At 39.0% G+C, this 144,179-nt stretch overlaps 1 protein-coding gene and 1 non-coding gene across 10 annotated transcripts; both read right to left on the reverse strand.

Moving 5' to 3' along the window:
* Positions 1–15,233: 15,233 nt before the first annotated feature.
* LOC120364372 (U4 spliceosomal RNA) lies at positions 15,234–15,378 on the reverse strand. Its single transcript, XR_012517926.1, has one exon. It is a non-coding gene; the product is annotated as a U4 spliceosomal RNA (small nuclear RNA).
* A 290-nt stretch (positions 15,379–15,668) lies between these two features.
* On the reverse strand, positions 15,669–88,004 carry AGFG1 (ArfGAP with FG repeats 1). 9 transcript variants are annotated; one of them, XM_039469853.2, is made up of 15 exons: positions 87,557–88,004; positions 72,727–72,820; positions 48,550–48,665; positions 44,697–44,859; positions 43,715–43,868; positions 38,463–38,582; positions 37,471–37,542; positions 35,945–36,154; positions 34,421–34,601; positions 32,744–32,823; positions 32,452–32,544; positions 26,466–26,513; positions 24,385–24,543; positions 23,038–23,123; positions 15,669–22,436 (listed from the first exon to the last, which is right to left on the reverse strand). In XM_039469853.2, the coding sequence occupies exons 1-15, from the start codon at positions 87,721–87,723 to the stop codon at positions 22,377–22,379; spliced, it is 1,803 nt and encodes a 600-aa protein (XP_039325787.2). In that variant the 5' UTR covers positions 87,724–88,004; the 3' UTR covers positions 15,669–22,376. The 9 variants fall into 9 exon arrangements, with proteins under 9 accessions (XP_039325787.2, XP_039325786.2, XP_039325790.1 ...); XM_039469852.2 differs by having other exon boundaries at positions 23,038–23,129; XM_039469856.2 differs by lacking the exon at positions 37,471–37,542 and having other exon boundaries at positions 23,038–23,129.
* Between the last annotated feature and the right edge of the window lie 56,175 nt (positions 88,005–144,179).

Here is a 144,179-nt window from a genome sequence, read left to right on the forward strand (position 1 = left end):
ATTCCAAACAGCTCCCGCTAGGCTCCACCTCCAACATTGGAGGTCACACTTCAACATGAGACCAAAACCACATCAATCTGACAACCCAAATCTTTTTAGCTTTCAGTGGAGTTAGGAAAGGACTATAGGCTCATATCTGAACATGTAACATTTGTGCAATTTTACTATGAACAAATGACTCAGATCTCATTTTCTCAACTATCATGTCCAATTTGGGGTTTGGAAGTATGATCACTCTAACAATGCCAAGCATTGAACACTCTTCTAATGATGTCAGTCAATTATACAATAAGAAATGCAAGAACAATTTTTGGCTTCACAGCTGCTGGTGAATTGTGCACTGGCCCTATCCTCAATGAACAGTGTTGCTAACCCCAAAATTACTTACCTTGTCATCGGTTCTTAAATTAGTAAGTGAAGGAAATAAAGCATGTTCTTACAGTAAGTACATTCAGTACTTTTTTTTATAGAGAAAATTAAAAAGCTTAGAAAGATACCTAGCTTGCATGAAAGACTTTTAGCCCAGCTGTCTCATTCTAGACACATTAGAAAAGAGCCACCTAACTCAGAGAGTAGTGTGGCTGCATGAATAATAACAAAATCTCTTTCTCTAGAAACCATGGTCCCTCTTCCCCAACACACACCAACTCACAATGAACCACAACCAAATATCATGGGGTCCCATGGATGCATAGGCATTCTAATCCTTACCCAGATGAAGATTCCAGAAATCATGTTTGAATAATCAGTTTTGGGACTAGCAATTCTCTTAGTGTTTTACATTCATAAAAATGGTACAATCTTCTACCTAACGAAAAGTTGAAAAAAAAAAAAAAGGAGAACTAAAAACGAACTGCATGCTAACAGCAAACACACAGAAACAAATTTAAACCAATACCATTTACAATTGCTCCAAAAAGATTAAATACTTAGTGTAAATCTGACAAAATGTGAACATAATCTGTACCCCAAAAATCACAAAGCACAGATGAAAAAAGTCAAAGAAGAACTCAATAAATGCAGAGCTGTATCACATTCATGGGTTGGAGAAGACTCAACATAGTAAATATGTCACTCGTTCCCAGATTGATCTACAGGTTTAATGCAACTCCCAATTTCCAGCAAGAGTTTTTGTAGACATAGACAAGTTTATTCTAAAACTTGCATGGGAAAGCACAGGACCTATAATAGCTAAAACTATTTTTTTTAAAAAAATAATAAAGTGAGAAGAATCACTCTACCTTATTCCAGGATTATTATTCACATACAGTGATCAAGACGGTATAAATAAAAAGAGGGACAGACACAGAGATCAATGGAACAGAATAAAGCCTCTAGAACCAGACCAACACAAATGTGCCCAGATGATTTTTTTCTCTTTTTCTTTTTTTTTTTCCCCCAAAGGAACAGAAACAATTCAATGGAGGAAGAATTGTCTTTTCAACAGACAATGTTGGAGCAATTGGACATCCATAGGCATTAAAAAAAAAAAAAAAAATAAAAAAAATAAAAAAAATAAAAAAAAATCTCAACCTAAACCTCACACTTAGACAAAAATTAACTCAAAATTGAGACTTAACACCAAAAGCAAAAACCGTAACAGAAAAAACTGATAGAATGGATCTCACCAAAATTAAAAATGCTTCTTTTGTGAAAGACTCTGTTGAGAGGAGAAGACAAACTACACACTGTGAGAAAACGTTTACAAAGAGGACATACGGCTGGCAAATAAGCACATGAAAAGTTGTTCAACATCATTAGATGTTAGGGAAATGCAAATTAAGAGCCCAATGAGATGCCACCACACACCTATCAGAAAGGCTAAAATTTAAAAAAATAGTGACAACACCAAATTCTGAGGAGGATGCAGACAAACTGGGTCGCTCATTCATCCTTTGTTAGTAGGGATGTAAAATGGTGTCCTAATCTTCCTGCTGCATTGACACTGTAACACGTGTCAATTTACAAAACTTTGAAGTTCTTGAGAACAGAAACCACATGTTTTTCTGGTTTTGAATTCCCAAGTCCTTTCACAGTATATGGCATCAATAAATATTTGATGAGCGAATGACTTCACCCTTTTTCCAGAGGATGACACCAGGTGGTCACATCACCAAGAATCCATTGAAACCCATTTGCAAGGCCAGCGATGACGAGTACCGAACAGTGTCTTATGTAAGGTATATGGGCCAGACACAGAAGACCTAACACTTCCCTTCTCATTAAAGCACAAAATTCATCTGTGTCACTAAGTTTATGGCCTAAGAAATTCTACACAGAAAACTCACAAAACAGAGCAGCAAAGCTGCAAAGCTATAAACCAAAATCACAATTGTATCTTACAGGAATATTCTGAATTAAAACTTTTTTTTAAAGGCACAATGTCTAAAGCATCAGAGAAAAGCAGGCCCCATAATAACAATACAATGAATTTCATTCAAAATGAAATACATGGTTTTCAAAAAGGATGTCCAAGTGACCTCTGGGAGTTTACCAAGTTTCCAGTAGTCAATAGAACAGATGATGGAAACTCAAATGATAAAGTCATCTTGAAAGCAGGTATTTCTTTTTCATTGCAACCTCCACGTGGATTCAAGTGATACTCCTGCCTCAGCCTCCTGAGTAACTGGGATTACAGGCATGCACCACCACGCCTGGCTAATTTTGTATTTTTAGTAGAGCTGGGGTTTCTCCATCTTGGTCAGGCTGCTCTCAAACTCCCAACCTCAGGTGATCTGCACATCTCGGTCTCCCAAAGTGCTGTGATTACAGGTGTGAGCCACCATGCCTGGCCCCACGCTGATGCTTTATAAAAAAAAAACAAAACAAAAAAAAAAACCATTACGGTGATCCCCCAATTCATTTAGAGTATTTGTTGTTACTGTAATTTTTATCACGTTACCCAAAAAAACTATAATTAGATACAAGCAAAACTGAGTTACAAAACCAAACAAAAACCAGGCCAAATACATGGGCAATGAAAAGAAAACCTTTGCAATGAAGTGCGTAAAATATCTAATCAACATGACACTTCATAATACCCTTCATTTAACTGCCTCAACAGGTTTTCAATAGTCTGGAAACAGCCTCCAGAAAGAAGACTTGCACACCAGTTGCCTCCCACCAAGCCAGCATCGGCAAATGATGCCCATCCTGTGACCAGCCTGAAGATCCTTTGTTCAGTTCAACCTCCAGCCTCTTGATCCTGGGGTAAAATGTTTTGCCAGCAAGACCAAAGCAAGAACAAAGAGACACAGCTCTTTCCTGGGACCTAAGGTCTTCAAAACAGCTTTTGGCTATTTTTCAAGGAGGACTTAATGGATATTCTTTTCTCTTTCAGCTATTCTGACACAAGGTGGAATAAAGATGAGAAACTAACAGCCATTTAAGGAAACATAAAAAACAGGTGTCTGGGCAACACTGCCAACCCACTAGGAGCCAGCAGGTAGGACCAAAATCTTCATCAAAGACTTCTCGATGAGAGCAATAGGGTAGGAAGCTGAGCACTTCTGCCCAGAAATAACCAGCTCTGTAATTGTTCATAAGACTGTGTGAACATGGTGTGGGAGGCTATAATTACCATTGGCAGCTCTAAGAAGCCTTTTGAACTTGAGGTCAGAAAAGAGCCTGGGTGTTGTAAGGCCAATGAACCAGGATGGATCCGAAAGACATGGGCTAGATGATATGCAGTGGAGTGTGCAGGCAGGGCATTGAAAGGTCACATAACATAGAGCCTTAAGGGCAAGTGACTTTTCTCACTATTTGTCTTTTTCTTAATACAGGAGTTGGTGCCTTGGAATGAACATGGATGGGAGTGGGAAGCAGCATCCTCTGGTTTTTTCCTTGTCACTGTGCAGATATCTTCTTGTCAATAAGTCTAAGCCTCCATTTCTTCCCTTGTAAACACTGGAGGTCAGGCTCTCCCAAGGGTCCTTTTTAGCTCTTAAATTCTTAAGTGAGTTCAATAAAAATACAGAATGATCCATTTTAACTAAAATGCATTCCCTGGATATATGCTTATTAAGGAGCTTTGTCTAAAGAGGGTAGAAGGGGTTATTTTTATTTGATCTGGATTGAAATTTTCACTTTTATGCCCTTGATACAATATAATGTACAAAGTGATTATAGTCAAACTTCTTTTCATGGCGAGAGGTTAAGCAGATAATGCTACAATTAAAATGTAAATTAATATAAGCATATAGGCCCTAATCGTACTCTTAATAATCTAGACCTAAAAGAAATTTAGACTCTGAACTTGAAAATAAAGCCTATGTTGACAGGTAGGAAAAGTTAAATAGTTAATAACTGAATAATAGTTAATATTTATTGAGGGCATACGTATATACATCAATCTCATTTAACTCTGATGACAACCATGAAAAATCATTATCATGACTCAAATTTTACAAAAAGAAGAACTGAAATTCAGGGAAACCAAATAAGCTGCCAAAATTGCAAGTCTTCAGAGGTATGGAGGTGGAATTTGAATAAACATCTGAAAGATTGTACAGCTCACACTTTGTTCCTGTACTGTAAATACCAGCAGTCACACAGAAACAGTGTTCCTGGATAAACATGGGCAAATGACAGGGTGGGGACAACTAGGTACCTGTGTATATTTTAGCAGTAACTACTAGCATTGTTCGTTCTTTTTGGATAAGGAAAATCAACTTGTCAGGGAACACTTGAAGGACAACTAAACTCTTGATTTGAGCTGTGTCAGCTATTACACAAAAAGTAGCAGAGAAACAGACACCAAGTTCTAAACTAGGGCAGAATGCCTTTCCATTTGTACCTTGGCTAGTCCTCACCCCTTCTTTTCTCACTACCATTTGTATCTTCTCTTCCCTCCCCCCCTCAACCTGTGATGTAAGAAGTTGGATTCTTTCATGACAAAAATATTCCATCTGGCTTCTTCCATGTTATCCCAGTGTTCTATACAAAATTCTAGAATCATCATCAACAAAGTGCTGGACCATTAACCATGATGATGAGGTTGCTCACGTCACTTGAAAAAGTGGATCATATTGGGTAAGTGGCCGATGGTAAAAGCCATTTCAGGAAGGAAAGCAATGGAACCACCAGCAGGGAAGGCAGACATCAGCACTGGGAAATGAGTCATAGGGACCCAATTTTATCATCCCTTGGAAGAGACTCAAGGAAATTTTATTTAGAATATCTGCATCTAGTTCACTTAATCATTCCCTTGTTAAATTGCTAAAAATAAATAAATAAAAGGAAAAAAAAAAAAAAAAGAGAGTGCCTACCACCTGCTGGCTTTGTGCCAGAAGTTTAGATAAGTCCCCATCATTCAGTAAGAGAGTATTTGAATGTTTTTACCCACACATACAGTTCTTTAGTGTACAACAGTTTTTTAAATAAATTTGCTAAGTTCACTATTTAATTTATATATATATATATATGTTTTTATATGGAGTCTTGCACTGTCACCCAGGCTAGATAGAGTGCAGTGGCACGATCTCAGTTCACTGCAACCCCCACCTTCCAGGTTCAAGCAATTCTCCTGCCTCAGCCTCCTGAGTAGCTGGGATTACAGGCGTGCATCACCACATCTGGCTAATTTTTTGTGTTTTTAGTAGAGATGGGATTTCACTATGTTGGCTTGGCTGGTCTTGAACACCTAACCTCGTGATCCACCTGCCTCGGCCTCCCAAAGTTCTGGGATTACAGGCATAATTACAGGCCCAGAATATTTTTATCATCCCATAAAGAAATCTTGCACCCATTAGTAGTCATCTCCTATTCCTCCCTCCTCACAGGCTCTGGAAACCACTCCCCTGTATTTTGTCTCTTTGGATTTGCCTATTCTGAACACTTCATAGAAATGGAAACATAAATACGTGGCCATTTGTATTTGGCTTCATTCACTTAACAGAATGGTTTCAAGGTTCATCCATGATGCAGTATCGATCAGTACATCATTGCTTTATAGGCTGAATGATATTCCATTGTATGGCTACACCATTTATCAGTGGATGGACATTTGGATTGTTCCCACTTTTTGGCTCCTGTAAATAATGCGGCTATGAACACTTGTACATACAAGTTTCTGTGTCAACATGTTTTTATTCCTCTTGGGTACATACCTAGCAGTGGAATTGCCGGGTCATACAGCAACTCTGTATTTAACTTTTGCAGGAGCTGCCAGGCTGTTCTCTAAAGCGGCTGCATCATTTTGCATCCCCATCAGCAATGTGTGAGGACTCCAATTTCTCCACATTCTTGCTAACACTTGCTATCGTCCATCTTTTTTATGATAGCCATCCCAGTTGGTGCAAAGTGTATCTCGTTTTTGATTTGTACTTCTCTAATGACTAATGATGTTGAACATTTTATCATGGGCTTATTGGCCATTCGTATTATCTTTTTCAGGGAAATGCCTATTCATATTCTTTGCTTTTTTTTTTTTTTTTTAGTTTGGCTGTCTTTTTATCATGAAGTGGTGGAAGTTGCTTCATACAAAGGTATAAAAAGGAATATATTACACATTATATTAACCCAAGTTTGAAATACATGCTTAAAATTTAGGTGTAACATCCTTGTCTTACAATTTGGATAATTTATAAATTGGTATTTAGGAAGCTGGGCTCCATTCACAGTTATTATTTTTAAAAAAGACACATAAGAAGTGCTTAAGCCTCAGGCTAGGCATGATGGCTCATGCCCAACATTTTGGGAGGCTGAGGCAGGCAGATAACTTGAGGTCAGGAGTTCGAGACCAGTCTGGCCAATACGGTGAAGCCCTGTCTCTACTAAAAATACAAAAATTAGCCAGGCGTAGTGGCATGCACCTATAATCCTAGCTACTCAGGAGGCTGAGGCAGGAGAATCGCTTGAACCCGGGAGGCAGAGGTTGCAGTGAGCTGAGATTGTGCCACTGAACTCCAGCCTGGGTGACAGAGCAAGACTCAGTCTCAAAAAAAAAAAAAAAAAAAAAAGAAAGAAAGAAAAAAAAAAGAAGTGCTAAAATCTCTACAAACAAAAAATGAGATAGTTTTTTTAAAAAAAGTGACAAATAAATTTAGATTTCAATACAGGAGATAAGCAATCTCTCAACAGCCATGATATTCAGTTATCTATTAAACTCTTTGTAGACTGGCCACATAACTTTTTCCAGTGATAAGCAATTAGACGTTTAGTAGCCATCAATACTTGATTAAAGAATTTTCATATAATTTGATCACAAATCTTTGTCTATAGTCAATTTTAATATAACCTTCTATTCTCAAGATGTCAAGACAAATGTGTACTTATTTTTAATACCACTGAAATAGCTCAGCTGGAGTGTAAACAATTTCATTTTTAAGACAGAATATCTTCTTCCAATATAGTTTTTAATGTTTGAGATACTGAGCTATCTTGGAGTCTCAGCAGAAATGATTTCAAAGTTTTAAAGTGGTATTTTTTTTCTCAATCATCTCAACTGGATTTTTATATTTAACTCCATGGATAATTCTTAACTACTCCAAATGGCTGGGTGTTTCTGCATCACAAACTCTCTCCAGGTCCTGGCTCCCAAGTGAGGCCAGACCAGGTAAGAGTGGCTGCTCACTAGGATGAACAAGGACATTCATTTCTGGGCCTTGTCAGAGTGAGATGAGAGTCACCCTACGAGTTCTTGAGAATGCACTAAACCTAGGACAACATGGCTAGATGGAGGCCAAAATCAACGCCAAGAGAAACTAATACATGTGCTAAACTAAAGGGCACGGTGAAGATACCAGTGGATGGAAAACCCCTCCCTTACTAGGACTAAGTTCCATAAAGGTAGGAGTCTTGCTTTTTGTCTTTACTGTTGTTTATCCTAGCATGTGACAGAATATGGGTACATGGTATATTTTAGCAAATATTTGTTGAGTGAGTGAGTGAATGAATGAATGAATGAATGTAAAGTTGGAAGCCTGAAAGGGTGTGGGGGACAAGCTGAAAGAACAGGGCATTTTTTTTTCTTCCTGCTTTCAGAACAGATTCTACTACTGTCAAATGATCCCCATGCTTCCTCAAAGGCTGTGGTTAAGTTTTGCACAGGTGAAGGCAGCAGAAAGGGGACAGTTGCTGATGGGCACCATTTTCTCTGTATACTCCACACTGACCTTGCCATGGATCACTGCTGGGCACCAGCTCACGCATTATCACTGATAACCAGGATGGAAAAAGAAGTGCCAACTTTCATACATCCAACTGGACAGTGATCTGATACTGCAAACTTAATTACATTCAAGAGCTTCTGGGGGCCATCGGCTGCTTGAACACTGAGCTTGTGTAAAAGGTGAAACTTGAGGCCACAAAAGCAGTCAAAGCTTCTGGGAATTCGGGTCTGGGGGTTCACTTCAATCAGAACATTCTTCTGTATGTGGATATAAACCTCTAGCAAGCTAACTCGGCGCAGGGGACTATCCAACAGCATCAGCAAACTCTGGTGGGAGTAAATGATTACTTTCTGAAGAACCCAGGCTCAAACCCTTGTAGTTAAGACACAATGCCACATATGGGATCACAATACATTTTCTTGGGGATTTTCTAAGGGAATCAAATGAGCAACTCTTTCTGGCTCTTCCTTATTAAAACTTTCCACTAAATCATCATGCTCATCCAGTGAATTACCACTTTAATCCCTGCAGTTACCTCACATAAATGACTAAACTTCAGATCAGCACTAACAGCCAAAGTGCTTTTCCAAGAGAGGCTGCCTGGACAGTGTTAAGTGTTCCAGAATACTGGCACTTTTGGTGTCTTGTCTGCATAGTGAGCTACTGCCTAGAAATACACTACTCTTGGCCTATTCCTTCCCCCCCCCAACACTCAGTCTCCTATCTTCCACCCATTCGACGACCTCTTATCACCACCTCTTCACTGTAAGAGCTCCCCTGTCCCTTTTAAAAATATATATATCCATCTAACTTCTAGTGGTCCTTTATATCTTTTGTGAATTTTGGAAACTCTGAAGCTGAAATCATTCTATGCTGCAAGAGATCATTCCACTCTTGTTTAGCATCCCCTACCTCCTTTTTTGGAGACAGGGTCTCACTCTGTCACCCAGGCTGGAGTACAGTGATGTAATCCTGGCTCACCGCAACCTCAGCCTCCTGGGTTCAAGTGACTCTCCCACCTCAGCCTCCCAAGTAGCTGAGACTACTATAGCGGTGTGTGCCACTATGCCCAGCCTGTTTGGGCTTTTGATATAAGCTTCATATCCTTGACTTCTACATTTCTGTAAGAAATGTATATTATACAATAAACAACTGGACTTTCTCTCTAGTACTACTCCCAAAAACTTCGCCCTGAAGTTTAAGAATTTTATCAACATCCAATATTTATACAAAAACTAAATCAGAGAAATACTATGAAAGCACACAGGTTTATATTTTCATAACACTGGTTTAGTTAAAGCATTTCTTAAGCATGAATTCAAAGTTAGAAATTACAGAAAAGATTGCCTTTGGTACCAAATAAACAACAAAAAAGTTATAGAAAAGATGGACAGATTTAACTTTACGCAAATATAAAACTTCATATATAAAAATCAAAACAAAAAAATTCAAACATGCAAAATATGTAACAGTGGTACAAGAAGGTCTAAAAACAATTTTTAAAACATGAGTATACTAGGGAAGAGAAGTAAATTCCATGAAAAGATAATTCACAAGCATGAAAAGATGACCAACATCACTAGTAAGGCAAGAAACATGAAATACTCGATCCCATCTTCCACCTATCAAACTGACAATTAAAAATAACCAATGTTATCGATATTCCAGAAGAGTAAACATTTTCAAAAACGTGTAGGAACCCAAAGCTGGAAAAACTTTCTGGAGGCCTATATGAATTAAAAGAAACATTGACTGTAGGGATTGATTTATGTGGAAACTGGTGTTGGACAAAGATGCTAAAAGAATGGCTCTTGACCAGAAACAATGTCAACAATCTGAAGGTTCTGTTAGACAGAGGGAGGCAAACTGACCTGCATGCCTGGTTTTGTATGAAAAGTTTTACTGGGACAAAGCTGAGCTCACATTTTGCTTACGACTGCAGCTGTTTTTGTTCTACAAAAACAGAGACCAGTAGTTGGGACAGAGAACACATCACCTGTGAAGTTTAAAAATATATACTAGCTAGCCATTTAAAAGTTTGCAAACCCTTCATCCACAGGACTAGGGAAGAAATGTATGCTCTGACCAGAGAGCCATATAGTGCAGTCACTACACATGCCTTTGTACACTATTTATGATAGAAAAAAGTAATCATTATTAAACCTTAAAAGCAAATAAGCTACACAAATTGTACACAAGAAAGCAATTATACAGAATGTATATACACACACAAAATAGCTAAGAAAAAAATATACACCAAGTATTTTGAAACCAGTGATCTCAGGGTAATGAAGTCAAGCATACTTGGGTGGCAGAGGGCTCTCTTAAAAAAAAAAAAAAGTTTTGTAAAAATGCAAAACAGATGTGCAAAGTGAAAGCTTTCAAAATTTCAAAGGTAAACAGGGCATAAGAAAAACAGCTTTAAACATTGTTTCTTTAGTATCAGGAACCATTGCCCCGTTTCAGCCAGTTTCCAGCATCTGTGCCATACCTTGACCAGCAGGGTGCACAAAATTAACGTATCCTCTTCCTCCTCAATGCTGCCACTCCTCTGAGCCAACTGCTCAAATGTGGACCAGCATCAAGGAATACTTCAGGTGTTCTCAGGTGCTTTTCTCATCTGCAGAGCCTCCTTTCCTCTTCCAGTGACTTCATGATGACAGTGAAACGTGTACTCTTACAATTTTCCTCTTCCACAGTATCTTCCAGAGGAAAGTCTACTGCCTTTGCATTTATCTTCATTGCATGGCATCACCTAATGACTTTATGTGTGTGAAGCTGAGACCGGCATACTTCTCTACTACTTTATGCACAAACTCCTGACTCCTAGCAATACACGTATAAAACTGAACACACATAAAAAGGAACTTAATTTAAATATACTTTCACAGAATTTATTTTTTCCAATCTCCGTAAGATGCTCTAGTGATTTTAGTATGACCAATAAAAAGCTATATACAAAAAATGAAATACCTAACATAGAAACTAAATTAGTGCTTTCTATTCTTGAATTTCCATACAAATCACCTGAGGATTTTGTTAAAATACAAATTCTAATTTACTACCCTGGGATGGGGCCTGAGATTCTGTACGATTAACAAGCTTCCAGGTGACTACGTCCAGGCTGTAGGTCCTCAGACCACATTTTGAGTCGCAAATGACTGTAATCATCTTTAACGCCTCAGGTGCTGCACAGAATTCCAATGTGATACTACTTCACACTAATTTTAAACATAACTATTATACCCATTCCATGTTCTTCATGCCAAAGGGATCTGGAAAGGAAGTATTTTACAGTAAGTACTCTTACACCCACACACACACACACACACACACCCCATCCTTTAGTCAATGCCCTGAGGAGACAATCTGTCCAATATATTTTCAGATAACTGCTTGTCCACCAATACAGCATAACCCCAATATACGAACTTATTTTCTTCCTGCTTCCTTCTCATTCTTCTCCCTTAGTCTTACATTGTACTGCTCCTTCATAAATCTAGATTAGGTCAGACTGAGATGTCTTGTACTCTCCCACAGCCCCACTTTCCAGCCCTTGGTGTGGACTTACATATACATCATATTCCCTTACTAGAAGACCAGCTCCTTCAAGGCACTGTGGTGGAATGGTTCTGAGCACCTACTCTCGAGCTGAATTCAAAGCTCAGTTCTGCCACTTACGTTACTTGAGCAAGTAAACCATCATTTCTAAGCTGGTTTTGTCTGGTAAAATAGAAATCACACCTACATACAAGCTTGTGAAAATTATAGGAAATACTATTTAGAAATCACTTAGCAAAGTGGCACCAAATTAACACCTACTAAATGGAAGGTACTAGGACAATGACATACAGCATTTAGTGTGATTTCTTTTACATGAGCAGCTCTCAAACATCACCAAATAAGCCAAAATTGTTCTGCATTTTAAAGTATTATTTCTTAATAAGAAAAAACAAATGTCTCTGGCCTGCTAAAATTTACAAGTTTCTCTAAAGTTTCCATAGTTGAGAAAACTGGAAACCTTATCTGGAAGGCCTGGTAGTTGCTCTTCACTCTATTTGGGAGACCTACGCAAACACAGACAGCAACTAAAACAGAAAAGCTGAAAGAACCTGTACTGTTCTAAAATCATATTATGATTTATGTATTCTAAATTTATTATATTCTTCTGTGATAACTTCATGGAAATTTAGTCTGAATTGATACTGACAACCATAAACATTTTAAATGTTTAAAATCCTTCAAGGATTCTAAAGAATTTTACTCAATTCCTTCTCTAAAACCTTTATAAAGCTTAACAATTAATGCAGAAAATAAGGCAATTAATACTTGAATACAGAATGGTTAAGAAACTTGAGGAGCTGGTAGCCACACACACACACACTCACACTCACACACAGCAATACAGATTCAAGAAGCATATCAAATCCCCTGCAAAACACAAAAATAAAACACCCACATTCAGACACAACACAGTGAAACTAACATACCAAAAACAAACAAAAATTTAAAAAAATATAACAGCCATTATTGTGTGTTCTAGATACAGGGTAGAGTGAAGAAATAAGCTTTTAAGTCTGAATAACAAACAGTTCAACTAGAGTATCAGAGTAAGTTATCCTTCTCTGATTTTTAAAAAATGATGAAACTAGAAGAAAGTTTAACAGTTATCTAGATTTTTCAGTGTTTCGATTAGATTAGGTTGTTCAGCCTAAAAGTTAAATGGCATCATTAGCAATAGAAAAGTCCCAGTTTGTGCCATCGTTATCCCAAAACAATGAGATATAATGAATAAAAATGTAAATTTAGTTAATCCGATTAATGCCTTAAACTTTTTTTTTTTTTTTTTTTTTTTGGAGACAGAGTCTCGCTCTGTCACCCAGGCTGTTAAAATAAACTTCTAAGACAATTCATAAATGAGAAAATGCAAGTAGAAAATCATGAAAAAAAAATCAAACTCACCAATAATCAAAACAAGAAAAAAATAAATCTTCTGAAATTAGCGATCATTAAAAAGAACTGGAGTAAAAATGGCTCATGTGACTTTTTTGGCATTATATAAATTAAAACAATCTCTTTAAACAGTAATTGAGAGAATGTTAATCCTTATAAGCTAATAGTATAATTTACAAGTATTTATTTCAAAACATAATCCAAATGAAAAGTTATAGTGAGGTACTCAATTAACATTATGAAAAATGACAAATGACCACAAAAACTACACTGCAGTAGAGAAAAGCAGATGCACCAATATTCTTAAGATGTACATTGTTCACTTTGCAATTCCATTTCTAAGAACACATGATTCCAAGTCATGTGTACAACACAGGAAAAATTCCTCATGTTGAAAATTGGAAATAATATCAATATTTGTCATAGAGATTATGTGAACTCCATATAATGAAACTTCATTGGAAGAGAATCTGGGTCTATACTGACACTGAAAGAAAACCATGATATACTGAGGAAACGATTACAAGATACTAAGTGTAATATGCCATTCTGTAAGAGGTCTTCATATTTACCCATAAAACAAAATCCAGATATACTTATGATATACCTGCACAGGATTACAGTTACAACTTTCATTTTCAAATTCTCTGAAGTATATATTTTCACCATCAGAAAAAATAATACATGTATTTTGTTTGGAATAAAACTGGTATGTAGGAAAAGTTCATTATTAACCCATCCATGCCAGAAGCTGCAAATATTTGTGAGTGAAAAATCAGACTTTGGCAATAATCTTGAGCAGTAGGATATAAATAACTCCCACAAGCTTAGTGTTCCAATAATGGGACACTAGGCATAAATGGGTTAAAAAATTAACTGGCTGTGGTCACAACAAAATTATTTCACATGGGCAAGAAGGAAATACGGAAGGGAAAAAACCCAAAGTTGAGTCATTGGGGGCAGGAAGGCTGTGAGTAGTCCTTACAGTTTCCAATAGTGCTTGTGAAACAGGTTGTTTTTGTTTTTTTTTTAATATCCATACTCTTATTAAAATTGCTAGACTGAGGAGCTTCAAAGTAGGAATACAATATTGATGGGAAGATGAATTTTAAAATCACACAGAATTCTACTCCTGCCACTTACTAATTAGCTGTGCAACCTGGCCAAGGGAACACTTGTGTTTTCTTCTGACCAATACTACCTTAAAGGGTTGGTTTTTGTGTCCATTAAATGGGATCAATTACATGAGGTAAATGGCACAAGTTGATTAAAAAATTAGGTCAAAGTTGCTGACACCTGGCAATTTTTATCTACAAAAACGTGTTTTATATGTTCAATCTAACAGCTTTTTAAAAATTAATTATTTTTTTTCTTTTTGAGATGGAATCTCCCTCCCTCGTCATCCAGGCTGGAGTGCAGTAGTGCAATCTCAGCTCACTGTAACCTCCGCCTCCCTGGTTTAAGCGATTCGCTTGCCTCAGCCTCCCAAGTAGCTGGGACAACAGGCACCTGCCACCACCCATGGCTAATTTTTGTATTTTTAGTAGAGATGGGGTTTTACCATGTTGGTCAGGCTGGTCTCGAACCCCTGACCTCAGGTGATCCACCCATCTCAGCCTCCCAAAGTGCTGCAATTACAGGTGTGGGCCACTGAACCCAGCCTAACAGCTATTTATTCTGAAATGTTAATTCCAATTCCTAAAACATTACTGTGTAATTTAAACACACACATCAAATGGCTGTGGAGAATCTTATTTTGGAGGAGATCTCATTTTAAAGTTGGAAAAGTGGAATTATCTGAATTTCTCACCCCAAAACCAGTTAACGGCATAAAAGAACACAGGCAATTTGACTCTGGCATAGTACTTTTCAGAGACCCAAATCTTGAGGTCAGCAAAAATCACTAGCATACCACTTAAGAAAAAAATATGAAGAAAAATAAATTGAATAGTTTCTCATTCAAGAGGCTAAAACAAACATTAGTTCTTTCCTTCTTTTCCCCACCCCCGGGGTGGTGGAAATACTTGTTGATTCTAAGGAAACAAAATTTTCTTTGGTGTTCTGGTGAAGATTAGTGAAAATAATTTAAACAACCAGATGTACAGAATAATCAAGATGGACCCATAACAAATAATAGTGAGTGACCACTACAGGGTAATAAGATTAGTGGTGTGAAAAACGCAGTTCAGTATTTACCTTCTAAATTTCAACAGTAGTAAGATAAATAAAATCCCATTAAAATGCTTTCTTCAATTAGCCATAATTGCGTCTCGGATAAACCTCATTGGCTATGATACTGCCACTGCGCAAAGCTACAATGCTTTCTTAAAACCAACATACATCAAGGTATGTGCAAGAAAAAATCAGTCTTTGAAGGAAAAAAATATATTGCAAATTAAGTAAGATCCTGTTTTTTAAAATAAGACTTTTTAATTTAAAAAATGGCAAAAGTTTAATTAATGGAATAAAACAGGTTAAGCTGGAAGTAAATACATGGGCTGTTTTACAGGAATGCATAATGTGAGTGACGAAAGAAACAAATATTCTTCCAATTTTCCATATTATTTGACACCCATTTAAATGAAAGAGGCTATTCCCAAATGGTACACAAATTCATAAGTTTTTATTTTGAAAAAAATTCTTCCAACAGTATTTCACAATGAACAAGAACTTAACCAAATTTATCTATCATACTAAAGCATTTCAGAAATGAATATTGAAATCAGCCTGTAAGTTTTCATCCAGTATTTAAAACCACCTCCTGAACTAAAATTGGTCTTCAAAAATCATGGTGTATTAACATTTTTCAAACATGCCCTGCTGACTAGAAGGTCCTGTTATTCTTTCTTTTGAAATTCTCAATAAGTTTCCTTGTTCCCTATTTCTAGGATTTAAAGTGCAAAAGTACTTTCTATCAGCTATTAGGACAAGTATTCCTTAAGGAAAATAAACTTTTGCAGGAAACAAATCCTGTGCTTGACTAACAGCAAATACAAGTTAAGAAATTTCTGAGCTCTAAACCATAAGGAATCAGAAACAGAACATTCGGAGTAATAACTCACATTTTTTTTTTCTAAAGCATAGGAAGCTAATTTTGAAGAAATAATGAACAAACATGTGGTTGTGCCAAAATAGAGTTTGCCATAGTTAATTGCTATTTTCTCTTCTTAAAAATAAGGTATAGTCTAAGCTGATGTAAATAAGAAAAGGCACGATACCAACAAATTGTAAAACAAAATATAGCCCCAAGCCATGCACTTTCAGAGTCATGAGTAGGGACAATGAAAAAATTAAGGTGCAAAATAGATGTGAGCTTGCACAATCTTTCAATTAACTGACTGCCTTAATAGTTTTAATTTTAAAAGCATAGGATTTTTCATGTATCTTCAGTCAATTAGAGAGATTTTTTTTTCCTTCTTTAAATTGAAGAATTTCTTAAATAGGGAAGCACAAGATCATACCTACACATCTGGTGAGTCTCAAAATAGAATGATGTCTATTTTATTAAAAGTTTCCAGTCAGGCAGAATCAAGAGTAATCTTCATATATGCATAAGGATATTATCATTGTAACAATATTTTTAGTAGAAAAGTCTATAAACAACTGTTCTCCCAAAGGGACATCCATATAATGGAATCCTGGAGACATTAAAATAATGGGTTAGAGCTGGATGTGGTAATATGGAAAGACAATCAAGTTAAACAAGAACAAAGTCACAAAACTGAACATTTAAAATAAGGAAGAACAGGAAGAGGCATATATAGAGAGGCATACATAAAATAAATGATAACATTTCTGAAAGACTATACAAGAATACAAGAAATTATATACCTCTTGGATGTGAGAATAAAGTCACAGAGGGAGACATACTTTTTGACTTTATGCCCTTTGTGCATATGGCATAATTTTTAGAAAACATAAGCATATATTATAACATACAAAAAAACCTTTAAAGTCTTTAAAAAACCTGATTGCAACCAAAGCATTCTATGAAACATTGACTATATAAGATTAGTTTATAACCCCTTGCTGCCTTTAGTTAATGATCATATAGTCAAAATTAGAAGGCTCCTTGGCATTTGCTTCCTCTGTCTCTCCACTCAAGATTGAGGGAAGATGCTGAGAATTTAGACTTCAAATTTCACTCTCATTGCTTAAATTGTAACATGCATAACATATCAAGATTTCAGAGGACCGATTTAAAAAATTAAACTATGGGCATTTTAATAACCATTTAAAATATTTTATCCAGCATCACTGTATCTTTTTTATAAAAGCTCAAATCACAACATTTTCATTTTATCAGCCCCTACAGCCCTATGTTGGACAAGCACAGATTTCAAAAATACACTGAAATATATGTTGAATTTTTATCCACTAGAATAAAATAACCAGAGTGGTATGAATTCTTGGCAACAGTCTTCACTGGGAAATACCATTGTCAGTCCAAACTTACACAACTGACTTCAAAATCAGACTAAGATGTGGCAAAAGAAGAACCATTCCCTACCTTCACTATCTATTCAGGATTTGCCAACTCAAAGGCCTTGAAAAGCATGTGAATGTTTGAGACTAAGGAAAACTGAGAGTGGTAGGCTAGCGGCCACCTTAAGAGTACATGCCCCATTTTAAAAAGTTGAAATCAGAATGCAACATTTTAAAACACTGTGCTGGTCAAACAAAACATAACTGTACAGAGAATTCAGAGTGTAAGCCTTGAATGTACAATCCCTGTAAAAGCACAACAATTGGACTTTTTAAAACCATGGTTCACAACACTTGGCTCTTTGCAGATTAAATACCTCAGTGCCCACCAAGTATATCTCTAAAAATGAACAAGTGTCCAAATACTTGCTGAATGAATTAACAACATAAAAGCTCTTCAAATACTGGATATAATCATCAAATGAACAATAAATGTAACTAATGAGTTGTGGAATTATATGTCCTTACTGTGCTGGAGCTGGTTTGTAAAGGCTTGGGAGAGCCACTGGTCTGCTATCTCTTTAAACCGCATTTAACAACATCAGATTGGCAGGTAAAATCACCATGGAGATAATATTTATACCACAAATATTAGTAAACACTACAAAACAGGGCCTTTTTTCTTTCGTGAAAGAGTTGTTAAACATTCAGCAGCACACTAGATGACATTGTGGTGATATATTTGTTCACAAATAACCACATGAAAAGTTTAATGTCACTAAATTTTAAAATATAAAAAGAAAATTTTAACTAATGAGGATGATTCAATACAATAGGTTAATTTAATAAAAATTTTAATTATACTACCATTTAAAAAGTAAATTTTAAAACTATATAGGGCACAAACTGTAACAATAAAGGTGGAACGCTTTACAAAACAGGAGTCTATGATACTTCAGATGAGTCTTCAATTTAAAACAGGCTCCACTAGTTACCATATTACTTCTAAAGTTAAAAAAAAAAAAAAAAAAAAAAAAAAAAAACAAGAATAAACTGTACTGACTGCATTAAATTATGAAAAGAATTCAAGTGATTAAAGTTTTTTTTGGGTATACAAGATATAGAATGTAACTTGTTCAGAATTTCAAAATATTAAGAAGGTATGTACTCGTAAAGAAATGTGATAGCATTTTAATCCAAATCTGTTCCCCAGAGCAAAAGCTACCACTAGCTTCACCTCTCTATGCTTTGCTTCTTTCATCCTAAAAGTATGGGTCCACTGCAGGGACTGTAAGAGACGAAATATGAAAATCATTTGGCAAGTGACTGTCTGATATACACCCCATACGTAATACCACTGCTATTATTACCTTGAAGTAGTTAGTGTTAAAACATCTGCAATTTCAGTTTTTCTCACTAGCAAACACAAAAAAACCTCAGGGCGTAGTATGTTAGAACAAGTGAATACTGTTCTAACAAATTTAAAGTATAGTGGTTCTCAAAGGGTCTGGAGACCCTTAAGGTCCACAACCCTTTCTTTGAAGGGCTGTGAAAAGTCAAACTATTTTCATTGTCTTACTAAGACATTATATATCTTTTTCATTCTCATGATTTCACAAGGGCATAGTGGAGTTTTCCAGTGTGTATGCTATGTAATTTTTTTTTAAATTGGAATGCTCTCACTGCTTTTATTAAGCCATTTTTTTTTTAATGCATAAAATGTAAAACATGTTCCTGTTCTCATTAGTTTTTGCTTTGGAAAAGTTATTTTTATCAAAAATGTTATTTATGCCAGCAAGTAGTTTATTATTGTTATATTTAAATAAACATGTTTTTAAAAATCTCAGTATTAATTTCAATACAGTAAATTCTGAGAGATATAACTACATCAACAAAAGCTCTTTGGGGATCTTCAGTAAGAGTTACGGTCCTGAGACTAAAATGCTCCAGAGATGTTTGTACAGTGGTAAAGCAGCAGCCAGGTCACCCTCTCCATGTTGCCAATTGGTGGGAACTGTACTAAAGAGTGACAGTGAGTGAGTGAGTGAGTGAGAGAGAGAGAGAAAGTAAGTGTGTGTGTGTATGTGTGTGTGTGTGTGTGTGTGCAAGGGGCACGGAATCTCACAGGTAAAGAAATGATGTGCTTTTACAAATTAATAGAAGGAATTATTTTTTCACAAAAATAATAAAATATTCTCTATTTCAAAAAATGAGGAAAAAATGTGTTTAAACTATGTCAGAAGTTTGCCATCCCAAAAAAAGATCTTCCTTCCTGAGCAGGGATACCTGCAGATAGATACCTGAACAGGAAAAACAATCTGACTAAACCAGTAAGCCAGGAAATTTGGAGGTTTTTCAGCCTTGTTACCCTTCCAGGATTTTTTTCTCCTTTTTAGTACTCAACATAATTTTGATGGTCCATATAAAACTAGAACAAATCTAAATATAAAAGTCTAACAAAAGCTAATTTTCTTTAATAATAAACAGTGAATATCATAAGAAAAACTACCTTAATACTTTTAATACTTTAAAGCTACCTCTCTCTCTTTTTTTTTTTTTTCTTTTTAATTCTTTTGAGATAGGATCTCACTTGATCACCCAGGCTAGTGTGCAGTGGAGTGGGCTCAAGTGATATTCCCACCTCACCTCCAGGGTAGCTAGGACTACAGGCTCTGCACCACCATACCCAGGTTGGGTCTCTTCTTAAACTAAACATTTCTATTTTATAAGCACTAATTTAAAGTGAGTAGGAGCTCCCATTTAATTACAAACTTCAATAGTTACCCAGAAAAAGAAATAGTCTTTAAAATTATGTTGATAACAACTGTTTAATTTACTACTCAGAAGGAAAGCCTGGTAGGTTATTTGGGTAATGGCCTATAATTAGGTAGTATAACTTCGTACACATGAATCAACTGGGACCCGATACAATCTAAAACAGAAATTCAAATATTGTTTCCCTCAATGAAAAGGGCTGAGGAAGTCCCCCAAAATGTAGAAACATTTCAAGTCTACATCAACACACACCTGGACCTGTGAAGCATTCATTTAATTCTAAAAGAAGAGGCATACTGCTCAGAAAAGAGGCAGAGATTTCCCAGACATCTTGCTTATTAAAATGGTTCAGACAAACCACACTTTCAGCTAGATGTACACTGGACAGCAATGTTTTAACAAGTCTAAAACACCATACAGATTTTAAAATACTATGATAACAACTCAGTCATCATTGCAAAAGGCATTCAACATGAATAAAATGTTTGAGGAAATTGACGTTTACCTCTTTGAATACCAAAGCTTTTAAAAAAGTTTTAATCAATTCAAGATAAAACTTTTAAAACATGTACTACATATCTGTGTATGCAATTTCACCTTCATTACCTTGATTACCTAGAGGCACAGTAAAGACCGATCATCAGATGATGTAGTATAGTGATGTCCTCTAGGCTGGCTAGTGGCCCTTACACTAATGGTCTTGGACAGTGTATGCTCCTCAGAGTTTTTTTTTCCCAGTTGCCTTCCTTGCAAGCCATCCCTTCTAAACTGCTAATATGCTATAGTCTGGACAAGCAAATAATCAAATTTATTAAAATCTCTCATAAAAACAAATGCATAAGCTCTAACACACAGACTTTGTGATTTATATGGGTTGCTCAGAGGCATTTTTTGAAAAGCTATTCCAAGTTTCTGAGTTGCATACTAAACTTAGTATCTTTGCCTTTTTAAACAAAGTATCCCATAACTTCAAGGTAACACTGAGTTCCAGTTTCTTTCCCCTAAAAAACAAACATAAACAAATATCCTAGATATAATATCATTTGCCCAAAAAAAGAAGAGAACTGAGGTGCAGTAATGTCACAGTTAATGCATGTCTACTTCCAATACATTCAAAGACAATATTGTTTTTTAAAAAATCAATAGTTAAAATAGGCCTTTTGCAGTCTGAGAATTCAAGATACTTAGAAAAATTTGTAAATACACATACATGCAAATTCTTCATATATACAAATTTCACAAAATTAATAAGCTGCAAAGAAATTAGAAGGATTATGGAAAATCTGACAAGCTACATTTAAATGCTTTACCACTGACATGTTCCTGAATGTAGCAGTCATAGTAGTTTTAATAAATTTTCTACATGGCCTTTTTATAAAAAGTCACTAAGAAGTCTTTTAAGAATTCAAGATGTTCTCAATTCACTACTCTTACTTAAGGCCACTTTGGTAAAGGCATTGCAGCAAGAACACAAAAACAATAGCATATTTTATAATATTTATTTTTTTCACCTGCAAACTGTAGCAAAACATGATCAGCTTTATTATGCAGACAGGTATCCCTCTACATTTTAAAAGAATTTAGGCATGTATAAATAGAAGAGCTCTTTAGAAAGGAAAAATTCAAGAATGAATAAAACCTTCCAATTTTGACTCTGTAACTTTCCAGTAGCAATGGTTAAAATGATTTTAGGTCATTCATTCCAAGATATATGACAGCACCTTAAAAAGTGGCTGATCTATTTCCCCAGTAACATTTCTCACATAACAATGTGTTAAAGTTACAAATACTGATATGCACAAATAGCTAATTTCTAAGAAAAATATGTACAGTACTGCAGCATAATGAATGTGGTATCTGCAATAACTTAATATTAGCCAATTTTAATATACATGATACCGCTACCCTTTTCTGCCAATTCACAGGTTAAAAGGTGTTACTGGAGCCCTCGGTTTTGCACATATCACCTGGTGTTTAATACACAATGCAGGCTTTTTAAAGACTTCTCTTGTGTTTAAAGCTAAGATCAGTGAAACAAGACAACAGTGCAAGAGGTGGAGAGATGTAATGTAACCACATAAAAGTTCGTTCCAGTAAATTGTCTATATAAGGCTATAAGAAAGGATTGGTTGATGAGCTTCCTGTTGGAAATTGTCCTGTTGGTGCACCAGTCTAAAGGAAAACATAAGACAAATAAAAAGATAAAAGTGGTACATGTACAGAATATAAAAACATTACACTGAATTTAATTTTATTTAATTAGACATTTTGGTTAAGAATTTTTTTAAATTATTGGCAATAACATTTATTTGTTATTGGCAATATGCTATACAAAACTATTAAGTGTCAGGAACTGTACTATGTCTTTCATAACCATTATTTCATAGCGTTCTTGTAACAGATTCTAGGAAGAATATTAGAATGGTCTTAAAAAGCACTTAGAAAAGATTCAAATGAAACTTCTGGCTCTTAAGACCTCTTTTTTATGTTCATCAATTCTTAGGGCCTCTGATAAAGTGTTATTTTGACAAGAAAGCAAATAAGTATCATATTATAAAACAGCTGAACTACTGCAATGCTTTAATTTCCAACTAGTCTTTTGAAAAGGTCAGAAAGGGATCACACATAATGGCTCCAAGTCAATTTGTACAATTTTACCATGTCACATCAAAAGGATACCAAATACCATCTAGGAATATTAACATGCTGCTATTCCTAATTTAAAAATAAGATTTAACAACTTATAAAGTACTTAATTTTAAATTTTGCTTACCATAAAAGGATTACTAGATACTCCAGCAGCTGCAACTTGACCAAAAGGGGTTACCACTGGCTTTGTTTGTCCAAATGCTGCAAAACCTGCACCTTGTTAAAACAGAACCACCAATTATAACCTCTATCTTTAAGAGACAATCTCATGCTTATAAAGCCTCATAATAACTTTCAGAGAAATTCCTATCAGAGCAATAAAAATAAAGTATCAAAGTTAAGTTGTTAGTCCTCAAGCTCTTTCAGATACCAAAGAAAAACTGACAGTAGCATGTCTTAAAATAACTCTTTTTTTGGAGGCAGGATCTCACTCTATTGCCCAGACCGGAGTCCAGAGGCATAATCATGGCTCACTGCAGCCTCAACCTTCAGGGCTCAGGTGATCCTTCCACCTCAGTCTCCCAAGTAGCTGGAACTACAGCCACATGCCACCATACCCAGCTAATTTTTATACTTTTTGTAGAGATAGGATTTCATTATGTTGCCCAGGCTGGTCTCAATCTCTTGGGTTCAAGTGATCCACTTGCCTTGGCCTCCCAAAGTGCTGGGATTTCAGGCATGAGTTACCACACCTGGCCAAGAGAACTTTCATTCAGCTCTTTCATGCCAACTTGTCTCAATAACTAAAATTCATAGGACTTCATTACTAGATGAGTTTGTGACTATTTGGGACAGGCCATGCAGACAACGCAATGATTTCTATGTAAACATCACAATATTTTGTAGAAAATACTTTTATTACTTATGGCTCTTCCATGGTCCATATTTCAGACTTTTAAATAACCATTTACTTTAAAAAAAAAAAATGTAGTTGTGATTCAAGAATCTTCAAATCTATACACTTAAAACTTGAGCAAATGACAGAAATAGGTAAAAATGGTCAAGTCAATCTTCCCATCTCTTCCTAAAATCAAATAACAAACTCTAACTACAGTAGTTATCAAATTAGAAAAGTAGTCTCTTTCACACACACAAAGGTACATATTTCTGTGATGAAAGGAAAAAAAAAAACCAACATTTTAGGTCTATGAAGTCTCCTTTAAAAATCAAGAGGCATATTAGAACATGTAAGACAAATTAATCAGAAAAAGGCTCTAGAAACTCTGAGAATGAAGAAATACTCTACATAGTCACTGATTTCCCATAAATTGTAACCTGCTCACAAAAGCTTACAAAATCACTTAGCTTTCTGAGGTCCAAATCACCAAAAGCTTTTATTTTTGTGTAGTAAATACTCAGTAGATAATACTATAGCATTCATTAGAAAAGTCTTTCTGCCCAAGCACACAACATTATGATATGAAAAGAATATATAAAATGAACTTACAGCTTGCCAAATGTTAGATCTTACCATTGGGCTGTTGAGAAAAAGCTGTCTGTTGAGGGAAAGCTGCTTGGGCTGGGAAGGCAGGCTGCTGGAAGCTGCCACTAAAGCTGGTAGGAAGACTGTAGGGAGCAGGAGTGCCAAATCCCGTGGGCATGCTCATGGATGCAGTGCCAAAGGTTGCCGCTAACAGGAGAAGAGAAGGGCTGATCAGTTACATACAAGAAGACATGTTTAGTTTCTCACAACATTGTAAAAAAGACATCATTTACCTTGAAAAATACTAGGATGTACATTAAAGGCAGTGTTAATTCCAAAATTCCAACAAAGTTACCAATGAGTTTTAGTGCTACACTGTTTTAACATCACCTGTAGAAATTTTGTTCTCCTAAAACCCAATAACCAGAATGAAACTACTAAAGCTGATATTTGAAATCCCAAGAAAATTTCTCAAATTACAAATTCAAGTCTAAACAGTAGTCTTTTTAAAGGCTCATCATCATGCAATTCACACAATTCACATGTATACTAGTGAATGTATACTAGTATACATTTTTGTTTTTAGTTTTGTTTTGCTACATGTAGTAAAATAACAACCAAAATTTAATCTACTGAAGTATCTGCTATAACATAATACGTGTTCCTGGAAAAAAATTTAAAAACCACTGAAAAATAGTTTGTTAAAAAGAATAGGACTTATAGGAAAAACAGGTTTAGTTAGAGGCAGACCACTCAGAACCTATGCAGCTTTGTAACTAAAGCCAGAGAGAAACAGAGAGAAATTCAAAATTCTATTAACAACCATAACACAATTAAAGGACAAGTTCCTATTAAATCAATTATATGGATATATATACACATATGGACTCCCACCCTCTTCTGGAAGGTAAATAAAGACAGCTTTGGAAGACTGAAGGAAGGTTAGGGCAGCTGAGCTATCAAAATTAGTGGGAAATCCACAAAGACTGCATTCTTAGAAAGAATACAGAATAAATGGCCATAGTACTCAATGCTACTGTACTCTTCCTTGCCTTGCCATGTCTAGCTGGTTACTACTTCATGGACAAGGTATTATTATCACATTGGGGGAAATGTGTGTTATCAACTGCTACATATGTGGAATGCTGCCGTAATTTCCCTATTTACTAATCACTTAGGAACTAAAGTACATTATAGAAACACATGCAATAACAGAGCAGTATGTTATTTATTACTAGTGAATATTAAAAACAGAACTGCCAACTATATGTTCTAGGAAGGGTCTCAGTAAAATAAGAGCCAATAATGTTGCTTAAATATAGACTACTAGTAATTACATAATGAAATATTCTTAGCATGATGCAATCAAAATAACATGCTAATTCACTAAATTTACTGATTTTAACAAATTCACCAATTAGATCACTGATTTAATGCACAGAAATTAAACACTAAAAATGTTACACAGAATGTATTTTATTTTTAAAAAGCTGAAAAACAAGTTATAGATGTTGTCCAACATAATCCCTGTAGTCGTAATGTTTACAACAATGCAATTTTGCTCAGTGAACCTAATTAGAATATCAAGAAAATTACTTTTATATTATTGATGAGAAAAAAAAGGAAAAACAGGCCACTGGGAAGCAAGTGAATTAAAGAACAATAAGCACACTGCAAGGGTAATGGGAGGGCTTCATAACAGACAACAATGCATTGACATAACTTTGACAAATCACTTTAAGAGAGCACTAAAAAGCAAAACTTGGATACAGTTAAGCAAAACCAAACTCCATGGAATAATGCAGTAAAATGATTTGCTATATCAAAAAGGCGACAAAGTATCATGAATTCAAACTCAAGAAAAAGAATCATAATAGCTATTAACATTCTAATGTGACCATGTAGGTAAGCAGTAATGCTTTTCAGCATTTATACATAAATCACTACAAAATATTTTCATGGAATTTTAAATACAATGTAATCGGAAAGCCACACATCCATGCCCACTCCATTTTAAAACACGGAAAAAACTTAATTCCGCATGCAGGGATCCAGAACACTAGCAGAAGCTTCCACAAGCAGGTAGACAAATTGCCACACAAATCTAGATATTAATTGTGGCCACCTACCAAAATGAGCGTGAGGAAACACTTGAGAATGCATTGCTCCAGAAAGGCCTTATGGAAAGCCATAAAGAGACCAATGTCAATTAACTTGTGGATAACTATTGTTAAAATAAAAATAAATTTGTTTCATTAAAAGTTATAAAATCAGAGCACACTGTTGCTAAGGGGGTAGCATAATACATAACAAAAGCACATTTACAAAATAAGCCTTTTACTTCACAACACTGTAATATTTATACTGTTTGAAATAAAGTGGAGATTAGAGTAATACATAACAAATTAAGAAACAGTGATGAAATCAATTTTTTAAACAAATAAGCATCAACTTTTCAATAGTCATTAAAAAACGCTTTGTAGGCATCATAAGCTACATCTAAATATGCTATTCATAGAATCATCTGAAATTATCCAGTATCTACATTTGGGATCGAAACCAAGTCTTGGGAGACAGCGTGAACAATGCTAGATTGTTCTATTTACAACTCAGCACATTAACTAGAAATACACAAATAACTCAAATGAACTAATTAAGTATTACAAGGGAAAAACTATTAAATATACTAGTTCATAAGAAAGGTAAACAGTATTTTCAGGTTAAAATATAAAGGCTGAAAAGGAGAGAAAAAAAGCAAAACAGATCTTCTGTAGATCTTACTCACCTGGCATGTTTAAAGATAGACAGGTTACATATAAATTAATAAAAAGTTAACCTAGATTGTTAAATACTAGAACCTTTTTTTGTTTGTTTTAGTAATCTGAAGTAAGACTGTCTCTAAAATATATTTCCATGCATTTAAAATTGGAATACTTTTAAAACTGGCATAAGAATGATTAAGAAATTGAATGGTTCTGAGTTGTGGTTCTGTCATTTACTAGCTGCATAATGTTACTTTATGTTATAAGCTTCTGTTTCCTCATTTGCAAATGGGTTAGAGGGACAGAGAAAATAGTATCTACACTTCAAGCTGTTGTGAAGAGCAAATGCAACAAAAAATCAAAGTGTTGGGCAGTAAATATTGAATGAATGTAACTTTCTTGCCAACTTAAAAAAGTATCACTATGTTCCAAATAGAAAAAAAGATTAATTGAGGGAGATGTGCCTGTGAAAAATAAATGTGACCCTTATACTTATCTCCTTTCTTAAAGCACTTTACAGGTTTGGAGCAGTCCTGCACTAATGACATTGGTTCAACTGTGTTTATTCCAGCATTTCCCACATGCATTTAGACACAGAATTCTTTCCATAGAATTTTGCTAACAACATTACAGGAGACATGTTTCACAAAATACACTGGCAAACACTGACTTTTAGACAACAGTGACTGTTAGCCAATATTAATCAATGTACCTCAGTCTGTAACAAGATGCCCCCCCAAGCTCTGGTCCTGAACTGCTAAAAATTTTTTTTAGACTTTATACAACTTTTGGAAATATAATTCACATACGACACACAATTCATTCATTTAAAGAGTTCAATTTTTAAAACTATATTCTCAGGGTTGTACAACTATCAACACAATCTAATTTTAGAATTACTTTCATCCCCCCTCAAAATAAATATCATACCTATCAGCTGTCACTTCCCATGCTGCCCACCACTACTAAAATCCCAGCCCCTGGCAATCATTCATCTACTTTATCTTTCCATTTCCGGACATTTCATACAAATGGCACCACAAATGTGCGGCCTTTTGTGACTAGTTTCTTTCGCTCAGCAGAATGTTTTCAAGGTTCATCATGTTGTAGCATGTATCAATGCTTCATCACTTTTTATTATCAAATAATTTGTCACTGTATAACTATTCAACATTTGGTTTCATCAGTTGATGGACATTTGGGTTGTTTGTACCGTTTAGCAATGATTAAAATTGATGCTATGAACATCTGTGTACAAATTTTTGTGCAGATGTATGTTTTCATTCCTCTTTGGTATACTCCTAATAGTGGCACTGCTAAGTTACATGCTAACTCTACGACGACCATTTGAGGAACTGCCAGAATGTTTTCCAAGGGGTTGTACCATTTTATATTCCCACAAGCAATATATGAGGTTTCTAATTTCTCTGCCTCCTCACATTGTTCATCATTGTCTTTTCTTTTACTGACCATCTCTATCCCTTCTTGGAGAAATGTCTATTCAAATATTTTGTTCACTTTTTAATTGGGTTGTCTTTTTATTTAGTTGTAAGAGTTCTTTATATATTCTGAATACAAGTCCCTTATCAGATGTATGATTAGTAAATATTTTCTCCATTATCAAGTTTTCTGATGGGTAAATTTTTACAACTTTCCTGTCTTTCTTTTTTTAATTACCAAATTGGTAATTTTCACTTCTGGCTCCTTTTTAAAATACCAACTGTAGAGTATCAAATATTAGAGATGTCCAACTATTAAGAGTAAACTGAGGGCCGGGTGCGGTGGCTCAAGCCTGTAATCCCAGCACTTTGGGAGGCCGAGGCGGGTGGATCACGAGGTCAAGAGATCGAGACCATCCTGGTCAACATGGTGAAACCCCATCTCTACTAAAAATACAAAAAATTAGCTGGGCATGGTGGCTCGTGCCTGTAATCCCAGCTACTCAGGAGGCTGAGGCAAGAGAATTGCTTGAACTCAGGAGGCGGAGGTTGCAGTGAGCCGAGATCGCGCCATTGCACTCCAGCCTGGGTAACAAAAGCGTAACTCCGTCTCAAAAAAAAAAAAAAATAGCTCTAGGGGAGAAAAAAAAATCCTAAATATCACAGAATCCTAAAATCAGGCCATAATAGGTAACCTCCTAATGAGAGTTCCTATGTAACATTACGGTTTTTAAAAAAGCTAAAGCCTCAAAGTTTCATAAATCTGGAAAAAATGATTATTCAAATGTTATTTTAAGAACGACCACGGTGCAGTGGCTCATACCTGTAATCCCAGCACTGTGCAGGGGCTGAGGCAGGCAGATCACTTAAGGCCAGGAGTTCAAGACCAGTCTAGCAAACATGGCAAACCCCACCTCTACTAAAAATATAAAAATCAGCTGGGTGTGGTGGCACACATCTGTAATCCCAGCTACTCAGGAGGCAGAGGCATGAGAATTGCTCAAACCCGTGAGGTAGAGGTTGCTGTGAGCTAAGATTGCACCACTGCACTCCAGTCTGGGTGACAGAGTGATAATCTGTTAAAAAATATATATATATAGATAAAACTTTTCAAATTTCACATAAAACTATTATGTAATACCCCCTCCTCAATTTTTTTTTTTTGAAACAGAGTCTCACTCTGTCACCCAGGCTGGCATGTGGTGGTGCAATTACATCTCACTGCAGCTTTAACCTCCTAGGCTCAGGTAATCCTCCCACCTCAGCCTCCTGAGTAGCTAGGACTACAGGTGCCTGCCACCATGTATTTTTTTTACAAACAGGGTTTTGCCATGTTGCCCAGGTTGGTCTTCAACTTCTGGACTTCAAGCAACCCACCTGTCTTGGCTTCCCAAAGTGCTAGGACCAAAGGGTGCCTCAAAATGTAATTTCATAGTGTTAATATATTAGTTTGTCTGTTTTTGAGACAGTCTCATTCTGTCTCCCAGGCTGGAGTGCAGTGGCATAATCTTAGCTCATTGCAACCTTTGCCTCCTTGGTTCAAGCGATTCTCCTGCCTCAGTCTCCTGAGTAGCTGGGACTAGAGGCGCATGCCACCGCAGCTGGCAAATTTTTGCATTTTTAGTAGAGACAGGGTCTCATCAGGTTGGCCAGGCTGTTCTCAAACTCCGGGCCTCAGATGATCCACCTGCCTAAGCCTCCCAGAATGCTGGATTACAGGCATGAGGCACTGAGCTTGGCTAGTGTTAATATATTTAAAGGCAACCAAAAATTCTTAAATAATATTAATTTTGATGATATAAAACACTAGAAATTCTTAAGCGTAGTGCAATTGTCAAAGTATTGTTTGTATTTCAGCTTCAACAGAAACCTATGCAGTTAATGTTTAAGTGATTTGGTCAATTCAATAATAATCTAATAAAGGTGATGATCAATGTGATAAATTCAAAATGACTTATAATGAAAAAAATGTATTACCTTGAAATAAACATTTGCAGACACAGTAGTTTTACCTTTCTAATAAGTTTTTGTTACTTAGTACTAAAATTATCTTATATCATCTGAACATGTTATTTTATATCCTATGTAGAACTGCAACTTTTATAAAACTTTCATACTCTAAGTAAAATAAGCAAAAAAAAAAAAAGTGCTTAACTCTAATGATAGAACCAACTCAGAGATATAGTCATGAAAGAAAAATAATAGGTCTGATTTACTGAGGAAATGCTGTAATGCAAAGACCACACAGGATAAATTTGCATCATCTAATTTCACAAAAAACCTGCCAGCAAGAGAGTATTATTCACATCCTACAGAGAAGTACAAGAGGAAGGCTCAGAAACGTTAGGTCAACATGATTAGGCTCAGTCAAGGCATAATTTGAGCTTCCATTCATCGGTTCTTAAATGAGGTTATAGTATCTATAAATAATAGCATCTTGTGAATAGATGTATCATAATAAATGTTTGAACCTCTTCCTATCATTCTTACCCCATTCATTAAAAGAACAAAGTTCAAAAGGCTTTCTTATGGTCAACCAGCAAGTAACTATAAATCAGAACTCAAAAACAAGTTTGGCTGGCTGTTCTCAAAACACGTCCAATTAACTTTTCTGGGCCTGTTCCCTCAGCTGTCACACAATTAAAATATTTGTTCGATGAGAGCTGAGTGGATTAAATGAGGCAATACACAAAAATCCATTGTATCACAAGACATTTTACAAACTCAGTCCACTAAATCAAAACAGTATACTAAGAAACAGAAACACTGAACATCTCATGCACCTGATGAAGAAATTCTATGAACAAAAATTAAAAACAATCATTCATCAGGTACACTTGAATTAAAACAAACCATTTTTAAAAAGATAAATTTTGTGTGAAATTCAAATATTTACCAAACATCTATTATGCTAGTTGCCAACAAAGTATAAGTGAAGACATTTATGTGAAAAGAAAATAGTTACAGTTCAAACTCCTAATGTTGCGATTCTCAAGCTTGTTAATGACAAAGAGATTTACTAAAAATTAGTAATTCTTAATGGTTTAATTTGATAACAATGTTATAAGTACCTAATCTCTCAAGATTTAATATCAACAGTTGTCATAACTGGAGTTTAGGCTTTAGTTCTAAATTATTGTGGCAAATACACAAAAACAAAGCATACAAACTCTACATGGATACCCAGCCATACCACATGCACCTGCTGACATTCCAAGATGATGGCAAGTATCTCTGGTGTTCAAGGTAATACGACAAAAATCAGAGGTATAACATGAGAAAGATGTGATTGGCTTGCAGTATGAATCAAAAAGAAAAATGGGAGAAAATAAAGAGAAATTAAGGGAAAAAATTATCAGGAGAAAAATATTCAGTATTATACCCACAACTAAATCAAGTTCCCACAACTTAAAAAATGTTAACACATGAAAGAGAAATTCACTAGAAAAAGACCTAATTATTAAGAATTCATGAAATAAAGTAATTTGATGCAATCTCATAGGGAAAATAAACACTTCTCATAAGATGTTTCCATTAAGACTGCATGAGTTAAAAACAGTAATTCTGAAACCAGATAACTAAATACGTCTAAATTGCTCCGTTCAAGTCCCATCTCTGTCATAAATTCTCTGTGGAGTCTCATCTCCATATCTGGCATTCCCTACCTGAAAAACGAAAGCTTTAACTGGAAAGGGTAGACATTACATAATTTCTAAGGTCCCTCTCAATTGTTAAATTCCAGGATTTTATAAACTTTCAGCTAGAATTTGTCTTTATGGAGAAATTCTTCTATCCATATGCTATTCACTTCACTAAGAAAGAGGCCCCATCTTCTGGCTTTCTTCACATGATGTCTTTGTTGATAAATACCTTCCCCAAAGCTTACTGTTCCACTGACTGTCTCTTTTTCTTACCTGTTGCTCCTCTGGCATTGGTCTGAAATGGATTTGTAGAAGATGCCACAGAAGGACCAGCAGCAGCAACAAATGGATTTGTGGAAGGCGTAGCTTTAAAAAATTATAAAATACACTATAAAATCCTAATACATTTTGTACTTAAGATTTAAATTATTTGTTCATTATATTTATCAAGATAGAAAACTCAAGGATTCTGATAACAAATCATTGCTTTGATTCCTAAGAAAATGCTACACAATATATAGTTGGGTTCTTTATAAAAACCAGTGTATATACCAAAAGCACATACCTCCAAATGGAGCAGGCACACTTGATGAAGCAGGCTGTGTCTGTGCAGAAGCACCCACTGGTACTGTTCCAAAAACATTGCTGAGAACAAATATTCAAAGAGTTCATTTTTGTTTGTTTGTTTTAAAAGAAAACAAAAGAGAGAAAGTAAGGATAATCAGTCTACAGGGTAGCCACAAAATAATGAACATATCACGTATCACAGCATCAATATCAACACAAAGAAAATTAAGACGTATTTAAGTGTAAAGATATAATAAAATAAACAACTGCTACTGCTTCATTAAGAATAGTCATTTAAAAAATCAAAAATACAAGTAAAACTGTATGTGTAGTGGGGAGCAACAGGACTATTAGAATAACTAGTACAGTTTGGTGCCACTATCTTAATTAATATTCATGTTAAGACTCCAGCAAGTTTTACTTGCCATTGTTTTTGTACCATCAATACAAATGTCAATTACTAAAAAGGTAAACAATCTCTCAGAATTATTATTAAGAAAGTTTTAACCTCATAGACCCCATGAAAGGGTCTCAGGTACCTAAAACATTCTATAGACCACACTTTGTGAGCCCCTAATGTACTGTAATGCAGCATCAATAAATCATGTATTATATATAAAACATATGTTTCCAGACTTTATGTTTCCAGAAGTGTTATAATCCTAACATTTTTCTCTAGAAAAGATATTAAAGGAAAATAAGCTACTAGAATAACAAAAGAAAGCAGTAAATACAATCCACAGGAATGGAAAACAGAGATGAGTAAAACATTGTAATAGGTAAATCTCTTGTATTTCTGAGACTATTTCCACAACTCCTAAATAAAGGTAAGACTAGAAGAGTTTTTTAAAAGTGTCATGTCCTTAAAATGTGTTAGACTTCCTACTGCCAAGAATTCTAACAGATATATTTGAACAGAATAGCAGATGTGCTTACTTATAAATACGAGGATGACACTGAAGAGATACAGAACTGATTTTGGGCTTTGGTGCAAACACTTCTAAAAATCTGTATTTACTGTAATACAGTACTTTCACTGTTTAATTTTTTTTTTTTTTTTTTTTTTTTGAGACGGAGTTTCACTCTTGTTACCCAGGCTGGAGTGCAATGGTGCGATCTCGGCTCACCGCAACCTCCGCCTCCTGGGTTCAGGCAATTCTCCTGCCTCAGCCTCCTGAGTAGCTGGGATTACAGGCACACGCCACCATGCCCAGCTAATTTTTTGTCTTTTTAGTAGAGGCGGGGTTTCACCATGTTGACCAGGATGGTCTCGATCTCTTGACCTTGTGATCCACCCGCCTCGGCCTCCCAAAGTGCTGGGATTACAGGCTTGAGCCACCGCGCCCGGCCTAAATTTTTTTAAAGTATTTTTTTGACTACTAAATGGATTCTCTGAGTACAATCTCCAAATAACTGTCCATTTTGAGATGTGTACATGCTGTCAAATATGTTTTAGTGTTCAAGGACGAAACATAACAAAAATGTCTGATTCAATGAAAAGAAAAAAATTATCGCAATTATTCAAGAATTATATTTTAATTGGCTAATTCAATTCAAATTTACAAATATATTCAAGAATTTTTAAATTATACCTTGAAACAGTCATTTTTTAAAATTGATTATTCAAAGCTGGAAAAAAATACACAAAGCAGGAGGGCTAGCTAAGACAAGGTACCTGCTAGCATTACTTGTGGAAGTATACGCATTACTGGAGGTGGCTGCAGAACTGAAAACGCTGTCTAGTTCTGCCAGAGCTGCATACTTGTCTGAAGATGCACTTGACTGACTGGGAACTGAAACCACAGAACCAACAGGAGCTTTACCTGTGGTCCCAAAGCCACTTCCCTGATCACCACCTGGGAATGAACAAAATCAAGTTACACCAAAACTTTAAAGTAATGCTTTCAACTTATCAACCACATTTGCCATGAAACATGTGTAAACTTAAAATGGAATCAGAGCTAAGCAGGACTCCAAAGCCTTAATCTAATAAATAACCTGACCATACTGGACAGGATTAGTTGTTATACATAACACTGTGGTAAAGACAGAATATGTTTCTTAACAAAAATTAAGACTCTGTACCCCAAAAAAAAAAGTCTAGATTATACCTAAGAAAGAACTCAAATGCTACTATGTTAACTTCTCCAAGATGGGTAGATCTTGTTCAAGTGAAGACGCTAGACCTAATGTAAACAACCTATCAATAACATCATTTCCCCAGCATTCTCCATGAAAAAAATTAAGTCAGTAATAATGGGAAACACTTTCTGAGCACTTACTATGTGGGCACTGTTCTAAATGACTTACATGCAGTAATTATAGAACACAACTCCATGAGTTCAATGCTTATAATTATCCTCATTTTGGAGAGGAGACAAACAGGCCCAGATATCAGAATGGAGAATTCCATTTAGCAACACACTGCTGCTATTCACCACTGCCATATGCATTTTTAGAGACTATTAGCCATAAGATAAAACTGGATATAAGAATATACTATAAAATTCATCATTTTTTTTTAAAAAGAAAAAATCCAAGATGTTAACAGTAAATCGTTCAAAGTAAATACATTATAGAAACAACAAAATAACCACCCATTCAGCTCAGCCAATGGAGTTTCTTGGCTCTTTATAGCCAAAGAAAAGTGAAGCATGCCTTCTACGACAAAATAAAATTTTTCTCAACTCTTAAGACTGAAAGTTTCCAAATCAGCTTCTATGTCTTCAGTTTTATGGTTGATCTTTCAGGTCCAAAATGTGTCAAGTGAAGTTTTTTTTTTGAGACGGACTCTCACCTTGTCACCCAGGCTGGAATGCAGTGGTGTGATCTCGGCTCACTGCGACCTCTCTCTCCTGGGTTCAAACGATTCTCCTGCCTCAGCCTCCTGAGTAGTTGGGATTATAGGCGCCTGCCACCATGCCCAGCTAATTTTTTTATTTTTAGTAGAGATGAGGATTTCACCATGTTGGGCAGGTTGGCCAGGTGCAGAGGTTCACACCTCTAATCCCAGCACTTTGGGAGGCTGAAGTGGATGGATCAAGAGGCTAAGCGAACATTTTACTCAAAATGACAGTGTAGCCAAGACTTCTATACAACAATTGAGAAAAGTATAACATGTCCAGATTTTAATAAATACAACCAAATTAAGAGCACTGTTTAACACAAATTTGTATTTGTTTTGTTTAAAGCTCGATACCTTGCCCGGCACTGAAGATATTGTCTAAATTAGCAAGTGCTGCATATTTGTCTGCTGTCTGTAAACCAGCTTTGTTTGTAGAAACTTTACTAACAGCTGATGCTGTTTGATGACTCTGGGAAGTATTGAAGGTTCCAAAATCAGCACTGGAGGATTTGGGGAAGTTATCAAAATGAGCAAAATTAGCATTTACTGATGCAGCACTTCCACCTGTAACAGAATAAACAGAGCACTTGAAATTTCTAAGCTTTTCCTAATACCCTCTCGTAGACTGTATGATCATTTCTTCCTAAATTAAATGTCCTATAAGCAATCCCACAACCTTAAAATCAATGACTGGCAAAGGCTTTTGACTACAAGTGACATTTTATAATTTGTAAAAGTAGATTTCTCAAAGGCCTTGGCAACATGTAAAATAACATGTTTCTGTTTATTACCTACCATGCAATGAAAAATGTAATTCATGGGGAGGTAACTCCATGCTACCTGGTTTGAGATTCAGTTACTTTCTAGTCCAAATATGCTATGTAGCCTTTTACTAGCTCTCCCTAAACAGACTGCAAACAAGATGCAAAGTATCTTACTTGACGAATTTCAAACTTTTGTGACTCCATGGTAACACAATTTAAAAAAATACCAGGGATAGCAATTAACGACATGTAAAATGTGTTACAGTGATCCAGAATTTTTAAAAAGATGGTCATTGACATTTACTCTTTCAAGAGTTACATTTAATTCGACATAATAATTTAATGTGTATACAATATCATGATGTTCATTGTAAAATCATGCCCTACCATATAGGTCAAGGCATTAAAATTATAGTACATAATACATTATAGAAACTTTTGACTTTATAAACCACAGTTCATCTAATGGCCACTATTGTGTATATCCTGTTAAATCTTTAAAGTCTGTTCTCTATTATAGAGACCTCCTTAAAAGACTATCAAAAGACTAAAACCAGTATATTTCATTCTATGCTTTTGATCCTACACCTTTGGGATATTAGTTCTTTATTTCTAAACTTTGGTTTCAGCAATCAAAATAGTACATATGCACGATTATACATTAAAGTAATAGAAAAGACAACTACAGATAATTTTAAAACAGAATGCATGAACCTCTATTAAAAAATATGAACACTTTCTATCAAACAGGTTTTTATACATTCTAAAACAAATACATAATGATAAAATTTCTTTCAGGAGTTAAGTTTCAATTAAAGCTAAGTAATACATGTTGGTATGTAAAAGACTGTGACCTGTTACAAGGATCTGGCACCCAAAGTACATACTAAACTTTCAAAATTCATATAAAGAATATTATTTCAAATTATTAATGATTAAACCAAGCAACTCTGTCTACTACTGTGTTCTCTAACTATGAGTTTAATAAATAAAGTTGGAAGAGATCTTTACGAAGGATTATTACTAAGGATTAACTATCTACAACTGGAAAAACTCTTGTAGTATAGCAAAAATATACAAATTAGTATAAGATGCCTACTTGACAAGAGAACTTACTGTGGGTAGCCTGAAGAGGAAAAGCTGAAGTAAATTCACCAAAACTGCAGCTAGATGAAACCATTCTAAATGCTGGACAGCCAGAAATTATGTAAATGATGAAAGTTAAAGAAAAAAAAAAGAAAATTGAAAGAAAAGGCTTTAAGACAATACACAGAGTTAAAAGTTGAAAGAAAAGTAATCAGCCAAAGATCTAAATAAGGGTTCAATGAATTTCCAAAAACAGCACAATTTATAGAAAGAGTATTCAATGTTTAAAGACCAATTCCTGCACAGAAAACTACTTCCAAGTTTGACTTAAGTGATCATTAATCTACTCTTGTCGAATAAACATTTAAAAATTTTTCTCAAGCTTGTTGCCCTGAAAATTACTTACATTTTTTACTCTATGGAAGCAATTAGCTTCCTTTATTCAGAGGTATAACGTCAGCCTAAATCAATGGATTCTATGAACTTTAAAAAACTTACAGCATTGGCTGAGCACAGTGGCTCACACCTGTAATCCCAGCATTCTGAGAGGCCAAGGCAGGAGGACAGCTTGATGCCAGAAGTTCAAGACCAGCTTGAGCAACATAGTGAGACCCAGTCACTACCAAAAAAAAAAAAATTATCTGGGAGTGGTGGCATGTGCCTGTATTCCATGCTAAGGCAGGAAGACCACCAAAAAAAAAAAAAAGAAAGACAGAGAAATACTTATAGTAGTGTCATGCCTCTGTCCTCTGTACATGGTAGGTATAAGGAAGATTCATGTGCAGGAAAAGGAGGAGAATGGATGTTGTCAAATAGACAATGATAATACACCAATTAATGCAGAAAAACAAATCAACATAGAAAAAAATAAAGAGTTCAGGTTTCCCCAGAGCTTTTTAAGATAGAACCATTTTAAAGTCATAACTACAGATATTTAAGTTTAGACTAATTTTTCAAAACCACACTTAGAGAGTTTTGTTTTGTATAGCAAACATTTAAGCACAATGCTGGAGAAGCTCTACCTGTAGTTTGGGGCTGAAAAGGAGAGTGACTTGCTGTGGGGAAACCTCCAAAATTACTGGAACCACTAGACTGTCCAAATGCATCAAAGTTTGCAAAATCTGCATTTGCAGAATTCTGAGCTGTAAATGGTAAGGAACAACATATGTTAATGAATATGAAAACTATAAATGAAAATACATGACAAATGAGTTTAAGAATTGTATGATAAGTTCTATGTATCAAAACTCACTTAATAGAGAATTTGCTTAGAAATCGGATTTTAAATCCTACCAGCATTAAACCCAATTACAAGTAATTTACTAAGGAGTAACCGGGAATTTCCAAAAACACTTTGTGCAATGACAAATTTGGAGACAATACTCTGTATATGACAGAAAAGTGACTCTATTAACAAAGAAAACTATTTCAGAGTACTGAGTTACAGCAAAGCAGACAAAGATGTAGAAAATATTCTGGAAAATTCACTGAGTACAAATGGTAATCAACTATGTGAATCTGAATAATAACGGAAATATTAAAAATGATACAAAGATGGTTTAATTAATAAATAAAACTTTTTTAAGTTTACAAATGTGTCACCATGGTCATATATAAAAATTTTAAAAAGGACAAGATCACCAAATAAATTAAAGATATTCACATTCTATTAGAAGCCTGCAATTTTAAACTTATTAAAATTTAAGAAACAATGAATACTAGTATAGAAATTACAGCATATAATTCAGAGCCCCAAAGAGTAACTGAATACCTATTAATTATGGTAATACAGGACTTTGTAGTACCTGTATCGATTTTTACTTCTAGGTACTGATCTATTCACTAGCTTCAACAATCGATTATAAATATTGCAGAATGAAATTTTGAAAAACACAACTTTGGAAATTAAACAGTAATAAATTCAGTATTAGAAAAATTACTATCTGGACACTCAAGCAATCTATGCATAAAGAAATCCAAGCTAAGGAGAATGTAACGCAATGGTAAAACTGACTCTCAATTAATCGTATTTCAAAAAGTACAAAGGAGTCAACTTAGTATGAAACTTAAGATCCCAAGTTAATGAGCCTGAGTCTTGCTAATAGCTGTCATTCCTCCTCAATGAGAAACAGATATTCATGAGACAGGAAGACAAAGAGAGAGATCATAGGATGCAAACTAGCAGTGCTCAGCAAATTTATCTGACAGATATGCTTTGTTGCATCTATGCAGTATTTTACATTGTTTCCCATCAATTCTCAACATTTAAAGAGGGCATTTCACAATAAACAAAAAGACTTCCAGCTTCTCTTATTACAAACAAAAAAAATCAATATAGCTCATAATCCTAAATCTCTATCTCCATGTGATAACAGATTAGAACATCTCCTTTAAAAAGGGCACCACTGTTCCTTAAATAGAGCATTATATTACTCATTTGTGTTACCTGAGTTGCAAGGCAGTTGGGTTTAGATCCTACAGTACAGAGTGTGACAAAGATCAATTACAGTTTTAGTGCACAGGTTTTGTGATGATTGATGTTTATCATCAGGCAAAATGACTACTAAATTCAGCAGGTGAATTTTATTTCTAGTTTCATGCATATTTCTGTAAAAGATGACTTTTCTGAACCCCACACAGCAACATACATCCAGAATTACTATACCTCAGCCTGAATGCTCACATAAAGAGTAAAGACTTCTGGCTTTTAAGTCACTAAACTTTCTACAAAAGAACAAGTTTTCCTACAAGATAGTGCTAACCAACCAGACTGGCATATTTGAATAACTTACTTGCCATTAAAGGTTCTGTCATTCATAGCAAACTGTTCAGAATAACATTCTCAACTAATATTTTTGAAAAATTAACAAGAATATCAGGATGAGAACTTGGCAATCAATAACTTTATTTGTGAATCTTATATGGAAAAATAAAGATTCTGAATGCTTGGAAAGGCTCTGGAAAAAATCATTTCAGTTAAATCATGACCTAGTTTTAATACCTAGAGACTACTCCAAGGCAAAATGTCAACAGATATCAACCGTATAGAAGGAAAAATAAATGAGTAATTCAGTAGTTTCTTCTTCTTCTTTTTTTTTTTTTGAGATGGAGTTTCGCTCTTGTTGCCCAGGCTGGAGTGCAATGGCGCGATCTCGGCTCACCACAACCTCCGCCTCCTGGGTTCAGGCAATTCTCCTGCCTCAGCCTCCTGAGTAGCTGGGATTACAGGCATGCGCCACCATGCCCAGCTAGTTTTTAGTATTTTTAGTAGAGACGGGGTTTCACCATGTTGACCAGGATGGTCTCGATCTCTTGACCTCGTGATCCACCCGCCTCGGCCTCCCAAAGTGCTGGGATTACAGGCTTGAGCCACCGTGCCCGGCCCTCAGTAGTTTCTTCTTGTAATAGGCATACACATTTTATTCACCTGTAATCAAACCAAAACTCAAATAAAGAATAAAAAAAGTAATCTGAGCAGTCATTTTTAAGTAAGAACTTTAGACTAAAAAAACAACCCCTCTTATGCAACCTGACTTACAGTTAGCCTACATAGCTATTACCTTCTTTCTTCACAAAACAGTTAAGATCAACCACTTTCTATCAATCTGATCAAAATAGAAATTTCTTTTCCTTTACTGCATATTCTACAATTAAATGATGGTGATTGTTTTCAAAGAGCATTTTAAGGGAGTTGTTGAAAGTAATAGTGCAACCATGCTACAAGTTAGTCTGTAGAGTTGCAGTGATTTATCTAACCATTTTTGGCTAACAGAGCTACAAAGAAAAGTTCAACATTACCTGTGAAACTCACAAATTGCATTTAAAGAGAGAGAAACAATGGGAACAAGAAATAAGTTGCAAATTTACAAAAGAAGTTGGTACTTATCAGTAATTTCACATTGTATTTCGATAATCCTAAAATGAAGATTAAACCAGAAGATATTAATAAATTGTACAGGTTTTACTATTTATTGGTTTATGCACCAACTCTTTTTACCAGCATTCAAAAGCAAGAAGTGGGAAAAGAGAGTTGGGGTTCTTGTCTAGTCAGAGGGGAAATGGATTTCTATCTGGACGGTTAAGGGGAAAGAGGCTCTCCAGGTTTTCTGGGATTTTGCAGCTCAGTTAATACAGAAGAAAAATCTACCACAACCTCAACAACTTAAGCAAAAAGAAAATCACAATTTCTTATCCTCCTCAGTATAACTTTTCCTGAAAAAAGAAATCCATGTCATCCTAAGACTCCTTTTTAAAGCAAATACACACAGGAGACATATAAAAATTATACCACAATTTCCTTCTAAAGCATGTCCTTAGAAAATGTTTTTAGTAATATTTGAAACAAAAGATTCCCTTATTGCTTGCTAGAAAGAAATGTGGCTGGAGAGAAGTTTTTCTACCATTTTTCAAACTATACCAAACAGAACACTTTGGAGTGTGATTACATATAATATACTTTATGTCATCATTATCCAAAAAGTCGGGTCATCAAATTGAAAGAAAAAGAAAAACCATCACAATCTCACAGGTAAGTAAAATAAGGCAAAATAAGTTCTAAAATACAAATAGAAAATCAGTTCTATCAGCAATGGTTTCTGCTATGCTCATAAAATTGTGAAATACATCTTCTAGAAAAATGATCTTGAATTTTTCTTGTTCATAATTGACCTTATAGAAAATAATATAAAGCAAAGTTTCAAATTATCAAAATAAAACTACAAAATGACTAAATTCCTAAATTAATGTTCTACATTTGGTTTGATACTTATGTTATCACTCAAAATGCAAACGGGTAAACTTTCCATGATATCAACATCACAGCTTTCTGGCACCCCAAATAGATTCCATACACATTTCCAACACAAATACTATGTATGCTTTTACACTGTTAAAGCATAAAGCAGCAACTGTAAAGATTCAAGAAATTACCAAGTTGTTGGGAAATGAATCTGAACCATTTGAGGAATCTTAACTAAGATCAAAAGATTAAAACAGCATAAAAACTTGCTATAGACTATGATCGTTTTTCTTAAATGCATGATAGGCAAACATACATAAGTGTATATGTGTATACATATGTACATATATATGTAAAAGGTGTGTAAAGAGAGAATATTTATTGTAAGTTTTAGATGCTAACTAGTTAAATGCATCATCTCATTTGAACTTTGCCACTTAACAAAGACAATTTATAGAAAACAAAATTTAGAAATGTTAGGTGATTTGCCCAAAGTTACATAGATAATAAGCAAGAAAGCCAGCATTTGAACCCAGGTTGTACCAACTCCAAAGCCTAGGTTCTTTTTAATACGTTATGCCACTTCCCTATCAGACTATTGCTATCACAATTAAAGGAGACACACAAGTGACCAAATCTACACTTCAATAATCAATTTTTAAATATTACCTAGGTACCTCTGAGAGGTTTGCATATTTGTTAACAAAATAAAACTCCATAAATCCCAATTTCTGGTGATGTGCATTAAACTGTAACAAATAGGTTAAATCTCAGAATAAGGAGGGAAGAAAAGGCCATTCAAAGACCACAAGCGTTCTATCAAAAAAAGTATCTTTAGGGCTGGGCACAGTGGCTCACGTCTGTAATCCCAGCACTTTAGGAGGCCGAGGCAGGCGGATCACCTGAGGTCAGGAGTTCAAGACCAGCCTGGTCAACATGGTGAAACCCTGTCTCTCTACTAAAAACACAAAAATCATCCAGGCGTGGTGGCAGGCACCTGCTGTCCCACTTACTCAGGAGGCTGAGGCAGGAGAATTGTCTGAACCCAGAAGGCAGAGGTTGCAGTGAGCCAAGATCATGCCAGTGCACTCCAGTGTGGGCAAGAGTATGAAACTCCATCTTAAAAAAAAAAGCACTTTGGGAGGCTGAGGTGGGAGGATCACTTAAGGTCAGGAATTCCAGAACAACCTGGCCAACATGGTAAAACCCCATCTCTACTAAAAGTACAAAACTGGCGGGTGCTGTGGTGCATGCTTGTAATCCCAGCTACTTGGGAGGCTGAGGTGGGAGAATCCTTTGAACCCAGGAGACAAAAGTTGCAGTGAGATCTCACCACTGCACTCCGGCCTGGGCGAGAGAGCGAAATTATAGACATTATATACTTTCCCCATTTTTCCACAAAAATAAGTCATGCCAGCAAGCGACAGAACCATTCTCAACAAAAAATGTTTACTGATATTCAAAGTGTGATAAAGAAGTAATGTTTCTTGGTGCTTTATATACATTCCCCAGCAAAAGTTGAGAAAAAACACTTACCTGTATGACTGTTGAAATGTGCAAAGTTAGCAAAATTGGCTGTAGCTGTTGACTGAGGAGCTGGAGCAGCAAAGATGTCTGAGCCAAGATCACTTAACAGGTCAAATTGCTTCTTCTCCTGCTGCTGCCCTTGAGAACGACCTACAACTGGGGACTATAAACCACATATTAACTATAAAGATATTCCAGTCAGATCTGCAAGATCTTTATACAAAACTATCTCTAAACTTAAAACACACTTATACATAGGAAGTTACAGTATACTGAGTTAACCTTTCTCATTTTTCACTCAAACCTTTTGTGAAAACAAGAGAAATTTATCCAAATGTTCTAGTATGTTATCAAAAAGGATTCAATGCGTATTACTATGTTTCTGAACCATTCTCGTATAGGATAGAGGCTGCAATACTATACAGTAACAAATGTGTCACAGCTCCATACAACTATAATAAAGTACAAACTTTAGGTAGCAACTTATGAAAATATTCCATTTTGTTCATTTCTAAGAATAAGGTATAATGCAAAGCCCCCTGTGTTTTAATGATCGAAATACTTCACAATCACACATGTGGAAAAAATTGCACTACTAAAGAAATCCCTTCCTAGAAAAGTGTATCACAGAGACTTTATGTTTTAACTTTGGTAGTCACCACAGATTCATGTTTTACTAACTGCATAATAAATGATATATACATACATACATACACACACACACACACACATATAGCTATAGCAACATTCCTGTAGAATTCACCTTTACAAAGCTGCAGAGAAGTCAAAGAAACTCATATTAGCAACAGCAAGAAAAACAAACATAAATACATTCAACCACTTAACCTACAATTTCTTAATGTGTAATAAACCACTGGAACATAATGCTACTGGCATACAAGGTTATGCTGCTGTCTTAAAGTATTCTCAAATTCTTGATACTCAAGCCCCCTTAAGTTGAACTCCCTACAAAGATTCAAAGACTACTCACCTGACTAGGGGTACCCTTATTTAAGTGCAGTGTTGGGGCAGAATCCCCTAAAAGAGATTTCAGTGGTTTGACCTCAGGTGTGCTGCTTGTGCTGCTGGCAGAGGACCCTGAAATAGATGCATGAACTGATGCCACGACTTTGGCCTGTTCTGGTGGGACATACCTAAAATACGTAAAAATCAGTTAACTAAGAAAAATGTAGGTAATTCTATAACAAAAAAACGATAAGCTTAATTCTAACTTTGTACGAGACTGTTTTACCATTACTCTTACCTGAAAACCCTCTTACACAGAACTGATAACTATTTTTTTAAAAAGAAACAATAGCTTAAGACAACATCCATTAAATAACTGAAATACTCAGAGAAAAAGAAGACCAACCACAAAACTCGTTTCAATTACCTATTTGTAGCTTTTCTAAGATATTAAGTACAATATAAGAAATAACTGTTTTTAACAGAAGACAATCATCACAATGAATAGTTAATAGTATAATTTTTAAAATTATCTTAGATCATAAATAACTTTAAGACAGATGAGGTAGGAAAACACTGGTAATATTACAGTTAGGGAAACACTGGTAATATTACAGTTAACAGCCTAAAATATAAAGGCTTAGGATAAGATCATCCCATTTTAAATGAACAAAAGAAGCAATTCACAGAAAGAGACACAAATAAAAACACTTTTAACTTAACAAAAATGTAAATTAAGGTTTTATTCACCTATGAGCTAAGTGTGAACTTCACAAATGTTGTATTGCTACCTACTAAAATAAATAAATAAGTGTGCTTTGTGCACCAGAAGTATCACTTCCAGAAACTTATCCTTAAGAATTGGTAAGTCTATAGATACATGTACACATGGATGTTAACCACAGTCCTCTCTTTATCATTTCAAAAAAACTGGGAAACCAAACGTCTATCAAGAGAAAAATATTTAAAGGGATTATGCTAAAAATCACTGTAATACAATACTCAAAGCTACTCTGCTTTGACGTGGAAAGCTAAAACTTCACAGTTCTTGCAGATTTAATTCCAGTAATGTAAATACATGATTTATGTGAGGAGGCAAGTCAAGAAAGAGGCAGCAAGGATAATAATGTCCAAACATCGGCAATGCTGACCTCTAGGTGTGGGATTATGTGAGAGCTTTTGCTCTTTGTAATTCCGTGTTTTGTCCTACCCTCCTTTTTATTCCCCTTATGAAGTAGGTGAGGAAAGAAGGAAAACCATGTTTAAGAGCACCTGTTCCAGAAATAGAGTTCAAATCCCAGCTCCACCACTAAATGGCTGTGAAACCTTGGGTAAACTATTAATACTTCAACTCTTTGTGCTTCCATTTTCTCACTGATAAAATGGAGAGACAAGAGTTGCTGTGAGGTTTAAATAAGTTAACATTTGTAAAGCACTGAGAACACATTCCTAGTATAGGTATATGTTTAACTACATAAAGTGTTGTCACCAAACTACGTAATAGTCACAAACAATGCAACTGCTTTGTTGTGGGAGAAACAAGAGATATGAGAATGAATACAAGAACTTATACTTTCCCATAATTTAGCACACTACTGATATAGCCAAGTCTTATCAAAGGATAAAATCAGATGATAGTTATTGGTTCAAGACTGACCTGACACAGGTCAGTCTTGAAGAAACTAATCTTGTTTAACACAGAAAGTGCTTTTGAGAACTGGTCAAAAGAACAATTTCAAAATCCCTTTGGATAACAACAGCATCACTGTTTTAAGTACAGTTACAGTGAGTATTTTTAGGGAGACAGCATCTGGATAGTGCTTATTCCATATTAGAAACCAATTTCACTGTTCTCTAGCTATATGTTACAGGTGTGCAGGAGTCTGCATTAAAAACATACAGGTTCTGGACCTCTTAATGATTGTTACCTGTCCCACCACGTAAAGTCTGTATTTGTATTACTCTTACTATCCTGTTTCTCAGGGAAAGAAAAAAAAAAACCACACACACACATAAATTATAATTATTTGAGGTTTCCAGGTACTTGGGTTATAGTTTAAATGAGTAATACATCACTGTTATAAATGTGGGGGTAAGGATCTATGATTTTAATTCGACCAACTGTTACTGACACTCATTTTTCTCCTGATAGCTACAGCTGACCATTAGCTAATCCCTAACCAAACTCACTTTCTGAATTGGTAAAAGTAACACAGCTGAAAAAACAAAACTAGGTTAGGGCTATGCAAGGAGAACAGTCTTTCCTACAGGATGGAATGTCTAGAAAATTCAGAACCAAAACTATAAAAGGGTAATTATACCTTTCATTTTAAAAGAATCATTTATGCTACCACATTTTTACTATCAACCCATCTTCTAATATTTTCTTCTTTCCTAAACTTATATTTTACTGATATATTTTAATCTATTTTCATACCTGATGTCTTCTGGTGTAGCTGAATATAGCCCTGACTAACCTTGCCTTGCAAAAAGTAGTCTATTTTAGGCAGGGCACAGTGGATCACACCTGTAATCCTAGCACTTTGGGAGGCTGAGGTGGGCGGATCACCTGAGGTCAGGAGTTTAAGACCAGCCTGGCCAACATGGCAAAATCCCACCTCCTATATCTACTAGAAATATAAAAAATTAGCCAGGTGTGGTGGTGGGTGCCTATAATCTTGGATACTTGGGAAGCTGAGGCATGAGAATCACTTGAACCTGGGAGGTGGAGGTTGTAGTGAGCAGAGATCGTGCCACTACACTCCAGTCTGGGCAACAAGAGCAAAACTCAGTCTCCAAAAAAAAAAAAAAAAAAAAAAAAAAGAAAAGAAAAAAAGTAATCTATTTTGGAAAGCAGTAAGAATACAAATTTTGATAGGGCATGCAAGTCAGAGTTAATGTGCTCCTGAATGAAGGTAAAGACCTCTGCTGTAAACCATGTCAAATGTTCTCTCAGGACCAAAACAGGCTCTGAACATATTCTCTGGGTTGAAACACAGTTTCTCAGGCAAACAAGAGGCCCGTTACTTCCCCATTATCTACACCCTATTTTGACTCTCTGCCCCATCTTCTTCACCTCCCAAGATGAAATATCCATTATTCAGTATTATTAAAGAAACAATCAAAAGAGTTCATAGTAAAGAGTCTTAGTAACTATACTTAAATTGTGCTCATATAGCTGAAAATGAAGAGCCTTGAGTAGATGAACACTAGCTCTATGTATATAGTCCCTATTCCACTGTAAGGGGCTTACTAGCTATATGAACAACCTGTTCATTAATTAATGAATTAACTTTTAAAATTAATGAATTAATTTTTAAAAATTAACATCCAATAGATTTAGTTAGGGAAATATAAATACTCCCTTCTTAACCAGGAAGTAAACTGATTTCTTAGGTAGAAAGAAAAAAAATATTTTGAGTGAAGACTACAACAGACAATTAGGTAGACGGATTACTACACCAGAGCTTTAGCACAGTGCCTAGTACATAGAAGATGCTACTCAATAAATTTTTAAAAAGATATGATTCAATAAATACTTGCTAAATTAATGATTTTTAAGAATGGAGACTTTGTAGGAAAAAAATACTTTTAAAGAAGCTAACTGAGATAGGAAATGAGTAGAGGGGAAGAATCCCTAACTTTCCTGGTAATTATTATTTTAAAAAAAAGGCTGCTGCCACGCACAGATGAGTTAAGATAAAGTAGAAGTAAAGGTTTTTGGAAACCAAACCAACAAAAAGCCAAGAGATAATGAACTATATATACTTATCTAGTTCTCACTGTCTGTCTTTTATCCTTCATTGTGTCAGACTAACCTTATCCATAGTTAATGTGATTTGGGGAGGCTTTATTCTACATATAAACTATTCACTCACCATCTTTTCTTTTCATATTTTTCTTGTAGAAACTCTTTCACTTTTTGTGGATCCCTGAAGTCTGGAATTGCTGAAGATCTATCATCAAACAATCCTAGCCAAATCTGTTTACAGACCTTTGGAAAGAATTAAAAAATATATAAATTAAATTCGACATCTTCACTTAAAAAAATTTTAAGGGGAAATAATGATTCTTTCAGGAAGCTCATCTACATAATAATTTTAATAATATGTATTCAATGAGGATACTAATAATCAGAAATAAAGAAACTAAATTTATTTTTAATATGTTACAGTATGTAGTAAATTTTTAGCAACAGAATCATTTAAAAAGGGAAATGAACAGTGAAATGGGATTTGAGAAGACCTGGGGCCTTTTTGGTCTTGGTGAAAACATAAACCTTACCATTAGCAAAGTCTTGTAACCTGTATAAACCTCAGTTCTCTTACAAAACAAAGGAACTGAACCAGTAACAATTTTACAGGACTTTTAACAAGTCTAAAAAAAACCAAAAGGAACACACAAAAATACTAGAATCATAAACAATTTACTGTAAAACTGTAACAATAAACACAAATATAAGGCAGATACACTATTAGCTTTACAGTTGTCTCCTATGACTTTTTGTCCAATAGCTTAAAAATGAGAATCTAAGATATTTAACTTTCAGAAAAACCAAAAGAGAAATGCAATAAAAAAGCACAAAAAGAACTATAAAGAGAAAAACTTATAGATTTCATCAAAAAGTTATTCTTCAAAAAAACTTAAAAAATAAAAAAACAAGACTCCATGGATAAAAATCTTTGCAAAATGTTTAAGAAATTGAAACTGGAATATATAAAGAACTCCTACAACCCAATTACAAAAGACAGATAACCCAACACTTTTTTGGGGTTTTTTCTGATTTCTTTTTGAGAAAAGATCTGGCCCAGTTTGGAGTGCAGTGGTGTAATCTCAGCTTATTTGTAACCTCCACCTCCTATGCTCAAGCCATCCTCTCATCTCAGCCTCCTGAGTAAGCTGGGCAGCACCACATGTGACTAACTGTATTTTTTGTAGAGACAGGGTTTCATTCATGTTGCCCAGGCTGGTCTCAAACTCAGAGCTCAAGTGATCCGCCCACCTCAGCCTCCCAAAGTGCTAGGATTACAGGTGTGAGCCACCACGCCCAGCCAACACTTGTTTAAAGAGGGGGCAAAAGATCTGAACAGACACTTCACCAAAGATATAAGCAGCCCACTGTCATCAGTCATGTATAAAATGCAAATTAAAACACTGTTGAGGCCAGGTGCAGTGCCTCATGCCTGTAATCCCATAACCCTGGAAAGACGAAGAGGGGGGATCACCTGAGGTCAGGAGTTCAAGACTAGCCTGACCAAAATGATGAAATCCCGTCTCCACTAAAAATACACAAAAATTACCTAGGCATAGTGGCGCACACCTGTAATCCCAGCTACTCGGGAGGCTGAGTATGGAGAATCATTTGAACCCAGGAGGCAGAGGTTGCAGTGAGCCAAGATCACGTCATTGCACTCCAGCTTGGGCAACAAAAGTAAAACTCCATCTCAAAAAAAAAAAAAAAAAAAAAAAAAGACACTGAGACTCCCAAGGATAGACATGCATAGATATCACCAGAAAAGCTAAAAACAAAGTTGTGACCACACAATGTACTGGTAACAATGCAGAACAGCCGGAATTCTTTCTAATATAAAATGGTATAAGCACTGTGGAAAACATTTGGCAGTTTCTTAAGAGTTAAACGTAGACCTGACATATGACTTAGCCATTCTACTTCTAGGTATTTATCCAAGAAAAAGAAAAGCACTTGTCCACACTCAGACTGTACATATTTACAGCAGCTTTGATAATAACCCCAAACTGGAAATAATCCAATTGTCCATAAATAATTGAACAAAAAAATGGCAGAAAATCCACAGAAGCATATTATTCAGTAATTAAAAGGAGTAAACCATTAATACAAGAAACATGAATAAACCTCAAGATTATGTGCACACCCCTCCCCACCAAAACGTATATACAACATATTTCCATTCATTTAAATCTTTAATATAAACCTGCCTACAGCGAGGAAAAGCAGACCAGTGGATTCATTACAAAGGGTTGCACAATGAAAATGGATGCTCTCTTGTTATTATGGTAGTGGTTTCATGGTATACAGATATGTCAAAACTCATCGAACTGTAAACTTTATAGACACGTTATCAATTTAAATATGTACAAATTATCAGTTATTCCTCAGCAAAGTTATCAAAAACAAATCCACAAGTTTCCAAAATTGTATTATTTTAAAGAATAAGCAATTATGACACTATGAAAAGAACAAAGTATCTGGTTTCAAAAACCCTGACAAATATTTAAGACATGAGCGAAGGAAAAGCATACTTCTCAATCTTACTTGCTCACTGAACTGGCTATGGGAGACATAAGAGAAAGGATAGGAAAAAGGGCTTGCCCTTCTCCTCTCCTACCATGTCCCCAAACACGTTTCAAAATATTTCTTGTGGTCCCTTCCTATTTCAGGCTCAGTACAGATACTATAAAGTCATTTTGGAAGTGACAGTTGACACAAGTGAGGACTAGAGTAAGGCATAATCCATTATGAAGAAATTTCAGTGTCAAAGCCTGAGAAGTACAGACACCCAGGAACAGTAGTGCAACTTACTGCCAGAAATGGCACAAACCTTAAAGAGACCCAGCTTGTCCAATTAGTTTTTAGCCACTTAAAAAGAACTACATGGGACTCTCCTCAGGCAGAAACCTAACTAATGATTCTCACAAACTGTAATTCTTTAAGATTTTTAAAGATGTGTCAATTACATTTAGAAACGGAGGACTGCAAGTTTTTAATTCTTCTATTTTAAAACTTCCCAAATGAGAAAACAAGAGACATGATAGTTATTTGCCCAAAGCCATGGAACTATTGACTGTACTTGACAGAATTACTTCAAGACACTTTAGTCTCTACTTTCTAAAACTTCTGCCATATACAACTTTTAAAACTAAAATCAATAAATGAATAATAACAAGCATACAAATAAATAAAATGAAGCCGACAGGCTAAGGGCAGACAGATCATAGAACTGCCACCTTGGCACTCAATGGTAACGCAAAGCAAAGATGGAGTGCTTTATGGTAAACTATTTGACGTAAGCAGATTGTAGGATTTCCTCTAAACTGCATACTAACTGCTGTGGTTCTGCATCTGCTCTCTGAAAGGTCACACTGCTAGAGAAAGTCATTAAAAATAGCTGCTTGGGTCCTCTACAAATTCAAAATATCTCACTGTCAAAGTTCCTCAAAGTTATTAATCAGCTTTAATTTCCTATTATATTGCCCGACAGCAGCTATTTCCTATATTTATATCTCAAAATCCTAACCATTCTCAACACTCTTAGCAGTTGAATTCTTACTCAAGTGAAATGACCCTCAACATGTGATTCTCAATTCCTTAAATCAGCAAGCAACATCAGTGTCACCTAAGAACTTGTTGGAAATGCAAATTTTCAGGAGCCACCCAAGACGTGTGAAATCAGTCCCTCTAGGTGGAACCAAACAATCTGTTTCAACTCTTCCAGGTTATACTGAAGAAGGCTAAAGTTTGAACCAATGCTTCAGTAACATCTAGGCCAGCAGATGGAAACTTACTTCCTACCTGTAACTTTTCATCTTTCCTTGCCTCTATCAGAACATCAGAGACAGAGGGAAAGAGAGATTCAAACTATATACAGCTTTCAGCATTTCTCAAATTTAGCCAGTAAACCTATTATGGGGCAAGATTCATTTAACAAAGCCAGTGTTTCGGTGACACACCTGGGAAAATAATCAGTCTCTAGCTCCTTATGACCTACTCACATTTTAGTCCCTGAAAGGTCACCTTCTGCTCCCAACACTCTACTAACATTACTATTTCAGGCATCTAGATTTGCTGATAAAGTCTCTTTTCCGCTTGTTTTGTTTTTTTAGTAAAACCAATATCATCAACTGAAAAAAGGGGTTTCAAGGTTAGAAAAAAAGGGTGAGAATGAATTGACTAAGAAGCACTGAAGACTTGAGGCCATGAATATTTGAAGTGAAACTAGCTTTATCTGGCTATTCAGGTAAAAGTAGGTAGAATACTGGTTTAATTGGGCAGAACATGACAGAGGTTGGAAAAAGGTGATTATATTAACAGACCATGGAACCTAAGCTAAGAAAAATAAAGACATCATGAGGAAGACAGATAACAACATTTAGTGAAATAAAGGAATGGAAGTCCTGATGATTGTCCCAAAATTGTTGGCTCCAGTATTGGAGTAAGCTGGAAAGAGAATCAGTGGTGGTCAGAGAACTGAATGCTTGAAACTGAAATCTGGGGGTTGATACAGTTATCAATAAATAAAAGGTTTAAAGTAGTATGAAGGATCACTGGAGGTCATGGAATTCTGGAGGCCATGGAGCTATCTGTGTGGATATTGGCCAGGCCAAAATGATTAACACTAGTGGAAATAAAAACAGTATTTAAAATGAATGAGGGGGCTAAGCACGATGGCTCATGTCTATAATCCCAGCACTGTGGGAGGTCAAATCGGAGGGACTGCTTGAGCCCAGGAGTTCAAGACCAGTCTGGGCAACATGGCAAAATTCAGTCTCTACAAAAAAATACAAAAATTCACCGAGCGTGGTGGTGAATGTGTAGTCCCAGCTACTCGGGAGGGTGAGGTGAGAGAATCACCTGAGCCCGGAAAATAGAGGTTGCAGTCAGCCTTGATCATACCACTCTACTCCATCCCGGGTGTCAGAATGAGACCTTGTCTCTAAATACATACGTACATACATACTGAATGAGGGAATCTGACTGGTACAATTGTAACAAGAAGATGCAGCCACTCATAAAATCTATTGACATGAAAAGTGGGGGCAAGGAACTAAAAACAGCACCGAGGAGCAAGAGTGACACTTAAAAACTAGGAATTATACAGAACAATGGAATTAGTTTTGATGGTCTCTTTTGGGGGAGGTAAATAATCAGCTCTAATTATAGAATAATGTGCTGGTGATGGTAGTTAATGAGCTTGGACTAGGGAATCGGACTGCATGAGTCTGAATTCCAACTCTATTTTGCTATTTGACTTGAACAAGTTAATTTTTCTTTACCTGTAAAATACAAATAATAGAACTTATTTCACAGGGAGGTTTAGTGAGTTAAATAAATATGTGTTTGGTAACAAGAACAGGTATATAAACTTTAGTATTAGTTTGGTCAGGCACGGTAGCTCATGCCTATAATCCCAGCACTTTGAAAGGTTAGGAGTTCGAGACCAGCCTGGCCAACATGGTAAAACCCCATCTCTACTAAGAACACACACAAAAAATTAGCCAGGTGTGGTGGCATGCACCCACTACTCAGGAGGCTGAGGCAGGACAATTGCCTGAATACGGGAGGTGGCAATTGCAGTGAGCCAAGATTACGCTGCAGCCTGAGTGAAAGAGCAAGACCGTCTCAAAAAAAAAAAATTGTATTAGTTATATTACTTTTGGGCCTGGTCTCTTAAGCAGTCTGCAGTGATAAGCTATGGAGTGACAAAATAAGCAATGACTGGGAAGGGTGGTCTTACCAGGAAAATACAGGAAACTGAAGATCTCCCTTCATTCCTGATGCAGACGCAATCAGAGTGGTCTTGACAGAGCAATCTCTCTCCTCGACTTCTAGCACTTCGTAGCTCTCACAGGAAACTCATTCCAAACTGCCTAGTAGTAGAATCACGAAGCCTGTGTCTCATTTACTTTTGGATTCCCCATAATGCTTTAAACAATGGGCTGTGCCATATTAAGTGTTCAATAAACTGATAATACTCAAAGCCAGATCTTACGGAAGAACTGAAAATCACAGCAGACAACAGAATAAACTCATAAAATTGTTAATTTTTCCCTTGATAGTGCTAATCCACTCTAGAATTGAAATCATAATAGCCAGTGACAGAATCTAAAATGTGTTAAAGCATATTTTATCAGTCAGTTACCATAGAAACAGGCAGCACAGTCAATTTGGATAATTTGAAGGAAGTTTAATAAGGAGACTGTTACAAAGCATGGTTGATTTGTTAAGGAAATCACAAGTTAGAGTGTTCTATCCCAGCGTTAGTAACAGCAGGGCCTACCCCTACCCATTGGCAGTAAAGCAGGGGAGGAAAGAAAAACATCAGCAGAATCTTAAAACAAAGAGGGCTGCCTGATAGGAACTGCAAGCTTCAATGGAAGGATGAAGCCAGGCTACAGAAATCCCACAGGAAGAAGTCAGAAAAGTAAAAATCCTAACCTCTCTCTCCTCCTTTCCTTCAAACAGCTGAAAATGTTCCCCACCAGCTGAACCCAACCAGAAACCAGGGATAAGAAGCCCAACTGTATATCCAGACAGACTAGCTGCTTGGAGCCAGAGCAAGGAAAAGACTAGAGTCAGAAGTGCAAATAACAGCTATCCAATACAGCAGCCAAATCATGATAATAAATATATACAGGGCAAGCAATTTAACAAACTCAGTTATGAATACCAAAAATAGGAAATCTTCATACTTGTTCCCAATTACTCATATATAAAAGGTAAGAAACAGTGTTGTATCAGTAATCCTTGAGGGTGACAGCAATTTGGAGGGGAAAGTTGTTGAAATGGATATTCACCTTTATTTGGACAAAACCTTATTTTCACAAAAAGGATAAAAAGAATAAACCACATGACATGACTCTGTTTGCAACCTGTACACAGAAAGATCTAAGAATAAGGAAAGGACAGAGGATCTGGAATTTAAAGAATCTTTTTTCACTAAGCCAATCTATGTACATCTAACTAGATTTCAGACTTTCTTTTTTGTCTTTTCTTTACTTAGTAGAGATGGAGTAATCCCCTAGGTAATCCTGCCTCCTTTTGTATGTAAGATATAATCACAGCACTTAAAAATACTGCCCTCAAAACACAGGAACGAAAGAATAGTTTAAAAATTAAAAATCTGATGAACAAGCAACCAATATCCACTTTTCAGAAGCAGAAAAACTGAACAAAAATAAACATTAACAAACAGAAAATACCATTAGAAGCTCTCTAGACAAGTATCATGGACCTATACAAAATTATATCACCAACATATTATTTTGCCCTAAAAGGAAGAAACAAGGAAGAAAAAGTCCATCCTCAGAAAAATATCTCAAATATATGCCATGACTCAAGTAAAATACTGAAAAAACAAGTGCATTATTAACGTTTCCTACACCGATCCAGCCTACATTAATATGACTATAGTATTTCCAGACCACCAGCTGATTAGTTATTTCTCAGTGACACATACTTGAACAATATATAAACTGAAAGATGCCTGCAGAAACAAACAAAAACACTATCCGCATGTGCTTTATGCAAGAGAAACTGAAAGTTTTGCATTTACATACATTTTTTTAAGAAACTTTACAATACATTATATCATAACATTTGGTTTTATAAAATGTGCTAGCAAGAATTAGAACTTATGCAACTGAGTAACTAAAAATAGGCACACACAAGCTGTATGTGCAGATCTCTGAGAGACAGTACCTTTGAAAAGCAGCCACATAAATGGACAGGTAAGGGAATATCAGACATATGAGGTATCAAATCCAACATTTATTTTGTCCTAGGGTTTTTTTTAAAAAATTAAGCACAAACTACCTTATAACAGCTTCCTTAACCTAAGAATCAAATTCTTCATCACAGCCCATTAGGCTCAACAGAATGTGACCCCTGATTAGTCCTCCAAACTAATTTCTAAACTCTTTCCAGCCCACTGGCCTCCACAGAAAGTCTTCCCTAACCACCAATCCAAAATGGCATTTAACCCCTGTACCAAATCCCAGATACACTCTCACAATATTTTCTCAACCTTTATCTCCTAATTTTTAAATGCAAATTGCAGGAAGCAGGAACCTCCTCTTTGATTCAACACTATTTGTATACTTAATTCCTGACATACAGTAAGCACTTAATATCTGGTGCATGTGTGAATGCAACTTCCTTAACAGCCCTCAAATGTATGCACAACAGAAATTATCTTTTTTCTTCTGTTCCACCTAAAATATACATGCTGACCTAGAACATTTAGTTTCCCAACTTACTTGGTAGAAATAAATAAATTCACTGATCCAAATTCTTATGTTATATATGGGCCAGGGATCAGAAAATTGGGCTATATCTGGGGACTTTGCTTGCAGATAACATTTTCTTAGAACACAGTCACACCCACTTGGTTACCTATTGTCTAGTACTACTTTCAGCTACAACATTAGCACTAATTGTAACAAAGACCTTATGGAACCCACAAAGCCTAAAGTATTTACTTTCTGACTCTTCATGGAAAAAGTCTGTCAACACCTAACATACCTGCAACCACGGACTATGCAATCATTCCAGCATCAGAAGACAAGTAACAATCTAAATACGATAATAAAAACCTGTTTTAGAGGCAGGTATTAGAATGCGCAATACCTGGGATAACACAGAGATGGGAAAAAACTTTTCCCTAGAGGAAGAACTTCCCAAGAGCAAGGACTAAGAGCCAGTTTATTATACATACTGATTCACTTGATAATATAGGAGAAAAAGTACCAGAATAAGTTCTGGTGAAAGATGAATAGGTACTTAACACTTGTTTTCTAAATAACTACTAAGTACAAATAAATACAAATGATAAAACATTTGGAAAGGGACTGCGAAATCTCACAAAGGAAAAGACAGAAGCAAATGCTTAGAATACTAGAGAAAAATAAAATGCAATGTATACTAAGAAAACTTAGAAGTATCCGCATTGTAAAGAACAACAGCTCTAATTCAGACATCTAGTGTAAAGACTTAGTAAAAGGCAGCATACACAACTCATATATCCATAACTTATTTCACTTGAAGTCTCTAACATAAGAACTGTGTTCCAGATAGGCTGAAAAGAATCAAAACCCAGCTATATTGGTTTGGATAAAAACAGATTTGCAGACAGAATACACCAGAGCACTCCACCAAAATAAAACGAATACTTCATGGGAACCAGAGATGCAAACAGGAACCATGTGGGAGCTGAGCGGTCTGAGTGTCTCTTAAGTCCCCTCTCAACTAACCCCCTCCACCAACACATAGTTTATCATTTGCTTCTCATACTATGTCTTGTCCCCACTTTTGCTCATCTAAGTACAACTTTTCGTTTGTCAGCCTGCACAGAGACTAACAAATCTATTGAAAAACAAATCTATCTAACAAGTCTATTGAAAAATACATACAATTTTTCAGTTCAAATGACTCATTATTTGAATACAGCTTCTGTGAACCTTCATTCAATTTCTGAAGAAGCAAGACCTGATAAAGTGACTAGCCCCAGAGTTAGGTGTCCGTTTCTGGTGCAAGGGGCACCAGATATGTGTGTACGTGTGTGTGTGTGTGTGTGTGTGTGTGTGTGTGTGTGTGTGTGTGTGTGTGTGTGTGATGCTGTTTCATGGTTTTCCCAGGGCAAAAAGCCTTTTCTTCTTTCAGCAAGGAGCATGAGTAAGTAAGCACCCCTCCTTACCGCCCCCCACCACAACACACAGGTTATTTATGAATGCGCTTTGTAAATTACAAAGACCTTTATAAATTTAAGACTTATTATTAGTGAAGTCACAGTAGTTTCAACAAAAATTATTATCTGCCCAACTTTTCAAACTGAGATGACATAAGTAAATTACCCGGTATAGTATAGTGCCTGGCACAGAAAAATGGCTCTGCCTTTTAATTTTATTTACTGTGCCTTTCACGAGCTTCCTTGTTTTATCTAGCTAAATATATCAGTTTTTACTTTGAGACTTCCTTCACTGCTTTCAGTCTATAAAGTCCTTCTGCATTCAAATGTTAAATATGCAGCTGGGCTATTCGGCTGTATTTTCTATAGTAATCACCTCTTTGTGTTTTACTGTTACCCACTCTCCCCCCATGTATACATCCTTAAACATTACAATTTAGTTTTGCTTGGTTTCTATTTACAAAATATTTTAAGGAAAAGTTGATAGTAGAAACACATCTCACATACCCTTCACCAAGTCTCCAATGCTCTATCATTCTCCTGAGAAAAATAATTTTTTAATGAATCATTTAAATTGGTGACATAACAAGCCTTTTACCCCAAATGTATATTTCCTAAATATAAGGACATTCTTTTACATAACCATCGCACAAGTACCAAAATCAAGACATTAATATTTTATATTATCTAATGTAAAGATCAGTCAGTAATCTTAATAATGGCCTTTATAACAAAAGAAAAGGTTTTCCTAGTCTAGAATCCATTAACTGTCTCGTCTCTTTTAATCTGGAACATTCTTTACTCTCCCCACCCCACCCACCCATATTTTTTTTTTGAGACAAGAGTTTTGCTCTCATTGCCCAGGCTAGAGTCCAATGGCGTGATGTCAGCTCACCACAACCTCCATCTTCCAGGTTCAAGCAATTCTCCTGCCTCAGCCTCCTGAGTAGCTGGGATTATAGGCACGCACCACCACACTCAGCTAATTCTGTACTTTTAGTAGAGAAGGGGTTTCTCCGTTTTATTCAGGCTGGTCTCAGACTCCCAAACTCTGATGATCCACCCACCTTGGCCTCCTAAAGTGCTGAGATTACAGGGGTGAGCCATTCTTTACTCTTCTGTCTTTCATGACCATGACATCTTTGAAGAGTACAGACCAGCTATTTGGTAGTACTTTGGGCTTCCTCATGATTAAATTAACAATAGGTATTTTGGGGAAGATACCACATAAGTAATGTGTCCTTCCCAGTGCAACATATCAGAGATATACAAGGTCAATTTGTCCCAGTACTGGTAATATACTTGGATTACCTGGTTAAATTGTATCTTTCTCTCCATTTTAAAGTTACTGTTTTTCCCCATTGGGATTAATAAATATCTTGCAGGTACATCTTTTGAGACTATTGTCTACATGTTTCTGGCTTCCTTTAATGACTTAATGCTAAAATTTTTCTGAAATTTTGGTGTACTATGTCAGCTAACATTCTAATTAAGTTTCCACTTACTGTATAACCAATTTCTACAATGAATGTTGAAATTCATTTGTTTTACAAGATCATTCATATTTATAATATATGTCATAAAGGTTACAGTATATCTCAGGATCTAATCTATAAATCTGTGCCTACCCTTGCACTAGTTTCAGGCTGCTGTAATTATTGCAAGCTTATATCACAAATTACTGTGTATACAGAAGACAGAAATTACAAACAGTAAATAATTTTAGAAATTATTCCCAACTAGTTTTACTCTTTTGTCCTTTTGGATGAGGTTTAGAATTATTTCCCAAAAAGAAAAAAAAATCCCAAGTGTGTTGGAGTGTTTACATTCCAACTGTTCTAAACTTATTTTATGAAGCCTCCTAAAGGAAAGCATTCTCACTCTCAAAGACATTATGAATCTGATAAGAAAGGTTGCTAAGAAGGAAAAATTAACCAATGGTGTGTTCCTGCCTCCCTCCCTCACACATAGACATATACACAGAATAAACTTTACATTTTTTACATTTCCTAGAATATACCTAAGCAAACAAGGAGTTGAGCAAGGGAGTAGCAGAAGGGGGCTAGCTTGTTTGGTCATATAACCTTTAGAAATCATTGTTAAGAATATAACTTTATATTTTGTCTTGATATGAAGTAAGAATTGTCTGTGGATTATCTATGGTTTAAGGTATCATCAATACCACTGGCCACCTCTAATACAAGCACATTCATCCATTATTTAGTTCAACCTAGGACTCAATGATAGTGATCTATTTGTACTGACACTCTATTGTCTCGTTGTCCTGGTGACTGAAGGCATGCATTTGTGAGGCAACTGACTGAAGTCTGGAATGTAGTCATTGGCCAAGGAACAGAGAGAAACTAGCCCAAATTCAAACAAGCCTCTGAAGTAAACCTCATTTGTACCACATTCTATGTAAATAAACCAAAAGGTGTGGAAGAAAAGTTTTCTTTCAACATTTCTGAATACATGGGTGGCTATCTCATTGAACAATGGGGAAAATTTGATCATCAGTAAAAATTACTGAATTTGGGTGAAACATATCAAATAAATAAATTCATCGTAATTTTTAAAAACCTAACCAGTTGCTATTGGAAATGTTATGGAACTATTTTGAAAACAGTGCAATACTGAAGAATTATCTACTGATATTTATCAATAGTTTTAATGTTCTTAAAGAAGAATGACAATAAAACTATTGCAACTTAACGTAAATAGCTTTTATTTATAAAAATAGCTATTTTTCCAAAACAAAAAAATTAGTGAAAAGTCACTGTTTTAATTTTTGTAAACTTCATTAATGCCTAGTTAAGTAGAAGTGAACTGATTTCTCATCTGTTTCTGCATTTTTATGTTATGTAGCTTCTGGAAAACTCTGTAAACCCATGAAAACAGGAGTAAAAAACAGCAAACTGAGTCTCAGCATTATTAAACTTTTTTTTTTACTTTAAGCAACCTCTGAAAAGGTCTCAAGGATCCCCTACAAGTCCCAAACTGTACTCAGAAAACCACTGAGTTAGAAAATCACCATTTTACAGTCTCTAATTAATAGACGTAGGCACTGAGCATTAGCTGCTAACAGGACCAAAAATCAAAACTTTTTAAAGTGGTTCTTGATAAAAGAACACACCATACAACCTGTGAAATAGTGGATCTTTCCCCTTCCTTAAATTAAGCCTGAATCTTAAGAAACTACTATAGCCAACCATCAGTTTATAGGTAACTGGGACAAGAAAGCAACACTGACACTGCATGGACGGCATTAGCAAAATCCAGAAGGTGGGAAACTTACTGAACAAATGACTTGGTGAACAGAGTGTAAGAATGAGTGACTGGAAAGGAAACTTAAAGGATAAAAAAAAAAAAACACTTAAAGGGCAAACACTATAGATTCCTTCCAGCAGTGGCAAAAAGACTCATATTAAAAACCCAACTCTCCAGCAGATAACAACTATAAACTATGGACAAAGCTTATAAAGACACTAAAGAGCAACCACAAATAAGCTGAAGAGGAAAGAAACAGCACTAGGTATGTGCTTTTTTTAATTTAAGGATCATCACTTGAAAACAGTCATGCAGGGTTGCTACAATTCGAACAGAAATACACAAGTCTTAAAGCTTAAAGTACAGGAAGACAAGAGGTTCACAATAGCCACACCAACTGGAAAGTGAGGGGTAAATCCCCTAAGAGAGATGGCCAGAGAAATAAAATAGGTACCACAAAACGTGTGTTATCAACTTCTCCCAAATCTCTAGCTCACTCCTGACCTATGTGTACATGGGGCTAACTTCAAACAGTTCAATTAAGGAACTGAGCAAAGATTTAGAGTTTACTAAAGTAAAAAACAAAACAAACAAAACCAATAGTTTTTGAAGGAACAAGACAGAATCCAGAGGCCCTACATATACAAAGAAACAGGAAATTATGACCCAAAATCAAAAGAAAAGTCAATCCGTACCAGATTCTGCAATGGTAAAAATTTTAGAATAAGGAGACAATGACTTAAAATAGCTAGTATATCCATATTCAAGAACATATTATAGGCCGGGCATAGTGGATCACATCTGTAATCCCAGCACTTTGGGAGGCTGAGGTGGGTGGATAACGAGGTCAGGAGTTCAAGACCAGCCTGGGCAAGATGGTGAAACCGTGCCTCTACTAAAAATACAAAAATTAGCTGAGCATGGTGGCAGGCGCCTGTAATCTCAGCTACTCGGAGACTGAGGCAGGAGATTACTTTGAACCCAGGAGGTGGGGGTTGCAGTGAGCCAAGATGCCACCACTGCACTCCAGCCTGGGCAACAGAACAAGACTCCATCTCAAAAAAAAAAAAGTATTAAAGAAAACATGATTACAATAAATAAAAACGAACAAAATCTGGGCAGAGAAATGGAAACTCTCGAAAAAACTCTAGAAAAAGATGTAAATGTTAAAGATGGAAAAGATAATAACTAAAGTTAAAAATTAGAGCTTAGAAATAACAGAAGAGTTGGGGATAAGAGAGAAATTGTCTGATCTGGAAAGTATAAATATAGAGGGAAAAAAATTAAGGGAACCTCTGGAAACTGCAGAACAGTATCAAAATGCCTACCAATGAAGCAATCAGAATCTCAGAAGGACAGCTAAGAGAGAATGAGGCAGAAAAAATACTTGAAGGGAAAATGTTGAAATATTCTCAATTTGGTAAATGAAAAATGTATAGATTCAAGAAGATCAACAACCATAAGGATACATACATATACACAGATAAAGCATGTCCAGATATATCACAGTCACATGCTGAAAACAAAAATAAAGTGCTTCACAACAACCCATCACTATAATGGAAAAAAAAAACAGTATGAGATAAAGTAAATTTCAAAAAAAAAAATGAAACATTAAGATAGACATTACACAGTGATAACATAATCAAGAAGACAATTATATACTGGCACCAATAATAAAGTTTCAGAATACATGCAGGAAAAAAATGATGTATTTATTATGGAAAAAAATATGAAAATCCACACCAGCTGTCCAATTGTTCTATCTGCAGTTGCTCAACTAGACAAGATCAGTAAGGTGAATCCACAACATCTACGTACCACCAACGATCACAGAGCTGTAACTGTCATTCATAAAACACTACACCCAACAGGCAGATATGGCCATTGTTCTATGGCTTTGAGCAGTCTCTGCCCAAGTCCAGAGTCTGGCTATAGCTATCTAGGAAGCAGGTTCTGAGAGAGGATGTAGCAAGATAGCCAAATCAGGCTCTCTGCAGGCAGAGCAGCTGGTAAACCACTGCGCTCACACCACCGGGAAAGGGGAGGGGGGACCCTGCTCAAAGACCTGTTGACACTACGCTGCCATTCGATGGCACAAAGCAGGACAAGTTCTCCTATCAAAAGATAACTGCTCACAACCACTCCATCCTTGGAAAGAACCGAGCATCACAGGCCAGTATGAGATTGTCCCTGAGAAAGTGGTGGGAGTCATGTTCCAGTAGGAGACTGACCAAAAAGTATCACCCAAATCAACAAGAAGTTCTTGCAGGCATGGCCTCTGCCTACTACTATCCAAACCTTAAACATCATTACAAATTCCTCAAAATTCTATGGGGCCAGAAGGCCTGTTTATTTTCTTCTTACCAGCTCATAACGTACCCCATAACCAGAAGGCACACTCTGTTGCCACAATGAATGTCAGTTGCTGTCCTGACAAGCAGGCTTCTTGTTCTGCAGTAAGAACCCAGCATCTATTTTCAGGAGGCTGAGTAGCGGCTGATGCCAGAGCAATGGAAAAGACACAGGTAAAGGACTACAACTCAGATGTGTACCAGGTAGCACTTATGCTGCCTGAGTGTCCCACAAGGCACTGGAAGTCACCTGAGCTGCTTTGTTTCTCAGGGACTCTAAGCTGGCAGAGGCCCCAGGTTAGACTCTTCATCCCCAGAATAACTACCCGGCCTGAGGCCCCCACTGTCTTAACACAATCCTTTGCCTGAATCTATGCCACATACCACTAATACAGGCCCATTCCAGTCCAATCTTTGCAGGTGTCACTGTGAACCATCTAGCTTTTTTTTTTTTTTTTTTGAGACAGTTTCACTCTGTCACCCAGGCTAGAGTACAGTGGTGCCATCTCAGCTCACTGCAACCTCTGCCTGCTGAGTTCAAGTGATTCTTGTCCTCAGCCTCCAGAGCAGCTGGGATTACAGGCACAAGCCACCAAGCGCAGCAAATTTTTGTATTTTTAGTAGAGATGGGGTTTTGCCATGTTGCCCAAGCTAGTCTTGAACTCCTGGCCTCCAGTGATCCGCCTGCCTCGGCTTCCCAAAGTGCTGGGATTGATTACAGGCATGCGCCACGGCACCTAGCAAAGCCTCCAATCCTTTATAAGCAGTACAAAGTTTTAAAGCCCATTTTAACCACTCAATATGTGGATCTTCCCTGGATTCTCATTCAAACAAACCATTAAGAAAAAAAAAAAAGAAAAGATATTTATGAACAACAGAAAACTTAAATGACCAGATGACTAGATTATTAATTGTTATAGGGACAAAAATAGCACTGTTGCTATATATATTTTAAGGTCCTTGAAATTCACGGGTAACATGAGAGTTGAAGGCCAGGCATGGTACCTCACGCCTGTAATCCAAGCACTTTGGAGGCCAAGGCAGACGGATCCCTGAGGCTGGGAGTTCAAGATCGGCCTGACCAACATGGTGAAACCACTTCTTAAAAAAAAAAAAAAAAAAAAAAAGTAGTAAGAAAAAACAATAATAATAAATTGATTTAAAAAAACAACAACAAATAAAAAATAAAGTAAAAGATTAAAAAAAAAGAGAGTTGAGTTTATAGATGAAATTTTATGTCTCGCATCTGCTTTAAAATAATAAAAAGACAGCCATGGGTTGACAGAAGTTTGTTATACTATGCACTTGTGTAAATGCATGAATACCTCCACAATAAAGTCCTTAAAAAAGAAACAAAAATGTCTAATGATTTACATATTTTTAATTAGAGTCAAATAAGATTTTTTAGAAGATAACATACAATGGCAAGGAAAAAAAAATAAGCTGAGAGATGACAGGAAGCTAGAATGGTAAGGCAAATAGCTAGAAGGAAATAAACACTGTAACCTGGAATATGTAGTGTAACAAAAAATTAAGTGAACTCTCAAGTAGTCACAAACTGACAACATAACATCATCTAGCTTCTTCTATAATGCTCTGGGTTTTCTGTCATCATTCAAAAAGACCCACATGTTATGATATGTACAAAACAAAGGCCATTTCTACATTTTTCTTAATTAGTATATTTCTCTGAAAGCCAACAGTTAACATCAAAGAATATGCTCTAAATATTTTCAACATTACTAAGTTACTGCTGACAAGATTCAGCTAATATTTATAAGAGCTACAGCTCATGCCTTTCTCTCAAAATGCTTAAGAGCCCAGACATGTACATAAATATGCAGACACTAAATAAATATCCCTTAAATAATAAAATAGTGTGCTTTAATATTTTAATTAGATTGTTTTAAACCTCAAATATCCCTCTAGGAAGCTATTCCCTCAAATAATTAATTTTGTAGTTTAAAATGTTTTTCAGTGTATTATCAGTGAACATTTTCATTTATTAACTCAGTCAGTATGATGGCATACTGACTGAAATTCTACAAAAATTTATCTCCACCCTAAATTCAATTCAAAGCATGTCATGTTCCTATTCGATATGTGTTTTCTGAGTTTAGGAATCAACTGGAAAAGTACCTTTGCATGTATAAGCACGATCTTAACAAGTTACTAAACCTGGTAAAAAAAATTTTTTAGTTTTGAAAAAAAGAAAACCATGATCTTACATCTACACAATATATGAATTTTCAAAATGTTTTCACATATACTACTTTCAAATCAACCTCAGGAAATAGGCAACACAGATATTTCTCACAGATTACAAAGGAAAATGAAGCTCAGGGAAAAGTGGTTTGCCGAAGGTAACAAGGTTCGTAAATTAGTCGTAATCAAACTAAACCATGGATTTTTTTGAGTCCTAGTAAATTAGTCAGGCATGGTGGTACATGCCTGTAATCCCAGCTACTTGAGAGGCTGAGGCAGGAGAATCTCTTAAACCCAGGAGGCAGAGGTTGCAATGAGACCAGATTGAAGATTATGCCACAGAAATGTCTATAATGTACTGAAGGCAGTAAGACCAATACAGAAGAAACTAAGAGCAGTAACAAAAAAAAATTTTTTTTGTAAATCTTATAGTGAATGCTATTTTTTAAAACAGTTTAAAATACACATAGAAATGTTAGTATCTATGAGAGAGAAAAACTCCCCAAAGACTGATAGGGTTAGAAGAGAAGAATCAAGCAAAAATAAAAGCCAGCATCAGTAAAATGGCAAGAAAATTAGAACACAGATAGCATGTATGGAAAAGACAACAAAGACCATCGTAGTTAAAGTATTTCTGCTGGCAATAACATTAAGAAAAGATTAGCTAAGTTAAGATGCCAGATCATAAAAGGATTTATATTGTAAACTGAAAAACAAGAGTTCTATACATCTTCAATCAACAGATCTTCAATCTACAGACCAAACTGGGTCAGTGGCCCATTTTTATACCGCTTTAATCTAAAAATGGTTTTTACACTAAAGAATTGGGGGGGTGGGGGGGAGGCAGCAGTGGATTTCAAACAAGAATATGCAACAGAGAATGCAGGTGGCCCACAAAGTCTACAATATTTACTATCGGGCCATTACAAACAGTTTGCCAACCCCTGCTATGAGCAGCATAATAACTGTAAATCCTGAATTAATGAGTATGTAACTTAATTTTCTCACTCTACAATGACAACATGTTGTTACTAAAATAATAATATTTTCATTATTAAACTCAGCAGAAAATCAAAGTTAAAATGCTCCAAGAGTTTAAATACATAACCCAAATATTAATGTAAATGACATGACAGTATGCTATGAAAACAGAAAAACCCCCCTAATAAAACCATACAAACCAGGAATGAAAATAAAAATTGATTAATTCTTCTCATGACCTCTACCACTTCAGATTCAGATTCAATGAATAAATATTATCTGACAAGAAATACGCTGGGAATCTTCCCAAGTTGGCCTAGTTCAAAAAACCCTAGGATTTCTACACATAGGTATTATAGTTACTAATAACAGAAACTCAGGCTCAGAAGCCTCTTGCCCAAGGTTCACAACTTGCATAGTCCAAATCTGAGCTGTCAGCACAAGACCACTGTACTTTTATTGCGTCTCTTCCCCTACAAGACTGCAAGGGAAGGGCAGAAATCATCTGTTTTTGTATCCCTAGGACCTAGGGACAGTTCTTGGCACATAGCAGGTAATTTATTAATAAAGCTCTGCTTCAAGAATGAATCAATCATGAAAGTTAACAGGAGAAAAGTGTGTTATTTCATGGATTTGTTATTAATCCAGTATAAAGATAATCAAATACTGGCATGCAATGCCTGATTTTACTCCTAACACATAGACTATGCCTGTGGAGCATCAATAGTAATGCCTTTTTTTTTTTTTTTTGAGACAGAATCTCACTCTGTTGCCCAGGTTGGAGTGCAGTGGCACAATCTCACTGTATTATCTACCTCTCAGGTTCAAGCAATTCTTCCGCCTCAGCCACCAGAGTAGCTGGGATTACAGGTACACATAACCGCGCCTGGCTAATTTTTTTTTTTTTTGAGAAGGAGTTTCGCCCTTGTTACCCAGGCTGGAGTGCAATGGCGTGATCTCGGCTCACCGCAACCTCCGCCTCCTGGGTTCAGGCAATTCTCCTGCCTCAGCCTCCTGAGTAGCTGGGATTACAGGCACGCGCCACCATGCTCAGCTAATTTTTTGCACCATTAGTAGAGATGGGGTTTCACCATGTTGACCAGGATGGTCTCCATCTCTTGACCTCGTGATCCACCCACCTCGGCCTCCCAAAGTGCTGGGACTACAGGCTTGAGCCACCGCGCCCGGCCTAATTTTTTTATATATATGTTTTTAGTAGAAAGAGAGTTTCCCCATGTTGGCCAGGCTGGTCTCGAACTCCTGGCCTCAACTGATCCATTAGCCTCCCAAAGTGCTGGGATTACCAGCGTGAGCCACCACGCTTGGCCAGTAGTAATGCTTTTCCTCTTAGTCTTAAAACAACTAGGAATGTTAACTTGATACTATAAAACATAAACTATATATTTCAAAATAAAATTATTTCTACTTTTTTTTCTTTTTTTTTTTTTTTGAGATGGAGTCTCACTTTGTCTGGAGTGCAGGCTGGAGTGCAGTGGAGTAATCTTGGCTCACTGCAACCTCCGCCTCCCAGGTTCAAGCAACTCTCCTGCCTCAGCCTCCCAAGTAGCTCGGACTACAGGTGTCCATCACCAGGCCCAGATAATTCTTTGCACTATTAGTAGAGATGGGATTTCACCATACTGGCCATCTGTCTTGGTCTCCCAAAGTGCTGGGATTACAGGCGTGAGCCACCGCACCTGGCCCTACATTTTCTTTCTATTGAATTATCTACCTATAGCAGTGTTCACCAGCCCACCTTCCATTAAGTTTATAATGAGAAGTTAACCCAACTTCCATTAACTAGAAAACCATGATTTGCCCATGACATTACAAAAAAGGACACAGAGAAGATCACTATGGAATTTTTTTTTTTTTTGAAACAGTATCTCACTTTGTCATCTGGGCTGGCGTACAGTTGCATGATCATGGCTCACAGCAGCCTGAAACTCCAGGGCTCAAGCAATGCTCCTACCTCAGCCTCCTGATTAACTGGGACTATAGATGTGTACCACCATGCCTGGCTAATCTTTAAATTTTTCTACAGACGGAATCTCACTTTGTTGCCTAGGTTGGTCTCCAAGTACTGGCCTCACAGAATCATCCCACCTCTGCCTCCCAAAGTACTGGGATTACAGGGGAGCCACAGTGCCAAGATCACTACAGATCTGTTTTAAAAATAACTGTATGATACAAAAGAAAGCACTACAAAATACATGGAACCTTTTTATGAAATATTTTGGTTTTGAAAAAATGACAAAAATTACTTCACCAAATAAATACAAAGTGCTCCAATGCAAAATATTTTACTAGCATCTGACGTATTATGTTCTACAACTTAATAATGTACATATCTGCTCCACCAAACACACTGTAGAAGTCTATAAACACTAAAGCAATAGTCAAGAAATTTTCAAACCAATTTGTGTCATTATTTTCTGTAGAAAGTAATGATATATTCTGGAAAAAGTATCATCTCTATGCATATCTATAAATAGTAATAACATTATTTGCTTACCACAGCTACCTATACAGACCAATACAGATATATTTCATATATAACTAAAATATAATTAGTATTGCCATCAGTTGTGTGATTGTGTCCATGCTGTTTGCTCTGTAACTTGGTAGCCCACACCACTCTGATTCCGGGCTTGGAGCATTACTTTTTTTTGGCAATAGGATGTTCAACTATAATGCAAGTATGTAAGACAAAATTAAAATATATATGCAGATGATCGTACACAGATGTTTCCCATATATAAACGTCTAGAGGAACATTCACAGCATATGGCATGCAGGTTAATTCTGTTCGAAACATTATAAGTCACTCACCATTCATGGCGCTTGCCTGCTTAAGCCAGCAACATCCTCCAACAGTGACAACAACCAAACATGCCCCCATGCATACTAATACTCCCTGGTGGAGGTCAAAGATCCAAGGCTGCTGCCAAAGCCAATACACTTTCTGATCTTTTAGTTTTAGAAATACCCTTCTTCAGGCATGAACTCATTCATGCACAAGATGTATCGTAGTGCCTTTTTAATCCAAAACTTACGTGACTGATTATGGTCCTTTCCAAACTACTGAAAGGTGACGAGAGAAACAGGGCAACTTATTTTGAAATGTAAACTTAAGTTCTGGTACTATTCCCTACATACGTGATACTTATGATTTAAAGGTTTTAAGATAAGCTGATAATAAAACACTTGTACTTGAAATCCACGAAGACTTGGTTATAAAGCTGTAGCAACTATCTCACACTTCATATCTTCACCCTCTACACACCTCTCAAAATTTTAAAAACAAAGATACTGTTAATACTATAAAGAACCAAATATACCTGTCCAATTATTTTGGTTCTAAGACGTCCTTTGGTACACTATGAGAAGGTATGTTTGTCTTTCTTAACAAGCATTTACAAGGTTAATATATTTCCTAGCAATCTATTGCAAGCTTCCCTTTTTCTTTTTGTATTGTTTGCTCCATCTTCAGTGACTTTCACTATCGGCTTAGGTCCTAGTTACCCTCAAAAACCAGTAAATGCTTTACCTCTTCTGTGGGGTCTTCCCAATCCTCTCCTTCCTACTAAAAGACTATGTCCCTTCTCCATACTACTTCTGATACTTCTTATTCTTATCATTATTTATCTAACACCATGCTGCAATTATGTTACTTATCTGTCACTCCAACTGTGAGCCCTCTGTCCACTAAGCCAGTGTTACACATCTATAACCACATCCATAATGCCCAACACAGTAACAGTGATTGTCATGGTAAGTGCTCTGAGTGGTCTATCAACCTGCATACCTCTTTGTAGGACTTAAGATTCATGAATGCATTTCATATATTTTGCTTCTACTTTCTGATACAGTGAGCGCCCTGAAATCAACTATTTATTTTACATATCCTAAATTTACCTTAATGCTACAGCCTTAAAAAATATTCCCTCAAAAATCCAGCCATACATAACAATAAAGATGAATCTTGAGGGCATTACACTAAATGAAATATGCCAATCACAGAATGACAAATATTGTTTAATTCCATTTACATGAGGTATCTAAAATAGTCAAACCCATAGAAGCAGAGAGGAGAATCAGGGGCACCAGGGGCAGAGGATAAAATGAGGAGCTGTAATTCAAATGACACAAAATTTCAGTTATACAAGACGATTAATTTCTAGAGATCTACTATACAACACTGTCTCTATAGTTAAGCATAAAATTTTGCACAGCTAAAAATTTGTTAAGAGGGTGGATCAATGTTCCTACCACAATTAAAAATATATACTCCTTCAATCTTGGTATTTTTTGGACCAGTCTCCACCTAACCTTATCTCACATGTTATTATATTTTGACTTCTTCAATGGACCGCTGTCATCATAGTTTTGTTACTCTGGTTTTACCTATTGTCATATTTTAAATCTAAAAATAGAATAATATTCTTTATTTCTGATTTCATTCTAATTTCCAAAATTTTGCACACTAAGCCAATATTCTAAGAAAGTAACTTCAAGTGTGCAGTGTTAAGTTAATCCTACTTGTAAACTTTATACAAATAGTTCAAATTGTATTTTAATCAAAATATATATTGTTCTATGCTTACTGTCATTAAAAACCTCCTACCCTTTCATCCAGCTTTACACGTTTTTATGATGTATTCACATTAGTCTGGAATCTGAATACTCAAAATAATTTGTCATTTGCAAAATTTGGAGACTTCAAAATATGCTCTCTTCTTTAAATCATGTATTTTAAAATATTTCATAGCTGTGAATTTATATTTCCTCATTATTTTAGAACCAAAAGCACATGGACGTCGCAAGTAGGCAAACGATTTTAGGATATGACTTTCTAAGTATTAGGAAGAAAGGCAAAGTGTAAAATGCTTGCACATATTTTCTAAGGGTCAAAGAGAAGATTAAAACTTATAAAATCGTAATATTTAACTAATTTTATGTTTATTAAGGATATCAAAGATGCAACCGGGAGAGTACCACTAAAGTACAACTTATTTCTTTCTAGAAAATAAGACTTTTCTGTGAAATAATAATAGCTATTATTAATCAACTTGGGTTGACTGGCTCATCCTTACCCCAGGATTATAAAAAATGCCCACTTTCTTTGCTAATTTTATTAATTTAAAAAAATTAGAAAAAGTTTTAAAACTTTTACTAACAGCAAAGCATATAACTAAAAGCAAACAAGCAAACAGAATGGAATTACTGAAAGCCCATTAAAGGCAAGAAGAAAAAAAGCTTCCAACCAAAGCTTTATACCATCTGGCTCCCCATGACACTTGGCTGCCACTGAGAACTACTAACCTCTTCCCTACTGAATACCTGCTAAACATTGCACATCACATATACATCCAAAGTTAAAAATTTAGAAAAAATAAAGGAGAGGACTTCAAGTGAAAGCTGGTCATACAATAGCCTAACAAGTTTAATATAAAAATCACAAAATAAATTATCTTCCCGTTTTGACCTTTAAAGCGAAGACTAACAGTAATTGTAATAACGACGTACTCTGAAATGCCTTTTATATTCAAGACTGATGAATTTGAAATACATACATTTCACCTCAGATTTAAAGTGTTTATGTAGTAGAGATTAATTCCAAATATATTTTTAAATGAGTACATTCTAAAATATCTAAATATAGAATACAAAAATAACTTTTTTAAGACCATGAAATTCAACATTTTAAACAATTCATTAACCTGATTAAAATGACTGCCAACAAAAAAGTTGAAAATTGCAAAAAAAAAAAAAAAAAAAAAAAAAAACACACACACACACTTACTTCATTTCCATGTTTTTGTAAGAACTCAATTTCCTGTTGTGTGAATGTTGTCATGGAGATAGATTTCACCCTGTGTGGTGGATTTAATCCTCGCCTAAAAGATAAAACATTTTACAAAATTTACTAGTACATACATTTTTTAAAATGGCACATATAGTAATTCAAAACCAACGCACAAACTTCAAACAGTATTTTCATTTCGTAAACTCCAAGTATTTTCAAATTATTTTAAATAATAGATGTTAAAATAACTTTGGTTAGACTCATTAAATAGTAGACTTAACAATAAACTCAATTAACTACCTAGTTAAAAACACAAAGTAAGTGTGACACATGAGCTTCTAGGAGATGCAAAGAGTACTTTAGTGTGTTTCTAATGATAGAAAAAGACTATACATGTGAAGAGCTCCATAGTAAAGGATTTTAATTCTTTAAATATTTCATATTTCCTAAGAAACCAACAATGATATATTAAGACTGGAACTATAAAAATATCCTTATCAAACAGTTGTTAACCTTTAAGTAAGTTTAAGACTAATTTAGAAAACTATATGAAAAGTAATGTAACAAGATGAGATACAACTGGTAAAGTCCTATCGTGCCATCAAGTCAAGTAAAAATTTATAATAAAGAACATTTTTAGTTACCTCAGAAGGCAGTGAGTGTACAAGAGGAAATCGTAGGGACATGGGAAAGAGATTTTAAAACTGCTGAATACACGATTAAACGATTTTTAAGGTCCTTTACAACTCTCAGTCCTTTTCTGTATGGATGGCCTTAAAAAGACTTAATCTTGATGTTTGAACACACATGAAAAACTAAGTGGAAATGCACTCAAAGAGTCAATAACTATTTACATGTTGTCCAACTATCTTGTGAGCAGATTCACCCGCAAGAAAAATGGTCAAATAATCTATGCAAAGTAACAAGTAACCTATGCAAAGTTCCATAAAACTACTTCGGGATCATGTCCTCTGACAAAGGTCTCATTTGAAATCTGGGTCTTACAGCAATTACTGTAGCAATATTTTTTAAAAATTTGTCAATCAATTTGTAATCACTCTTGCTAACTAAATAAGAGATTTAACAATGACATAAAATAGTAAATGTACCAAAAGTCTTTAAAAAATATTCTGAGAACATTTTGAATTATTAAATATGGTGCATAACATTCTAGAAATATATGCTATTTTAAGGTGGCAGACACTGTGGCTCATGTCTGTAATCCCAGCACTGTGAGAGGCCACGGTGAGCAGATCACTCAAAGACCAGTCTGGCCAACATGGCAAAACCCCATCTCTACTAAAAATACAAAAATAAGCTGGGCGTGGTGGCATGCACCTGTAATCTCAGGTACTCAGGAGGCTGAGGCACAAAAATGGCTTGAACCCAGAAGGCAGAGGTTGCAGCAAGCCAAGATTGTGCCACTGACTTCTAGCCTGGACGACAGAGCAAGAATCTGTCTCAAAGAAAAAAAAAATTGTCAAAAAATGTTGTCAAAACATTAAGTAGAAGCTCCTCAATTCACTGCTTCTTTTTCTCTCTCCCCCTTGTCATAGATAAATATCATCTTTCAGAACATGATTTGAATTAAGACAAGTTATACTTCATTTGTTTCATGTTTCATATTTCAAAGCAAGGAAAAGTTAATGGGTTTGGCTGTTGTTTTGCTTTGCTTTGTTTAAATTTTATACTGATTTTTTTCCTTCTGTTGTCATAAAATAGGGAAATAAAGACTGAACAAGAAGTAAATGAAATTTTATTCTGGTAAAACTCTCCAAGTTGGCCAGGCATGGTGGCTCATGTCTGTAATTCCAGCACTTCGGGAAGCCGTGATGGGCGGATCACTTGAGGTCAGGAGTTCGAACAAATTAAAGCTCTAAACAGATTAGTTTCAAATTGGTGGCCAGGTGCGGTGGCTCATGCCTGTAATCCCAGTACTTTGGGAGGCCAAGGTGGAACGAAAACTTGAGGTCAGAAGTTTGAGACTAGCCTGGCCAAGGTGGTGAAACCCTGTCTCTACTAAAAACTACAAAAATTATCTGGGCGTGGTAGCGCACGCCTGTAGTCCCAGTTACTTGGGAAGCTGAGTTAGGAGAATCGCTTGAACCCAGGAGGCGGAGGTTGCAGTGAGCAGAGATTGCACCACTGCACTCCAGCCTGCACAACAGAGTGAGACTCCGTATCAAACAAATAAATAAATAAATAAATTTCCCAAAGTGAAACTTAAGAAAAGTCATTATTACTCAGGGCGCAACACTTTGTTTCCAACTCATCACTCATCGGTATTATGAGAACAACACTTAATCCACTACTTTCAGGATTTTTAACAATTTAAAAAGTAATTAACATATTATTGTTCTCTCAAATGCCTTTACTACTTCCCTCTCACTTTGTAACTTTGTCTCTCCTTATTCTGTGACATCTCCTCCTTGATCCAGACAAGGCTTTACCTTTCCACTTTCTGGTAATATCTCTTTTTTAAAAATGGAAAAGGCAAAAAAACAACTTTCTGATGAAGATATATGAAGCCTTTAAAATGATTATGTTTTGGAAATTTTGGAGCAAACAACTATACCTGTGTACTTCTCAAACTGTTCAGTGAGGAAACAGCAATTCATAAAGCTAACCCTAACTCTTTTTAGTTACATCACACATATGTAATCTCACAAATGCAGTGCAGTGTGTAAATATATCCCAGGCCCTACCATATCACAGGGTCTATTAATGCACAAAGAAGGTATTCATATTACCTAAATAAGTGAACAAAATTTTGAACTTACGAAACAAGTACAACCAGAATGTACTCATAACCAAATGAGGAAAGGACATTTTTTTCCCAAGTGAAATCTGTTACAGGATTTGTTACTCATTACAGGATTTATTTAAATGAGCTCTCTCTCAGTACATTCAAAATAAGATTCAATTTACAAAATGACAGACAATTTTACAAGGCTACATTTATCACATAAATTGAGTAACCACAAGGAAATTTTATGTGTGTTCATGTTGCTTTCTCTAATTGTTCTTTTATATTCCATTTATCCAGGGAGATTAACTATATTCTCGATCTAAGGCTATACAAGGATTTTTCATTTTTTAGCCTTCCAAAGCTTTGTACATGGATTTCACATGCTTTTAAGAGTCTGAGAAAAAGCTGAAGACTGATCCATTAATGTCTTAAGTAGCATTCAGAGTGATGAGATGCAAAGAAAATGAGTAGTCTTGCCTCCCACCCCGCCTCTCCCCGCCAAAAAATGAGTGGTCTCAAACACTGATAGTGGGATAAACTCACCATTTTTTATTAAGAACCTCATTACTGTCACTTGACCCAGCTATGCCACTTCTGGTAATCAACTCTAAACAAAGAATTCTTTATATAGCTGACCACCTATGTACAAGATACTCACCAAACATTATTCATAATAGGAAAACATCAGAAACACCAAAAAGGAAGTGATTAAATGACAATGTTTAAAAGTATGACATTATGCACTTACACTTGTACTTTAATTTTTTCAGATAAAAATTATATAATATTCTCAAACCATTTTTTTAAATATGAAAAAAAAAACCAAATACTCTAAAATGTTAACAGTTCTTGCATATAACTAATGAGATCGAATGAACATGTTTACCAACAATAACATTTAAATGAGGTGGGGGTGGTGACTCACGCCTGTAATCCTAGCACTTTGGGAGGCCAAGGCAGGTAGATCACCTGTGGTCAGGAGTTTGAGACCAGCCTGGCCAACATGGTGAAACTCCATCTCTACTAAAAATATAAAAATCAGCCAGGTATGGTGGCAAATGCCTGTCATCTCAGCTACTCAGGAGGCTCAGGCAGGAGAATCACATGAACCTAGGAGGCAGAGGATGCAGTGAGCCGATGTTGCACAACTGCACTCCAGCCTGGGCCACAGAGCAAAACTCTGTCTCAAAAGAAAAAAAAAAAAAACCCTAAATGAGACTACTGTGTATTTTTATAGACCCCATATTAATATAAGATTAAAATGCTGATTAAGTCTGAAATGTTATCAATAGTACAATTTCAACTGTGACCTTAAAAGAAAATGGAATTCTACCAGTAAACGGAAAAATCAAAACAAAACCAAAAGCTTTGTCAATGTTTTAATAAAATTAAACATTATCTGCCATACAACCTAGCCCTAGATATTTACTCGAGTGAAATGAAAACTTATGTTCAGCGAAAAAACCTGTGCATAAACATTTACAGCATTTCTATTCATATATATCTCAAGAACTAGAAAATCCTCAAATGGGCAGTGGAAAAACAAACAAGCAATGGAATACTACTCAGCAATACGGAGAAAAAACTATTAAATGACAACTAACTTGGATTAATCTTAAGATAAGAGGTTGAATGAAAAAAGGCAATCTAGAAAAGTTATGAGTCCATTTACACAACGTTATTGGAAAGACAAAACCTGTAGTGTTGGAAGAACAGATCAGTAATTGCCAGGAGGTGAGGAAAAACAAGGCCTAAGAGTTTTCTGGGGTGATGGAAAACTTGCATGTTCTAATTTTAGTGGTGGCTACATGAATCTACACATGTTAAGATTTACAGAACCTTGTACCAAAAAATTACAATGTATGTTAACTTAAGAAATAAAAAACTGTAGTCCTGATTTCATGTTTCTATAGTAACCAAAATTTTCACACTAATTAAATTTTTTATCATTAGCAGACCATCTTCACCTACCAAATTTAATCGTTTAAGTAAATAACATCCTTCATAAATCAAAACAAATATTTTTAAGATGTATTTCTGGAACCTAGTGTCACTTCTCTTTCTTGCTAAGGCTCGTCTAGCTGCAGGGTGAACTCGGTGTTTATAAAACAGTTTTCTGTAATGATATTAGTCATAACTATTGGATGAAAGTGTTGGGTAAGTAAACCACATTACTTTTATAGGGCCAATACTGAAGTATCACCCATTCCAGATCCTAAAATACACATTTTAAGTCTTCAGGTTTGTAATAAACAAACAAGCAAGAAAAAAAACAACCTCACTTAATAACTGCAGTTTTGATATTTTGAAAATATGTTTGCAAGTTAACTGGTTTCGAGAAGTTCAAAGTAACCTACTCGTGCAGCCCAGTATGTTTTTGTAGTGTAATTAAGTCATCTGCAGATCCCCAGGAGATTTCGTTTTAATGACCACCACCCAGGTATGACAATAACCAGATGGTGTGACTCATTCCATATGTCCATCAGTATGCTGCTCTTAACTAGGCCTCAAACAATCTTGCAAATAGCCATTTGTTCAATTCACATAACAATCTGTGCTGGATGAGTAAGTAGGAAAGCTTATTTAGTTTTATTAATTGTTTTTCTCCTGCTGAGGGAGAAGCTGGTTAAAATATTTTTAATAACCTGTGGAAGTTTACGTGGTTGCTAATAATATTGGCAGAAAGTAATAAAGTTGACATTTAGATCTAGCCCATCCTGATTATTTACTAAAAATATTATTTATAATGTTTCATAGTATAAAATAATACATTTAAAATCTAGGACAGATGGAAGATGCCTTTAGTAGGTTACTAAATCTACAAACTATGGATGCCGAGACACTGTATATGTTGGCTAGTCCAAAATATTTGTCTATCCAGAGTCCAACCTTAAAAAACTGAATATATTTAGCTTTCCATATATAATAATAAGCATGATATAAATCCCAATTGTTATTTCGGGCTTTTGGGAAAGTCACAAACACTATGCCATAAGGTCCTTGTAACACTCTAAAAAATACTATTCAGGTTATGATTTAAACCTATTTAAGTCATTCTAGTTAAAAGTGGTAGACAAAATCTATATGTCTTCACATCCCCAAACCCCCCATGAAATGACAGCAAAGGAATACGAAGGTATTAGCCAACAAGAGACAGAGGGTTATCATGATGCGTTTATCTCACACTGTATGCCTATATCAAAACATCTTGTGTACCTCATAAATACATACACCTACTATGTACCCACAAAAATTAAAATAAATAAACAGGGTCAGAAAACAAGAGAGCAGCCCAAAGCACATGACAGTTCTCTAATAACAAAATTTGGAAGATTAAAAAAAAAAAAAGGCTGGGTGCGGTGGCTCACGCCTGTAACCCCAGCACTTTGGGAGGTCAAGACAGGCGGATCCAAGAGGTCAGGAGATGGAGATCATCCTGGCCAACATGATGAAATCCCGTCCTACTAAAAACACAAAAAAATTCGCTGGGCATGGTGGCGCGTGCCTGTAGTCCCAGCTACTCCTGAGGCTGAGGCAGGAGAATGGCTTGAACCCAGGAGGCAGAAGTTGCAGTGAGCCAGAATCGCACCACTGCACTCCAGCCTGGTAACAAAGTGAGACTCTGTCTCCAAAAAAAAAAAAAAAAAAACCTGCAGCGTTATATCCTACAGCAGTGACTGATTTTATGGAGAAAGCGAAAAACAAAAGCTCCTGCAAAGGTGGGAGAAGCCAAATGGAAATTGATTCCCATCACAGGGCCTATGAAGACTTACTGAAGGAACTAGATACAGGATGGGGGCTAACGTGGGGTCAGAAATCATTAGACATTCCAGCTTCTCAACAGTCAAAAGCAAACTCCCACCAGCCCTAGGCAGAAGTCCAAAGGAAAGTTTAAAGAGGTTATAGCACAGAGACTCCAAACTCAGATACTGCTGAAGATCATGTTAAAAACTGGAGGATTATCTGAGACTGAACACACAGAATGACAGTCACCTCCCTCAACTTGGCTTCCAGAACAGTGGCATCACAGCCTTTTATATTCCCCAAAAAAGAAGACTGGAGAAAATATGTCTGAACTATAAAAAGCGTGAGTTTCCAAACAGAGTCAAAAAAAAAAAAAAAGCCTAAAACATTGAACAAAAGACCTACACCAAAATACTTCAATATGAGGTTCTGAACAGCAGGAATAAAAGAAGATCTTACATACTCCAAAAGAGGGAAGAAAAAAAGTGGGTCAGAAAGAATCAGTAACAAGAACAGCATCAGACTTCTCAACAGCAACACTGAAGGTTTGAAGACAACTAAGCAATACATTAAAAGTTCCAAGGGTAAAGTATTTTCACCTTTGTGAGTATAGACAAACTAAGTTTAAAAATAAGGGCAGAATAAAACATTTTCAGCTTTGTGGCTTTCGAAAATGACCTCTCATTCACCTGTCATCAGGAGGATAATGGAAATGTGGGGGGTCCTGGAAAGAGAGCGTCTAACATAGGTTACAGGTGAAGGGAATTTCCAGAATGAAGGTAGAAGAAAAGTTCCAGTATGAGAGGTGCACAGCAGACCTAGACAACAGCACTTCTAGAGCAGATGATTACAAAAGTACCCAGAAGTGTTTTATTAAAAAAAAAAAAAAAGAAAGAAAAAGAAAAAGGAGTTAAAACATCTGATCATATTAAAGGAAGTTCATTACAGTTCATGCCTGTAATCTCAGCTAACAGAGACGCCGAGGCAGGAGAGTCTCTTCAACCTGGGAGATGAAGGTTGCAGTAAGCTGAGATGGCACCACTGCACTCCTACCTGGGAGACAGAGCAAGACTCCAGCTCAAAAACAAAATAAAATTGGCCAGGCGCAGTGGCTCAAGCCTGTAATCCCAGTACTTTGGGACGCCGAGGTGGATGGATCACGAGGTTAAGAGATCAAGACCATCCTGGTCAACATGGTGAAACCCCATCTCTACTAAAAATACAAAAAATTAGCTGGGCATGGTGGCGCGTGCCTGTAATCCCAGCTACTCAGGAGGCTGAGGCAGGAGAATTGCCTGAACCCAGGAGGCGGAAGTTGCGGTGAGCAGAGATGGCGCCATTGCACTCCAGCCTGGGTAACAAGAGTGAAACTCCATCTCAAAAATAAAATAAAATAAAATAAATAAAATTTAAAAAAAAGAAATGCAGAAAAAGACAAGAATTTTTGGAATCCAACAATTGTAAGGAAAATTCCTTTTTCCTTTTCTAAACATAAACTGTTTCTCCATAACATACGAACACTGGTGTTGTATCTCCCCCTACAGTTATAAAAATAAATCTATTACCTCTCCCAATGCCTTAAATTACCCAATGACAGAGATCATGTGTACAGCTTCCCATTGTCTAATCTTTTCTTCTTTAGTAGCATTTTTGGTTCCTGCAAATGTTCCTCTAATACATAGCTTCAAACTTCTTTACCATCTTGATTACATTCCTTGGAGCATGCTCCAGTTTGTTAACATTCCTCCTACAGTAAGCAACCAGAATAAAAGTAAGGTATAATTACTACCTCCCTCCCTCTACAAAACATGTATGGTGTCAATCAAAAAGATTGCTACTTATTCAAAAGTCTTTGAGCAAAGTATGTTGTAACTCAAACAAAAATCCCATTCTCTGTATTTCAAACAATTCAAGTAAGTTTCCTGTACCCACTGTATAGTTAGTTCATGAATTTCATTCTAATGTTCAATCAGGTGTCTTTAGTTCTCATGTGTAAGGTTGTAAAGGATGTCAGAAGGAACATGCTACTAATGTAAGTACTCAAAGTTATAAATGACTTAAAAACGTTTCTTATATACATTAAAGGTATCCAAGTTGTATTTCCCTAGACAATCATCACTTTGATTTGAAATAGAAAATGCATTATGGAGTGAAGAAAAAGATGGGGGGCGGGGTAGTAACACCTAGTCCTGAATATTCCCATAAGAGTTTCTCACAAATCTGAGCATCATGCATGCTGCATAGAAAACACGGAAAATATCAAATATGGAGATTTGCCTGTTTTCCAAAGAATGCTATCAGAAAAGATACAGAGGTTTCTAAAGAGGCAATGATTTTCAAATAGAGATCCAGAGCTCAGCAAGTTCCTTTAAAACAATATTTTAATTATTTTCATTTATAATGCACTAATATTATAAAATTTAATGTAAATGTAATCTAAACTGTATTTTATCCACTTTGAAACTAAGGGCCAGTGTTTAAAAATCACATGCCAAAAATCATGGATGAATGAGTAACAGAAAAAGCCTTAACATGGAAATGATACCTTCATAGCCGGTTATGGTCAAATGATGTCACCATGCCCTGAACGCTGGAGTTTTCCCAGTATAAAAGGTACCCACAGAGCAATACAGAAGAATCCTTCTTATCCAATTTGCTGGTTAAATGTATGTTTCTCCTTCCCTCTGAAAAAGCTAAAATTAATGCCTACTGCACAATGAACATTCATGGCTAGAAGGCCACTCTCTCCTGCTCCTCTCTCAGGAGAGTGAGTTGTATGATTACCAAAATGGTTGGTATAGTATTTGGTAATACAGTTGGTATTGTACTTGGTGAGTATATAGTTTAAATGAATGTCTTATAAAACAATGACACAAGTGAGAATTGTTTCCATGTAAACTAAGTATTTTAGAGACTAAAACAAGTCGCTAAGATAAGCTGTTATTTGACCACAAAAAAAGAACTGTAAAGGACTGTGAGAAAAAAAAAATAAAAACCTAGAAGAATTCAGCATTCAAACTGTTTTATAAGTACATTAAAATGCTAAAAATCACAATTAGCACAGCATGAGTCTGGGTTATATTAGAAGACAAAGAATCTAATCAGTGGACCTATAGTCAAAGTCTTACATGCCAGCAAATTAACAGTTATATGTTAAAATTTAAAAACCTAATCTTGAGGCAGGGCACAGTAACTCACACCTGTAATCTCCACAATTTGGAAGACCAAGGTGGCAGGACTGCTTGAGCCAGGAGTTGGAGATCAGCATGGGCAAAATGGCAAAACCCCATCTCTACAAAAAAAATACAAAAATTAGCTGGGCATGGTGCACACACCTATAGTCCCAGGTACCTGGGAAGCTGAGGTTAGAGGATCACCTGAGCCTGGGAAGGTCAAGGATGCAGTGAACCACCATATTGCCACTGTACTCCAGCCTGTGCAATAGAGAGCCTGTCTCAAAACGACAACAAAACCCAAACAAACAAACAAACAAAAAAAACTATGTGTGCTAAATATATATATCTATATAATAGATACATGTATATATATGTGTGATGTATATATTTTTCTCTTTTTTACTGATTGCTTGCTTTAACTGAATTTTTTTAATAAACTTATCTACTATCAATCCTGAGCGCATAGAATGAGAGCTTCTAATTAGAGTTCAAATATAAAAAATAGCAAGAGAATTACGGCACATGGTAGTACGGACGTGCCAAATTCAAAAGAATTGCTGGTGGAATGCCACCACCTTCCCACTGAATCTTCTCAATAAAACTCAAAAATAAGAACACACATTTTGAAGTTAAGAAGTTATTCAAAAATAATAAAAGACATGACAAAGCCATAAAGCAAACATTTATGATGCATCATAAAATATCTACTCTGGGCGGGGCATGGTGGCTCACTTTCGGAGGCCAAGGGAAGTGGATTACCTGAGGTCTGAGGTTCGAGACCACCCTAGCGAACACGGTTAAACCCCGTCTCTTCTAAAAATACAAAAAAAAAAATTAGCCAGGCATGGTGGTGCATGCCTGTAATCCCAGCTATTTGGGAGGCCGAGGCAAAAGAATCACTTGAATCTGGGAGGCAAAGGTTGCAGTGAGCTGAGATCGCGCCACTGCACTCCAGCCTGGACCACAACAGTGAAACTCCGTCTCAAAAAAAAAAAAAAAGGTCTATTCTGCCATTTAAAACACAATGAAGTAAAATCTACCATTTAAATTCCCAAAATATAGAATTCACAACAATTTACAGTAACCATGGTAACCACACATTCTTTGGTGGTGGAATCAGCAAAGTTCCAGATCCCAAATTCTAGCAGGTTATAACAGCAAAACACTAAGAGTGAGTACTAATTTTACAACTTAAAGTTCAGTCTGGATAATAGCACCTTCCTCGTATGACTGTTACTAGAATGTCTGTCACACAGCTAGCCCTCGAATAGTTTTTATTTTATTTTTTTCAATAAATACTTTAACTGTTATATCTCCAGCACATCAGCTAGTAACTGGCACTTAATAAACATTTGTTTAAAATAAAAAATGTGTCCTTCACGATTAAAAAAGTATCAAGGCCAGGCAAGATTGCTCACGCCTGTAATTCCAGTACTTTGGGAGGCCAAGGCGATGTATCACCTGAGGTCAGGAATTCAAGACCAGCCTGGCCAATCAACGTGGCAAAACCCCATCTCTACTAAAAATACAAAAACTAGGTGGGCGTGGTGGTGGGCACCTGTAATCCCAGCTACTTGAGAGGCTGAGGCAGGAGAATGGCTTGAACCTGGGAGACAGAGGTTGCAGTAGGCTGAGATCGCACACTGTGCTCCAGCCTGGGCAACAGAGCAACTCCGTCTCAAAAAAAAAAGAAAGAAAGAAAAAAAGTATCAAATATTTTGGCCACTTACTCTAAATTGAAATGTTACATTATCAAAATACTTAACGGAATGTGGCCACATCAAGTATCTAAAAAAGGAATTAAGAATATAAATCCCTGCTCTATTTTAAAGGTTCACAATCTAAATTCAGTTATACACTCTGAAAGAACATCATTCAAGCATATAGAAGAGTCATCTGGGAAAAAAGAAACAGGAAAGATTAGCTCCAAGTCTGGTAACATTAACAATAAGATACTAGTTCAATTTACTTTTAAAAAAGATATTACTATGAATGATAGAAGGGATGCCACTATCCTAAAATTTAGAATTCATGACAGTGGATACTATTTCTACGATTCATATTTTCCAGGTAAATCAAGGAATGGCAGTTAGCATGCCTTATTTCAGTATCTCTAACTCCCCTGATAAGCTCTATCCTCAAATACAGTAGGTGCTCAATAAGTATCATTTAATCCTCTTAACAAACCTGAGCTATATGTTATCTTCTTATCACAAATAAAGAAACTGAGGCTAAGAGGATGGATCTAGGCCAACCTGCAAGTAGTGGCCTACCTTAATGCCTTGCTCTAAGTCATGAAGCTAGTAGCACTGTCAAAATCTGACTTCAAAATTCAAATTCTTTCAATTATACCGTGTCATCTAAACAGCAAATCATAATTATTAAACCCAAGAGTTATATTATTCTTTCTAAATTATGTTCCTGCATTAGAGCTTGTCAAAGAAAAAATCTTCAGCAGCTATTGTCTCTTGAGTGTTCTATTGCAGACATTTGACGGCTGCCATTCCAGTCTTCATTCCCTACATCCCAAGAATTCTAGAGTTCAGATTTGAGAACTCTATTTGGGGATCCTTGTGACAATAAAGTAGAACATGTGTCCAGTTGTAACATGATCTAAGCTAACCCAATCAGAAGGAAATGCAGAACTCCTGAAAGTGTTGCACCAATGACATAATTAAGGCAGTATGCCCCAGGAGCTGGGGACAACCATACTTGCATGAGGAAAATCTAGGCATTATTATTAAGCCACTGGATAGCTTTACTTTAAAATTAATAAACCCTTAGTATTTTTAAACCAATTTGATACCAGTTTTGAGTTACAACCATAAAATCCGAAATGATAGATTTTTATAAAGATATTTCTCATTTAATATCTTTCACATACAGTATTGTTCCCTTACTCATGAAATGTCCTCTCCCTTGATGCTTCTCATCTATGGGCACTTATTATACATTATTTTTAATAATGAAAAGAAATCTACATCCAAAACCTATGAGGGAAATCTTATCCTCACTGTTTCATATATGAGAAAACTCAAGCTCGAATAGACTGAGTGGCATTCTGAATACCGCATAATACTTGGAGTCAGAATTCAAAGCCATGTGTACCTAGTACCATGTGTTTACGTACTTAGAAAGCACACTCCATAGTACAGTTAAGATCCAGATACTCCAGTGCCTCCCACAGTATATGACACAGGACAAGTGGCCAATAAATATTTGAGGAATAATGACTCAATAGAGAAATGAAGTCCCATCGGCCACAGATTAAATTTCATGAAGACAGACAACTGTCATTATACTGAGATAGCCTTTTATATACAATGTTGTTGAAATGTGGTATCTAGAAAGAAACTGGAAAATATTTCCTTGATATTACATATTTGCTGCTGTACTTACAAGGACTACACAGAAATGTCAGAAATCTAGAACTGTAGATATATGTATATTTTTCAAGCCAAATACTTTAAATGCATTAAACGACCTGTGTTTAGTAAAAGCAGGACATACTTCTTAAGCATGTAATAAAAATCGAATACAATTAAAATTGTTCAATTGTCTTCATTTTGGAACCAACGTTGTCCAACATAAGTGACAACTTTCTAGCTTTACTCCTTTTTCTGTAAACTAAATGCATGAACCAGACTACATCTTTGATACCACCTAGCTCTGTGATTCTGTAGCAATTCAAGAATGTCACTAACTGGCAACTTCTCAGAGTGTCTGCCTGATTACACAGCCTAAAAGTAACCGTGAGGACTCTCCTATCAAACAATTTGAATGCTCAGCACAATAGTTGCCTATGACTCTTTCTCTTACTTATGCATCCCCACTAGACTGTAAGAACCAAGAGAACAAGACTTTGCTGTTTACACAACCCAATAAGCACCCCAAAAATGTCGCTGAAGAAGTAATATTCATGTAATACTAATAATGCCTCTTTGCCCAACTTTAAAAAGCAAATAGTATATTACTGGGCATGTTCTGCATTTTCTAAGAAATCAATGTTCCCACATAAAGTATTACATGCTTTGTCTCAGTATTAATCTTGCAAGCAAAGGTTTTAAGAATACTTAGCAACTGCCACGTTGTAACTTTGAATACAAGATAATCAGTAACATAAAGGCATTCCATCAATTCCAAAACTACCTGCAAATTTTCCAAATGAAATTGCGCGGCAATAAAAATCTTTATCAAAATAAAGCTTAATGAAGCAAAGAACAAACACAAATCATCCCAGTAACTCAGGACGGTAGTGTCTTTCTGAAAACATGCTGACTAGCTACATCTCCTCATTTCTGTGTACAGCCAGGGCACTTTGGTATTGACAACAGATACAGGTAAGTCTCACAGATACCTCCATCATATTTAGAATGATACAGCTCCTAGACTGTACCTTATTGCCATTAAAAGTTTCCCCAAACTCCTCAACACTCTCTTCGGACCATAAAAGTAAAACCCCACGACTTCAAATCTGCTCCTCTGCCTTCCCCTCTCGCAATTAATCCTTTCGAACTTTTCCTTGGGGATTCACATATCTGCCATTAAGATGTTTTCATTCTGCTACTATTCCGAAGTGCCTGCTTTCTTCCAGTTACCTAGCTGCTCTCAATCCAGGAAAAAAGGCACAGGCGAGGCGTCCCTGCTCCTCCCACCCGCGCTTCTCCCTGACCCCCCGCGCCGGCGCCCGGCAGGTGCCTCGCTCCGCGACGCCGCGCCGGGGCCGCCGAGAGGCGGGGCACACAAAGGACCCGCACCGACCTCCCCGGCCTCCCCGCGTCTTCCCCCCACAGCCCGGCGCCCCGGGGAGTTGGGGAGCGAGGGCGGCGGCCACAGGCTCGGCGGAGACCCGGGAGGCTCGCCCCGGCCGCCCCCTCCCCGACCCCAACCCCGCCCACGTCCCACCCACGAAGGCTGCCCCGAGCGCCAGCCCTCACCCGGCAAAGCCGAAAGCGCATCCCCAGCTCGGCGGCCCCGGCCCAGCGCATCCAGCCCGCAGCCCCCGGCGCCGCGCCCGCCAGCCGGCGCCCAACGGCCGCCCCCGACCTCCTCCCACGCCGCCGCGCGCTCCCCCGGCCCCGGCAGGATCCCGGCCCCGCCGCCCGCTCCCCCGCCTCCCGGGAAGGGCCCGCCACCCGCCCGTCCGCCCCGCACTCACAGGCTGCCGGAGCAGGAGGTACACACGAAGGAGCCGACCGTCATGTTCACGTAGGTGGGGCCGCGCTGGTCGCAGTCGAAGCACTTTCGGTTGTGCGGGAGGCCGGTCATGTCCCGCAGCATCTTCAGGTGCTTCTCCTCCTGCTTCCGCTTCGCGCTGGCCGCCATGGCCGCGGTGCCGAGGGAGGAGGCCGGCAGGGCCGGGAGCCGGGCGGCGCTGCGCCGGGGGCCCGCGGTCCCACGGGCCGCCCTGGCCGCGGCCGCCGCCCTCCGTCAGCGCGCGCCGCCCGCGCCGGACCCGGCCGCCGCGGCTCGGCTCGATCGGGCTGGACGCGGCGCAGGCGCTGCGGTGCGCGGGCTGACGGGCCACACCAACCGGCCCGGCCGGGACAACCGCCACCGCCGCCACCTTCCCGACTTCTCCTGAGGGGAAAAGACGAGGAAGGGGACGGCAAGAGGAGGCCCGCCCCGGGCGGCCGGCGGCCAAGTGTCGGCTGGCGCCCTCTGCTGGCCGGGAGGAGTCACTGCGGCCGCGCCATGGCAAGGGCCGGGTCTGAAGCAAAGCAGGGAAGACACAGCAGTGATAATAATATTAGTAATAGACACTATTTACTGAGCGCTTATATATGCAAAGCGTTTCACATGGGTTACCTTCCCCATCTGTTTAAAATTCTTCAAGGGCTCACCACTGCTTTGGGGATAATTCCGAATTCCTCACCATGCCCTGCAAAGTGCTCCATAGTTTAGCCCCTTCCACCTCATTCTTCATCATCCCCACTCAGCCACACGGGATTTTGAGTTCTCCGAACACAGCAAGCTCCTTTCTGAGTCCTGCAGGACCCTTGCCCCTGCTGTTCTCTCTTTATCTATGGACCGGCCAATTTGGGGGGCTTGAGGTGTCCTGTGCACTGCAGGATACCGGGTGGTGTTCCTAGCCTATATCCACTAGATAGGAGAACAAACCCCTCACTTCGCAGTGATGGCAACCAGAAATCCCCAGACATTGACAAAAGTGGAGGGAGGTTTAGGGTGGTGCAGTCACCTAGGTTGAGAACCGCTGCTGCACATGGAAACCCGGATCATCCATAGCTGACGTCCTCCAAGTCAGGTGGGGCTCAGATGTCACCTCTGCCAGACTGTCCCAGATCAGCCTAGTTAATGTTGCAGCTCACCTTTCTCGAAGTTGCTGTCCATCAAATTGCTGCGTTGTATTTTCATCTCAGTTCTAGCTATTTGAAATACTTATTTAGTGTTTAGCGTATGTGATCTCGGCTCTCCCTTTAGACTCTAAACAGCCCGGCCCATATATTTTCTTTGCCACTCCACCGCATTCCCCTCCCAGAGCTGGAGAGCAGGTGTTCAGTGTTGGTGGAATGAATGCATGAAATCGGTCCTGTAATCTTCACAACAACCCTTTGTGGTCAGCGTTGTTGTTATTTACATTTTACAAAACAGGAAGATGAAGCCCTCAGGGATTAAGTAAATTCACCCAAGGGTATACCTAGGGGGAAGCTCCATTCCAACCCAGACAGTCATACTGCAGGACCCAAATCTCTTAGTCACTGCAACTGTCAGCTTTGGGGCGGGATGGTAGAAATATCCCCATCTCTCATTTTCCAAAGGAGTACAGGGAGACCCGGAGAACTGAAGTTCCCAAATCCCTGGGCTGGTGAATGGATAAGAATCTAGGTTTTCTAATAGCCAAGACAATCCACCACATCGCCCATGAAATGGACTGGATGAATCAAGAAAGTGAGATTGCATATTAATATAATACTACTAATAATAATTAATGTTTTAATATTAAAAGAAATGGACAGATAGATTGGCCAATGAATGTTTTTAAACTTTTTTTTTTTTTTTATACCAAGTATGGCTCTGTTACCAGGCTGGAGTCCAATGGTGCTCACTGCAACCTCTGCCTCCCAGGTTCAAGCAATTCCCCTGCCTCAGCTTCCCGAGTAGCTGGGACTACAGGTGTGTGCCACCATGCCCAGCTAATTTTTGTATTTTTAGGAGAGACGGGGTGTCGCCAGGTTGACCAGGATGGTCTCCATCTCTTGATCTCATGATTCACCCACCTCGGACTTCCAAAGTGCTGGAATTACAGGAGTGAGCTACCGCTCCCAGCTGTTTAAACTTTTCTGTTATGAAAAATATTAAACTCCCATGAGCCCATGGACCACTTTCAACAATTATTAGCTCATGGCTAATCTTGATTTATGAAGACCTCAGCCCATCCCTCTCCATCCCCTCTCCTATTATTTTTAAAGCATATTCTAGATTTTGTACAATTCATCTAAATGATGCATAGTTTCATTTGTCTCCCTAAAAAATAAAAACTTGATCACTTACACACTTAACCATGATACCATTAGCATATCTGAAAAGTTAACAATAAGCCAGCCACAATGGCTCACGCCTGTAATCCCAGCACTTTGGGAGGCCAAGGCGGGTGGATCACTTGAGGTCAGGATTTCAAGACCAGCCTGGCCAACATGGTGAAATCCGATCTCTACTAAAAATAAAAAAAATTAGCCAGGCATGATGGCATGCACCTGTAGTCCCAGCTACTCAGGAGGCTGAGGTGAGAGAAACACTTGAACCCAGGAGGCAGAGGTGGCGGTGAACTAATATCGCCGCTGCACTCCAGCCTGGGCAATAAAATGAGACTCCACCTTGAAAGATTAAAATTAAAACATTAATAATTCCTAAAGATCATCTCACTAGTGTTCAAGTTGACAATGATCAATATTTTAATAAAATTTTTACAGTTTGTTTGAACCCACACCTTGCAACTGGGTAGTATGTCTCATAAAGTCTCTTTGGCTTTCTCCATTTTTCTTTAACTACAATTCATTTGTTTTAGTAGTTGGGCACTTTATTCTGTAGAGTTTCTCATCGTCTGTATCATTTGACGTGTTCCTCGGTTCCATTTCCTAGAAATTGGTAGTTGGATCTAGCTCCCTTGTATCGAGTTCAGTTTTTTTGCTGGCACACGCGTTCATTTCATTGTGTTCTTCTATCAGGAGGCACAAAATTGAGGAGAAAGTATGTTTTTCATGATGTTAGTAGCCACTGATGATTAATCTCTAGATTTATTCATTCATTAACAATTAGAAAACAGTGATATTCTAATTCTGCCATTCTGGCTGAGAGCAGTGACTTACACCTGTTATCCCAACACTTTGGGAGGCTGAGGCAGGTGAATAACCTGAGGTCAGGAGTTCAAGACCAGCCTGGCCAACATGGCAAACTCCTTCTCTATTAAAAATACAAAATTAGCTGTGTGGTGGTGGTGGGCACCTGTAATCTCAGCTACTTGGGAGGCTGGGGCAGGAGAATTGCTTGAACCTGGGAGGCAGAGGCTGCAGTGAGCCGAGATCATGCCACTGCGCTTCGGCCTGGGTAACAGAGTGAGACTCTATCTCAAAAAATAAATAAATAAATACATAAATAAAACTAATTATTTCATTCCTTCATTTATCAGCTGAAAATTTTCTATAAAGAAAGAAAATTTCCCTTCGTCTACTGTTTTATTTGGTATTGTTCCTGTCAGAAATGCAGGACAAATATTTGCTTCCTTTTCTTCATTCACACATTTTCAAAATAATGTATATATTGATCAAAATACATGATTTTGATCAATATATAAAGAGATATCTATATCTAGATTTTGGAGAGAGGTCTCACTCAGTCACCCATGCTAGAGCCCAATGCTGCGGTCATAGCCCACTGCAGCCTCAGACTCCTGGGCTCAAGTGATCCTCCTGCCTCAGTGTACCCCATCAAGAAGCTAGGACCACCACACCTGCCTTTTTTATTTGTTGCAGAGACAAGTTGTTGCTATGTTGTCCAGGCTGGGCAATCAATATTTTTAAAGTGCTATTACAAACTCAAGGATTTAAACATATTGAATATACTTTATATCCCGATGCTTACATCATCTCATCACTGGCCAGTGGGAACCACTGAAAGCTGGCTCTTGAGTATTTTTGACAAGACCCTTGACTTAAGGTCTGCTGAAGTTTTTGTTGTTGTTGTTGAGATAGAGTCTCGCTCTGTTGCCCAAACTGGAGTGCAATGGTGCGATCTCAGCCCTGCCTCCTGGGTTCAAGTGACTCTCCAGCCTCAGCCTCCTGAGTAGCTGGGATTACATGCATGCACCACCATGTCCAGCTAATTTTTGTATTTTTAGTAGAGACAGGGTTGTACCATGTTGGTCCGGCCAGTCCCCAGCTTTTGACTTCATGTGATCCACCGTCATTGGCCTCCCAGAATGCTGGGATTACAGGCAGTGAGCCACTTAGATGGGCCCTGGAGTTCCGACAGGGACCCGGGCCATTCAAAAGATGAAAGCAAAATTGAATCCTTGACTGATCCAAACAGAAGTCTTACTTACCAGCCCCATGCTGGCTAAATATGACACCCGGCAGTCTCTTATTCATAACTAACAAATGCCCCCATGCCACAGCCCCTGGCTTATTTGTTTCTATATTTGCAGCCCTCCCTTGTCATTTGTTTGTTCGCTGGTTGCTCATTTCTTCATGGTTTATCATCTGACGCGTTCCAAATTCAGAAGCCATGACTGCGGCACCTTACACAAACAGTTGAATGAGTGGTTGGTTGATTCTTGTGTTTTTGTTGTTTTAAAGAGACAGGAGTAAGGCTGGGCACAATGGCTCATGCCTGTCATCCCAGCACTTTGGGAGGCCAACGTGGGAGGATTGCTTGAGCCCGGGAGTTTGAGACCAGCCTGGGCAACATAGTAAGACCTTGTCTCTACGAAAAAAATTTTTTTAATTAGCTGAGTGTGGTGGCGTGTGCCTATAGTCCCAGCTACTCAGGTGGCTGAGGTTGGAGGATCGCCTGAGCCCAGCAGGTTGAGGCTGCTGTGAGCCATGATCGTGCCACTGCACTGCAGGCTGAGTGACAGAGTGAGACTGTCCCTCAAAAAAAAATAGAGAGAGAGACAAGAATAGGTACAGTATTTCCAAACTGTGGATCTGTAGGAAGGTGAAGTTTAGGTCCAAGATGTTTTCCTCAAGTAAAGATGTTGTTTGTTTCATGCCACACATAATGTCAAAGTCGGTTTCTACTTTCAAAAAATCCCAACGAGAGTTCACTGTGTAACGAGCAAGACTACTTATGTAACTTCCTAAACTCTCACAGCAACGCAGAAAGAGGTATCATTACCGCTGTTTTATATAGGAGGAAACTAGGGCTCTGGAAGGCTGGCCTGCCCAAGGCCACGCCAGAAGTGAGGCGTGAAGCCAGGATTCAAACCCAGATCTGGCTGCAAGGCCTCTGCTTCCAGTAACTGAATACTGACCCTGCTTATTGGATTTACAAAGGAGAAATTACCTTTAGAGATGTTAACACTGCAGCCAGAGTAATCATTTCAAAATGTAGATGTGATTCATATGTCGCCAGTCCCCTCCCCCTACGTAAGCCTTTCAGTGACTTTGGCATTGCTCTTAGGATGAAAGAAAACCTAGGAGGCTCAGAAGCCCTGCAATGGCAGCCTCCTTCCTGCCCACCCTCGGTTTTTCCCAGCCTGGCCCAGCACTCCCTTGCCCCCTGGCCTCTGCCCTATACCCCAGTGCCTTGGGGACTGTCCTAGGTCGCCACGGTTCTGCTCCAGCCCTACATCCTCTCAGTTGTTTCTATTCTCCTGGTTTCCACCACAGGGCCTTTGCATATGCTGTTTTGTTGGCAAAAATGATCTTCCAACTCTTCTTTCCCTTCTCAACCATCACAGATCCAGCTTCCGTCTTTGTTTTGTTTTGTTTTTGAGACAGAGTCTCACTCTGTCGCCGAGGCTGGAGTGCACTGGCATGAACAGATCCAGCTTAATATCCGTTTTTCAGAGATTGGTTCCTGACATGCCTAACCATGTCAGACCCCATTATATGTACTCATAGCCCACGTACTTCTTTCTAGCATTTGCTGCTGTGGCTACTTACATTGCTTTGTGATTTTCAATTAGGATCCCTCTTCCTTCCCCCCAGCCCCATACACTGCAGGCCTCCTCCAGGAAGGGACCAAGTCTGTGTTTGCCCACTATTGTTTCTCCAGCACTTACTGTGAGACTTGGCACTTAGAAGGGGCTCAATAAATATTGGTTGAATGAATAAATAGATGCAGCCATGGGGAGACAGAAGTAAAGCTTCCCTCACTTTCACGCAGCAGGCTCAGCATTCTGTGTGTTGTTGTCTCTGCTGTTTTCCAGAATGACGACAGTTCTGTCAAAGCTACAACAGTTTCATTAAGGAACTTGCAAATTCTGGACTCAAACTTCCAGTGGTAAGAATCTAAAATCTCCCTGAACTCTGTCTGACTTGCTTAAAGGTTCTTGGCCTGGCTTATCACTAGTGGTGAGTCAGAGAACAGATCTCCGACAAATCCTGGTGTTTGGAGAGGCCCCAGGGAGCCAGGGAGCCAGCAGCAAGCGCACCATGCCTGCAGGCGAGGCCCCAAGAAGAGGCCCCTGTTTACTTGAGAGCAAAGCAGGGCTAGCAATAAGAGACATCCTGGGTTGGCCAGTGGTGGCTTTGTCCCTGGAGGGCTTTCCATTCGTAAAGGACCTTAGTTTAGATTTTTTTTTTTTTTTTGAGATGGAGTTTCGCTCTTGTTACCCAGGCTGGAGTGCAATGGCGCGATCTTGGCTCACCGCAACCTCCGCCTCCTGGGTTCAAGCAATTCTCCTGCCTCAGCCTCCTGAGTAGCTGGGATTACAGGCACGCGCCAACATGCCCAGCTAATTTTTTGTATTTTTTTTAGTAGAGACGGGGTTTTACCATGTTGACCAGGATGGTCTCGATCTCTCGACCTCGTGATCCACCCGCCTCAGCCTCCCAAAGTGCTGGGATTACAGGCTTGAGCCACCGCACCCGGCCTAGATTTTTTTTTTTTTTTTTTTTGAGACCTAGTCTCACTCTGTTTTCCCAGGCTGGAGTGCAGTGGCATAATCTCAGCTCACTGTAACCTACGACTCCCAGGTTCAAGTAATTCTCCTGCCTCAGCCTCCCAAGTAGCTGGGATTACAAGCGTGAACCACCATGCCTTGTTAATTTTTTTTTAATTATTTAGTAGAGACAAGGTTTCACCATGTTGGCCAGGCTGGTCTTGAACTCCTGACCTCCAGTGATCCTCTCGCCTCGGCCTCCCAAAGTGCTGGGATTACAGGCATGAGCCACCCGCCCATCTTGGGTTTAGACTTTTGACGGTATCTCTGAGTTACTGCAATGTCAGAAAGATCCAACAGAAGATATTGCCAGACCCACATGCATGTCCCATGCCATTCTCACTACCTGCAGTGTGCTCATATTTTTAGTAAGTCTTGGACCTACTTTGCAAATAGCGCAATTGCTGTGTTTTGTTTACTTGTATATTGTTTAATATTGATTAAACTTAATATATTGATTGAGTTTAATTATTTTAAAATATGCCACAGTTTTGGGAGTCCCTTTTTTTAAAAAAAAAAATCAAATCAATAGTATTTCATGGGAGGCCCTGTTTTGACATCTCTTCATGTGTTAATATTCTGGGAGCCTCAAAAATACTGAAATGGTCACAAAGCAAGCTGCCTTCTTCCCCAAGCCCCCACATTCCTGTTCATCTTCCCCTAGCCCCAAGTCTTGGAGCACAGAGCCTTTCTCAGAAGCCCTCAAATCCTCCCTCAGACACCCAGTTTCAGTCAGGTAGGGGTGGCTGGAGAACCTCAGTATTGTCCATTCTTTTTTTTGAGACAGGATCTTGCTGTGTCACCCAGGCTGGAGTGCAGTGCAGTGGCCTAATCATGGCTCACTGCAGCCCCCAACTCCTGAGCTCAGGTGATCCTCCAGCATAGCTAGGACTACAGGCACGCACTACCACGCCCAGCTGATCGTTATTCTTAATATTTTTTGTAGAGACAGGGGTCTTGCCATGTTGCCCAGACTGGCCCAGGAGTTCAACTCCTGCCCTCAAGCCATCTTGCATCTTGCTGCCTTGGCTTCCCAAAGCGCTGCGATTACAGGTGTGAGCCACTGTGCCTGGCCTCAATATTGTCCATACTTAGGGTCTTCAGATGTTCCTTTCCTCTGCCCCTGTGATGCCCAGAGCTGCTTTAGATTACAGAGAGGAGCTACCTGACAGCAATCAGCATTTACAACGTAGGAAAACTGAAGCTGTAGCTTTTGCGTTTTGATTAACATTCTTCCTTCCCCGTGGCATGACAGCATGACATTTCCCACTTTTGGCCGTGGAGCCAGGGCTCATTTGTACAGCCCACATAAGTCATGGAAAAGAAAAGTAACGGTGGCCCCATTAACTTCCACAGGCTCCGGTGGGTTTCACAGAGTGAATAATCACAGGGCCTTAAGTCTAAAGCACCGTGCAATACTAGTTGACTCAATCCCCTCACACCCCCATCTCTTCTGTTGAACGTAGCTTCCTTTAGCTGTGGTTTGATTATTTTTAACATTGCTTCCTGACTTGCTTTTTAATTTGTAAGAAGCAGCATGATAGAAAAGAAAGAGGGGGCAAAACCTCCAGAGAACAGCCGTTGGTGTATATTTCCTGGAAATATCAGTGTGGTTTCTGGGTAGACTCTACAGAGAGCACCAGGAATGTAGAAGCTAGGCACCTGAAGGGCACACATCCCTCGCCACCAGTGGCTGTGGCACTGACAGGCGGGTACCCGGCCTCCCTTTCCTTAGAGATGCCAGGAAAGACAGAAGCTGCATACCTGCCCTCCAGCTCTCTGTGTTGCTGGAGACCTGCTTTGCTCTTACCTTGGTCCATTTTCCACTGTCATTTGTGAGCTTTGTCTCATCAGCTGAATTTTGTGCTGTCAGAGAGCAGAGACCAGGTCACAGCCTTCTGTGTTCCTGCTTTGCTGAGCCATAGAAGATGGTTCATAGGCCGGGCATGGTGGTGCCTGAGGTGGCTCCCCAGCACTCGGGGAGCCTGAGGCGGGTGGATCAGTTGAGGTTGGGAGTTCAAGACCAGCCTGACCAACATGGAGAAACCTTGTCTCTACTAAAAGTACAAAATTAGCCAGGCGTGGTGGTGCTTACTTGTAGTCCCAGCTACTTGGGAGGCTGAGGCAGGAGAATCGCTTGAACCCAGGTGGCAGAGGTTGCGGTGAATTCAGATCGCACCATTGCACTCCAGCCTGGGCAACGAGTGAAACTCCATCTCAAAAAAAAAAAGAGAAAAATCTTTCATAAATGTGCCAGTTAATTGACTGATCCAACCTCTGGCCATTCTAAAAGCACAGAACCATTGCAACCTGAATTTAGTTATCCATTTATCAGAAAGACATAATTTTTTGGATTTTAGAGAGAAACCAGAAGTACCTTTCAGCCTTCCTTCATTCATTCAGTGAAAATTTACTGAGCATCTGCTCCCTGCCAGGCACTGTGCTAGTCACTGGGGATTCAGCAATGAACAAGACAACATCTACTTTCCTGGACTTTATGTTCTGTTGGGAGGGAGAACAGACAAACACTTTAATATAATGGACCAGGTGATGCTAAGTGCTCTAATGGAAAATGAAGCAGGGTAAAGTAATAGAATATGAAAGGAGAGGCTGCTACTGGGTGGTTAGGGCAGGCCCAGAGGAGGCGAGGCAGGGGAAATTCTAGGGGTTGCATGTCTCAGAAGCCACGGGTGAAATGACCTGGCATGGCGGCTCTGCAACCAAGCAGCTTCCCCCTCTTTGGTTGGTTTGTGCCAGAATCAGGATTCCTGGGCTGCCCTTGTCGCCTGTAGAGGACTTGAATCATAATCTTCAGAAGCCAAGGGAGGGAGAAAAGGTCCCTGCCTCTGCAGTGCAAAGAGTGTCCAGGGTAAGAAATGCTCCATTCACATTGTCAATGGAACTTTGTTCTTGCCCATTACTGAAAAGAGAAAGGGGATCTTCCCTTCTGGTTCAGGGGAAAGAAAGGGGCCCCTGTGGGGAGAGAAACCTGCTTTAGTTATCAGAAAAGAAACACCAGTGCGGCTGGCTGGGCCCACAGAAAAGGAAAATGGAGCCTACCCATCAACCCTCCATTTTGAAGGGGTCAGATGGGGGTATTTTAAAAGTGGGTCTCTAAAAAAAACCTCATCTCGTTCTTTTTGTATTTCTCAACAAATGCTGGCAGATAGGCAGTGGCTCTTTAGACAGCACGTGGTGAACTGAGCACAAAGCAACTCTCTTGAGTCCAGTTGACTGATGTCGCCATCATACCCCATCCCCTGAGCAGGGAATCACTTGCATAGAGCTCCACTTTTGATACCCCAGCAACAATGACTAATGTTACCTGGTTGACTAAGCACCTGGTTAATATTCACGGCAACCTTTGAACGTAGATTTTATTGTTTCATCCATTTTACAGATGAAGAAACTAAGGGTCCCGAGCTGAGAGCTAACCAAGGTCCCATGACTGGGAAGTGATGGAGCCGGCACTGGAAGGCCAGTGGTTGGACTTCAGAGGCCGTAATTTAACCTGTACGGTCAGCACCACACTCTGTTGAATCCTTTTCTTGTGAATCCAAATCAATGCCACATGAGAAAAGGAAAACATAGGAGACACTTCCTGGTCTTGAGCTGGGCACTAGGAATATAAACACCCCAGGACGTAACTGGGCTCTGTTAGCCTGAGGTTTCTGCTTTATAAGGATGCTACGCCAGCCCCAAGGCTTCAGGCTGAGCACCTTATGCACTTGAAGGACCTGTTTTGACTCAAGAAGTTATTCAAATGAGGGAAATCACCTGAAAATTTACGCATACCACTTTCCCACAGTGAAAACATCCTGATTATTCATTTAGGTAACTTGCTATACAGTGATGTCCCTGTCTGCATTGAACTTACAGCAAAGGACTTTAACAGTGAAAAGTCCAAGGCTGCTTATGAGTGGGGAAGTCCCTGGAGCAACTTTACAGGAACAAGGCCATGGTCATTTTTACCAGAAGGACACCCTTATCAGTTCATCATTAGTTACCACCGCACCTCTGGGTCTATGAATGATTCAGAAGATTGCAGTAAAAACAGAGTAAGACAATATATTCAGCGCAGCACTTGGCATACATGTAAGCACCGCTATCATTTTTCTCATTGTTTTAAATATGGTATACCAATTCCTTCTCCGTTCAGCGTGTGTTGTTTGTAAGTTACCAAGTCAACCGGAACTTCAGTTTAGCTGTAATTTGCCAGAGGCTGCCGTAAGTGAACCACCTTGTGCTTGGCTACCCTTTGCCCAGAGCATTGCTGCACTTGGACTGGTTGAAACTGTGCTCTAAGTGATCTGAACAGCAGTCAGTGATATGCATGAACAATTATTTTTTACTCAGTTCGTGCAAGTTTTTATTTCTTCTAAATAAATATCAGACTATGTCCAGTTCAGGAGATTCTGCAGATAAAATTCTCCAGACACTTCTAACCACAGAAACAACATGTTCTTTTATAGATGCTTTATTTGAAGAGAAAAAGGGGAGTGTCTGTGTGTTGAGGAAGTGATGTCAAGTTTCTTTTTTTTTTTTTTTTTTTTTTTTTGAGACAGAATCTTGCTCTGTCATGAAGCTGGAGTGCAGTGGCGCAATCTCGGCTCACTGCAACCTCCGCCTCCTGGTTTCAAGCGATTCTTCCACCTCAGCCTCCCAAGTAACTGGGACCACAGGCACGTGCCACTATGCCCAGCTAAATTTTTTGTGTTTTTAGTAGAGACAGGGTTTCACCATATTGGCCAGAATGGTCTCCATCACTTGACCTCATGATCTGCCTGCCTTGACCTCCCAAAGTGCTGGGATTACAGGCGTGAGCCACCGCACCCGGCTGTATCAAAGTTTCTTGACTCAGACCTGTGTTGCCTATGTGTGCTCAGACATGAAGGACAGTAGAGCATGTCCTTCATGTCTGGTTATGAGTCCAGTTTCTGATTCTGACTGTCCAATCCTGGCTCTCCCCTGGGAGCTTGACCAAGCAACTTAACTTTTCTGTGCCTCGGTTTTCTCACCTGTAAAATAGAAATGATCATATCACCTACTTCCTAAGGTTCCTCTGAGGATTAAGTGATTTAATATATATGAAAAGCACTTAAGACAATGTCTGGCAGAAGCATTCCACAAGTGATAGCCATGTCATTGTACTCTCCTCTTTCCCCATCAGCCAGCTCCTCTTCAATCTAGACAGAAGAAGCAAGTGTATACATGTATACATTAGCTTCCCATCACACCCGTTTTTTGTTTCATCTTGTTTTTTGATGTCCTAAGTAGCACATGAATACAATCTTGTTTTGAAAAAAAAGCAAAACGATGCTGGTATAGTGAGTTGAAGCACCTCCTAAAACTTCACATTCAACCATTACCTCAGGATGTGACCTTATTTAGGAATAAGACCTTTGAAGATGTGATTCATTGGAGAACTCAAGATGACATCCTTCTGATTTAGAGTTGGTCCTAAATCCAATCACTAGTGTCTCTATAAGAAGAGAGGACACACACAGACATATGGGGAGGAAGGTTGTGTTGTGATGGAGGCAGAGATGGGATTCAGGCTCACAAGTTAGGGAACACCTAGGACCACCAGCAACGGGAAGAGGCAAGGAAGGCTTCTTCCCCAGAGCTTTTGCAAGGAGTATGGATCTGCTGAGTCCTTGATTCCTCATCTCTAGCCTATAGAATTGGGACCATAGCCAGGCACGGTGGCTCACGCCTGTAATCCCAGCACTTTGGGAGGCTGAGGAGGGCAGATCACGAGGTCAGGAGATTGAGACCATCCTGGCCAACATGGTGAAACCCCGTCTCTACTAAAATACAAAAAATTAGCTGGGCGTGGTGGCGCACACCTGTAGTCCCAGCTACTTGGGAGACTGAGGCAAGAGAATTACTTGAACCTGGGAGGTGGAGGTTGCAGTGAGCTGAGATGGCGCCACTGCACTCTAGCCTGGCAACAGAACAAGACTAAGTCTCAAAAAAAAAAAAAAAAAAAAAAAAAAAAAAAAGAATTGTGAGCATAAATCCCTGTTGTTTCAACCACCTAGCTTGTGACAGTTTGTTAGAGAAGCCCTGAAAAACTAATGCAGCCAGTAAAGCCAAAGGTCCCCTGTCCACATCTCACACTCTCCCATCCACATCCCCTCATCCAAGAGTAACAGCACTTTGTGAACTTTCCAGGCCATTTTTCCTGTGCTTTTATATATCCAATACTAAGGCCTGGATATGTAATACTTGAAATGCTCTTACCATCCAAGTACATGGAATGCTTACTATCTACCAGATACTGTTTTAAGTGCTTTTCATATATTAAATCACTTAATCTTCATGGGCACCTTAGGAAGTGGGTGATGTGATCATTTCTATTTTATAAGTGAGGAAACTGAGGCACAGAAAAGTTAAGTTGCTTTGCTCAAGCTCCCAGGGGAGATCCAGGATTGGATCGTCTAATTCAGACACTGTGCTTGTAACCACCATGCTGTACTTCATCTAGTTGACAGCAACCACATTTGATGAATGTGGCAAAACCCACAGAAAAGCAACCCAGCGTTCTGCAGCCCTGGTTGCAGCCAGGCGTCCTGGACCACAGCTGGGACAAGGCTGCTGCTGCCGCCACCTCCAAGAGACCCGGAGGAGCATGGCCTTGTCTCCCATGAGCATTGCTTCTGATTTGCAGTCCTTAAAAGGCAGGAAACCCTCTAGAATAATGACTCATTTTTATAACTCATGGGCTTTCAGGGTACTTTTAACAAGCCCTATTTCTCCTTTCTTATACAGGTTACATTCTTGGTCTATTTTAGACATCTTCAAATCTGATAAATAGGAGTCCATTCTCTCTAAGAACTAGAAGTTGCCATTTGAAGAGTATTTTGCTATATCTTCCAGCTGTGAGCATGATACGTAGGGTATATGATTGCATGAAAAGGGATTTTCTTTTCTTTCTTTCTTTTTTTTTTTTTTTTTTGGAGACAGAGTTTCGCTGTTTTTGCCCAGGCTAGAGTGCAATGGCTGGATCTCAGCTCACTGCAACCTCCGCTTTGAACAGGGTTCAAGTAATTCTCCTGTCTCAGCCTCCGAATTAACTGGGATTACAGGTGCCTGCCACCATGCCCAGCTAGTTTTTGTATTTTTAGCTGAGATGGGCTTTTACCATGTTGATCAGGCTGGTCTCCAACACCTGACCTCAGGCAATCTGCCCACCTCGGCCTCCCAAAACTCTGGGATTATAGGCATGAGCCACTGTGCCCAGCCCCTTCCCTTTTTTTTTTTTTTTTTTTTTTTTGAGATGAAATATCTCTGTCACCCAGGCTGGAGTGCAGTGGTGTGATCTCGGCTCACTGCAGCCTCGGCCTGCTGAGTTCAAGCTATCCTTCCACCTTAGCCTCCCAAGTAGCTAGGATTATAGGCATGCACCAGCACACCCAGATAATTTTTGTATTTTTAGTAGAGATGGGGTTTTGCCATGTTGGCCAGGCTAGTCTTGAACTCCTGATCTCAAGTGGTCCACCCACCTCAGCCTCCCAAAGTGCTGGGATTATAGTTGTGAGCCGTGACGCCCAGTGAAAATGGATCTTCACATACAAAGTTTCTAATTCAAAGGATATTGGAAGTCACTTAGACCAGTGACTCAACAGGTTTGGGGTTAGAGTCCCTTTTGAGAATCAGATAAAAGATACCACATCTCCTTCCTTAACCATGCACCAGACATGTAAAATATCATCCCAGGCTGATTCCGTGCCCAGTAGAATGATTAAAATCCCCCTCATTCTACTGAGGAAAACAAGGGCTCTATAGGCCGAACCAAAACAGGAACCCAGATTCTCCACAATGCATCATTTCCCTGAGGTTCCCTCTGTCTGAGTCTGAAGTCCCCAGTACAGGGGCAACAAAGGTGGGGGGGGGGTTGGGGAACAGAGAGAGGGGAGCCCTGGATTTAAGAAGGAGTATGGGCCAGAGGAAGGGGAGTGTCTAACATCTAAACCAAGTTTGTCTGACCCACAGCCTGTGGGCCACATGTGGCACAGGACAGCTTTGAATGCGGCCCAACACAAATTCATAAACTTTTTTAAACACTGTGAGGGTTTCTGTGACTTGGTTTTCTGTTTTCTTGTTGTTGTTGTTTGTTTGATTTTCAGCTCATCACCTATCGTTAGTGTTAGTGTATTTTACGTGTGGCTCAAGACAGTTCTTCTTCTTCCAACGCGGCCCAGGGAAGCCAAAAGATTGGACACCCCCCGATCTAGACCACAGACACAGGTGGATTCCTGGACATGGCACTCCTCCATTCCCTGCAAAGGCCAGGATGACAGAAACTAGCTTTACATTAAAGCAGTCCCACCTCGGATAAAACAAGAACTCATTTTAAGTAACAGTCTTTGCATTTGTGAAAGGATTATAAATCATATCCTTTTCAGGCTTCTTTTTTTTTTTTTTTTTTTTTTTTTTAAATGATATGATGTCTCACTCTGTTGCCTAGGCTGGTGTACAGTGGCAAGATCTGGGCTCCCTGCAACCTCTGCCTCCCAGGTTCAAGTGATTTTCCTGCCTCAGCCTCCCAAGCAGCTGGGAATACAGGCATGTGCCACCATACCTAGCTAATTTTTGTATTTTTTAGTAGAGATGGGGTTTTGCCATGTTGACCAGGCTGATCTTGGACTCCTGACCTCAGGTCATCGGCCCGCCTTGGCCTCCCAAAGTGCTGGGATTACAGGCTTGAGCCACTGCAGCAGGCCCAAGCTTTTTAAAAATAGAATTAGCATCTCATCTTTCTAAGATGGTCTGAATGTAGACAGATAAGAAGGCAAGGGGACCAACTTGTCAGGAATGTTAACTATGTGCTCTCAGTCCACCACTCCTGCTTCTTTAGCATGGAGCTGGCACCACTATGCTCATTGTATCATTTCTAGCCAACACCATGTGTAGCCCTGTAGTCCCTTGCAACTAACTCTCTGCTTCAGAAAATACTGCTAATGATCCCCGTTGGCTGTGAGATCTGTGCCCTGTTTGCTACTCTGTGGCTAGCTGACCTTCCCACGTTGCTTCTAGTCTCTTGTGATATTTCCCTGTAGTCTCATTTAAAGTTTCTGATGGCTTTACTTGATTCAGCAGAGGCCCAGAGACCTCTCTTTCTAGGGCAATAACCTCTCCTAGGATTTCTTCTAATAGCTATACTCCTACATTCTGAGTCATGTGAAATAATTAAGAGAGCCCCAAGTATTCTTGCTTCTAACTTATGTCTACACAGACCATGAAGGCAGTTCTTCAGAAGGATCACGTTGAATCTCATTATTGCCCTTCAATCTTGGGTCTTCATTTTATGATGCCCTTTCGTGTATCAGTGATTGTTCTGTCACTGGACCATAGTCCTAATATTAGACTTTGGAATAGGAAAAAAAAAAAAAAAGGCCAGGCATGGAGTTTCATACTTGTAATCTTAGCAGTTTGGGAGGCCAAGGCAGGCAGATCACTTGAGGTCAGAAGTTCAAGACCAGCCTAGCCAGCGTGGTGAAACCCCGTCTTATTAAAAAATAAAAATACAAAAATATCCAGGTGTGGTGGCTCACTTCTGTAATCCCAGCTACTCGGGAGGCTGAGGCAGGAGAAGAACTTAAAGCTGGGAGGCAGAGATTGCAGTGAGCTGAGACTGTACCACTGCACTCCAGCCTGCACCACAGAGCAAGAGGCAGAGATTGCAGTGAGCTGAGACTGTACCACTGCACTCCAGCCTGCACCACAGAGCAAGAGGCAGAGATTGCAGTGAGCTGAGACTGTACCACTGCACTCCAGCCTGCACCACAGAGCAAGACTCCATCTCAAAAAAAAAAAAAGAAGAAAATAGACCAACACAAGTCTAAGCTGCGTCATGACAATTCAAAGGCAAAGAGTGAGGTAAGGTATGCTGTTTTGTCTCTTGTTACTCTAAATACCAAAGAACATGCTCTCTGTGTCTTTGACATCTGTGACACACAGTGAGCAGAGAGCCCCTGCTGGCCCCCTTCCCTGATTTTGTTCCTGGCTTACATCACCAAGCAAGCATTCCAGAACTACTTCTGGAACTTTCCACCCTTGTGTTTGCCTCAGTGCCCCTTGACTTGATGATAGGCTTCTGTGATGTAATTGCATTGCCCCCACAGGGCACTACCAAGTTAGCTTAGGTGGGTCCAATGCTCTTCCAGTGTAGGAAAGCCAGGGGGCTAGGAATGTTGTACCTCCCTCCAGGAGGGTGCTGGAGTTTCTTTTTCTTTTTCTTTTTCTTTTTTTTTTTTTTTTTTGCATTTTAGGTTTTGGGGTACATGTGAAGAACATGCAAGATTGTTGCATAGGTACACACATGGCAGTGTGATTTGCTGCCTTCCTTCCCCTCACCTGTATCTGTCATTTCTCCCCATGCTATCTCTCCCCACCTCCCCACCCCCCCATCCCTCACCCATTTTCCCCCACGGACCCCAGTGTGTAGTGCTCCTCTCCCCGTGTCCATGTGTTCTCATTGTTCAACACCCACCTATGAGTGAGAACATGTGGTGTTTGTTTTTCTGCTCTTGTGTCAGTTTGCTGAGAATGATGGTTTCCAGTTTCATCCATGTTCCTGCAAAGGACACAAACTCATCGTTTTTGATGGCTGCGTAATATTCCATGGTGTATATGTACCCTGGACCCCTTCCTGACACCTAACACTAAAATTAACTCCAGATGGATTAAAGACTTAAACATCAGACCTAACACCATAAAAACCCTAGAAGAAAATCTAGGCACAACCATTCAGGACATAGGCATAGGCAAGGACTTCATGACCAAAACACCAAAAGCATTGGCAACAAAAGCCAAAATAGACAAATGGGACCTAATCAAACTCCACAGCTTCTGTACAGCAAAAGAAACAGTCATTAGAGTGTATTGGCAACCAACAGAACAGGAAAAAATTTTTGCAATCTACCCATCTGACAAGGGGCTGATATCCAGAATTTACAAAGAACTAAAACAGATCTACAAGAAAAAAACAAGCCCATTCAAAAGTGGGCGAAGGATATGAACAGACACTTTACAAAAGAAGACATACAGGGTGCTGGAGTTTCTATGCAAGGGACACAGTCCAAGGGGGTGACTCAAAGGTTTGTCTTTTTGTTTCTAGTTCTAAGTCTGGTTTACAACAATGTAAACAAAAAAGGGTAGAATATAATAATTTGGTCTTCCTGCTTCCACACTGAGCCCCTCCACTGTCCATTCTCAACCCAGTGCTAGAGGGGTCCTTTGTTTGTTTGTTTATGTAGAGCCAGGGATCTCACTGCGTTGCCTAGATTTGATCTCAACTCCTGGGCTCAAGCAATCCTCCCACCTTGGCCTCCCCAGAGTGTTGGGATTGCAGGCATGAGGTGGTACCATGCCAGGCTCTAAAGGGGAATCCTTTTAAACACTGAGTCAGATCACGTTGCTACTCAAATTCCTGCAATGTCCGCCCTGCCCCCAGCACCCCTGACTTCCTCTCCCACAAAGCTCTTTCTTCTCTCCCATTTATTCCAGCCACTCTGACCTTTTCGCCACATTGGGAGCATGTCAAGCTCCTGCTTGGGGCCTTGACTCCAGCTGTTGCCTCTGCGTTAAGTCAGATATTGGCTTGGCTAACTCCTTCACTTCTCTCCGTCTCTATTTCTCAACCAGGCCTGTCCGTGGTTACCCCCTTTAATATGGCCGTCTGCCCCTTCCTCCCTGCTACATACACCAGTTCTCCACTTGTGCCATTATTTTTTCCAGATCACTTGTGAACTTTCAATATGCTATTACAGTTCTTGCATTTGTTATGCTTATTATCTAACTATCCCTTATGACACTGTAAGCCCCAGGAGGGCAGGAATCTTTTCCTGCTTTTTCACTAATGTATTCCAAATGCCTTGAAGGGTGCTAGACTCATAATAGGTGCTCAATTAGTATTTGATGAATAAATGATTGAATGGATACATAAATGAATAAAGCCATCGTTCTGGGTTAACTGCTGGTCAGTAACAAGAACGTCACCTCTAGAGGGTTTCTGAAATAAGAAAATGGAAGGGAACAGACTAGAAAGTCTGAACACATCATAGATGTCATTTAGCTCTCTCCTTAGTATGCATTCATTGATGTTATTTACCTATTTTAATGGGAGCAAAACTGACAAACTGCAAGCGGAGTTTACACAGTAATTTCGTAGTAATTTTTTTAATAAAGAATTTTTTTTAATAAAAGAAGGTTCTAACAGATCCTTGGGTCTTCCTGGCAACAAAACAAAACAAAACAAAACTGATTGCCTAGATTATTATTCTAATAGAACATTAGGTTTGCTTCATTGGATGATGAACACAGGAAGCAAAAATGCATGTACAAGGAAGTTACTTAAAAGTCAGAAACATTTTGCCAACAGAAAGATGCTTTTGTGGTTGAGTGATGGAGTAATTTATGCTAACTACCTTTTAGGGACTCATTTTGCATGCAAGGTGAGCTCATGTGTTTAGGGGCCAAAAAGCCTTAGTGAGACATGATCTCTGGACTGTTAATGAAATGACAGGCCCAGGGGTCACACTAAGACAGTGTAATGTATTATCATTGAATAACCATCATCCCATCCAATTAACTTTTGCAGAGGAAATAACCTTGAATCTAAATGCTAGCAATATGTGGCCATATAAAGACATCATGATTCCATCAAAGAGAAAGTCTGACACTTCAGGCCTGATGAAATCGTGTCTATAAAACTCTGAATTTGAGAGAGAGGAGGAAATTTCATGCAAAATAACAGGCAAACTTGACGTGCATTAAGTCTTCGTGATTCTTAAGGGAAGTGTTCATTTTTGTTGCAGTTTGTTTTAAAGACTGGAGGATGTTTATTGTTTTCTTCAATGTGCTTTGCAGACTTGCTTTTCACAGTCTGGAAGCCAGCTCGATTAATTAAACATGCACACAATGACATTCTACTGTGCAAACTTGAAAAATTACTAGTCTTACCTTTTTAAGAAATATACATAATTGCCGGCACCTGGTGAGAGGTGACACCAAATGAAAGCTTTTCTGGCAAAAGTCAAAGGTCAGCAGCATTCTGTGGACAGAGCGGGGGATTACCTTGCCGTCTTAGACAAAGTAGCCTCCTAAGAAGACTCAGGCCATGTGTTTAAATCTGGCCTGGACTTGCAAAATCTGGAATTCCCCTTGCTGCCTTCATAGTCAACAGGTAAGAATTGGGTTCAAAGGCCAGACTACCTCTCTGCAATTCAGTGACAACACGCTCCCTCTGGCCTTTCGTCTCCGCAGTTTTTCCATCTCACGGGGCTCCTTTCTTACTGTGTCTCCATCCTGTTCACGCTACTTTCTCTCAGGAGAAAGGCCCTAGGTTTTCATCCATCATCTCTGCACCTGTAACGCTTTGTGTTCCCTGTCTTCCCAGTCCGTCTCACCTTCCAGCTCCCTGTTCCATTCTGTTTATTTCTTTATATTTTTTTAGAGACAGTCTTGCTCTGTTACCCAAGCTGGAATGCAGTGATGCAATCATAGCTCACTGTAGCCTTGATCTCCTGGGCCCAATCTAGCCTCCCACCTCAGCCTCCCTAGTAGCTAGGACTACAGGTCCACACCCTTGCACCCAGCTTTTATATATATACACATACACATACACACACACACACACACACACACACACACACACATACACACACATATATATATATACACACACACACACACACACACTATATATATATATATATATATATATATATATATATATATATATATATAGAGATGGAGTCTTACTATGTTGCTCAGGCTGGTCTTGAATTCCTAAGCTCAAGCAATTCTCCTGCCTCCGCCTCCCAAAGTGCTGAGATTATAGGCATGAGCCACGGTACTGGCCCCCACTGCCCCTCCTAGGTGGTGGTTATGAGCTGAGGTTCAGGAACCAGACAGCTTGGATCTGATCCTTGCTCTGCCCCAAACCATCTGTGAGACTATGAGCTAGTCTCCTCAACTCTGGTACCTCAGTCTTCTTATTTGCAAAATGGGGATGAAAATACCAACCGTGTTTTGGTGTTAAATGAGTTAATACACGTCAAGTGTTTTCAACAGGATGTGGCAAATATTGACCACTGCTGCCATTATCTTCAAATGAAGAAATCTGTTTGTACTCTGAGCCTCTGCTCCGATTCTAAATCTTCTATAAAGAATTTCCAGACTTTTCCAACTAGATATAATGATTCTTGCTTATTAATTTGAACTTTATAATACTAGGTAGGCACTTTTCTTATTCTTTGGAAAGGTTCCATTTACTGAGCAACTACATGTGACAGGTACTGTGTCAATACTTCATGTTTATTACTGCCTTTGTTCTTGAAAAATAGTTATTACTACTTCCAATTTACAGATGAGGAAACCAATACTCACAAAAGATAAGCCACTTTTTTAGATCCACAAAGCAAATATAATTAAACTCATTTTTAAAGGTAATTTAAAAGGCTGGGTGTAGTGGCTCATGCCTCTAATCCCAGCACTTTGGGAAGCCAAAGTGGGCAGATCACTTGAGATCAGGAGTTTGAGACTAACCTGGCCAATGTGGCGAAACCCTGTCTCTACTAAAAATACAAACTTTGGTCAGGCATGGTGGTGCACGCCTGTAATCCCACCTACTCGGTGGGCTGAGGCAGGAGAATCACTTGAATCCCAGAGGTGGAGGTTGCACTGAGCTGAGATCTCACCACTGCACTCCAGCCTGGGTAACACAGTGAATCTCTGTCTAAAAAAAAATAGGGAAGGAAGGAAGTGGGGGAGGAGGGAAGAGAGAGAGAAAGAGAAGAAAAAGAAAGAGAAGGAAGGAAGGAAAGAAAGAAAAAAAAGAAAAAGAAAAAGAAAGAAAGAAAGAAAAAGATTAAGGCCAAGTGTGATGGCTCACACCTGTAATCCCAGCACTTTGAGAGGCTGAGGCGGGTGGATTACTTGAGGTCAGGAGTTCAAGACCAGCCTGGCCAACATGGTAAAAACCCATCTCTACTAAAAATGGAAAAATTAGCTGGGCATGGTGGCAGTTGCCTGTAATCCCAGCGACTCAGGAGGCTGAGGCAGAAGAATTGCTTGAGCTGGGGAGGCGGAGGTTGCAGTGAGCTGAGATTGCACCACTGCACTCCAGCCTGGGCAACAGAGCAAGACTCCATCTCAAAAAAAAGAACAACAAAAAAAGCTGAAATACTCTGCAAAGGCAAGGTCAGCATCTCTTAACTGTCTGTCCTCTGTACCTCATATGGAGAAGATGTTCATAAACACCAAGTGCTGATTAGAAATGAATGTCGTGTTTCAATGTCAGAGTCTAGGGATACAGAAGGGAGGGCTGGTATTTGAATAGTACTATATATGATTACTATCTCATTAAAATCTCTCAAAAATTCTGGAAAATAGTTATGGTTAATGTCTCTATTTTTCAAATAAGAGACTGAGATGCAAAGACTTAGCTTTCTGCAAACTCAACTGCCAGTAGTGGAATAGCCCAAACTCAAATGCCATCTTCTTCCACATGTTGTCCCGTAGACCACCGTTGCCTTTCGCCCCAGTACCAGCTAAGACTCAAAACTGGCATCCGGTCTTGCTGACAAAATCAACTTTATATAAAATTCAAATCCTGCAAAAGGGGCGACAATCACAGAATAGCTGAAGATATGACACTGTTTGGCCAGAGTTTCAGATCTTAAAAAGAAAAAGGAAGACAGAGATAGCCTGAACCAGCCAAGTGAAAGAAATCTAAGAAATCTAATTCTCATTCTATGGGAGAAAATATTCAGTTCAAATAGCTCCTTTAATCAAAATGTGTGTCATTTATATAAAATAACAAGCCAATAGGGTTTTGTTTGTTTGTTTGTTTGTTTTTAAAAAAAGACTAAATGTTAGCCAGGCACAGTGGCTCATGACTGTAATCCCAGCACTTTGGGTGGCCAAGGCAGGTGGATCACCTGAGGTCAGGTGTTCAAGACCAGCCTGACCAACAAGGTGAAACCCCATCTCTACTAAAAATACAAAATCAGCCAGATGTGTTGGCAGATGCCTGTAATCCCAGCTACTCAGGAGCCTGAGGCAGGACAGTCGCTTGAACCCTGGAGGCAGAGGTTGCGGTGAGCCAAGATCACACCATTGCTCTGCAGCCTGGGCAACAGAGTGAGATTAAAAAACAAAAAATACAAAAAAAACTCCAAATGTTGACCATTCTCATTTGTAAGAATTCACTTCTGGAGCGTTGTCCTTTTCAGAAAGATCAGGTGTGATGTCATTTTAACATCTCTCTGGCGGTGATCCCTACAAAGGGATTGGACTTACCTAATGTAATCATTTTTGTATTTCTGAATGTGTGCAAGTGCGGGTTGGTGGGCTATACAACAGGTGGGGGACAATAAAAAGAATGGCCGTGTGTTTAGTAGCATGGCCCCATTTCAATAAGCAGCCAGTGTTTCTGAGGGAGTTTGTTCACTGCAAATATGTAGAAAGATATGGAAGCAGAAATGCTGACACATGTTTGCAAAGGGAACGATTGCGACATTAGTCCGGGGAGTTGATCTATAACAGGCCTTTGCTTTTCTTCACCTGGGACTGCTGATAGGGTTGGAAAGGAGCTGAACTACATTATCTCACCCTCCAGATGGACTCACTCTGGGTAGAACAAGTATCAGACACCAACATGATATCTAATGGGTCATTTATTTAAATTTTTATCTTCTAAACGGTGTACAAAGTCCCAAGCCATGTGATGTGGGGAATGGAACAAGGAACCAGAGGCAAATCCTGTCCACAAAGAGTTTTTGATGTAATAAAAAATGAAACGCAAAAGATCTTAAAACAAGACAAAAAGTGAAGTGTCACAAGAGCGGTGACATAATTCACTAAGGCAGTTCGTAGGAAGGCATGAGTCCCTTGGTCTTCAAGGATAAGGGAAGGGAGACTTCTCGGAGGAGGTGGCAGTTAAGATGGGCAGGATTTGGAAGGCACATGGCCCTGGGAGGAAAGAACGTTCTCAAGCAGAGGAAGCAACCTGGGCTAGGGCTGGTAGTGGAAGATGCAGTAGCCAGAGAATGGAGTTCAGTTTATAGTACAGCATGCTTGAAGGTCAGGTTATTATTGGTTTTTAACTTTTAATGCTAATTTCTGTTAATGGGGTCTAGAAAGCACTAATAAGGATGTCTTTCAATAAAGTGAAATCCTTACAAATTAGCCACTCATTGGTCTGACCCCCTCTTAACTCTCCCGGTAAAAGATGTTTTCTGACCTGTGAAGCCAATGGACAGTGCTGCCATGCAGCCACAATCACCCACCAGGAAGCCGTCCATGGAATGATGTGTGGCTTTAAACTGAGGACTTGTCCTTGGCTGGTGTAATCTGAAAACTTTTCCAAGCTACGGAGAAGCTAGCAAAATCTACTCTCTCTTCTTTATGGCACTTGCTAATCAACTGTTTGATTTTAGATGTTTAATTAAACATTAACAGTATGCAATACTTGTACTGCCTGTCCACATCTTATGGCTTTATTTCACAATCCAGATGTGTTGAATCAACTTTTCTTCTATGTGTGAACGCATAAAAAAAAAAAAAAGGAAGGAAAGTTGAAAGGAAACAGGGTGGGGGGAGCGAGGAAAAACAGTATACTTTTTGTACCATCTGAATTTCTGCATTTCATAATTCAGTTGAATCAAGGAAGAATACTGTGATATTTTTCCCAAACAGGAAATAAGTAAGGTGTTTTACTGCCAAGTTGACCGTATAGGTTCAGCTGTGATTTTTAAGCCACGTGGTTGCGTATTTCAAGATTTCTCCTTTTGTCAGTATATCTTAGCTCCATCCATGTATGAATGTTTACTGGACTTGAACACAATAAAAAGAATGGTTTTTACTTCTCCTTGAATCACGGGAGTTTTCTGCCTTACGAAAAATGTACACTGCAATGTTACGTCTGGTCCAGGCTACTAAAAAAAAAAAAGAAAAAAAAAATCTTTCTTCAGGAGGATTTGACCCTGTTCCCATTGTTTTCTCAGCATGTTTTCAGCACAAACGCATTGATTATGCTGTCATTAGCCAGGATACTGAGACAGAAAAAAGATCTATTAGATCATCAAAGCTCACTCCTGGAGCACGCCCAGGTCTCCAGGGAGAGCCTGTGACATGCTGTCTTAGGCAAATGACCAAGGAAAATTTAGAGCCATGTAAAATTTTACTCTGTCCCAGTTTTTAATTTTTGAAAGTTTCTGAAATAAATCTCAGAGAGACACTGTTCATAAAACAGTCTCACTGCTGAATTTAGGTTAGTAGTTCTCAACTGGGGGTAACTTTGACCCCCTGAGGATATTTGGCAATATCCGGAGACTTTTCTTGGTTGTCACAAATCAAGGAAAAGGGTTGCTACCAGCTGGGTAGTGGCCAGAAAGGCTGCTGAACCTCCTGCAGTTCACAGTACAACCCCAGGACAAAGGGCCATCCAGCCTGAAACGTCAATGGTCCAAGGTTAAAAAACTTAATTTAGGTGTTTTCCTAAGCCTTTTTTTTTTTTTTTCCTGCTGCTTATCTATTCACTGCCCCAAACAAAGCAGATTACTTGACTGATTAAATGACTCTGAGGAGCACACACTATTTTGAAATAAACTATTTCAAACAAAATTTCTACTAATTCTTTTTCTTTTTCTTTCTTTTTCTTTCTCTTTCTTTCTTTCTTTCTTTCTCTTCTCTCCATCCTTCTGTTTTCTTTCTTTCAAGATGGAGTCTCTCTCTGTTGCCCAGACTGGAGTGCAACGGCACGATCTCAGCTCACTGCAACCTGCACCTCCCAAATTCAAGCAATCCTTCTGCCTCAGCCTCCTAAGTAACTGGGACTACAGGCATGTACCACCACACCTGGCTAATTTTTGTATTTTTAGTAGTGACAGGGTTTCACCATGTTGGCCAGGCTGGTTCTCGAACTCCTGACCTCAGGTGATCCACCTATCTCACCTCCCAAAGTGCTGGGATTACAGGAGTAAGCCATCACGCCCAGCCTACTAATTCTATTTCTTAGTCCCAAGATAAGTAAGCATTAAAAATCACACAGAAAAACAAAATTACATTTTCTAGTTATTCTAAGATTAGGATTGTGTTGAGTTTAGTAAGACTCCAGATTAATCAAATAACTTTCTAGAAACCTGGGGCAGGCAGGGGGAACTCATTCAATGTAGACGGGGGAAAAAAAAACCTTGCCTCAATCATTAGGGCCCTGTTGTTAATCAGAAGCTTGTATCCATGTTTCTACATATTCTTCAAGTTTGTTTAGGCAAAGCAGACTCAAGCAAAGTCAAAGACTTAAAAGTGAAAAACTTTTCATAGCAAACAAATAACTCAAGAATATTTAAGAGATAATCCCCTAAGTTACACTCTTCATTCATTTTTTAAAAGGGAGAATTCAATTTCTTAGGCAAAAAGAATAGAAGGAGCGATACAATAAGAAGGAAAAAGAAAAAAACAGGAAAGGGAGGGAAGGGAGAAAAGAAAGGGAAGGGAAGAGTTTGGGAAAGGAAGGAAAAAGGGAAGGGAAGGCTGGGAAACATTTTTTTTCCTACAGGTTCCGAAGGATTTTGGCTAAGAGAAGCTTCCTGATTGGCTGTTCCATCCCCAACTTTTTGTGGAATCGGACACTGGCCTTGGTCTTATCTGTAAAGTAGATTTCAATGCCTAATGTCAACAGGAAAAAGGATAAGGTAATGTGCTTTATGAACCGTTACTGAAATACTGTCATGAAAAAGCAAGCAGCAATTGCAAACAACAGGCTTAACGTGATCACGTCATCGCGTTTTTGCTTGCTTCTAGTTTTGTGAATCTAATTAATATTTTCAAACACCAAGAGAGTTATTACAAATTCCGGGTTAGAGGAGACATTTTGAAAATATGGGAAGCAAGCCAGATCCACTGAGTATCCTTGTTAAATATGTTTTTTTAAATAATGTGTTGATATCATTATAGAAATAATGCTTGTATACTTGAAACATTAAATACATTTACTCTTTAGCCTATTGGGGTGTTATCCATCCCTTCCTTGAAATCTGGCCTCGATTATGACATTCTTTTGTTTCTGCTCCCTCCCCACCCCCGACAGAATCAAGATTGGACTCTTCTGCATCGTTGAGCTAACTTGAATTAAAATCTGTCACTTGTGTTCAGTCACAACTCTGTTACATTTCCTAATGAGCTGTGTCTGATCTTTGGGTATTTCTTGCGGTATTTATGAAAAGGGTGCAGCTCAGGCTTAGTGGAAACTCCGTGGTGATATTTAGTATGTGAAGCATCTATACAAAGCATACAGTTGAGAACGTTCGTCATTTATTGTTAAACCCAGTCACTCACATTCCTTCCCTACTGAATGAGGCTTCCAAGGACACCCCAAACACGAATTCATCACAGGGAAGACAGTTGCACTGAACATTAACAGAACTAAGAATCAGTGCATCAAGTCCTAACTTGCTCTATCAACTGGAGATACATTTAATAAACTTTTTCCTTAGATGTATTTTACTTGAAAAAATTACAGTAGTCAGCTGGGTGCAGTGGTGCATGCCTGTAATCCCACCACTTTGGGAGGCTGAGGCAGGTGGATCACCTGAGATCAGGAGTTCAAGGCCAGCCTGACTAACATGGTGAAACCCCAACTTTACTAAATACAAAATTAGCCAGATGTGGTGATACATGCCAGTAATCCCAGCTACTTGGGAGGCTCAGGCAGGAGAATTGCTTAAACCTGGGAAGCAGAGGTTGCAGTGAGCTGACATCACACTCTTGCACTCCAGCCTGGGCAACAAGAGCAAAACCTTGTCTCAAAAAAAAGTACAATAGTCATATGAGCTCATGATGTGTGAAAAAAAATGCCTACCACATAGAATGGTGGCGAAAGTAAGATTTCCTTTCCCTACCTGTTCAACCCAAAGTCCCACTGTTCAGAAGTAAGCACTATTAATAGTTCCTCATGTGTTCTCCTAGAATTTCTCAGAAAGGAGAATAGAGGCAAATTGTTTTTTTCTGTGCTCCAATTTCTTTTTTTTCCCTCGCTCTCCCTAGAGTTCACAGTACTACCTATTGTCACTAAATCTTTACCAGGCCAGACCCATAAATATCTCAAATGATTCCAAATAAGTTAGAGGGATGATTAGAGAAAAAGATTATGATTACCACTAGTGGCAGATTTTAAATAACGTTTTTCCCAGACTTCAGTGGTTTCTTTTTATGTTTATGTGCTTTTAATCCAAGTTCTTGCATTTACTTTGAATTTTGAAGCTTTTTAAAAAATTTTAAACATAGCCTTCATTTACTGAAATTAACTAGGGTCTTAAATTAACATGGACCCTTTAAATCCATGGAGGCTGTAGGACTTAGTGTATTCATTAGTGGACCAAACACCTGAATGTGGTGGTCCTATATCCTAAGTACTTTATTGCTTCAAGATGCTGTACCCTCACGATTCCCTCTAAATCCTAAAATGGAATGTAACAGCCCCCAGCCTGTCTTCCTGACTGGTTTCCTATTCTTCCTAGGCCTATCTTTAATCTTTGTTTTTAAACACATACTGGGAACACACTCCTGTATCTGAGTGTGGCCCCAGGTTCTCTGTGGGTTTATTCTGGCCTTCAGTCTTCTTTTAGGGAGACCTACCACATCACCCAAGCCACCGAGGGGCTTGGCAGCAGACCCCTGTCATCCCGTCACTGACTGGGCACTCTGTCTTTCCGTCTACTTGGACTTAGAGCTCCACCTGGGTCGTCTCTCCCCAAGCCTGTACATCTGTCCTTGTGACATAAGCCCAGAATTTTTAAAAATAAGTGACATTCCCCACCTGGCTCCAGCCTGAAGCCTTTTAGCACGTATCATCATGGACAGAAAAACATGTAGAAGAAAGTTTCTCTTTTCTCTCTCTTTTATTTTTTGAGACAGGGTCTCATTCTGTTGCCCAGGCTGGAGTGCAGTGGCACTGTCTTGGCTCACTGCAACCTCCACTTCCAAGACTCAAGCAATCCTCCCACCTCAGCCTCTGAAGTAGCTGGGACTACAGGCACGGGCCATCACGCCAGCTAGGTTTCTCTGTTCGAGGCAGCCAGGAATATTAACCCCCAGTACGACCTGATTCATAGAAACAAAACCAAGCAAATTTGCAGAAAGAGAGAGGCGTGAATAAAAGCCATAGCTTGACTGAGGGCTGTCAGGGAGATTAGGATGGACTTTATCGTTAGCCTCCATCACCCCTGCAGAACCCTGACCCTGTTTCTCAGAGGCGTTTGAATCAGAGCAACTCCATTTTGAGTGAGGGCTAGAAAAATGAGGCTGGGACTTGCTGGGGTATATTCCCAGAAAGTCAGGCATTCCTAGCCTCTAGATGTTTATGGTTAAGGGAACAAATTAATAATATTTTCTCAACAGACCCAGACTTGGGAGTATCCCGATATATCCCAATATCTAGCAAACAAAGGCATTCCTCATTTTACTTTAAAGATAATGATATCGATTTTTGCAAAACATAATAATTAAGAAAATTAATCGTTTATCACAAACCCTTGTAGCAGAGCACATCTTCTTAAGATCTTCTTTTATCCTGTATATAAGCAAGCATGGTACCTAGGGTGGACATGTTCCTCCTCTTACTTTCGGGAACGTCCTACTCTGCCTATGGAGTAGCTGTCCTTTCACTACTTGACTTTCTTAATTAACTTGCTTTTATTTTGCACTGAGGACTTGCCCTGAATTCTTTCTTGCGTGAGATCCAGCGACCCTCTCTTGGGGTCTGGATCGGGACCCTTTTCCTGTAACATGTTCAGGTAACCACCCTTCTCCCAGGCAGCCCTCAGGTCCTCAGGGGCATGGAGCCTTCAGGATGGGCAAGAGGCCTGGCTGGTCTGGGGGGAGTCCATTCCCACGGCCAGGAACTAGCTCAACAATGAGCATGTGAGCCAATGCAAGGAGAAGTTTCCTGGGGCATCCTGGATGCGTCTCCTCAGGCCAAGGAGAAAGCAAGATGAAGAGAGGGTTTTTCTTTTTGTCTGGATGTCATCACATGAGGATACGAGGCCTAAAACTTGCCAGCATTAGGCTACAAATGAAATCGGCCCACAGGGGAATGCAGAGCCCCAGGAAATGGAACTGAAGCCTCTGGATTCTGATGACCCTGATCATGCCCTATCAACACCCTCCCTCTCTGAGGGCCAAGACAGTTACTCAGTGTGTCAGCTGGTGAATTTCAACGTCTGTTACTCGGCACCAAAAGCATTCTAAACAACACAAAGATAGAGAAGTGGGCATCAAAGGAACCAAAATAAAATTTCCACTCTACAGAAGGCATTTTTGTCCCCTTGGGCAAAGGAACTGCTTTGGAAAAAAACGCTATGGGTCTTTTCCAATACCCTTCCTTATGATTTCTTTGAATTCCTATAACTTATGGTGCATTTTTTGGGGCTGGATTTTTTTCTCTGTGGAATGAAGACCCAAATTTTGTGGGGGTTTTTTGTTTTGTTTTGTTTTGTTTTTGCTTTCTTTCTAATTTAGATCCCTTGGACACAGCTAAATACACAAAAATAACGGTGTATCAGTAAGAATAACAATTGCATTCGAGACATTGGATTAAATATAGGAGTCATGGGAAGTGATGCAGAGAAAGATAAATGACAAATGCTCTCGTTCTGATTTTACCCCCATGGAATCATGGAGGAAGAGCAGCTAATGTCATTCTATCTGACAATAGCCTCGAGTGGAGGAGACATTCGACCTGAGTCTTGAAGTATTTAAAACATTTTTTTTTTTGAGACGGAGTTTCGCTCTTGTTACCCAGGCTGGAGTGCAATGGCACGATCTCGGCTCACTGCAACCTCCGCCTCCTGGGTTCAGACAATTCTCCTGCCTCAGCCTCCTGAGTAGCTGGGATTACAGGCACGCACCACCATGCCCAGCTAACTTTTTGTAGTAAAACATTTTTTTTTAATTTTTATTTTTTGAGACAGAGTCTCACTCTATTGCCTAGGCTGGAGTGTAGCGGCACAATCTCGGCTCACTGCAACCTCCACCTCCCCTGTTCAAGCGATTCTCCTGCTTCAGCCTTGTTAGTAACTGGGATTACAGGCGCATGCCACCACACCTGACTAATTTTTGTATTTTTAGTAGAGACAGGGTTTTGCCATGTTGGCCAGGCTGTTCTCAAACTTCTGACCTCAGGTGATCCTCCTGACTCTGCCTCCCAAAGTGCTGGGATTACAGATATGAGCCACCACCCTGGCCAAAGTATTTTTTTTTTTTAATAAAATAACTTCCAAACATAAAGACTACAGAAAACTCTATAATACACGCTAATGTAGCCACCAACTGCTTTTATAAATACTAGCATTTTTGTTTCAGTTCCATTTTAAATTAAACTTTTCATTTTGAAATAACAGCAGGTTCACATGTATTATAAGTGTTAAAAGATGAACTGAAGCACATTAAAATTTTAGACTGTCTTTGAGCAGACTGTGATTCAGGAATTGGGCAACACCCACTGCAAGCAACTTGGGTTCCAGTAAGGGGGCCAAGTTGGGTTTCTATAAGGTACTCCTGGGAGCAAGACAAAATACAGCCATGTGTCCCTTAACAAGAGGAATACATTCTGAGGAATGCATGATTAGGTGGTTTCGTCATTGTGTGAACATCATAGAATGCTCTTACACAAAACTAGATGTTGTAGCCTACTACACACCTAGGCTAGATGGCATAGCCTATTTTTCTTAGGCTACAAACCTATACAGTATGTTACTGCATTGAATAACTGTGCAGTAACACAATGTAAGTTTAACGCAATGGTAACTGTCCAAACATAGAAAAGGTACAGTAAAAATACAGTATTATACCCTTTGGGACCACCATCATATATGTGGTCTGTTGTTGACCAAAACGTTGTTATGCAGTACATGACTGTATTTGGCCAGTTAAAGTGAAACAGTAGCTTTAAAGTCCCTGTTCTGGGCACGTTCAGTGGCTCACGCCTGTAATCCCAGAACTTTGGGAAGCCAAGGCGGGTGGATTTCTTGAGCCCAGGAGTTTGAGATCAGGCTGGCCAACATGGCAAAACCCTGTCTCTACTGAAATACAAAAATTAGCCAGGCACGATGGCATGCTCCTGTAGTCCCAGCTACTCAGGAGGCTGAGGCACGAGAATCACATGAACCTGGGAGGCGGAGGTTGCAGTGAGCCAAGATTGTGCCACTCATTCCAGCCTGGTGACAGAGCAAGAGTCTGTGACCAAAATGCTGACAAGTAAGACACCTTTAAGAGATTGACAAGAAAAAGTAAAAAGCGAAAGCATTTGCAAATCACATATCTGACAAGGGACTTCTAGATAGACTATGTAAAGAACTCTCAAAATTCAATAGTAAGAAAACAATCAATATTTTTAAAATGGGAAAAATGAGCAAGTGCCTCACCACAGAAGATATACACATGGCAAATAATCATACGAAAAGGTCTTCAAATTATTCATAATTAGAAAAATTCTAATTAAACTACAATGAGGCTGGGTGTGGTGGCTCATGCCTGTAATCCCAGCACTTTGAGAGGCCAAGGCAGGAGGATCACTTGAGGTCAGGAGTTCGAGACCAGCTTGGTGAAACCCTGTCTCTACTAAACATGGTGAAACCCCGTCTCTACACTCATAGCTGAGCCATAGCTATGGTGCATGGCTGTAATCCTAGCTTTCCCTTCTTGGGGAGGCTGAAGCAGGAGAATCACTTGAACCCTGGAGGCGGAGGTTGCAATGAGTCAAGATCATACCACTGCACTCCAGCTGGGCGACAAGAGCGAGACTCCATCTCAAAAAATAAAAATAAAAAATAAACTACAAGGAAATACCACTGTGTACCAATTAAAATGGCTAAAAACAGAATAAAAGCCTGACAATGCCATGTACTGGTGAGGATGAGGAGCAATTGGAACTCTCATTCAGTCACTATGGAAAACAGCCTGGCAGTTTCTTGTGAAGTTAAACATCACTTAACCTACCATTTAGTGATCCCACTTCTACATTTTTACCCTGGTGAAATGAAAATCTATGTTTATACCAAAACTTGTATGCAAATGTTTATAGCAACTTTATTCATAATTGTCAAAAACTGAACGTAGTCTCTCAACAAACTATGGTCTACAGCAAAATGTAATATTCCTTAAGAATCAAAAAAGAACTATTGATTTATGTAACAACTTGGATGAATCTCAAGAACATTATGTTGCGTAAAAAAAAAAAATCAGTGGAGAAGGTAGCATCCTGTTTGATTCCATTTATATGACATTTTGGAAAAGGGTATAGTTGCATATTACAGACCAATGGTTGTCAGAGAGAAGAGGGGTCTAAAAGAAGACTAAAGACACAGTACGAGGAAATTTAAGGGTGTATATGATGCAACTGCTCTGTGTCTTGATTGCAGTGGTAGTTACACAACTGTATGCGTTTCTCAAAACTCACAGAACTGTACACTAAAAAGTGAATTTTACTGTGTACAACAAAAAGTAGAGAAAAAATTTTGCATGAATGTTGTCACACTATGTTCGTCTTTCTGCAACATTGTTATTCACTCAACATTTTTAAAATTCCCAGATCCATTCACGTCTTTAGCATTTTTAATAGAAAACGTATTCTAAGTGGAGGGACTGTTAAGAACAAGAGTTTAAAAGTGATATGATCTTAGCGTCATCTACACAATGGATTCCAAAATGAAAAATGTCTTTAAATGGCGTAGATTCCAGTTGATCCTCTGGGAACATTGCTTTGATAAAAAGGTTGATAGAGGTTATCCATCGCTGGCCATTGACCCTGATCTTCAAGGTTATTATTCCCAAAGTGAATTCTTTCAGAGACATTAGCTATGTCAACAGTAAGTATAAGTAAAGAACAAGGGGAAACTAGAATCTACATTCTCTCTAATTTGTTTTTGGTTTTGTTTTGTTTTTTTGAGATAGAGTCTCCCTCTGTCACCCAGGCTGGAGTACGGTGGCGTGATCTTGGCTCACTGCAACCTCAGCCTCCTAGGTACAAGCAATTCTCCTGTCTCAGCCTCCCAGGTAGCTGGGACTACAGGTGTGTACCACCCCGCTCGGCTAATTTTTGTATTTTTAGTAGAGATAGGTTTTCACCATGTTGGCCAGGCTGGTCTCAAACTCCTGACCTCAGGTAATCCACCCACCTCAGCCCCACAAAGTGCTGGGATTACAGACATGAGTCACCGCTCCAAGCCAAATTTGTTTTTGTACAGTCCTGTAAGAATCAAATTTTTATAAAACATGTTGACATAAAAAAAGAACCAGGCAATTTTTAGTCCTGTTCCATCAACTAAATGGTGGATGACATTGGCCAGGTGTTTAACCACTCGGAGTTGCTTTCTCTTTCATAAAAAGTTGTTTTCAATCATTTTAAGTCTCTTTCTAGCTATAAAATATTATATGATATTAATCAAACCTCTGAAGCATTTCATTATCCATTCAACCGCCTAACATGTCTCAGAAACTCCTCCAGGTGTCCTGTATACAAATGTGTATAAGAAAGGGTCCCAGGTTTAATGGGAACAAAAGCACAACCGTATTCAGGGGTGTGAACAATGGGGCAGGGCCCAGAAGAGAGCAATTTATGGCCCATGTGGGAGTCAGGGAAGGAAACAGAGGATGAGGATGCCAAATAAGCATCTAGATACATCCCACCTCCAAAATTCATTGTTGCTTCCCTGTTCTCCACATCTTATTTTGTTTGAAAAACAAAACAGGAGGCTTTTCCTCTGCTTCCACTGGTCTATCCGTGCAGGTAAATGAACAGGAAGCTAGACTCTCAGCCATACTTAATGTTCAAATATGTGTCCCCTAAAGTCTAAATTTCTTAGTTAATAAAACATAAAATGAAGGCATCTGATAGCAGAGGGCCTTGGGCTTCAGTAAATGTAGAGATATAAAAGCTTTCCCAGTGATGTGTAAGCGTGCATTTAGAATCTGACCTTTGTTTTTAAGTGGTAACAGCCTAGTTTTGAGAAATATGTGTAGCACATTTTCCCACAAGTCGACTAAAGACACAACAAAAGAAATAAATATTCTAGAAGACGATTTTAGAGGATGAACATAATTCTTCCCCATTAATTACCAGATGATTTGAGGCCAGGAATGTTCATTTAAAAACAGCTCAGAAGGTTAAATGACAAGGGAAACTATCGTGGTGAAGAGTTCATCAGTGTAATGTCACAGTGTGTGGAAAGGCATAAAACATTAAATATGTAATAAAACACATCCAGTCAATATGGACAGAAACAAACAATGTTGCATTTGTTAGAAATATATTTGTCAAAGATGGAATAGGATTTTACTATATGCTAGAAAACTTCGACTAATCTGAAAGCATTTATTCAGATGTAAACAGGAAGTGGGGAAATTTATTTTAGCACTTTAGCATCTATTGTTGAAACTCTTTCTAAAATACATGAGCTTTTCTGACTTAGATATTTATAAATGTATATATTTGATGTATGACTTTATATATGACTTCTTCATGGAAGAATCATCACAGTTGAGTTAACCCTTAAGACTGAGGTCTCTAAATGTCTAGTGATGATGGGCAGCTACAATAGATGCCAGCGTTGAAAACCAGTATTCAGAACTTCAGGTGAACCCTACAGAGATCTTGTTGTGAGATAAGTTCCTGACGTGAGCTCTAAAACATGTTCTAAGTTCTCTTATTTTGCCAGATCGTAGGGAGCAACAAAAAGCTTAGCAAAAGACAACTTCTATTTAATTGATTCTGACCAATTGAGATTCTATCATGTTAGGAGAAAAGTGTTCATGAGTGTAAGTGTTGAATAATACAGTTGATCTCAATGAATTTTCCCAGAAATGCTATTTAATTATCGATATGGTTCGGATGTTTTGTCCCGTTCAAATCTGATGTCGAAATGTGATCCTGGCTGGGTGCAGTGCCTCACACCTGTAATCCCAGCACTTTGGGAGGCCGAGGCCACCAACATGGTGAAACTCTGTCTATACTGAAAAAAAAAAAAAAAAAAAAAAAAAAAGACAGGCATGGTGATGCATGCCTGTAATCCCAGGCACTTGGGAGGCTGAGGCAGGAGACTCACTTGAACCTGGAGGGATGGTTGCCATGAACCAAAATTGTGCCATTGCACTCCAGCCTGGGCAACAGGAGCAAAACTGTCTCAAAAAAATTAAAAAGCCCGGGTGCGGTGGCTCAAGCCTGTAATCCCAGCACTTTGGGAGGCCGAGGCGGGTGGATCACAAGGTCAGGAGATCGAGACCATCCTGGTCGACATGGTGAAACCCTGTCTCTACTAAAAATACAAAAAAATTAGCTGGACATGGTGGCGTGTGCCTGTAATCCCAGCTACTCAGGAGGCTGAGGCAGGAGAATTGCCTGAACCCAGGAGGCGAAGGTTGCAGTGAGCCGAGATCACGCCATTGTACTCCAGCCTGGGTAACAAGAGCGAAACTCCGTCTCAAAAAAAAAAAAAAAAAAAAAAAAAAATTAAAAAAGAAAGAAAGAAATGATCCCAAATGTTGAAGGTAGGGCCTGGTGGGAAGTGTTTGGGTCATGAAGATGGATTCCTCATGAATGGCTCGGTGTCCTCCCATGGTAATGATTGAGTTCTTGCTCTGTTAATTCACTTGAGAGCTGGTTGTTGAAAAAAGTCATGAAACCCCACCCCCAATCCTTCTAGCTTTCTCTGTCACCATGTGACATGCCTGCTCCCCATGTGGCATTCACCATGTGTAAAAGCTTCCTGAAGCCTCACCAAAAGCCAAGTAGATGCTGGTGCCATGCTTGTAGAGCCTGCAGAACCATGAGCCAAAAGCCTCTTTTTAAAATAAACTACCGTGTCTTGGGTATTCCTTTACAGCAACACAAAATGGAATAATACAGAAAATTACCAGGAATGGGGTGTTTGTTGCTATAAAGATACCCGAACATGTGGAAGCACCTTTGGAACTGGGTAATACACAGAGAAGTTCAAAGAGTTCGGAGGGCTCAGAAGAAGACAGGAAAATAAGGGAAAGTTTAGAACTTCTTAGAGACTGGTTAAATGACTATGACCAAATGCTGATAAAAATGTGGATAGTGAAGGCCAGGCTAACGAGGACTCAGATGGAAATAATAAATTCATTGGGAACTGGAGTACAAATCACATGTGTTGTGCCTTAACGAAGAGGTTGGCTGCACTGTGTCCATGCCCTAGGCATTTCTGGAAGGTTGTACTTAAGAGTGATGACCTAGGTTATTAACAAAAGAAATTTCTAAGCAGCAAGGTGTTTAAGATGTGATGTGGCTGTTTTTAACAACCTACGATTGATGACCTAAAGTTGGAACTTAAAATTAAAAGGGAAGCAGAATGTAAAAACTTAGATAATCTGCAACCTGGCCATGTGGTAGAAAAGGAAAGTGTTTTCAGGAGAGGAATTGAGATGGGCTGCAAAGCAACCACTTGCTAGAGTGATTTGCATGACTAAAAGGGAGCCAAGTGCTTTTCAGAAGGCATTTCAGACGTTTTCAGGACAGTCCCTCCTATTACAGACTCAAAGGCCTAGGAGAAAGGAATGGGGATCAGGCTCAGGGCCCCACTTCTTTGTGCCACCAGGAGATGCTGCTGCCCACATCCTGGCTGCTCCAGCTCTAAGTCCAGCATGGCTCAAAGGGCCCTAGGCCCAGACCTGGCTGCTGCTTTGGAGAGCACAAGCCTTAAGGCTTGCCAGTTTCTGTGTGGTTGTAAGTCTGCAGGCACACAACATGCAAGAGTGAAGGAGGAGTAGCAGTTTTCCCTTAGATTTCAGCAGATCTTTAGGAAAGCCTGGGTGTCCAGGCAGAAGCCTGCCTCAGTTGTACAGCCTATGCAGAGAGCATCTTCTAGGTCAATGCAAGGGGAAATGAGTGGTTGGAGCCCCCAGAGTCCCCACTGGGGGGGCACTCCCTAGTGGAGCTGTGGAAGGGGGCTGCTGCCTGCCAGACTCAAGAATGGTAGAGCCACCAGTGGCTTGGAACCAAAGCCTGGAAAGCTACAGGCATTCAACTCCAACTCATGAGAGCAGCCATGGGGTCTGTACCCTACAAAGCCACAGGGGTGGAGCTGGCCAAGGCATTGGGAGCCCACTCCTCACACCAGTGTACCCTGGTTGTGGGACGTGGCATAAAGGATTGTTTCGGAGCTTTAAAGTTTAATGTCTGCCCTGCTGGACTTTGGACCTGTGTGGAGCCGATTGTCCCTTTCTTTCGGCCAAGTTATCCCTTTTGGAATGGGAACGTTTACCCAATGCCTGTCCCACCATTGTATCTTGGAACTTGGTATTGGAGGCTCATAGGTAGAAGAAACTTCCCTTGAGTCTCAGATGAGACTTTGGACTTTTGATTGCGTTGCTGCTGGAACTAGTTAAGACTTTTGGGGACTATTGAGAAGGTATGACTGTATTTTGTAACATGAGAAGAACATAATATTTGAAGGACCAAGGGTGGAATGATATGGTTTGGATGTTTCGTCACCTCCAAATATGTTGAAATGTGATCCTGAATGTTGGAGCTGTGGCCTGGTAGTAGTGTTTGGGTTATGGGAGTGGATTCCTCAATGAATGGCTTCTTGCTGTCCTCACAGTAACGAATGAGTTCTCACTCTATTAGTTCACATGAGAGCTGGTTGTTTAAAAGAACCTGGACCCTCCTCCTCTCTCTCTTACTTCCTCTCTCACCATGACGTGCCTACTCCTCTGTGCCTTCTACCATGAATAAAACCTTCCTGAGGCCTCAACAGAAGCTGAGCAGATGCTGATGTCATGCTTGTACAGCCTGCAGAACTGTGAGGCAAATAACCCTTTTTTCTTTATAAATTACCCAGTCTTGGCCGGGCACAGTGGCTCACGCCCGTAATTTCAGTACTTTGGGAAGCCAAGGTGGGCAGATCATGAGGTCAGGAGTTCAAGACCAGCCTGAACAAAATGGAGAAACCCCGTCTCTACTAAAAATACAAAAAATAGCTGTATGGGGTGGTGCATGCCTGTAATCCCAGCTACTCAGGAGGCTGAAGCAGGAGAATCACTTGAATCTGGGAGGTGGAGGTCACAGTGAGCTGAGATTGTGCCACTGCATTCCAGCCTGGGCAACAGAACAAGACTCCATCTCAAAAAAATAAAAATAAATAAAATAAAAAATAAATTACCCAGTCTCAGGTATTCCTTTATGGCAATGCAAAATGGACTAATACAATTATGAAGGGGAAAGTAGCAACTTTAAGTTGGGGAAAGATGGCAGATACTACCTTAACCAAATGACCAAAGGTAATCTTGCAGCAATGTGACTTGTGAAGAGCATGTAACTCCTGATAAGATTCACTGAGAAGAACTCAGCTCTACTACTGTGGTATTCCTGCCAAAAGTTCACAACCTGAGCATAGTCATAACAAAACACACACAAGCCTGAGTTAATTGAAGAACAATATACAAAACAACTGTCTTGTACTCTTCAAAAATGCCAATGTCATGAGAAAGAAAAATAGACTCAGAAAATTATTCCATATCCTAGGAGACTAAAGAGACAAGACGACTGAATTCAAATTTTAGATTGTTTTTGCTATGAAAGACATTGTCAAGACAGCTGGAAAAATCTTACTAAGGTCTGTAGGTTAGATAATAGCATTGTTTCAGAGTAATTTCTTTTCTTTTCTTTTTTTTGGGGATGGAGTTTTTCTTTTGTTGCCCAGGTTGGAGTGCAATGGTATGATCTCAGCTCACTTCAACCTCTGCCTCCCAGGTTCAAGTGATTCTCCTGTCTCAGCCTCCCAGTAGCTGAGATTACAGGTATGCACCACCACGCCCGGCTAATTTTTTGTATTTTTAGTAGAAATGGGTTTCACCATGTTGGTTAGGCTGGTCTCAAACTCCTGACCTCAAGTGATCCTCTCTCGTCAGCCTCCCAAAGTGCTGGGATTTACAGGTGTGAGCCACCGTGCCCGGCCTAATTTCTTGATTTTGATAATTGTTCTGTGGTCATATAAGAGAATTCGTGGTTTTAGGAAGTATAATATGAAATATTTAGGGAGTAAAAGGTCATCATGTTTACGGTTTACTGGTAGATAAGCATGGGATAACTTTTTGGCTAATGAAAATGTTCTATGTCTTCCTTGTGGTGATGGTTACAATGGTTGCATGAGTATAACGTGTATCAAAGGCCATTGAACTTACCTGCATAAATTTTAGTGTTTGTAACCATGTGTTGATAAACAAAGCTGACTTTTAGAAAATGTTATTCATTTTGATATTGCATAATATTGCTTTGTGAAGCAGCTACTCAAGTAATAAGTCATATGAAGTAACTATGGTTTTTATGAGTATGGTTTTATATTTTTTATTGATTAATTGACTAAACTGATGCTTGAAATCAAGCAGATTGTCAATAGATTATAACAAGCTCATTCTCTTCATTGCATGTCATTTTATCTCATCTATTTTAAGCAGTCTGCAACTAAGCTTGCAGGTTTCTATGCAAATCTTAAAAAGATTTAAAAATCTTTTTAAAAGAGCTGCAAATATTTTTTATCAAAAAACCCTCTTCTTGCCAATAAAAGAACTCTCCAACATAAAATCATCCCCATATTTTGTATTATATAAAAATAAAAAAGAAGCAAGAAGAAAAGTATGTTGGCTGCTTCAAAGGAAATGAAAAACTAGGACTATGGCCATTTCTGATCTTAAATAATAGGATTCCAGTTGTTCTATATCTCACTGGAGCTTAGACATTAACTCGACTTAAGAGAGGTATTGTAAAGTGGACTGTTTCCTGTGAAGAGATTCTGATGCCTTTACAATGCATTACCAGAGCACTGAAAAAAAGTGAGTAGCAAGGGTCAGCAAATACCATAGAAATTGGCTCTCAAACCTGAGCAGTGAAAGGCTACAGAGTACAAGTAGAAGCAATTCTGGCCAACATGTGAATTTAGACCGACCCACATTCGCGAAGCAGGGTGAGGCTGCAGGCTGCCTCCAGGGTCCAGAGCTTAACAGATAAGTAAATGGAAAATATGGCAACTTTCATTCATTCTGGCCTTGCCAAATTAATTGGATGTCCTTGCACAAGTCCTTTTCTGTGGCTCAGGTGTCTCATCTGCAAGATGAAAGGGTGTACTGATTTTTAAACTGCCCCACGTCCTATGATTCTGAATCCTAGGATCTTTGGTATGGAACGCAGAGGCCTTTTCTACCCCCTGAATTCCTGCCATTTCCTTCCCCTTGGCTTCTCAAATCTGGTGATATTGTCACTCATTGCCTGTATTGTTATCTGGGACATTCTTTGCATAAGAGGAAATATTTAAATTATTTTTATTGTGGTTTCTGCTTTTTGGGAAATAGAAAATGTGTATTTTCCCCTTCCTACATTCCTGAGAGCATCCTTAAAACTTTCCACAAGGTGTATAGTAACAGGATACAGATATAGCTAATAGATGAAAATACTCTTTGCTTAACTTATATCCTGTAGGAATTTCTAAGTAATTGAATGATGAGTGGATAGTTACAGCATCTGTAGAAATAAGGTTGTAGATTCTCTTAACACCGTTTACCAATTAGCAGATTCTGGATTTAGTAACTTGCGTAACGTGGGAACATCCTTTTCTTAGAATATAATCAAGGAAAGTGGTCAGGAGTGGTGGCTCATACCTGTAATCCTAGCACTTTGGGACGCCAAGGCAGGCGGATCACCTGAGGTCAGGAGTTCGAGATGAGCCTGCCCAACATGGTGAAACCCTGCCTCTATCAAAAATACTAAAATTAGCTGGGTGTGGTGGCAGACACCTATAATCCCAGCTACTTGGGAGGCTGAGGCACAAGAATGGCTTCAACCTGGGAGGTGGAGTTTGCAGTGAGCCAAGATCACGCCATTGCACTCCAGCCTGGGTGACAAGAGGGAAACTCTGTCGAAAAGAAAAAGGGAAAGAAGGAAGCAAGGAAGGAAGGGAGAGAGGGAGGGAGGGAGGGAAAAAAGATCGTACCATTGCAGAAAGAAAGAGAGAGAGACAAAGAAAGAAAAGAAAAGAAAGAGAGGCATAGAAAAAATGATTGTGCCATTGCACTGTAGCCTGGGTGATAAGAGCAAAACTGTCAAACGAAAGAAGGGGAGGGAGGGAGGAAGGAAGGAAGGAAGAAAGGAAGGAAGGAAGGAAGGAAGGAAAGGAAGATAGGAAAGGAAGGTAGGAAAGGAAGGTAGGAAAGGAAGGGCAAGGCATAGAAAAAAACCACTTCAGTCAAAGTATGAGGCCAGTTCCAGTTCTAGCCTGAAATCATATATGGTTTCACCTTGTAGTAAAAAGGACTGGTTGAAACCCAACCTGGGTTCTGCAGCTGAAAAGTGCCCTACTTGAACTAAAACATTGGAATACACATTTTTGCCTTGAAGAAGAGGGATGTGCCCAGACTGATGGAAGAAGCCACTTTTCTTCCCTGATGTTGCCACCTTTTGGGATGGCCCAGGGTTCTGCTTGTCAAACTGTCTTCCAGAGAACAATACTGTTCTAGTCTGTTTTGTGCTACTACCGCAGAATACCACAGACTGGGTAATTTATGATGAACAGAAATGTATTGGCTCACAGTTCTCCAGGCTTGGAAGTACAATATCAAGGTGCCAGCATCTTGCCTTGACATTTCTCCAGCATTGTAACACCACAAGAGCATCATACAGCAACAGAGTGATAGACAGAGAAAAGGGGGCCAAACCTTTCCTTTTATAACAAACCCACTCCCACACGAATGGCTTTAGTTCACTGGTGAAGGCAAAGCCCTCATGGCCTCATTACATCTTAACTCCTACTTCTAAACACTTTGACAATAGCAATTGCATTTCAATCCATGACAAGTGCTCATGAAAGACAGACACAGAAAAAGGGATTCTGAGATCAAGTAGGTAGAGAAATGCTACAAGTTCTACCCGTTGCATTAGAGTCACAATCCACATTGGCGCATTGAAGATTCCCAGATGTTCTGCCAACATTAAAATACATTGAACTTTATCAGTAACTTAACTTAACTTGGAATATTTTGAATCGAAGTGGCCTCAGAACACTTTTTCCACCAAAGCCCTTCTTATTCTGCAGAATGTACTTTGGGTATCCCAGCGTCGGAGTTAATTATACCAAGTCCAGAATAGATCCAGGCCCCGGCTGAGCCTGCCCTCTCTGCAGGTCATTCCAACAACTCACAAGTTTCCTTGGCACAGCAGGGTCTTCCTCAGGGCCCAGGACACGGCGGGGGGGCAGTCACCCTGGGAGCACCATCCAGGGCCGGCAGAAGAAAAGGTCTGAGCACGCAATTCTGGATGCTTGTAAGTGGGAAATGGTTGTGGGGTTGAAAGAGGCAGTGATGAAGGGGAAGAGAATGATCCCCATGCTTTTTTCAATTAACCTCAAACCGAGGGTCAGAGCTAGAGTTTCTATCTGGAAATCTTACCTAGGAGGCAATATACTTTCACGATGGAGCTCCCAAACTTCAGGGCCCAAACTGGCCCGTTTTAACTCTACACTTAAAATGATTAAGAGGATATGTTTTATTTATTTGTTTGTTTGTTTTTGAGATGGAGTTTCACTCTTGTTGCACAGGCTGGAGTTTAATGGCATGATCTTGGCTCATAGCAACCTCCACTCTCCGGTTCAAATGATTCTCCTGTCTCAGCCTCCTGAGTAGCTAGGATTACAAGCACGCACCACCATGCCTGGCGAATTTTATGTTTTTACTAGAGACGGGGTTTCACCATGTTGGCCAGGCTGGTCTTGAACTTCTGATCTCAAGTGATCCATCTGCCTCAGCCCCCCAAATTGCTGGGATTACAGGTGTGAACCAGTGCGCCCAGCCAAGAGGATAAGTTTTATATTATGTGTTTTTTAGCTTGATTAAAAGAGGTTGGGGGAGAAAGAGAAGAGCTCAATCTGTACCTGGCTTTCACATGGACTACAATGTGGATAACACCTTCAGAGTTGAAAGCGAACAGCCTTACACAATGGCCCACTTATTTTAACAGGGGAAGAGGATATGGGTGGACACTTAATGGCTTTAGAAAATCTTTTGATTCCATTCAAGATCTGGTAAGAAACTAGGGTTGCTCATGGGATGCGGGGTTGGGTCCTAAGTGGGCCCCTTTTTAGTGTAACATATTACCATTGAGGAAAGTGTCCAAAACTGAACCCAAATTTTTTTTGCAAAACTACTTCTTGTGTTTCAAAACACCCCCATCAGATTCTTACCTAAACCAGAAACCTGAACAATGGTGTGCTGATAAATGTATAACAACCAGCAACCCAGAAAACAAAAAGTATACCTATATGCACACAAATGTATTTAAAATTTTACTGATATAAATATGTGTGGCACACAATTTAGAAATAATAATAAAACAGCAATAATACAACAATGTGCATTGCAAATTCCATGCAGTCAATTGATTCTCACAGAAGACTTCTGTCGTTTTTCACTGAACTTTTCTAACTCTAGCCATTCTACGGGGCAACCGGTAAATGAGTGGTGTCAACATGAATACTGGTGTTGTTTTTGTTTATAATAATGAATATGAAGGAAGGAAGATGTATATTGGAACTTTTCTCATTCATCAGTGATGTGAGCAACTTCTTAGCTGAATCAGATAACAGATCTTGAATATTGGCAGAATATTTCCTCAATGTCTTATGTTAGTCACAATGTAATGGTTACAGCCAAGAAACCCTTCAAATTTTCATTTATACTATTAACACTTTCTCCATCACTTTCTTAATTCTAAATCAGGAATTGGCAAACTTTGGCTGGTAGACATGATAATAGTAATAATTCTTTTAAAATAATAGTATTATTGAAAACAATTTATATAAATTAAAATTTGTACTGAGGTTTGGGGTATAATTGAAGAAAAAATAAAGAAAGAAAAAAACAAAGGGTAGAAACAAAATTAATTAACAAAAGAAAAAAACACAAATTAAAATTGTATTGAAACACAACCACACTTATTTATCTATGTAGTACCATTGGCTGCTTTTATGCCACAATGGTGTGGTTGAATAGTCAACAGAATATGGCCCAGAAAGCCCTGCATATTAACTATCTGTCCTTTATAGCATAAGTTTGCCGACTCATGATCTAGAAAGTCAACAAAACAACGGATCAAGCTCTGCTTTGTAGCATTTGCTGATCATCACAGTGTAAATATTCCCACTGTGGCAGATTTCAAGTTATGACTGTGACGTCACTGATGGTGAAGTTAGGAAGAGTTGTGCAGAATCACGCCACCGTGCGGTGTTTCCACCAAACAGACACAGTAAATAAAAGTAACCCCTACAACTCGGATAATAGTAAAATAATTACGAAGTGATGAGTTTTGAGAATTCATTACCTTTATTTTTAACATAGTTTATTTAATTAAAGTGTATCTAATTTAATTTTTAATCTCTTCAGCCCATCCTCTGCACCAGTGCTTCTTAAACTATATGGTACATCTGAATCCCCTGAGATTCTTCTTAAAATGCAGACCCTGATTCAGTAGTTCTAGGAGGCGCCCAAGATGTTGCATTTCTAACAAGCTCCCAGGCGACACTGATGCTGGAAAGCCCTTGAACCACACTCTAAGTAGCAAGGCTAGACTGTTTCTAACGGCCCTTTCAAACATGTTATTCCCCTGTATCACACTGTTTATGGTTTCCCAATATTTCATACGTTTGTGCTTTTTAAATATTTCCCCCACTGTTGGAGATCACTCTGCTCCCTCCTGCATCTGCCTGGGAAACTTTTTTTCTCTCTCTTTCAAAGCACGGCTGGGTAGCAGCCTCTTCCATGAAGCCTCTTCAGATACCCGCAGCAAGAAATGAGCATGCGTCTTTCGGTTCCCGCTGCTCCCTGTCAGCACATCCACCTCATGACTCTCTGCTGCACTTATCTGCTTACAGGACTTTCTCCTTCATTACACTCTGCCAGCCAAAATTCCCTAAGCCATACTCTGACCTCAATGCAAATGTGATTTTCTCAGAGTTTCCCTGACCTCTCTAAGAAGTCCTTCCACCCCTGCCTGTCATTCTCTATTACCCCATCCTGCCTATTTCTTTCAGAATGCCCTTCACAACCCGTGATTATCTGATTTTAGTTTTTGGAAGACGACACCTTATTGAACACAATTGAGACCAGTATTTGGTAAGTCAATTAAAAATTAGAAGCTAAAATTAAGGAATCATAAGAAGCAATATATACCACGTATATTAACTATTTTTGTAAAAATATAAATAAATGTACATTCTTTTTTTGCCTATGTTTTAACCTAGGGCATCATCCTGAATATGTTGATTGGAATTCAGCATCATCTTTCTTGCATAAATTATAGCCATAAAGCATCATCTACAATTTCTGCTTTCATTTTCTTTAAAGTGGAGCATGAACGTAAGGAGACGTGTAAAGCAAAATTTCAAAAATCGTTCTTATCATTTACAATTAGGTCATGCCCACGCCTAATTTAACAGCGTTGTTTAAAAGCAAACCACTATTATAAAATCTTTCAAGGCATGTAATTTAATTGTTTTTTTAAACAAACATTTCATTTGCAGTAATTTTAGATTTACAGATAAATTGCAAAGATAGTACAGAGAGTTCCTGAATACCCTTCACCCAATCCTCCCGGTCGTTAACATCTACATTACTCTGGTACATTTGTCAAAACTAAGAAACCAACAATGGCACGTTATTATTAACTAAACTGTAGACTTCAGTACTATTTTACCACCTTTTTTCCTTTTCCTTTCTTTTCTTTTCTTTTTTATTTTTTTGAGATGGCATCTCACTCTCTTGCTAGGCTGGAGTGCGGTGGTGTGATCTCAGCTCACTGCAACTTCTGCCTCCCGGGTTCAAGCGATTCTCCTGCCTCAGCCTCCCGAGTAGCTGGGATGATAAGTGCCTGCCACCATGCTCGGCTAATTTTCGTGTTTTTAGTAGAGAAGGGGTTTCATCTTGTTGGCCAGGCAGGTCTCACATTCCTGACCTCAGGTGATCTGCCTACCTCGGCCTCCCAAAGTGCTGGAACTACAGGCATAAGCTGCCACGCCCTGCCTTTTCCATGTTTGTCATTGTCACCTGTCCGCCTCGGGATCCAGTCCAAGGTTCCTCCTTGCACGTAGTTGTCATGAGACATATTGGCCGGGTATCCTATAGACTGTCTCCCAATGTAGGTTTATCTGAAATTTTTTCCAGATTAGACTGGAGTTATGGGCTTGGGGACAGAATACAACACAGGTGAAGTGCCCTTCTCAGTCACCTAGTATCCACTCGTATCACTGTTGATAGGAAGCTTCCTGTAATTAAGTTTTTTTTTTTTTTTTTTGAGACGGAGTTTCACTCGTTACCCAGGCTGGAGTGTAATGGCGTGATCTCGGCTCACCACAATCTCCGCCTCCCGAGTTCAAGGAATTCTCCTGCCTCAGCCTCCTGAGTAACTGGGACTACAGGCATGTGCCACCACGCCCAGCTAATTTTTGTATTTTTAGTAGAGACGGGGTTTTACCATGTCGACCAGGATGGTCTCGGTCTCTTGACCTCGTGATCCACCCACCTCGACCTCCCAAAGTGCTGGGATTACAGGCGTGAGCCACTGCGCCCGGCCAATTAAGTTTTTATTAAAAATAATGTTCATCCTTTTATCACTCACATTTGATTGGTTTACATACTATTTCATTGAATAATGTAATCAGAACTATGAATACAAATGCAATACACAGGATTGGGAGCAAACACAACTGACTCTTGGTCAGTGTGAGTCTCATCTTGGTTAGGGCTCCACCATAGGAGCATCCACCACTGGGCTTTGTGACAGAATGGAAAGCACTGGCTACTTCAATACTATAAGTTCTTTAGGAAGTGAAATGAGGCCGGGCACTGTGGCTCACGCCTGTAATCCCAGCACTATGGGAGGCTGAGGCAGGTGGATCACCTGATATCAGGAACTCAAGCCAGCCTGGACAACATGGTAAACCCCATCTCTACTAAAAATACAAAAATTAGCCAGATGTGGTGGTGGGCACCTGTAATCCCAGCTACTTGGGAGGCTGAGGCAGGAGAATTGCTTGAAGCCAGGAGGTGAAGCTTGCAGTGAGCCGAGATGGAGCCACAGCACTCTGGCCTGGGCAACAAAAGCAAAACTCCGTGTCAAAAAAAAAAAAGCAAAATGAACATTGATCATTTATATTACAGAATGAGAGTTTATTTATTTATTTTTGAGATGGAATCTCACTCTGTCTCCCAGGCTGGAGTGCAATGGCGCAGTCTCGGCTCACTGCAATCTTTGCCTCCCGGGTTCAAGTTTCAAGTGATTCTTGTGCCTCAGCCTCCCAAGCAGCTGGGATCACAGGCACCCACAAACACGCCTGGCTCATTTTTGTATTTTTAGTAGAGATAGGGTTTCGTCATGTTGGCCAGGTTGGTCTTGTACTTCTGACCTCAGGTGATCTGCCTGCCTTGGCCTCCCAAAGTGCTGGGATTATAGGTGTGAGCCACCATGCCCAGCCCAGATTAAAAGTTTGAATCTCTCCCTCTAGTAAGTGGAGGTGTGTGGAGAGATTCCCTTCTATTCGGTTATGGTCTCTTTCCCTCTGCCCTGTGTCCCAGCACTCAGCACAGTGTTTGGCCCATAGTGGGAACTCATTACATATTTGCTGAATGAGTAAACAGAGGAAACTTTAGGTATGTGTCAATCAGGGTCCAGTAAGGAGATAGAAAATGCATCCGCTGGCCAGTCACTGTAGCTCATGCCTGTAATTCCAGCACTTTGGGAGGCGGAGGAGGGTAGATCACTTGTGGTCAGGAGTTGGAGACCAGTCTGGCCAACATGGTGAAAACCCATCTCTACTAAAAATAAATATATACAAAAATTAGCCAGGTGTGGTGGTGTGCACCTGTAATCCCAGCTACTTGGGAGGCCGATGCAGGAGGTAGCTGGAAACTCAGGAGGTGTAGGTTGCAGTGAGCCAAGATAGCACCACTGCACTCCAGTCTGGGGTCAGAGAGACTCCATCTCAAAAAAAAAAAAAAAGAAAAAGAAAAAGAAAAGAAAAGAAAAAGAAAATGCATCAACTGTTTGAATAGAGAGGACTTAATTGTCAGCTAAGTATAAATTTGCTGATAACATAAAATTTGCTAGGTAACATAAAGGGCAAAATGATAACACAAAACTACCATGGAGGTAGAAACTATAGGGAGCGATGGGGCTTGGGGAACAAAAGGAAGAGGCTCAAACCGTTAAAGCTTAGATGTTTATAGGAAGAGCCTTGCCGAGCTGAGCACCAGATTCTCAAACTGGGGTGCCGTATATTACAGCTGAGGTCTGTGAGCAGCTGTGAGGAGACCAGTTCTGTAAGTATTGAAAATACTGCAGACTGGATTCAGTGGTGGACAGGGGAAGGAGCTGGTGCTACTGTTGAGCATTAAATGGTTAATGCTCATTTCACTTCCTTTTTTTTTTTTTTTTTTTTTTGAGACAAAGTCTCACTCTATCACCCAGGCTGGAGTGCAGTGGCGCAATCTCAGCTCACTGCAACCTCTGCCTCCCAGGTTCAAGCAATTCTTCTGCCTCACCCTCCCAAGTAGCTGGGTCTGCAGGCACCCGCCACCACACCTGGCTAATTTTATAAACAGATAGCAAAGTGAAACCAAACATTTCAATATAAAAATATATTAAATATTTGGTTTAATATGTACTTTTAAATATATCCTTTTTCTTAAAGATGGAGTCTCGCTCTGTCACCCAGGCTAGAGTGCAGTCGCTGAGATCTCAGCTCACTGCAACCTCCGCCTCCCAGGTTCAAGTATTTCTTCTGCCTCAGCTTCCTGAGTAGCTGGGATTACAGACATGCACCACCACGGCCTGCTATTTTTTGTGTTTTTAGTAGAGACGGGGTTTCACCATGTTGGCCAGGCTGGTCTTGAACTCCAGTCTCAGGTGATTTGCCCACTTAAGTCTCCCAAAGTGCTGGGATTACAGGCATGAGGCACCGCACTCGACCGAATTTTTAAAATATAATATTTTCCAAATTTTTTTGAGGAGATTTTTCTTCATGGGCTGGAGTGATCGAAGCTTCATAAAATATTAGTCCAGTAGAGGTTAGATGGAAGATGTCTTCCTTTCCTGGTAAAATTCAGCAAGTATAGGTATTCTTCACTGCAGCAAGTTCAAATTGAACTAGAAATTAAGATCATCTTTCTCGAAGAAAAAAAAGTAGCTACTGTAATGCCTCAAGCGCCAAAGATTCTGAATGGTTTGAATGGTAAATGCCGAGAGAAGAGATGGGAAGAGAATCGTGGTTCTGGGATAACATCAATGATCTCTTACTAGCTGTTTCATCCAGGTTAACCTTCTTAATGCTATTTGGTAATCTCCGTTAACTTTTTTGGGGGAAACCTTCTATGTTCCTGTATTAGCATCTGTAGCTTACCCCCAAACTCTGATATGATAACAACCAGCTCTTTTCTATAGGGATCAAATTATTCCTTGTCTAGGATATAAACATTTTACTCAGGCTCTTCTTAAGCATTTCAAAGTAAAAAAAAAAAAATCTGAATAGGGAAGGCACAGAAGATTTTTAGGGCGGTGGAACAGTGTTCTGTATCATACTGTAATAGTGGATACATGTCATTATATATTTGTCCAAATGTATAGAATATATAACACCAAGAGTGAACCCTTGTTAACTATGGACTTTGGTTGATAGTTTGGGTGATAGTCCTTGTAAACTATGGACTTTGGGGTGATAATGTGCCTGAGTAGGTCCATTGATTGTAAAAAATGTATTCTCCGCTGTGGGATTTTCATAGTAGGGTAAGCTGTGTACAGTGGCAAACGGCACACGGAAACTCTCTGTACCTTCCTCAAAATTTTGCCTTGAGGGAACTAAGCTATGAGGACACAAAGACATAAGAATGATACAATAGACTTTGAGGACTCAGGGGATGGGGTGGAGGGCAGGTAAGCGATAAAAGACTACACATTGGGTATGGTGTATACTGCTTGGGGGTGGGTACACCGAAATCTCAGACATCGCCACTAAAGAATTTATTCATCTACAAAAATAAATAAATGAAAAAAATTTTTGCTGTGAACCTAAAACTGCTCTAAAACACCATGAAGTCCAATAAGAAAAAGAAAAAAACTTTAGTAATGCCTTTGCTAAAATAATTGCTTGGTATAAAGGAATCTACCACGATGATTTTTTTTTTTTCTCCTAGGGAACTCCGTGGTATCCCTTTCAATTTAGTCTTTATTGTTCACTTCTACTCTTTCAAGCCAAGTTCACCATACCTAGGAGCGGTTGGTAAGGGTTATTTATGTGAGAGTGGTGGTCACCAGACACACACGGGCCTCAGTTCTGGATTATCCAGGAAGCTACATGTCTTAGCCCCTTTGGGCTTGTACAACAAAAATATCATCAACAGGGTGGCTTAAACAACAACATATTTCTGACGGTTCCGGAGGCCGGGAGGTCCAAGATCAAGGTGCTGGATTTGGTATCTGACAAGGGCCCATTTCTGGATCATAGATGGCCTCTTTCTTCCCATGCCCTCACGTGGCAGAAACAGAAAAACCAAGCTCCCTGGTATCTCTTTTATGAGGCACTAATACCATTCATGAGGGTTACGCCCTCATGACCTAATCACCTCCCAAAGTACCCACCACCTAATACCATCATCTAGGGGGTTAGGATCTCAACATACGAGTTTGAGGAGGACGCAGACGTTCGCTCAGCATAGACACAGGCCCTTCACTGTCAGGGACCGAGTCGGATCTGTCTCGACCCTCCCAGCACCTACGGTGGTACTTGGCACACATTATTTGCTTCATAAACACTTATTGAGTGTATAAACGATTGAACAAATGAGAAAAACAAATGGAGATTCAAGAGGGAAGGCAATTACTGGAGAAAAGATTTGAAGAAAAAAGAACAGGGAGATGGCAAAGCTTGTATTTTTAGTATCCCTTCATCTGTTCCTTGGCAACTCCTATGTGAAGAGTGGCGGAGATTGAGTCAGGAAGCCTCGCTCCAGGTTTAGAAAACATTGTCAGGGTGACAGAAAAATCTAGTCCACTCCCTCCTGCTGACCCAACTCAGCCAGCAGTTCCTTGCTTGGGAACATGAGGTTCAGATGCTGGCATTTTTAAACAGCTGTGGCTTAAATAACCCCAAGAACTTCAGTATCCAGAAATAAAGGGAAGAGAAAAACTGGGTATGAAACTGGATAAGTCAGACACAGACACAGAAATACCGTGGGAAGGCCATACGTGGAACAGGGTTTTGCAATGCATGATGACCAACACTGGTGAGCGCAGACTGATTTCGACCTTCACCCTTGCCCTTTACCCTCTGCCCCGGCCCCCAGCCATTGTGGTTATGAGGAAACACAGCCCAGCTGTTCCTAAACCTTCTGCTTTTTTCCCAAGAAGCTAGATATCAAGGAGTTTTACCAAAGCAGGAGTCATTAACAGGCATCCTACGGCAGGGTTCAACCCACACACAAAAAAAAGAATCTGTGTTTTAATTTTTCTTTTAATTTGAATTAGTTGCCAATATTTAGAAACTGGGAAATTTCACATCAAATCTGGATTTCTGGCTTCTTGTGAAAAAGCAGAAGATTTGGGAACAGCTGACCTGTGTTTCCTCATAATCACAATGGGCTGGGGGTGGTGGGGTTAGGGGCAGAGGAACGTGCTTTCTCTGCCTAACTGGCTTCACTCACGCTCCCGCCTGGCTCTGCAGACACTGGCATTGGCAGCCCCTGTCTATCTGGGCACTACCCCAAAGAGGCCTTCAAAAGTATGAAGCTGACTGTGACGGCTGACTTCTGCAATATATTTCTGAGAGGATAAAATTATACTAACAAGCCATTCGGTTTTAGTAGAAATCAAAGTTTCCCGGAGCTTCTCAATGATATGCTCAAAAAGTGAATATCACAATACAATAATTGTCTTGGGTGATGTAAAGATACAAGGGTCAGTTACACATAAGACCAGTTGTTCCTCTCTGCTCTGATCTGTTTGGTCCATCCTATATCACGTATATATCTGGATGATACATCTAAATGAAGGTATGTTTCATCCACATTTACGAATGATTCTGAGTTTGCCCAAACTCAAATTAAGAAAATGTTGCTGCAAGAAATGGTCTAAAAAATTGGCTGAATTTTGAAATTTGTACTTATTTGAAATACCATTTCCTATTGACATTTCCCTTCCGGCTGCCTTGGCATTAATGTAAGAATTATTTATGACTCAGCATTTCCCCGAAACAGCTGCCTACAGGACAGAGCATGAACTGAAGAAAAGAACCATGCTGACTTTACTCTTTGAGCTCCAGCTCCCCTGGCTGAGGGGAGGCAGCCTGCTCCCAGGGGATAGGGCAGGGAATAGGAGTCATTAGTGCTGACTGGGGTTCAAATCCCGACTCTGGGATGTACCAGGTATGTCATCTTGAAACAACTGTCTATACCAGGGGTTGGCAAATAATTTCTTTTTCCTTTTTTATTTTTATTTTATTTTATTTATTTATTTATTTATTTATTTATTTTGAGACAGGTCTCACTCTGTCACCTAGGCTGGAGTGCAGTGGCATGATCATGGCTCACTGCAGCCTCAGCCTCCTGGACTCAAATGATCCTCTTGCCTCAGCCTCCTAAGTAGCTGGGACTACAGGTGCATGCCACCATCCACCATGCCTGACCTTTTTTTTTTTTTTTTGGCAATTTTTGTAGAAGTGGGGTTTTGCCATGTTACCCAGGCTGATCTCAAACTCCTGGGCTCCAATGATCCACCAGCCTTGACCTCCAAAGTCCTGGGATTACAGGTGAGCTACCATGCCTAGCCTTGGCAAACAATAAAGAGCCAGCTACTGAACATTTTGGCCTTGCTCACCATATAGCCTCTGTTGGAACTACTCAACTCTGCAACTGTTGTAGTGCAAAAACAGCCACTGGGCTGCTAGGGCTGCCATAACAAAGTAACACAGACTAGGTGCCTTAAGCAACAGAGATTTATTTCCTCACAGTTCTGGAGGCTGGAAGTCCAAGAACAAGGTTAGTGAGGTTGGTTTCTCCTAAGGCCTCTCTCCTTGCCTGACAGATGGCCGTCTTCTCCCTGTGGCTTCACATGGCCTGCCTTCTGTGTGTGTCTGTCTTAATCTCCCCCCTCTTTATCAGGATTAGGGCACACCTTAGCGACCATATTTTAACTCTTCACCTCTCTAAAGTCCCTATCTCTATCTCCAGATACAGTCACATTCTAAAGCACTGGAGTTAGGACTTCCATATAGCAGTTTGGGAGAGACACTATAGTTAATCATATTTTATGTGGCCAGGCACAGTGGCTCATGCCTATAATCCTAGCAGTTTGGGAGGCTGAGACAGGAGGAATGCTTGAAGCCAGAAGTTCAAGACCAGCCTAGGCAATATAGTGAGATCATGTCTCTACAGAAAATAAAACATAAATTTAAAAAGAAATTAGCAAGGTGTGGTGGCATATAATTGTAGTCCTGGCTACTCAGGACCTTGAGGCAGGAGGATCGCGTGAGCCCAGGAGTTTGAAGCGGCAGTGTGAACCATGACTGTCACTAAACTCCAACCTGGGCAACAGTGTGAGACCCTGTCTCTAATAATAATAAAAATAATAATGTATTGTAGACTGGAAATTTGCTAAGAGAACAGTCGTTAGGTACTTCTACCCCACACAAAAACTTAACTATATGAGATGAAGAAATGTGTTAATTTGCTTAACTGTAGAAATCATTTCACTATAAGAACATTTATTCTTTTTTTCCTCTCTTTTGGACTGATTAAAAATTTTAAAAAAGAAAACCATTTTACTATGTTTATGTATATCAAAACATCATTTTATATACCTTAAATGTAGATAAGGGTAGGTGCAGTGGCTCACGCCCGTATTCCCAGCACTTTGGGAGGCCATGGCAGGCGAATCATGAGGTCAGGAGATCGAGACCATTCTGGCCATGGTGAAACCCCGTCTCTACTAAAATACAAAAAAAAAAATTAGCTGGGTATGGTGGTGCGCCCCTGTAGTCCCAGCTACCCAGGAGGCTGAGGCAGGGGAATCACTTGAACCCAGTAGACGGAGGTTGCAGTGAGCCTAGATAGTGCCACTGCACTCTAGCCTGGTGACAGAGCAAGACTCTGTTTCCAAAAAAAAAAAAAAAAAAAATGTAGACAATAAAAAAAATTGAGTGTCGAAGAAGAGGATAAAATTCAGCCCATAATATAGTATGTAGTGAATGGGTGTGGCTGTTCCAATGAAATCTTGTTTACAAAAACAGGTCCTTGCAAAATAAATAAATCCATCATGAATAAATAAATAGGCCTCTAGCCAGATTTAGCGTATGGGCCCAGGTTTGCAGACCACTGGGTGATACTGTCTCCATTCCCTCCCTTCCCACCCTCTCTCGTCTGCCTCTCATCAGACCCTTGCTCACATCGTGCCACCTAAGGACCTCTCCCTGGGGCCACCTATGGCCTCCTTGTCAGCTATTCGTCTCTGCCTCCTCATATCTCCAGCCCTCCAGCTGTGTTGGCTCTGCACAGGTGAATCCTTTGAGAGCCTTTCTTCACTGGGTTTTGCATGACCGCAATTTCTGCATTCCCTCCTGTTTCTCTGGCTGGCTCCTTCCCTGGCATCTTGGCTGGCACCTCCTTCCTTTCCCAGCCACTGCATGTTAGACTTACTTAAAGCTCAATGCTGGACTCCCTTCTTTGCTTGCTGTATAATTTTTTCCAAGATGATCTCATCGACACCTACAATTTCAATTACCCTCTGTAAGCCAATGACTTCCAAATATAGTTCCAGCCCACACCTCTCCCCTGAGCCCCTGCCCATGAATCTAATCACCTCCTTCACATTTCCTCTTGTCAGTGTCTCCACCATGTCTGTGTTGTGTGTCCTGGCTGTTTATGATTTGCTTTTCTTTGACAACTATAATCTCCAGGGTAAGTTTAGTACCATTCTAAAACCATTTCCTCAGGCCAATCTCCCCTGTCCCGCCCTCCCTGTCCCGCCCTCCCCGTCCCTCAGAAAACTGAGGTGGTTTTAAGAGTGAAACACACTCTACTTTTCTTCAGTTCTTGCATTTGACAAAAGGGATTGAGTTTAAGAGGACAGACCCTTTAGAGGCAGTACCTACTCAACTATTCACTAAGTGTGTGACCTTGAGGAAGTTATGTGATCTCTTTTGTTACTCCCTGGGTTCTTCATCTGTAGAATGATGCCACTAACTTCCTGTGCCACAGGTATAGTGCATGTACAGGGTTTGACACAGTGCCTATCAATGGCAATAGTAGAGGTCCCCTATTCTTTTTTTTGAGACAGAATCTCATTCTGTCTCCCAGGCTGGAGTGCAGTAACACAATTTCGGCTTACTGCAACCTCTGCCTCCTGGGTTCAAGCAATTCTCCTGCCTCTGTCTCCCGAGTAGCTGGGACTACAGGCACGTGCCGCCATGCCCAGTGAATTTTTTTGTATTTTTAGTAGAGACGGGGTTTCACCATATTGGCCAGGCTGGTCTCGAAATCCTGACCTTGTGATCCGCCCACCTACGCCTCCCAAAGTGCTGGGATTACAGGCATGAGCCACGGTGCCCGA

Source organism: Saimiri boliviensis, chromosome 5 (assembly GCF_048565385.1).
Source record: "Saimiri boliviensis isolate mSaiBol1 chromosome 5, mSaiBol1.pri, whole genome shotgun sequence".
NCBI lineage: Eukaryota > Metazoa > Chordata > Mammalia > Primates > Cebidae > Saimiri > Saimiri boliviensis.

Excerpts from the sequence above, each read along its gene's own strand:
- AGFG1 (XM_039469852.2), bottom strand. The coding sequence starts at position 87,723 with ATGGCGGCCAGCGCGAAGCGGAAGCAGGAGGAGAAGCACCTGAAGATG. Across the intron at positions 72,821-87,556 it reads ACCTCCTGCTCCGGCAGCCT|GCGAGGATTAAATCCACCAC; the intron begins GTGAGTGCGGGG and ends TTTATCTTTTAG. Across the intron at positions 34,602-35,944 it reads TATCTTCAGTGCCGGGCAAG|GTGGTGATCAGGGAAGTGGC; the intron begins GTATCGAGCTTT and ends GTTCATTCCCAG.